Source organism: Lactuca virosa, chromosome 8 (assembly GCF_052849685.1).
Source record: "Lactuca virosa cultivar CGN04683 chromosome 8, Lactuca_virosa_CGN04683_v6, whole genome shotgun sequence".
NCBI lineage: Eukaryota > Viridiplantae > Streptophyta > Magnoliopsida > Asterales > Asteraceae > Lactuca > Lactuca virosa.
In genome coordinates, this window is record NC_136433.1 from 377,009,360 (window position 1) to 377,153,538 (window position 144,179).

Genomic DNA, 144,179 nt, shown 5'->3' on the forward strand with positions numbered 1-144,179 from the left:
TTCATGGGTTAGCACCAAATTTACATTTTTCCTAAGTAACTAAGATTAGGAATTTATAAAAGTTTAGTTACTTAGTATTTATCATTAATACTTTTAATGAAGGGAGAATTCTAGTCCTTGTCCTGCTCGTTCGGCTAACGACCCTCCACCAGTCAAGGAAGCGGTGGGTGAGAGTGGACACCCATTAAACTGCCATTTTATAGGTAGTAACCTTATACCCCCCTTATAGACCGGCTTCGTGAATGAGGCCTACTAACGGTAAGACTGACTTGCTCTTATACATATATATTATTAACTTATAATATTATAAAGTATAAGGGTTGAATTTTAACTTTTAAAATTCTAAGGGCTTAATTGGAATTAAAGTATTCATAAGGGAAACAAATCAGAGTAAATCAAATGTAATTTGAACACGAGAAGTAAATATAATCCGGTTTCAGCTCTATTACTTCCGATGAACACAAGTACAAAGATGATAGTAAAAAGGGTGAACTATTACAATCACTCTCAAACTCTCACTATCTTCTCAATGTTCAGTCCCTATTTATAGGAAACAGGAAGTACAAAAAATACTACGGCTTAGACGTTAAGCTTCGAACATACAAGACACCTTAGTAAATACATAACAAAACATACGAAGTGAACAAATCATAAGAAGAGTACAAAATAACAGACTTCGACTGTTTACAAAATATTTCGACCCTAGAATCTCCCCTTTTGTAAACAAGTCGAACTTCTCAAGTTGAGAGAATCTGTGCAACAAACAACATCACTCTTCGTATCTCCGTATACCTTGAGATAATTTTCTTCAACTCCTTATCTCCAAGATTGTTTTTCGAACAATTATTCATACGAACAATAAAGTTCGTATACTGGGATGTAGTGTACCTCTCCACTTCACTTGCTTGGAACAAGAATCTTTTGGCCTTTCCACTCTTATCCTTTCCTGCGAACACCAAACCAAACGGTTTCAAACAAATTTCCCCATCAGTATATTTCTTCAACTTAGGTTGAGTCTTCGTAACTCCCATAGGTAATTTCACTTCCAACCCCCTTCCCAGTAGCGAACTCCACATCAGTAAGAGCCAAACACTCATAGTAATTATCTATGAATATTTTGATGTGGGCAAGACCAAGTCTAAACACTTATGGGTTCGTTCCTTGAAGATGGGAAACATTCTTATCTTTCAAAAGCAATGCAACTTGTATAAGATCATATAAGTTCATTAAAGGAAAATCTGCAACTGAGAAATCACAGGATTGACCATTCGCCCTTGTAACATCAAAACGAAAATTTTGCATCATGTTTTCAGACAGAACATCCTTCGTAATACTGATCACCTTGTTTATCTTCACCAAGGACCATATCTCCTCTGGAACTTTCCCATGAACAACATGAAACCTAAGTTTCATATAAGTGTAGTCATCATCATTATCAAACTTTTCAGCAATTCTGTGTTGAGCCATAATGAACATCATCTCATTCACAGGGAAACCCAGTTGGTTCATGTCTGAATTAGCAATTGCATAGCTTTGTTTCGGCTTCTTCAGAAAGGTATACATATGATTATATGCAACTTTCGCTTCGATCGTTTCATAGTTGTAATGCTTGCTTGGATAACCCTTGTTCATTCCAGGTGGATCATTTGCACGAAGTCTCAAAATACTCTAAATCACCCTTTGTTTTTCCATTTTAGCTTCGACTTCTGCTTTCTTTTCTTCTTTTGACTTCTCCACAACAATTGTTTTCCTTTTGTATTGTTTTGAAGAGTCATCCACAACCTTCGTTTGTTTTGAACTACTACCACCTTCACCAGAAGAATTAATCACAATGCCTTTGGCAATTGGCTTTGTAGTTACAACTGTCGAAGTCACCAGAGCAGCAGTAGAAACAGTTGGCTTTGTTGGAATTTTCGTTGAGAAAACTTTTCCAACAACCTAAACACTTTCATGCGAAACTCCCTCACCAACCTTTCTTTCTCCCCCTTGCACCCCTGTGACAACAGGCGGGGTATCCGTTGGTAACAAATTCGAAATTTTGGACAATGGAGCTAACTGTTTGTGCAGAACAGCTTCAAATTGAATAAACTTTTGGGATAAGAACTCAGGAGTAATAAATGGAGATGAACTCGACTTCGTGACTAAAGACTTCAACTCAGCCAACTAGGTAGTAATCTCAGTGAAACTGTTCGATTCTTGATTAGACAATTGAGTAAGTTGAGGACTCAGTGCTTTGTATAATTTCACAAACTTGGTGACCACATCAGCAATAACATCCATTTTCTAATTAAGAGAAGCAAAATGACGTTGCACGACTTCAATTTCTTTAGTCATATCTGTTCGAAGTTCTTGAATCTGTACATTAACATCATCCCTTACCTTCTACACATCTTGAACAAACAATACATGTCGTTCCTTAGCCAACCGGCGAAAATCTTTAACTTCTTCCACAAAATTCGAAGATTGAGCCTTCACCCGTAACTCATTACACTTATCATTTTGGTTTAATTTCTCCATTAGATGTGATTCAGATTCTTTAATCATTCGAGAACATTTGGTAAGCATCCTTGCTTCGACAACTTTTAGGAAACCATCAACCTCCATACTTGACACTGAACTATTTCCCCCCATATCGGCTTGAGATTGAATAATTGAATTCAGCTTCTTGTTATGAATCTTGAATTGCTTCATAGACATTAACATATGATCTGGAAAATTTTCTTCCTCATCATCAAATTCCAAATCATCGAAAGTTCCTCCGAAACCTCCGTTATCAGTATCAGTTTCAGGTTCATCAACATGTGTGGGTGGATCAGTAGATTGAGATGAGAAAAGTGTGGTAATTGGATTTTGGATAACATGCTCAAAAGTAGGTGAATTTGTAGTGTTTGAAATAGGAATGATGTAAGGAGGTAAAGAAACAGAAGTATCCATGGAAGACAATATAGGAATACATTGTGTTGATAACGGAAGCTCTATATGCGAATCTCCTTCACCCATGTTGACATTTACATTCGTATCAGATACGTGTGTAGTGATGTCTGAAGTTCGAACCTCCTCAGGAACTGACTTGGTTAACGAAACTTCGGGTGGTATGACCTCAGTCTGCTCAGGAACTTTCTTACCATCGGATGATTCCTCTTGAATAACCAACTTTCGTTTCTTCTTCTTCTTGGAAATATGCTTTGCCACATCTTCAACTCCTCGTTTCTTTGATGAAGGAGAAACGGGAACTGGAACCTCACGAATAAGGACCCCTTGGTGATTAAGATGTGGTTTATGAACCATGGTCGGAGAAAACCTAGAAGATCCATCTGTAGACTTTCGTGAACCACGAACTTTTTGCTTGATTCTGCGAAAAACACCAGACTTCGACGGAAGTGTTTCCTTATCTTCATCATCAACAACAGGCTCAACAGGCTTTGTCACAACATGCGAAACTTGTTCCTCTGTCATAGACTGTTTCTTTGGAGACTTCTTTGGCTTAGGTTTTGGCACAGGCTTCTCAGGAGTATCCTTTGCATCCTTCTTCGAACGTTTCGATTTCTTAGAAGGACCAACATCCTCTCTTAACAACAACTTTCCTGCTTCATCATCCGAATTAACAGACTTTAAATACTCAACTAATACCGAGTTGGTTGGATCAACCCGTTTTAACATTGCATAAGGAATTCTAGCAATGTTCGAAAACAGCTCAACATCATCTGAAACCTCCTTTGGAAAATGATACTTCAAGAATTCAGCTTTCTCTTCATCTGCTGGTACTGCAATCCCTTCCTTTTCATAGACATAACGAAGAATCAAACTCCAGTATCTTGCACAAGATATTCCTTGAACCACATTGGTGTTCTCCACACTTTTCTGAAATTCCTTCCACATTTGAGTAGAATAATCAACTGGAATATCATAGTACAGACCAGCAACCATGGCATACACTTCCATTCTCCCTTTATCCAATCCAACATTACGACCAGTCAAGCAGCAAAGAAAAATACCAAATAAGAAATTACAAATACTTGGAAGTCCAGACTTCTTGAAATCATGGATCTTGGTGAGTGGGGGTTGATGACCCATCTCATTGAACATATATATGACTTGAGCAAACGAAAGTTCACTGTATGGTGGAGAATTAGGAATTTCAAGAATCTGACAGAATAACTTCTTGGATAATCGAACCTTCTTATCGTTTACCAGATTAAACGTAATGACATCTAGAGCTTTGTTGTATGATGCAGTAGATCCTGCTATGGATAGCCAGGATAGAGGAACAACAAACGAGTTGAACATGGCCGTAGAAAGAACAGAGCTTTTCAATGCGACAATCAACATCTTAAACTCTTCTGGATATAGTGAAACATCCCCCTCGACTTGATAATTAGTGCTTTGAATCTTCATAATCGGTTGGGAAGTGATATCTTCAGTTGTTTGGGATGCAGAATCAACACCAACAAGAGCAGCCATGATTAGGGTTTTGAAGCTTTGAAAAACAGAGACAATTTGGGAATTTTTCTTTTGGAAGCGTAAACTGATAAGGAACCCTTGAATCCCCTTTTATATGTAACCCTAGAATTTGAATTTAATGCGGGATAAGCATTAAATGAGATCTGACGTGGCACCTTGAAACTCGCATCACTCTACCGATAAAGTAGCCATGCGTCAAAAAGTAACTGTCACATCACCTTGAAACACAGACTGAATACAAGACGTCTTGTCAAACAGTCTGTTCGTTTATCCTAATAGAATTGTAACCGTCATAAACCTTCGGATGGAGTTAAGGCTCTTTCGTCTTTGGGTTTAGAGACAAAGTCATTTGCCAGACTGTTGAAATCATCAGCCTGAGTTGGTAATACTCAGAGCCTCAAGGATGTCGTGTGTGCATTGTGTCTAAGAGAAGATAAGAAGCATACTTAATGAAAAATTTGGATCTGTGATGTCGAAAAACAACTTTTCGACACAAAAGCAGTAAAACCCCAAGCAAAGGTTACTTCATGAATTATCAAGAGAGATAATCAACTACTTGTGTATGTTCCCGTGAATTTCAATCAAATACTTATAGAGAAGTATTGAAGGGCTTCTTTTTCAAGGCTTCGTGGGTGGTTTACAATTTCGTTACATATCAACCTAAACATAAGGTGAGTAATTGTAACCGAAATTACCTGTTTGACCAGTGTAGTCAGTGACAAGTATGCTTTGAATTATTTTGGATATGACTTAGAAAGCAAATGAAACTCACACGGAAATCACATTCAAGAAAATAAAATTTGAGTGTTGGATCTTGTTGGGTAACAAATATCGTGGGATTCGAATATTTGATCAAGACCACTCAAACGAATTGAATATGATTTGGAGTTTCGAAAATTGGTACAGAAACAACTGTTTCATTAAAACTTGAACATAGTTCCCCGCCAATTCCTTAAATGAGTTCGTAAGATTGGGTTTCACTTTCATCACGGTCTCATGATGTTAGATCATTAACACAGAAGATTGATATGCACAAGTCATGATTGTTTTCATCAATGACCTCTCGGACATATGTCATTGTGTGTGAAATGTGTTAGAATTTTGAGATGAAAAAGATTGGTTCATGAAATAAATTGTACCTCTGTTATAATTGGACCAAACAGACAACTCTTAACTCATTTGAGAAGAGTAAGGTAGCTCAGGAGACTAATGTGAATGCAAGCCTGATTGGGAAGAAATTTTCGTACGAAAAATTTCATTAAGGCTTTCGAAATCACACATAGAGTCAATAGAAGCTTGGGTCGACGTGCTGCAGCATGCTTCTAGGGACAGTCTAACTAGTACAAAGTTGTCGAAATTTTTACCTACCCATAGAAATGCAAGCATGACCCTTGTAAACCTTTCGTGAAAGCTGTACAAATGAAAGACAAAGAACAAAATAACAAAAATCTTTTTGATATTTTTGAGTGTTTGAAAAGAAATAAAATATTTTTGTGTTTTTGTAAGTTTTTCGAAAAAGAAAACAATTAATAAAAGAAACTCTTTTTAGATTTTTTGATTTTTCGAAAATAAAATGACAAAACAAAAATAAAATCTTTTTGATATTTTTGATTTTTCTAAAATAAAACTATTTTACAAACTTACGAAAATTTGAAAAACTAACGAAAAGTTGACAAACTAACGAAAATTTTACAAACTAACGAAAATTTGTACCCCAAAACCAAAATCCACAATGAGTCGAATTCGAAGCATGTTGAAGCGCAGAATGTGAACAGTAACCTCTGAATGGTTAATATTATCAGCCTCTGAATGAACCATTATGGCCTCTGAATCGACACATTTGTATAACACTTCTTTGTCATACATTCGAACTCATTCCTGGAACTGAACTTGCTTCGATCATTCCCAAACATGTCAAAATTCGAACGAATGATTTTTCATCCAAAGCTTTTGTAAAACTATCAGCAAGCTGATTAGTTGTTTTTACAAAATGGACTTCAATGTTGCCATCTTCCACATGATCTTTGATAAAATGATAACGAAGAGCAATATGTTTTGTTTTCGAATGTTGTACTGGATTATGACAAATGCGTATAGCACTTTTTGAATCACAGTACAATGGAATCTTTTTCATATTCATGGCATAATCTCGCAACTGACTCTGGATCCAAATAATTTGTGAAGTACAAGCAGCAGCTGCAACATATTCAGCTTCAGCAGTAGAAATCGAAACACACATTTGCTTCTTTGACTGCCAACTAACCAACTTTCCATCCAGAAATTGACATCCACCACTTGTGCTTTTTCGATCCAAAGTAGATCCTCCTAGATCTGCATCTGAAAATGCCTGAATAAAAAATCCTGATTTCGAAGGATACCACAATCCTAACGAAATTGTTCCCTTGAGATAACGAAAGATATTTTTCACAGTAGTTAAGTGTGGTTCTCGTGGATTTGCTTGATACCTAGCACAATTACATACAAAAAAACATGATATCAGGTCTACTTGCAGTAAGATAAAGCAATGAACCTATCATACTCCTGTATAAGGTAAGATCAACCGTAGGCGTTTCTAACGAAGGTGACAACCTTGTTCCAACCGCCATTGGTACTCTTAACTTTGTGCTATTTGTCATACCAAATTTTTTGAGCAAATTCCTTGTATATTTTTCCTGATTGATGAAAATGCCTTCTGTGTTTTAATGAATGTTTAAACCCAAAAAATTATTGATTTTACCCATCATGCTCATTTTGAATTGACTTTTCATCAAATTTTTGAATTCACTAGACAAAGCAGGGTCAGTCGAGCCAAAAATAATATCATCGACATAAATTTGAACAAGCATTAGATGATTCTCAACTTTCTTTCAAAATAACGTGGGGTCAACTGATCCTTGTTTAAATTTCGATTGTTTTAAAAAACTGGTAAGAGTTGCATACCATGCTCATGGTGCTTGTTTTAACCCATAGACTGTTTTATCTAATATATACACATGATTAGGATATTCTTTATTCACGAAACCTGGAGGTTGTTCCACATACACAGTTTCTTCCAGCTCTCCATTCAAAAATGCACACTTCACATCCATTTGATAGACATCAAAGTCTTTGTGATTTGCATAAGCAAAGAATATTCGAACAGCCTTGAGTCTTGCGACAGGGGGAAAAGTTTCTTCATAATCTATACCTTCTTGTTTCGAATATCCTTTAACAACTAGTCGCGCTTTATTTTGAACAATATTTCCCTCCTTATCGTTTTTATTTTTGAAAATCCATTTTAATCCGATAATGTAAACATCTTTTGGCTTTGGAATTAATCTCCAAACCTTGTTTCTCTCGAATTCAGCCAGTTCAGATTGCATTGCAACAACCCAATCAGAGTGTTCCATTGCAACCTTAACAGTCTTCAGTTTAATTTTAGAGATAAAAACATTAAACATGCAAAATTCTTGATGATTATTCAGTACCTCATTCTTTACATGAATTTGAGCTCTTGTCAAAACTCCATCTCGTGGATTTCCAATAACTTGCTCTTTCGGATGATTGCTTGTCCATTTTTCCAATGGTGGATATGTTGGATCAAAGTCTAATGGTACATCTTCGTACATCTCTCCATTTTCGGATCCTGCAACAGAAAAATTATCATTTAAATCATGATATTCATCATTTTGATCAAGATTTATTGTTTCAGTCTCATTGTGCTCCCCCTCAACATAATTTTTATCCTGATGCTCCCCCTCGAAACGTTCATGTACATTGCTATTTTCCCCCTCGAAAGGATGCTCCCCATCAACATTCGAAGGATTAGTCAAGTGCTCCCCTGTGACAACCCGAAATTTATTCCGTCACTGTAACCCATTCCGTTAATAAAAATTTATTTTATTAATAAAGTTTTCCGTTAATTTTTAATTTAAATAATTCATTTTAGAATTATTGTTATAAATCATTAAATGTCGGAATGAAATAATATCATGTGAAACGCCCTCGATAATCTTTTGGAAAACTTCTAAAATACGGCTAAGTCGGGTGACGGCCATTTAATCGGGTAAAATTTTAAAATCCGTTTAATGTCGGGATTGGGTGTGTCCCCACCTGGCCACTAACTCAAGGCCTATATAAAGGTTGAGTGGCCACCATTTGAGTCTTTTCCCACCTTAGAACTCTCTCTCTCTAAAAATCGGATTTTTGCTCAAGAATCACTCATTCAAGCTCCAAAATCGTAAGTAATCCTTCCTAGCTTGTTGTTTAACTTAACATGCATGCAAACCTGTGGGTTAAACTCTCCAAAGGACCCATAAACTTGTGTTTACGGTTTGGGAACACCTCCCAAAACCGTAAACTCCCATAAGGGGGTTTTGAAGCCCCAAAACCCTTCCAAACCTCTTCTAGTGTTTAGCTATGGCTTAGAAACTTGCATGGATGAACATAAAACCCCAAGATCATCACGTTTTGGGGGTAAACATGAGTTTACGGTCCATGAACATTCATGAACCGTAAACACCCCAAAATGGGGTTTTCATGCCCCAAACCCTCTTCAATGCTTGGCTAATGACCTAGAAACTTGCTGGAATGATCTTAGAACCCTAAAACATGGATTGAATGGTGCAAACATGAGTTTACGGTTTGGGAAGGCCTCCCAAAACCGTAAACACCTTCTAAGAGTGTTTAAGTGCCTTAAAAACCTTCCTATGATTGTATAAGTGACTAGAACCTTGCATGCATGAGCTAGAAACACCAAAACACGAAGAGGTTGAGGCATACATGAGTTTACGGCCGTAAACTCATGGGCTTATGACCGTAAACCCAAGTGTTTACGACCGTAAACTATCAAGGATGGTCCAAGGACCATAAACGCCAATGAGGAGTCCTTTTGTGCCCTAACCACTTCCTAAGCCATGGATTCGAGTCTAGCATAATTCCTTGAGTAGTTTAAGATCTTTGAACACCCAATGGCACCATTACCATGAGTTTACGGCCGTAAACTCATGGGGACAATGGTCCAGAAACCGTAAACACACTTAAGTGTAACCAATTGAAGTGTAAACTCCATAGTGAGGCCATACACTCCTTAGGTGCGACCTTTAGCACTCCTTGCACTTGAAACAAAGTGTCTTCATGCATTAGAGTGTCTTTACTTACCTAATTAGTGAGTAAATAACTAATTAGATACATTTATGTATCACTACATGTTACATAGGATCCGTGTGTGTGTTCAAGTCCTCACTTGACACCTAGCATCATACCCGACACTTCCATCCACTTCACTCATTTCAGGTGAGTTCATACCCCTTAATCAACCTTTTAAATGTTTTTAAATGCTTTTATGGGGGGGAATACAAGTTGAATCAATCAAGTTATAGTATCAATCACATGTGATTTATAACTTGCAACCCAAAAGGATTTTCTATATTTTCTACTGCGTTGCCAACAAAACTACTTCAAATGTTTATCAAACTCATTTTCGTATTAAATGGTTATAAAACTGTTTTCAAACTCTTTTAAACTTGTTTTATCTTCAAAACCATATCTATACCAATATATTTATATAAGTAAGACTTGAAGGACTTAGGACTGATAGCTCACCTTACTTCCTGTTCCTTGTTTGGTTGTGGACTTAGGGTATCCTGTTATTTGTCCGACTGTCATTGAATTCTTAGTTATATATCATATATATTTGTGTTAGATATAAACGTATTTATTTCAGTTCAGTGCCTTTGTGTATCAAAGGCACACAACCAACATTACTATTTAACTATAATAGGTATAGTTAAGGATTTCTACTCATTGCTACTATTACATTGGAACCTACCAGAGTCAGTACATTCATGAGTCAATACATGTTAAATACTATACAAAGAGAATACTATATACTATACAAGAGAACACTCTATACATTATACCAGAAAGTACAATATACGATATGCAAGAGAATATACTAAAACAGAATGTGACATACTACTTCTCGATACGACACTTCAATGTGCTATCATCGTGTAACTAGAGTCTCCTGGAGGGAGAGCGGGCATTATGTGTATAGATCTATACGGGACAGACACTCCCACATCCTGACTGCTAGCTACAGTCCGAGCCGACTAGGCCTAGGGGTGACAAAATGTCACATTTCTACAGATGACTCGGAGGGTCATCAGGGATTCGATCGTCAATCAGCATGGTTACATATGAGTTCACATTCAGACCTTTAATTATCACTTTAAGAATTAAAGGCAAAACAGACTCCCCGAGGTGTATTGTACACTTAATACCACCGGGAGTCTGCATTTTCAGTACATTCAGCCGGCAGTGACACTGCTGGGGTAAAACATTATTTTCCCATTTCTTTATATTAATGAGGTCAAAAACTATGTTTTCTTAATAATAGTTTCTCTGGGAAAATCTCCACATTTATGAAAGAACAAATATACAAACAATTGAGTCTTGGTAGAAGGCTACTTTTTACTGGAAAACATAGGGTTTTCTAGGGAGTATACTATTTTCAAACATCGAAACCAGATGTTATACCACCTTGTTCTAAACATTTTTATACAAGCAATGACACTAAATACTTATGAACTCACCAGCTTTATGCTGATACTCGCTTTCAAAATAACTTGTATTCTCAGGTCATCAGTAGACAGATACAGATGCAGCTATTGGGAAGGTGGAGCTCATACAAGACTCCTCTTTATTTTGATTATACTTTTGGTGTCTAACAAACTGTACATAACACGCTTGTATTACAATTATTATATTAATGCAATGGATGTTGTTGCTTGTCTTTAATATTATGCATTGTTATGATATTGTACATGACGTCCTCCACCCCAGAACGTATTCCGCCGTCCTCGGTTTTGGGGTGTGACAGATTGGTATCAGAGCATTGTTTATAGTGAATCAAGTATATCAACCCATAAAAGATATACGAACTATAAACACATCGGGATTAAAACACTCTGACCAAGAATATATACTATTAAATAAGAAAATATTTAACTAAGTATATATATACATCCATTCACACTAAGGGTCAGTATCATACTAGAACAGAACAAAAGTATTAAGATTGTTGAACATCACAATTAGGCTTAGAGACATATAGTCAAATCTGGGAGGATGTAGCCTGATCAACTACATTTACCTAGGAGTGACTAGCCTGTGCCTAAGAGTGGTTGTGGTGTTGCAACAAGTCTAAAAACTTACCAACACTACTACAAGAACATTTGAACAAGAATACTATAGGAGTATTCTGCATTTCCTGTAATTTACATATGTGAGAACTAAAAAGGTCGTTACTAGTAGGGCAATAGTTGCTAAGTGGATACACTACGGTTACATGTGACTAAGACGCTATAGACTTAGAATCTGTGACCTTTGCTTTACTTCCTGTTCCTTGTTTGGTTGTGGATTTAGAGTTATGGTCACTTATTCGAAGGTCGATCCTATCTCGATTACATGTAATTGGTATGCATTATGAAAGTATTGGGTCGACTAATAACGATCATCTTATAAGTATCTTAGGATTAGTACGTCTACTAACTATCTTCTCTCCATTCTCGCATAGATACAATGGCTGATTCAAGGGTAACCCAGAGAGGGGTGCCCGTCGCCAGCGGAAGATTATCTACTCATCCTCTCTCTTCCTAAGAAGAATAACATTCCTCTTCAATACCTCCATCTCACCTGTCTGTAAAACATTCCCGACTTTGAAAGTACTATAACTAGCCCTCTAAACTGTCAACATTCTCCTTATGGTTTGATGTAAGACCAATTGTTAGGTCGTTTTTCCTGAACTCATTTTACATCAGTAATACCAGTAATATTGGCAGTTGTCTAATCTATTTGGAAGTTCATGCCCTTGTGTTTTCCTACTCTATTGATATGCATCTATCTAATTGTTGGACTATGGCGATTTATTCCATGAGACACTCTCATCATACTTACAATTGATTCTCACTGTTGTCATCATCTTTTAAAATTTTTCAGTAAAAGATGCCTCCTCGCAAGCGTTCGACCAGACGCACGCCTGTGGATCAAATGCCACCACCACCTCCTCCACCGCAGTTCGACCCGGTGATGTTTCAAGCAGCTGTGACTGCAGCTGTGACCGCCGCGCTGGCGCAAGTCAACTCTGGTGGTGTTAGTGGAACGGGAACTGGCACAAACTCCAGCCATGGTGAAATCCACCCACGTACACGAGAGTGCACCTATAAGGATTTCATCGGCTGCAAACCTACTTACTTCAATGGAACCGGAGGGATCCTTGCACTATCCCAATGGATTGAGAGAACCGAAGCGATCTTCGAAATGTGCTCATGCCCCGAAGGAAGCAAGATAAAATTTGCTGCTTGCACTTTCACCCAAAGGGCCTTGACGTGGTGGAATGGCCATGTCAAATCACTCTCCCTGGTCGCAGCCAACGCCATGGGCTGGGACACACTGAAGGACCTCATGACGAGGGAGTACTGCCCGAGGGGCGAAATTCAGAAACTTGAGGAGGAACTCTGGAACCTCAAAATGCAGGGTTCCGACATCGTAGCCTATAGGGTCAGGTTCGGCGACTTGGTGGCTCTGTGCCCAAACATGGTGCCCACCGAAAGCAAGAAAATCGAATGATACATCTGGGGATTAGTACCCCCATATCGAGGGAATGTTCTAGCATCACAACCTGCGACCTTTGACAGTGCCAAGGAATTGGCCCAGAGGTTGATTGATCATGAAGTCCCTTACACTCCATCAACAACCACTACAACTACTTCTGCACCTACCCACACATCCGACAACAAAAGGAAGCGTGGGGACCGAAGGAAGAGCAAATCAAATCAATCCTTTTCCAATAACCAACAATCAGTGGCTGTCCATGCTGCCACTACTCCTGCTGCCCCTGTGCCCGCCAAAACATATGCGGGAAATCTACCCAAGTGCGATAAGTGCTCTTTCCATCATAACGGCCCCTGCCATGAGATGCAATGCACCAATTGCAACCGAAAGGGCCATACCGTCCGGTTTTGCAGAGCACCTCCCAAACCCATTTCCCAAATTCCTAGTTCGGGAGCAAGCCAGGCCTGCTATGGTTGTGGCGAAGTCGGACATTTCAAAAGAAACTGTCCAAAGGCTGGCAACGCGGGAGGAACGGGTAGACTACTTGCTATTGGCCATAATAAGGCTGTAGCAGACCCCAGCGTAGTCACGGGTATGTTCCTTCTCGATAACTCTTATGCTTGTATTCTATTCGATAGTGGGGCAGAAAGAAGTTTCGTAAATCAAATCTTTAAACACTTACTCAAACAAACACCGCGATCACTTAAAGAAACATTCGTCGTAGAAATGGCTAACGGCAAGACGGAAAGTTCTAACGAAATCTACATAGGTTGTACCCTCACGCTAGATAATCATTCGTTTCCTATCGACCTCATACCAGTAACGATCAAAAGCTTCGATGTCATCATAGGCATGGACTGGTTGAGTCTCCATCATACCGATATCTTGTGCTTCGACAAGGCCATCCGTCTGAATCTACCCAACAACGAAACGTTCATGATCTACGGAGACAAACCCAGTACGAGCCTTCGTATCATCTCGAGCATTCAAGCCCAGAAGTACCTGCGTAAGGAATATCGTGCATTCCTGGCGCATGTTGTAGATACGAACCAGAAAACGAAGGACCTGAAGGATCTTCCCGTAGTACGCGATTTCCCCGACGTCTTCCCTGAAGAACTACTGGGTTTACCTCCACAACGTCAAGTCGAGTTCCGAATCGACTTAATCCCAGGAGCGACCCCCGTAGCCAAGGCGCCCTACCGTTTAGCGCCTGCTGAGATGCAAGAACTATCCGGTCAACTTAACGAACTGCTCAGCAAGGGCTTTATAAGACCAAGCTTCTCACCCTGGGGAGCACCAGTCTTGTTCGTAAAGAAGAAAGATGGATCGTTCCGCATGTGCATCGACTATAGAGAACGCAACAAGCTGACGGTCAAGAATCGTTACCCTCTTCCTCGCATAGACGATTTATTTGACCAACTGCAAGGAGCGAGCTACTTTTCCAAGATTGATCTAAGGTCCGGGTATCATCAGTTACGAGTGCTCGAGGAGGATGTTCCGAAAACAGCCTTCCGAACTCGCTACGGACACTACGAGTTCGTAGTGATGCCGTTCGGACTAACCAATGCGCCCGCAGTCTTCATGGACTTGATGAATAGAGTATGCCGTCCTTACTTGGATCAGTTCGTCATCGTCTTCATTGATGATATACTTATCTACTCTAGAAGTAAGGAAGAGCATAGCGATCATCTGCGACAGGTCCTGGAAACCCTACGATCGGAGAAGCTTTACGCAAAGTTCTCTAAGTGCGAATTTTGGATCCGTAGAGTCGAATTCTTAGGACACGTGGTTAGCGAAGAAGGAATCCACGTGGACCCATCCAAGATTAAAGCTATTGAGAACTGGTCAGCACCGAAGACGCCTACAGAAATTCGCCAATTTCTAGGCCTCGCTGGCTACTACCGCAGGTTCATTCAAAACTTTTCTCGAATCGCGAAACCCCTGACCACATTGACCCAGAAAGACGTGGCCTTTGACTGGGAGGAAAAACAAGAAAGGGCATTCCAAACCCTGAAGCGAGCCTTATGCACCGCACCGATACTGTCCCTCCCCGAAGGGATAGAAGACTTCGTGGTGTACTGCGATGCATCCAATCGGGGGCTCGGCTGTGTTCTGATGCAACGAGGTAAAGTCATCACCTACGCCTCAAGACAGCTAAAGACACACGAGGTCAACTACACCACGCACGACCTCAAACTAGGAGCGGTTGTGTTCGCCCTAAAGATCTGGAGACACTACCTGTATGGTACGAAGAGCATCATCTATACCGACCACAAAAGCCTCCAACACATCTTCAACCAGAAAGAACTCAACATGAGACAACGACGGTGGGTCGAGCTACTCAATGACTATGAATGTGAAATTCGTTATCATCCGGGTAAAGCCAACGTAGTAGCAGACGCTCTAAGTCGGAAAGATTATTCTGGTCGAAGAGTCAAGTCATTAACAATGACTATCCATTCGCGTCTCTCCGCACAAATAAAGGAGGCTCAGTTCGAAGCCTTGGAACCTGAAAATATAGCAGGAGAATCCCTGCGAGAAATGGATAAGAACCTACAGGTCAAGGGTAACGGAACCTTATATCTCATGGACCGGATCTGGACCCCGAGAAACGGTGGCTTCAGAGAGTTGGTCATGAAGGAGGCGCACAACACTCGATATTCCGTCCACCCGGGTTCAGATAAAATGTATCTGGATCTCAAGAAATTATACTGGTGGCCTAATATGAAAGCGGAGATCGCTACCTTCGTAAGTAAATGCCTTACTTGCGCTAAGGTCAAGGTCGAATACATGAAACCCTCAGGTCTACTCCAACAACCAGAAATACCTGAATGGAAGTGGGAGAGGATTAATATGGATTTCATTACCAAATTACCCAAATCTCCGAGTGGGTACGACACCATTTGGGTAATTGTCGACCGACTAACCAAATCCGCTCACTTCCTTCCTATCAAGGAAAACTTCAAAATGGAGAGACTCACGTGAATCTACATCCAAGAGGTAGTCCGACTACACGGTGTGCCTGTATCCATTATTTCCGATCGAGATAGCAGGTTCACTTCGAGGTTCTGGCAGTCACTACAGAAGGCTCTTGGAACTAAGCTGGATATGAGCACAACTTACCATCCTCAAACAGATGGACAGAGTGAGAGGACCATCCAAACCTTGGAAGACATGTTGAGAGCCTGCGTCATCGATTTCGGCGCGTCATGGGACACTCATCTTCCTTTGGTTGAATTTTCTTATAACAACAGTTACCATACCAGCATCAAGACTGCGCCTTTCGAAGCCCTCTATGGCCGCAAGTGCAGATCCCCTCTGTGCTGGGCTGAGGTGGGCGACACGCAGCTGATCAAGGGACAAGTCCCTGACAGCACTCTCACTGGTCCAAAAATCATCCGCGAAACCACCGAAAAGATCGTACAAATCCGAGAACGACTTAAGGCCTCCCGAGATAGACAAAAGAGCTACGCCGATAAACGACGAAAACCCTTGGATTTCCAGGTAGGGGACCGTGTCCTGTTGAAAGTCTCACCCTGGAAAGGCATGATACGCTTCGAAAAGCGTGGAAAGCTGAATCCAAGATTCATAGGACCTTTCGAGATCCTCGCTAGGATCGGTCCCGTAGCCTACAAACTCTGATTACCTCATGAACTTAGCAACATCCATCCTGTCTTCCACGTTTCTAATCTTAAAAAGTGCCTTTCCGATGGGACCCTTGTGATCCCTCTTGATGAGATCGAGATCAACAAAAATCTGCACTTTGTGGAAGAACCAATCGAAATCATGGATCGAGAAATCAAACGAACGAAACAAAGCCGCATCTCGATAGTGAAGGTTCGCTGGAATGCCAAGCGGGGACCTGAATTCACGTGGGAGCGCGAAGATTCAATGAAACATAAGTATCCGCATCTCTTTCCAAATGCATGATTTGTATCTTAATTCTAAATTTTGGGACGAAATTTCCTCTAACGGGGGGATGATGTGACAACCCGAAATTTATTCTGTCACTGTAACCCATTCCGTTAATAAAAATTTATTTTATTAATAAAGTTTTCCGTTAATTTTTAATTTAAATAGTTCATTTTAGAATTATTGTTATAAATCATTAAATGTCGGAATGAAATAATATCATGTGAAACGCCCTCGATAATCTTTTGGAAAACTTCTAAATTACGGCTAAGTCGGGTGACGGCCATTTAATCGGGTAAAATTTTAAACTCCGTTTAATGTCGGGATTGGGTGTGTCCCCACCTGGCCACTAACTCAAGGCCTATATAAAGGTTGAGTGGCCACCATTTGAGTCTATTCCCACCTTAGAACTCTCTCTCTCTACACTCTCTCTCTAAAAATCGGATTTTTGCTCAAGAATCACTCATTCAAGCTCCAAAATCGTAAGTAATCCTTCCTAGCTTGTTGTTTAACTTAACATGCATGCAAACCTGTGGGTTAAACTCTCCAAAGGACCCAAAATCGGATTTTTGCTCAAGAATCACTCATTCAAGCTCCAAAATCAGATTTTTGGGAACACCTCCCAAAACCGTAAACTCCCATAAGGGGGTTTTGAAGCCCCAAAACCCTTCCAAACCTCTTCTAGTGTTTAGCTATGGCTTAGAAACTTGCATGCATGAACTTAAAACCCCAAGATCATGACTTTTTGGGGGTAAACACGAGTTTACGGTCCATGAACATTCATGAACCGTAAACACCCCAAAATGGGGTTTTGATGCCCCAAACCCTCTTCAATGCTTGGCTAATGACCTAGAAACTTGCTGGAATGATCTTAGAACCCTAAAACATGGATTGAATGGTGCAAACGTGAGTTTACGGTTTGGGAAGGCCTCCCAAAACCATAAAAACCTTCTAAGGGTGTTTAAGTGCCTTAAAAACCTTCCTATGATTGCATAAGTGACTAGAACCTTGCATGCATGAGCTAGAAACACCAAAACACGAAGAGGTTGAGGCATACATGAGTTTACGGCCGTAAACTCATGGGCTTATGACCGTAAACCCAAGTGTTTACGACCGTAAACTATCAAGGATGGTCCAAGGACCATAAACTCCAATGAGGAGTCCTTTTGTGCCCTAACCACTTCCTAAGCCATGGATTCGAGTCTAGCATAATTCCTTGAGTAGTTTAAGATCTTTGAACACCCAATGGCACCATTACCATGAGTTTACGGCCGTAAACTCATGGGGACAATGGTCCAGAAACCGTAAACACACTTAAGTGTAAGCAATTGAAGTGTAAACTCCATAGTGAGGCCATACACTCCTTAGATGCAACCTTTAGCACTCCTTGCACTTGAAACAAAGTGTCTTCATGCATTAGAGTGTCTTTACTTACCTAATTAGTGAGTAAATAACTAATTAGATACATTTATGTATCACAACATGTTACATAGGATTCGTGTGTGTGTTCAAGTCCTCACTTGACACCTAGCATCCTACCCGACACTTCCATCCACTTCACTCATTTCAGGTGAGTTCATACCCCTTAATCAACCTTTTAAATGTTTTTAAATGCTTTTATGGGGGGGGGGGGGAATACAAGTTGAATCAATCAAGTTATAGTATCAATCACATGTGATTTATAACTTGCAACCCAAAAGGATTTTCTATATTTTCAACTGCGTTGCCAACAAAACTACTTCAAATGTTTATCAAACTCAAAAGAATCTAGGAATTTCTAAGAACCAATTAAAAACCTAATATTTATATTTCTTTTTTCATGGTGGAAATTGGTGAATCGTCATTCACCTACCTTTCAAATATGTTATAGCTTGGATTACGGCATACCTCTTCTAAGTTATAATATATTGTGATTGGATCCTAGCCTTAATATTACATTTGGGTGTTTTATTAAGGACTCTCTTAATATCTAAACTAATCTTGTTCTCTTCTTTCAAATGTCTTCAAACAATGCTGCTTCTGGCTCTAATCCTAATGGCTCCTTTACCCTTATGAACTTGTGTGGGAAAGTCACTTTTGATGGATCCAACTTCAATGAATGGATCAGAAACATCAGGATGATTACCCGCTACGAGGACAAAGAATATGTCCTTGACAAGGAGCTTAAGGAGATTGATGAGACCACTGCAACTCCCCAGGAGATCGCTGACTTCCGGGCACATGAAAGGGATGCTACAAAAGTGGCATGCATCATGTTGGCCACCATGACAGCGGAACTCCAAAAGTCCTATGAGGACTTCTACCCTTTTGAAATGCACCAAGATTTGATGGAAATATACCATCAAAGTGCACGACAAGAGAGGTATGAAATCATATGCTCTATCATAACAACCATGATGAAGGACGGGGAATCCGTCACGAGCCACATGCAGAAAATGCAAAGGTATGTGCATCGGTTGCTGAAGCTTAATGTGAACTTCCCTGAGGAGCTTGCAATAGATATCATTTTGCACTCCTTACCATCGTGCTATGATCAATTCCGCATGACATATCACATGAATAAGGAATAGGTCACACTCAGCAAACTTCAGGGACTCCTCAAGACCGCAGAAACAGGTCTTAAGGGTAAGTAGGTTGTTAACACTCCTACTCCAAACTCCGCCCCGGTTTTGGCAACCGGAAAGGTAGAGGGAAGTAGAGGAAGAGCTCTTCGAAGGGTACCAAGGCTAGGACCCTTGATGGCTCTTCTTCAAGTGGAACCAAGAAAGGTTTTGTCACTCCTTCTTCTGACCCTAAAGAGGCTGAATGCTTCTATTGCCATGAAAAGTCACATTGGAAGCGGAACTGCCCAAAGTACCAGCAAGATGTGAAGGATGGGAAAGTTAAACCTAACCATGCAGGTATTTACACTATCTTATCTAATAACTCACCCCATTCTAACTCTTGGGTCCTTGATACCGGTTGTGGTATTCATATCTGTTCTGATTTGCAGGGACTAAGAAGAAGTGAGAATGTGGAGCATGGAAGAATAAACTTAATCATGGGGAATAGGAAAGCTTTACCTGTCACCAAGATTGGAGTTTATACTTTATCGCTAAGTAGTGGGTTTAGTTTAGATTTGAATAAATGTTGTTATTCGCCAGAAATGGCAAGAAATATTATTTCCTTTCATGCATTGTATAAACAAGGTTTCACCTTTTCATTTGATAATGAAGTTTGTTCGATTAATGCTTTCTTTAATAATGTTCTTTATTTTAAAGCATTACCTTGTGATGGTGTGTATGAAACTGTATCTGTGGTTGATAACTTAGGAAATAATGTATTGTGTATTGATTCTGTTAATGATAATAACTTGGATAAAGCATCATTATGTCATTGTCGTCTTGGACATATAAGCAAGAAACGCATAGGCCAACTTCAAAAGGATGGAGTATTGGAGTCATTTGACCTAAAGTCAGATGATAGTTGTGAATCATGCTTACTTGGAAAAATGACAAAGTCACCCTTCACAGGTTCTTGTGAGAGGGGTGAAGGTTTGTTGGATCTTATACACACGGATGTGTGTGGGCCCTTCAAACATGCCACAAGGGATGCTAATCGTTATTATTTGACTTTTACTGATGATTACAGTAGATATGGATATGTCCACTTAATCAAGCATAAGTCAGAGACTTTTGAGAGGTTTAAAGAGTTTAAACAGGAACTCGAGAATCAATTGTGCAGGAACATTAAGATGCTTCGATCCGATCGAGGTGGTGAGTATCTTAGTTCAGAGTTCCTCGACTATCTTAGGGAATGTGGGATTGTCTCACAATTGACACCTCCCAGGACACCGCAGTTGAATGGTGTAGTTGAGAGGCGTAATCGAACCTTGTTGGATATGGTTCGTTCCATGATGAGTCGAGCTTCACTACCAATCTCATTTTGGGGGTATGCCTTAGAGACTGCCGCCCATATCATTAATCTAGTTCCCACAAAGAAAGTTGCCAAAACTCCTCATGAGATGTGGACTGGTAAAGTACCCAAACTAGACCACATTAAGATTTGGGGTTGTGAGGCTTTCGTGAGACGCGAGACTTATGATAAGCTCGAACCTCGAAGTGAGAGGTGTATTTTCATCGGCTACCCACAGAAATCCTTTGGTTACCTCTTCTACAAACCTAGTGAGAATGTGGTCTTTGTAGCTAGGAGGGCTTTCTTTCGAGAGAGAGAGTTCATAAGCCAAGGAGACAGTGGGAGGCAAGTTGACCTTGAAGAAATTCAATAGTCAAGTGGTGAAGGAACTTCAAACCCTAGCACTCAACTTGAGGAGGAAACTTCTGTTGAGCCAATTGACAAGTCTGTACCTCTGAGGCGTTCCACAAGGGTTAGGAATGCACCTGAGCATTACTATGGATTCCATATTACTGCGGAAGGTGATACACTTATCAGTGATGGGACACTGATAGGTCTGGATGAACCTAACAGTTACGCGGAAGCCATGGCAGGCCCTGAGTCAGCCAAGTGGAAAGAGGCAATAAACAGCGAGATACAGTCCATGTATGACAATCAAGTTTGGAACTTGGTTGAGAATGTACCAGGTCGTAAGACTATAGGGTGCAAATGGATCTTCAAGAAGAAGACTGACATGGATGGTAATGTACACACTTATAAGGCACGACTGGTTGCAACGGGTTTCTCACAAACTCCGGGAGTTGATTATGATGAGACCTTTTCTCCAGTGGCCAAGATTAAGTCTATTAGGGTTCTGTTAGCCATAGTAGCATTTCATGACTATGAAATATGGCAAATGGATGACAAAACCGCTTTCCTTAATGGAAAGTTGGATGAGGATGTTTACATGAGTCAGCCAGAGGGTTTTTTCAATACAGAGTACCCTAATAAAGTGTGTAAGCTTGAGAAATCCATTTATGGGTTAAAGCAAGCACCTCGCAGATGGAATCTTTGCTTTGATGAGAAAGTCAAAGAATTTGGCTTTTCTAGGAGTGAAGATGAATCTTGTGTATATGTCAAGGCTAGTGGGAGTATAGTTAGCTTTTTGGTATTGTATGTGGATGACATACTACTCATAGGAAATGACATCCCAACTCTGCAGGAAGTTAAGTCCTGGCTTGGGAAGTGTTTCTCTATGAAGGACCTAGGAGAAGCTGCCTATATTCTAGGGATAAGGATATTGAGAGACCAGAGTAAAAGACTAATTGGACTTAGTCAGAGTACCTACTTGGATAAGGTGCTGAAGAGATTCGGCATGCAGGACTCCAAGAAAGGAGAGTTACCCATCCAGAGTAACGCCAGATTGAGTAAGACACAAAGCCCTAGTACTGAGGCTGAGATAGCAGAAATGAGTCGAATACCTTATGCTTCGACTGTAGGATCGATCATGTATGCTATGACGTGTACTCGACCTGATGTAGCCTTTGCTTTGAGCATGGTTTGCAGGTATCAGGGGAACCCTGGCAAGGCACACTGGACTGCGGTAAAGAATATCCTCAAGTACCTACGGAGGACTAAGGAATGGGTCCTTACCCTCGGTGGGAGTGAAGACTTGAGAGTTGTAGGGTATAGTGATGCTAGCTTTCAGACTGATAGGGATAATTTCCGCTCTCAGTCAGGCTGGGTCTTTACGTTAAACGGAGGAGCAATTTCTTGGAAGAGTTCCAAGCAAGAGACAGTGGCTGATTCAACTTGCGAATCAGAGTATATAGCAGCTAGCGAGGCAGCAAAGGAGGCGATATGGCTGAAGAACTTCATTGGAGACCTTGAAGTTGTACCAGCTATTAAAGAGCCAATGGAAATTTTCTGTGATAGTGAAAGTGCAGTTTCCTTAGCCAAGGAACCAAGGGATGACGGGAGATCCAGACACATCGACAGAAAATACCATTTCATCAGACATCGAATAGAAGAAGGACTCCTCGTGGCAAAGAGGGTATCATCGGATGAGAATCCAACAGATCCCCTCACGAAGGGACTGACTCGGGTTAAGCATCTCCAACATTCTCGGAGCATAGGGCTGAAGGATGATATTAGATTTAGTAGTTAGATAACCTTGAAATTTGTAAAGTGTAATTGACATTAGATGATGAATAAAAGGTGTTTTATTTATGAGTAAAGTGTTGCTATCTCTTGTCGATCGTTTACTATATTTCTTTTGCATGTTTTGACTTCCAGAATAATTATGTTTGGTATATCATGTTATTCGAACCTCCACAGTCGGTCATATGTCGGAAGTAGGTATGAATCAAGACTGTCATGATTGGTTGCAGAGGTCTAAGTTGTTGGACATGGCTACAACACTCATGAGTGCTCAGAAGTTCTGAGCATTAGACTCAACACACGCTCACTGGAATCACTTCATGGAATTTATCTCGAGTGATCGTGAGACGGTAATATCATATAAGTCTTCAAACCTAGATATATGATTTGTTACTTATGAGTTGGTTATGCATTGATTGTACGAAAACGCATTGGTAAGTCGATGTTATAAAACGTGCTCTTGTGTATAATTCAATGAGTAGTAGAACAAACATATGAGTCGAAGTTTATCTGTTCCTTCTTGGATTAGAAGCTGATATCTGGGCCCCTCGATGATTTTGTTTTGACCTATGTATCGGGCCCGGTCAGAACTAAGTTGATGTGTTCAATTGAGTTCTATATCAAACAAATCGGAAATCGGGAAACAAACTGCTGGACACAAAGTAAGACACTCTTCCATGTATTTGTCCGGCTGATATCTAGAACAGAGGATTATATGATCACTTATCTTAAATGGCGTATCATCATCTTCTCAGTTCCGGGAGACCTTGAAAGAGCTACGATTGCCGATCGGTTCCTAAAGTATTGCAGTTATAGTTATTAGACTTATCCAAGTGGCAGACTATTGGATAAGGTGTCTAAGTCCCTAACTATTTATGGTATGTACTTGACCCGACCCAGCATGGTCCATTTGGGTTGCATGGCACCATGCAATTGGATAAACTAAAATGAGAGAAATAACACTTATGGTTTATTAATATATTATAAGTTCTAATATATTAATAATATTATTTAATTAGTTTGATCAAGAATTAATTTAGAATTAATTAAGTGATCAAAAGATAACTAATTAAATATATGGGTAGATTATGTAAATCTTCCATATCTTATATAGTGGGCTAAGAGGCTCCATGGATTATCAAGTTGGGTTCCACCCATATGATGCTCCATGGATGCTCCATGGGAGTTACAAACCCATGGGTCATGGAAATGAAGAGTCATGCCACATTAGGGTTTACATGGTGTAACCCTAGATGTGACACACTATATAAGCAACATGTTCTCCACCAAAATCGGCGACACATAAGAAACAAGAGGGCTAGAGCCGATTTTGCAAGCGTAATATTCTCTCAAAGTTTACTCCTTTGCATTTGGTGTTGTGTGAAGCATTTGAGGCATCACACTTGGGGTGCTAGGCTCACAAGGTTTCAAGGATCATAATCAACAACAAGGTAAGTTATTCTATCTTTCATTCAAGTTAAAAATGTTCCCCATGTATGCTAGATAGGAATATAACCTTGGAATTCAACTTTGCATGATTATTAGACAAACATAGATCCAAGGTTATTAGGGTTTCATGTACACTTAGGAAGTGTTAGAATGCTCAAAACCCATCAGAAGCAATGACCAGTCACCTCTTCATCATAATCTTCCTCCAGCTTCGCGTACATTTCTCCATGCGTAGGATTACGCATTTCTTCATCATCAGATCTGGAAGACCAGATCTGATATGTGCCCTCTTCCTCCTGTTCACCTCTAGCCACTAATGATAAATTTTTCTCCTTCGAACGCACCTCTTCCAATCTCTCCACATAATAGCTTCATCCTTTATTGTATTCTTTTTCTCCTCCTTCTTACGAAGCATGCAATCATTTTCTCGATGATTTTCTCCATTGCAATAATGGCAGTCAACACCCGAATCTCCTTTTAATTTCTTCTCGTTCTTGATCTCAGTAACTTTCTCATCCTTCTTTTCAAACTTCTTCTTCTCTTCTCTTGCCCGCTTGTTTACGAAACTTCCTTTTCCCTTATTCTGTTTTATCTTCGGATTAAATGGTTTCTTGAAAAACCTTTTAACTCTATTCTTCGAGTAAAAAAGCTATTTCCTCATCATCCGAATTCATTAAAAACCCCTCTTCACCATCAGAATCACCTTTTTCAACAACTTCTTTTTCAAATACTTTTAAAACAGGAGCTATCGATCCTCCCAGACTGAGCTTCAACTCTTCTTACATCTCGTTTACTTCACTTTCGTGAGATTTTAGTTGGTTATACAGATCATTCAGAGATGATGTATCGAAACTTTGTTGATTCTTCACCATCATGCTAACACTCCTCCACTCCTTACGGAGTCCCATCACGAAGGTGAGATTGAACTCCATAGCTGACCTTGTAATTCCATAACGATTGCATCGATAGCTTAGCTCATTAAGACGATCATAGTAAATCTCAATCGTTTCACCGTCCTTTTGTCTGAATTCTTTCAGCTCCGCAAGACATTAATTAAGAGAGTTTATCTTCGTTTTCTCGCTTCCCTGATACTTTTCTTTAAGAGTATTCCATATATCTTTTGCAGTTTTACAACCACTGACGTAATTGTAAACAACAGGTGGCAAGACACCTCTCAACTCTCTCAAACATCGTTTTTCGTTATTTTTCAGCCTTGTGGATTGATCGCCTACTGTAGATACTGTTCCAGATGATCCAATTTGTTGAACATTTGGTGGAGGTTGAGCAATTCCAGTAATGCAGTTCCAGAGCTCCTCGTCCAAAACATTCAAATAATCCTCCATTCGATCAACCCACTGATCATTATACTCCGGAATCAACATAGGAATCTTAGTAGAAGATCCTAACAGATGAGAGAATGAAGTCATCGTGTTCATGTGGAAATTCACCATGAAAGTACGGATGAGATTTTTTAGAAAAATTTGAATAAATTTGAATTTGAATGAACAAAACGATCAGAAACTTAAAAAGAATTACTCGATTATGGAAATCAAGTGCATAATCAAATCAAAACTGTACATCAGAGATATTTTTCTGAATCAATCAGTGTAGAAACTTTTTGAGATAAACTTGTGACTCAAAAACTAAAGATTCAACTGAAAATCAGATCACAACAATGATTCCAGCTCTGATATTAATTGTAGAATTGATAATCGAGTATGAAACAAATCAGAGTAAATAAAATGTAATCTGAACACGAGAAGTAAATATAATCTGGTTTAAGCTCTATTATGAACACAAGTACAAAGATGATAGTAAAAAGGGTGAACTATTACAATCACTCTCAAACTCTAACTATCTACTCAATGTTCAGTCCCTATTTATAGGAAACAGGAAGTACAAAACATACTAAGGCTTAGACGTTAAGCTTCGAACATACAAGACAACTTAGTAAATACATAAAAAAACATACGAAGTGAACAAATCATACGAAGAGTACAAAATATTTCGACCCTACAACTTAGTTACTTTCTCCTTTTGAATAGGTTTCGAAGGACTAGTTTCAACAACCTTCTTTGGCTTTCGTGATTTCTTTGAAGAACCTTCATCAGAACGTGGTAGTAAAACTTCAGTCTCGACAGATGGATTAATGGTTTGTAAATATGCCATTAACACAGGATTCGACGGATCAACCTTTTTGAGCATTGCATCCGGAATTCGAGCAACTGATGGAAATTCATCCACATTATCTTCAATAGCCTTTGGATAGTGATACTTTACAAACTCAGCCTTTTGTTCATCAACAGACACCGAAATACCTTCCTTCTCATATGCATAACGAAGAATCAGACTCCAATACCTTGCACAAGAAACCCCATCCACAATGTTATTATTCTCAACGATCTTCAAGGACTCCTTCCACATCTGAGTTGCATAATCCACCGAGAGGTCATAATATATGCCAACAACCATAGCATACACCTCCAATCTTCCTTTATCCAAACCAACACTAGGACCAGTCAAACATCGAAGATATTTTCCAAAAAGAAAATTCCAGATACAAGGAAGGCTTGATTTCTTGAATTCGCTTATCTTGGTAAGGGTGGGTTGATAACCCATTTCATTGAACATGTGCATTACTTGTTCATTAGTGACCTTATAGAAAGGTGGAGAATTAGGGATATCGAGAATCTGAGCAAAAAGCTTCTTGGTCAAACGAAATTTCTTGCCATTCACCATATTGAATGTAACAGTCTGCATTCTCTTACTGTATGTTGCAGTGGAACCAACAATTGAGAGCCAAGACATCAGAGCTTCAAAAGAACTAAACATCGCAGTTGACAAAACCGAGTGTTTCAGAGCAACAATTAACATCTGGAGTTCCTCTGGATAAACAAAAATATCACCATCAACCTGATAAATCGTAGTTTGGATCTTCATGATGGGCTCAGAAAATACATCTTTAGTGGTGTTAGATTGATGAGCATCCATTGCTAGGGTTTAGTTGAAATCTTGAAGAACAGAGGAAAAAGAGGGCACAAATTATCTTTGAGTATGTTCGGAAAGCGTAAAGTTGGAATGAATACCCAATCGTCCTTTTTATATGTATCCTTAATTTGAATCTAAAACGGTTGCTATTATTAACATGACACGTGGTCCTTGAAAATCACACCATTTGTTGTTAAAGACGCCATGTCAGATAAAGTGATTAGCATAGTTTCCTAGAAACGCGCACATTTATCAAACCGTCACATAAAAAGTCTCTTCGTGAGTACCAAGTAGATAAGGACCAAAACCTTCGAAATGGAGGTTCGGCTCTTTCGCTTTTGGGTATGAAAATGAAATCATTTGTCAGACTTTCGAAATCATCAGCCTGAGTTGGTATTACTCAGAACCTCAAGGATTTCGTGAGTGTAGTGTTCCAAGGAAAAAGATAAGAAGCAAAATAAGAAAAATTTGGATCTGTGATGTCGAAAATATAATTTCGACATAAAAGCAGATAAATCCCAGGCAAAGATTGCTTCGCTAATCATCAAGAGAGATGATCATCTGCTTGTGTAGTTTCCCGTGAAATACAATCGATTACTTGTAAATACGTATCGAAGGGCTGCTTTTAACATAGTTTCGAAGGTGGCTTAAAAATTTCGTTACAACACACATCTAAACATAAGAGTGACAATCTTTAAACGAAACTACCTGTTTGACCAGTGTAGTCAGTGACAAGTAAGCTTTGAAAAATATATTAAGTAACGAAGGCTAAGAATGATACTCAGACAGAAATCATATTGTTGAAACTAAAATTAGTCCAAAATCTTGTTGGTTAACAAATGTCGTGGGTTTCGAACATTCGATCAAGATTACTACAAAGAAAAGAATATGATTTCGAGTATCGAAAACAGGTACTAAAACAAATGTTTCGTTAATTCTGGAACAAAGTTCCCCATCAATTCCTTAATTTGGTTCGACACTTAAGGTTTCACTTTCATCACTGTCTCATGATGTTAGATCATAAACACAGAGTTTTCATATGTCTAGATCTTGATTGGTTTCTACCAGAAATCTCTTGGACATATGTCTTAGTGTGTGAATGTGTAAGAATTTTTAGGATGAAAAAGAGTGATTTAAGAAAACGAATGAACCTCTGCTATGTTTGGACCAAGCAATAAATTCTTAACTCAAATGAGAAGAGTAAGGTAGGTCATGAATGAATGAGAATATAGCCTAATTGGGAAGGAATTCTCAAAATGAGAAAACCATTAAGGCTTCGAAACTCATAGCATTTTCGAGGCTTGGGTCAACATGCTGCAGCATGCTTCTAGGGACATCTTAACTAGTACATAGTTTTCGAAAATATACCTTCCCTCAAAGTAGTAAGCATGAACCAAGAAAATGCTCCATTCGTGGTTATGTTGAGAAAAATCTTCACTTCATCTACACAACAAATGTAAAAACATACAAGAAAAGAAAAATATTTTTGGATTTTTGTTTTGTAAAATGAAAATAACAAAAATAAGAAAATCTTTTTGATATTTTTGAATTTTTCAAAATAGAAAAACAAAAAAAAAGTATTTTTGGTGTTTTTGATTTTTCGACATAAAAGTAACGAAAAAAATTTAGTACCAAACTAACGGAAATTTGTGATTAAGCGGATTGTACATGATGTCGAAAGCGAAGCGTGTCGAAGCACTAAACGTGAACAGTAACCACTGAACGTTGAACTATAGCCTCTGAATGAACACTTAGCACCTCTGAATCGACTCCTTTGTAACTTTTTCCCTTGTCATTCTTTCGAAATAAATCCAGGAACAGAATTAGCTTCTATCATTCCTAGAACCGACAAAATTCTTAAAAATGAATTTTCATCTAATGGCTTTGTAAAAATATCAGCAAGTTCATCAGTGGTTTTTACAAAGTGAACTTCGATATTGCCATCCTCGACATGATCTTTTATAAAGTCATAGCGAAGAGCAATGTGCTTGGTTTTCGAATGTTGCACAGGATTGTGACAAATGCGTATGACACTTTGTGAATCACAATACAATGAAATTTCTTCATGTTGATTGCATAATCACGCAGTTGGCTTTGAATCCATATGATTTGTGAAGTGCAAGCTGCAGCAGCAACATACGCTGCTTCTGCTGTGGAAATCGAAACGCATGTTTTCTTTTTCGATTGCCAGCTTACTAACTTCCCATCCAGCATATGACATCCGCCACTTGTGCTCTTTCTATCAAGATTGCAACCTCCCAAATCAGCATCAGAAAAATCTTGTATGAAAAAGCCAGTTTTCGAAGGATACCACAATCCTAACGAAATGGTGCCTTTGAGATATCGAAAAATATTCTTCACTGCTGTTAAGTGTGGTTCTCTGGGATTCGATTGATATCTAGCACAATTACAAACAGAAAACATAATATCAGGTCGACTTGTCGTAAGGTACAGTAACGAACCTATCATGCTTCTGTATAAAGTAAGATCAACAACAGGTTTATCTAACGAAGGAGTGAGCCTTGTTCCAACCACCATTTGTACTCGTAACTTTGTGTTATTCGTCAACACAAAATTTTCAAGCAGATTCTTTGTGTATTTTTCTTGATTGATAAAAATTCCTTCTCTGCTTTGACGAATATTCAATCCCAGAAAGTTGTTTATTTTTACCATCATGCTCATCTCAAATTTGCTTTTCATCAGATTTTCGAATTCACTAGAAAAAGCAGGGTCAGTAGAGCCAAAAATAATATCTTCGACAAATATTTGAAGAAGCATAAGATGATTCCCCACCTTCTTTCGAAATAGTGTGGGATAACCTGATCCTTGTTTAAATTTTGATTGTTTTAAAAAATTGGTAAGAGTTGCAAAGAATGCTCTTGGTGCTTGTTTTAACCCACATACAACTTTATCTAAGATATAAAAGTGATTAGGGAGTTATTCGTTAATAAACCCTGGAGGTTGTTCAACATACACTGTTTCTTCAAGTTCTCCATTGAGAAAAGCATATTTGACATCCATCTGATAGACATCAAAATCCTTGTGTGCTGGATAGGCCAAAAATATTCGAACAGCCTTGAGTCTTGCGACAGGGGCGAAGGCTGTTGGATTAGATGTCCAAGCCCATAACTATTATTGGTATGTACTTGACCCAAGAGTAGCATGGTCCATTTGGGTTCCATATCATCAGGACAATTTGTTAGGATGGACTTTTGAGAGAAGGTTATTTATGGTTTATTAATATATTATAAGTTATAATATATTAATATGAAATCATATGTTTTAATTAGTATCGATCAAGAATTAATTTGGAATTAATTTAGTTATCAAAAGAGATTAATTAAATCTATGGGGACTAATTATGATAATTAGTTATATTTATATGTGTTGGGCTTATGATCCATGTTGGACCAAGTTTATGTATGGATACATAAAGAGTTGGGCCACATGAACCATGGATCATAAAACCCATGGGTATGGATTATGGGTTATACCCATGACCCTTGGAATCCTACATATAAATAGGTTACTACATAGCCAACATCACCACTTCTTTTCTTAGAGAAATATGGAGGTGTTTTGGTGCATGGAATTCTCTCTCAAGAGCCACCTTTGTCCTACGTGTGTTATGATTCCATTTGAGGCATTTCATACTATTGGTGCTAAGCTCTTAAGGCCAAATACATCAAGACTTCAAGCCACATAAAAGGTATGTTTCCCTAACTAGTATATTATATGGTTTATGTCAAATGCATGCTAGTTATAGGTTTAATGCCTTGGAAACCATTTGCATGTATAATAGAGAAAACATAGATCCAAGGTATTTAGGGTTGTATGTGCACCATAGGATGTTGTAGTATACTAAAACCCAACAGTGGTATAAGAGCCATGGGTTGTTTTCTATTATATTTGATGCAAATGTATTTTTTTTTCAAGTTGAGGGAAAAAAAAGAAAAAAAAACATGAAGTTTGTCAAATTTTATGATAATTACTTGATTTTATGAAAAACTAATTATTTATAAAATTTGAGTCACTTTACTACAAGAGTTGAATTAGGTCAATTTATTAAAAGATAGAATGATATGATTATTTTATTTGTTTTAAAAGTTTGATCTAAATGGTTTTAAGGAGTTACAAATTTTGTCATAAAATTTTGGAACTCAAAAGTTTTTTTTAAAGTTATGATCTTAAGAGTTTTGAAACTTCCATAAGTTATGGATGTGAAATGTCTCATTTATTAACTCTTTAGGTTATGAATTCCAAGAGTCTTCAAAGGATAATTGTCAAAGTTTCAAGATTTGTATTAGTTTATATGATTATCTAATTTCTTGAAAATTGTTGATGTGAATTATCTTTACTTATGAGTTTAATCTAGATCATAGAAAAATTATTTGATTATTGTGTTAATTGAAATATTTGATCTTAATGGTTTTTATGAACTCCATAACTTGTCCTCAAGTTATGGAAAGTGAAGAGTTTTTCTTTTTAAAGTGTCATTAAGTCTCATAGGTTATGAAAATAGAAGAGTCACTATTTTTAATGTCATCATTAAATGATTTAATGTCTTCCATAACTTGTCCTCAAGTTATGGAACTTGAATTTTTTTTTTCATTAAACCTTAATTAAACTCATAACTTATGAAAAATCCAAGAGTTTTGAAAGGTTTCAAAACTTGTCCTCAAGTTTTAGAATTTGTAAAGTTATCCCCCACGTATACTTTAATTCCAAACTAGACCTTAGAATTTTAAAAGCTTAAAATTCAACCCTTATACTATTATTATAATTTTAATTATATAGATATGTATAAGATAAAGTCGTCTTACCATTAGTAGGCCTCATTCATGAAGCCGGTCTATAAGGGGGGTATAAGGTTACTGCCTATAAAATGGCAGTTTAATGGGTGTCCACTCTCACTCACCGCTTCCTTGACCGGTGGAGGGTCGTTAGCCGAACAGGTAGGACAAGGACTATAATTCTCCATTCATTATAAGTATAATGATAAATACTAAGTAACTAAACACTTATAAATTCCCAATCTTAGTTACTTAGGAAAATGTGAATAAAGTGCTAATCCATGAAATTACACTTTGCACTTTGTTTAAGCTGTTAGTGGAGCGTGTGTGGTTAACCGACACACTAACCTGGACTTAACAAGGTAGGCAAAGGGTAACTTAATGTTTATCATAGTATCGTTGGAGCGTGTGTGGTTAACCGGCACATCGATTGAGGGGTCAATATTAAGGGTACCAAGTATATTTGCATGGTTACTTCACACCTTGTTTTGTGATGCTCGACATCCCAGTCACAAAACCTGAAGGGCACACTCGAGATTGAAACATGCCATTGAAAAGTTCAATGAATCTCAAAAGAATCTAGGAGTTTCAAAACCAATTAAAACCTAATAATACATTTCGTTTATCTTGGTGGAAATTGGTGAATCGTCATTCACCTACCTTCAAATATTTTATAGCTTGGATTACGGCATCCCTCTTCCAAGTTATAAAATAGTTTGTTGGGTCCTAGCCTTAATATATCATATTGGGTGTTATATTAAGGACTTCAATCAACTTTACGTGAATTTCTCCCATTGTTGATGTCTGGTTTAGACAACAATGATCTTCCCAAACCAAGCTTTCCTAATGAATATGGCTTCCCGAGTTTGGCTCATGGAAGTCATACTTCTCTTCCTCCACCTCCTCTAATTATTCTCCCTAACCCACAAGTTCAAGGTCACTCAAGCCCTAATGGAAAGCAAGGTCTATGTGTGATCACATCTTAGAGATGAAGTCAAATATTGACAAGCCGGGAGATTTGGGTGTCAAAGTCTTGAGAAAGTTGGATGTTCAATCACTTTCTAAGTCACATAGTGAGTTCCTTTGGGACTACTATGAAACAGACTATGACATGAACCTTAATGATCATATCTATTTGCTTGGTGCTGCTGAATCAGCAATGATTTGGAATGATAGTAAAGCAAATTTGATTAGACGATCAACTTCCAAAAAAATTTATGGACAATGACAATGGTGACACTGGAAATCCAGAAAAAGCATTCTCTTCCCAATGGAAAGGGATTGGCCATAGTCAACCCGGTTGACCAAATGGTAAAAAGAAAGGCTAAGTCTGAGATAGTCCCATTACCAAAGGGTCCATATGTTTATTTTGCCAAAGGATGGGGCGTTGATTGAAAAGCTGCCAAATTTACCTAAGGATGTTAAAGTCAATAAGTTTGACTCTACATCAGGTAGAGCCCATTATCTAACTCTTTTAAGTTCTATTCTGAGATCCTCATTACATGATGTGACTGGGTCACATGTTGATGTTTTAAGAATCAAAGAATAGAGAGAAATCTTAAAGGAAGTATATGTTGATTCTGATCGCGAAGGTGGATTTCGATCGCATCAGAATTTTGAGCAGTTGCTTAAGAAGTTATGATATATTGCTAAGGAATAGATAACAACAATTTTCCATGTGGATTGTAAGGATAAGTTTTTCCGCAATGTTTTAAAATAAAAGAAAATTGTTTAATTTTATTTATTTGAAGTATCCTTACAATGGCATTTGTGGAAAATTGTTGCTTATATGATTCCACTGACAGCAATATTGGAAAATGGATTTGATTCTTTCATTTGTGGTAGTGTCTAAATTTACCAAATCAGGAAAGTTCCTCATCACCCAAGTTTTAATTGGACCGAAACTTGGAATCATGCAAGTTGAATAGTATGATGAATGAGAACTTTCAAGCATTGGAAAATCAAGACTAATTACTTGTTCACATGGATGTGTGAGTCAAGTGAAGGACTAAAGGGATCGAGTACGCATTCTTGTGCACTGGTCATGTCCACCACAAAGCTCGTTAAGACTATTTGATTTACTAAAGTTTAGTAAATATGGTTATACTTACAAGTTTAAGTATAATTCTGAAACATTGGAAAAGTCTCAATGTATGGCAGAACGAATGGGAAGAATCAAATTAGGCAGAAAGATAAAAGTTTCTCAATTCTGAAAATATGGGAGTGTACTTTAGTATCATGTTTGTGATCATCTTAATGATTTAGAAATCATATCACAATTAGTCCTCTAAAGGTCATCTTAGTGCATTCTTATGACTAAGAAGAGGAGTCATGAATTGTTGAAATGGTTAGATCAGGAAGATGAGTCATACTTCGTTCCAAAACAATTCTTAGAGTCATACTCCAAGATTGTAACTTGAGTGACATATCTTAAAGAAAGGTTTAAAACACTTGTCAAATGTAAGAGTAAAAGTGTCCTACTCTTGTACATTTGAAATTGGTAAGTTGTGATGTTTTGGATAAAACAAAGACCAACTAAGGCTAATTGTGTGAAGTGTTTGTCTTGATAAAGAATCCGCACTATCTCTTGAATATTTGACAAGATAGTCTTATATGTCAAGAGGATAGTGGGAGTCTTAAAGATCCTAAAAAGAATTTCAAGAACTAATCAAGAATAAAACCTGAGGTTCTTCACTAGCACACGACCTGAGGTTTATAACCTATCGTGTTGACATATTCTGTGCCCATTCCAGTTAAAGTTGGCTTTGTATAGGAGTTCTGAAAGTTCTCAATTGGTTGCATAACAACTTGGAAGCAATGGCAGGCCCTGTACTGCCAGGTGGCAAGAAGTTAAGATTGCATAAGTTCAGTCCATATGAGTTTGGATTTGTCATTATCCTTGTCTTATGACTATGGTTTTGACGATTCACATGGATAAGAACACATACACCATAAAATCTAAGGGTCATAAGGTTTCTCTCCGATTCATGAAAATGATGGTGAGGAAACACTTCCACCAAGTAGATTTGAAGCAGATGGCAAAAGGTCTAAACAATTAAGACTATGATTACGACATCCCTTTTTATAGTTCTGAAATTGTTTAGACACACATGCATGCTATCTAAGGAAAGGTGTATGATTTTGATAAAGTTTTATCAAAGCATCTCGTATCAGAAATCTGAACTTTGGTAAGAAAGTCAATAAAGTATTGATTTCTAGAAGTCCAGCTGATTTCTGAGTACATGTCAAAGCTAGTGGGAGCATAAGTGTTATGCTAATAATCATCATGTTAGTGGGAGCAGGATAATTATTGTTAGTGTTGCAAGTTAGCAATGTTAATTATAGAAAACAAAACTTTCAATTCGTGAGGCTGCAGGGATTGAAAAAGTTGTTTTGCTATAATTAAGGGAGAAGATATACTTCATTTCAGTTCTAAAGGCTTAGATTGAGACCTTAATCATCTTTAGTCAAGAATATATATATTAATTTCATGTTGGATTGGTTCAACTTAAGGAAATTCTATATATTGCATTCTCAAAATTCGATTATGATTACGACATCCCTCTTCATAGTGAAACTTTGAAAACATGGCAAATAAAAATATTGTAGCAAAAGACTGGTCTAGAATCATGTCTTTATGTGAGACATCATGAATCGTGTACCATTTGCTTTGGGTACAGGATCGATTGCATGTGCTATAATATTTGTCATTTCTAAATTTTTCCAAATGCCCAGAGGCATTAAGAAGGGAAAAGGTCTAGAATTGGATATGACTAAAATGATTAAGCAATTGTCGAGGACAATCTGAGGTTTACCAAAGATTGGTTGCTCAGGGACAGTTGGAAGTATAGTGCTAATTTTGGAAGGACCATATTGACATATTCTAAAAAGAGGCATCTCTTATTCAGAAGTGATAGTCAAAATGAGAATATGGAGTTGTCTCCATAGGTGGAAGTTATCTGTGTAAGATTAGAAAACTTAATGCAAGAAGCATGTCCAAAGCAATGTACTTTGAATATGAGACATAGTTTCCATGGAGTTGATCTCCATTGGAATACCTTATAATGATTGTTGTCAAGTATTTGTGACTTTGTACATATTCATTACAGGAGGGTTAGTGCATATAAGTTAAAAATCTAAACAGATTTCGATAAATGATAGGAATTTGAAATTCTCACATTTTTCGATAAGGATTTGGGAGTGTGAAATTAGAATCATTAAAATTATATTCAATTGGTTTATTTCACAAAGTAAGGATCATAGACAAACATAGAGTGCATACTTGGTGTATGGCAAAGCTATTGTTTAAGAAAAACATAGTGTACATGCTTGGAGCATGGGACAACTAGTGTTTTTAATTCAAGTATAAAGTTGATAAAATCGAAACAATGAATAATGAGTAATCAGTATGGTGATAAATAAAAGTGTTTATTTATATTCATAGGGTTTGATACCATATTTGATTCATTTATTCTTGTGTTTCACTTTGCATGTTTTGACTTCCAGAATAACTAAGTCGCTCTTCCTGAATGATTAAGTTATTCAAACCATCCACAGTCGGTCATATGTTGGAAGTAGATATGAATCAAGACTGTCATGGGTTGGTTTGTAGAGGTCCAAGTTGGTGGACAAAGTGGTGCTACAACACTCATGAGTGCTCATAAGTTCTGAGTATTAGATTCAACCCGCGCTCATTTGAATCACTTCATGGATTTTATCACGAGTGATCATGAGACGATAATATCTTATATTCTTCAACCCTAGAGATATGAGTTGTTACTATGAGTTGGTTATACATTGATTGCACGAAAATGCATTTCGTAACTCGATGTTATAAAACGTGCCTTTGTGTATGATTCAACAAGTAGTAGAACAAGCCATATGAGTTGAAGTTTATCCATTCCTTTTACCTTCGGGATAAAAGCGATATATGTGGGCCCCTCGATGATTTAGCGATGACATATGTGAGTGCTTGGCCAAGCCAGGACTGATTTGATTTGTTCAATCAGTCAGTCATCATAAATCGAAAATCGGGAAACAACAAATGGACAGAGAGAATGATTATAATCCATGTCTCAATCCATATGATATCTAGAATGGAGGAATATATGATCCCTTATCTAATGGATGCGTCATTGATTTGTTCAAAGTTCGACAGTGGCTTTAAGAGCTACGATTGCTAGTCGGGTTATGAAGTCGTACTTGCAATAATAGTTTTAGACTTATCCAAGTGGGAGACTGTTGGATTAGATGTCTAACCCCATAACTATTATTGGTATGTACTTGACCCGAGAGTAGCATGGTCCATTTGGGTTGCATATCATCAGGACAATTTGTTAGGATGGACTTTTGAGAGAAGATTATTTATGGTTTATTAATATATTATAAGTTATAATATATTAATATGAAATCATATGTTTTAATTAGTATCGATCAAGAATTAATTTGGAATTAATTTAGTGATCAAAAGAGACTAATTAAATCTATGGGGACTAATTATGATAATTAGTTATATTTATATGTGTTGGGCTTATGATCCATGTTGGACCAAGTTTATGTATGGATACATAAAGAGTTGGGCCACATGAACCATGGATCATAAAACCCATGGGTATGGATTATGGGTTATACCCATGACCCTTGGAATCCTACATATAAATAGGTTACTCCATAGCCAAAATCACCACTTCTTTTCTTAGAGAAATATGGAGGTGTTTTGGTGCATGGAATTCTCTCTCAAGAGCCACCTTTGTCCTAGGTGTGTTGTGATTCCATTTGAGGCATTTCATACTATTGGTGCTAAGCTCTTAAGGCCAAATACATCAAGACTTCAAGCCACATAAAAGGTATGTTTCCCTAACTAGTATATTATATGGTTTATGTCAAATGCATGCTAGTTATAGGTTTAATGCCTTGGAAACAATTTGCATGTATAATAGAGAAAACATAGATCTAAAGTATTTACGGTTGTATGTGCACCATAGGATGTTGTAGTATACTAAAACCCAACAAAGGTTTCCTCATAGTCTATACCTTCTTGTTGGGAATAACCTTTAACTACAAGCCTAACTTTGTTTCGTACAACATTGCCATCTTTATCAGTTTTATTTTTGAAAATCCACTTTAAGCCCACAATCGAAACATCTTTTGGTTTAGGAATTAAATGCCAAACTTTGTTTCGTTCAAATTCAGCAAGTTCAGATTGTATGGAAACAACCCAATCAGGATGGTCCATAGCAGCCTTGACTGATTTTTGTTCAATTTTCGAAATAAAGACATTGAACATACAAAATCCTTGATGAGTATTGAGTACCTCATTTTTAGCACGAAGTTGAGCTCTTGTAAGAACTCCATCTTGAGGATCACCAAGAACTTGTTCCTTTACATCATTTCTTGTCCATTTTTCCCATGGTGGATATGTTGGATCAAAATCTAGTGGTGCATCTTCGAACATTTCGTCATTCTCTGAACCTGCAACAGAAAAATTATCATTTAAATCATGAAAAGTTTCATTTTGATTATTATTCGACATATTAAGCTCCCCCTCGACAATTTCATTCTCAGATTACTCCCCGTCAACATTATCGTTCATTCTCCTATTCTCCCCCTCGAAAGAATGCTCCCCCTCAACATGAGAATTCGAATGCAAGTGCTCCCCTTCCACTTGATCATTTGGCATACTTTCGCTATTTCCAGGAGAATGTGATGTCGAGTTTAAATCAACAACATCCTGAGTAATTGTCGAAAATTCAGAATGCTTTAATGATTCAGGAAGTTGATTATCCTCAGCAGTGACTTCAGCATCAGCAGCACTATCTGGAACACCAAAAATTAAATCATAATCAAAATCAGACGAATTAATACTATCAGATTCATCTTTTGATTCATTAATAATTGGTTTTTGTTCAAAACACTTTTCAACTTGTTTGAAATAATAATCATCGAAAGTTAGATTGAAAGTTTCTTCAATTTTTCGAGTTTGTCTATTCAATACTCGATATACAACCGAATTGTGAGAATAACACAAGAAAATTCCTTCGTCAGCTTTCGACTGAAATTTCGAAAGATTATACTTGAGATTCATGATAAAACACCTGCAACCAAAAACATGAAAGAATTTGACATTAGGTTTTCGGTTATTGATAATTTCATAAGGAGTAATGTTGGATCTTCGATGAATAAACGATCTATTCTGTGTAAAACATGCAGTAAAGACTGCTTCAGCCCAAAGATATTGAGGAAGATTCGCATATGTGAGCATCGTTCTTGCTGCTTCACAAAGAGAACGATTTCGCCTTTCAACAACACAATTTTGCTGAGGTGTGTAAGGTGAAGAAAAATTATGCGAAATTCCTATTTCAGTTAAGAATGAATCAAGAACATTGTTCTTAAATTCTGATCCATTGTCACTCTTGATGGTTCGAACTTACTTCTTTAAACTTGTTTGAATTTTCTTGATAAAATCAATCATTACGTGACCAACTTCAGATTTTAACCTGAGAAAATAAACCCAAGTAAATCAAGAAAAATCATCAACAATGACAAAAATGTACCGTTTCTTGTTGAGAGTTTCAACAATCGATGGTCCACAAAGGTCAATGTGAAGAAGTTCCAATGGTTCAACAATTTTCGAATCAATGACAATTGGATGTCCTTTACGATGTTTTTCCCCTTGTTTGCAAGTTGCACACAAAGTATCATTATCAAATATTAATACAGGTAAGCCTTGAACAAGATCATTTACCACCAATTTGTTAAGATTTCGAAAGTTCAAGTGTGAAAGACGTCAATGCCAAAGCCAACTAACATATGATGAAGCTTTCGAAAGTAAGCACACCGATGGAATTCCAACTATTGGTTTGATGTCGAGAGTGAACATATCTCCATGTTGTTTGGATTTAAGTAAAACTTCGTTTGTGTTGGCATTCAAAATTATACTTCCTTCTTCATTAAACACCACTTGATTTCCGGTGCCCACAACAAGTTGAAACTTATCATGTTATGTTGAAGAACTTCGACATAAGCAACACGGTTAACAGTGAATTTCCCATTTGTCACCTTACCAAATCCTTTAACTTGACACTTTTGATTGTCGCCAAACTTTACAACTTTTGCATTCTCCAAACTTTCAAAATCACGCAAATTTTCTTTCCTTCCAGTCATGTGACGATAACACCCACTATCGATATACCATTTTTCATCATATTGTTCATCACATAAAACCTGCAATCAGTGAAAGAATTTAGGTACCCAAGGCTGTTTGGGTCCTTTATGATTAGGTTGAAACACATTATGAAATGAAGATCCTAAAATCCAATTACGAACTTTAGATTTGACACTATCAATTAATTCCACTTCATTTGGTAAAGGCGCAGAAATATAACATTTCGAAAGTTTGGGACTTTCACCTTTTTCTTCTTACTTTGTGTCTTTGTAACTTTTTCTTTTGAAACAGGACGCCATGCCTTGACTGAAGATGTCAAATCTTTTGATGATGAAATGACATTCGACATTTCGTTCAAATACTTTTCATAAGCATTTTTGATTTGTTGTTGAGAAAATTTGCTTGTTTGATAAGATTTCCCTTTTCCTTCACGCCAATGATCTATATTTTACACATTTGATCGAACCTTGGTATACGAAACTTTGAAAGTTTGTTTCGCAGATGGATTAGGAAAATTCGGTTTTTCAGGTGTGAATTTAACATTCCGTTTGGAATGAAATTGATCAAACTTTTTATTTTCAACCTTTGACGCAAAACGTTGTTGTGTAAGATTTCGATGTTGAAAAGATGGTGAGTTGTTCTGTTATTGATATGATTTTAAAAAACCATTTTTGGAAAACTTTGTTTGATTAGAAGAATGAAATTTCTTCAAAGATTGCGAGTTTAAAAACTTCTTTTCATGAGATGTTTGACTATGATTTTGTGACAAAAACTTTGTTTCTTGATTTTTGATTTTCGAAAAGTCATTTTCTGAAGTTGATTGAGACAAATGCTTTTGGGATAGAGCAGGATTTTTCTTAGTAACTGAACTTGATGTATACATTGTCTTTACTTTTTCAGGCATTGTCTTTTCAGTCTTTTTCTTTTGCAAATCATTTTGTTTCTTTCGAGACTCAACAATTTGCCAAAATACTTCCTTTCGTGCCTGTCTCTTTGAAATTCCATTTTCTTTCGAAAAATTGTCTATTTAATCTTTAAATTCTTGTGAATTTATTTTCACATTTTATGACACAACTTCAGACTGTGTTTTAACTTCTTTCGAAATTGTTGATTTTTCAACACATGTTCGTTGAGGTTTTTGTCTTTGAAAAGTGTATGAATTATGTGTAAGATTATTTTCGACAATGCTTTGGTTAGAATAAAAACCTTCATTTGATGTGTGCTTATTATCCTCTTCTACCAATTTGTTAAATTCAGGTTTGATGTTATCAACATTCCCAGTAGTAACAAATAGTTTATTTGGAAAGATGACATCATCTGAACACTTGAAATTTGGATACACAACTGTATTTGTTTCAAGATAATGAGCACCTTTTTCTTTCAACACTTTGTCGAAATTTTCTGTTTCACCATACACCTGATCAACAACAACTCTTGGAATTTCATTTTCTTTCGAAACATCATTTTTTGTGGTTGTTTCTTTCGAAATTTCATTCTCATCCTCCTCGTCATCACTACTGTCAGTTTGACTATCTCTGACACTTAAATTACTGAAATCACAAACTTTCGAAGTTGAGGCTTGATCAGTGTCAGTCTTAACCAATGAATCATTATATTTTTCTTTTCCTTTAGTCAAAGATTTGACATTAATGACAGACAACTGAGAACAATCGATATTTTCCTCTTCCTCAATTTCACTGATTTCGCTAACGTTATCAGAATTATCTTCGAGATCAGCAAAATTAGATTGAGAGTCAGATTTTGAATTCTCTGTTCTTTTCAAAAGCTTTATTTGTTCATTCTTGGTTAGGGTTTCATTCACAATGTCAACTAATTCATTACCATCCAAATATTCCTCTATTTTTACAATTCCATAAGTAAACCTATTATAATGAACTTTATCAAACTCAGCTATAGTTTTTCCACAATCATAGGAAACACAATCAATCTTTTCTCTTTCAAAAGCTAAGAATCGTAATAACTTCCTATGTTGGTCTTTGCTTATATATCAGAAGAATGATGTAAAGTAGTCAATTTTGCATATAACCTCTTAGCTGAATTACAATAAATGTTTCATTGTGCTAACAACATTCGAACATCATTATTCAACTTGTCCTTATCACACAAGAAATTTGTTATTTTTAATTCTAGATATTCTACTTTCATTTTCTTCGAATCCAACTGCTTCTGTATCTCTAGTAATTGTGTACTAGATTTTTTAGCCTCATTGCTAGCAGAGATAACGATATTATCAAAATAAGCAACGGTATCATCAAAAGCAGTTAATTCAGAATCATAAGCATTCAAAGGAATATATTGAAGTATAGAACGTACCTTCGTGGTCATTGGTGAATTGTCTCCCTTTTTCGTCATAAAACAACGACCAGTCACATTCTCTTCATCTTCTTCCTCACACTTCACATACATTGCGCCATGCGTAGGATTACTTATTTCATCATCATCAGAGCCTGATGACCAAACTTGATACTTTCCTTCATCATCATCCTCTCCTCTCGCAACCAAAGATAACCCCTTAGGTTTTGCTCTCACTTCTTCCATTTGTTCGACATAATACGCTTCGTCTTTGATCTTACTTTTCTTCTCCTATTTCTTTCGAAGCATACAGTCACTTGCCATGTGATTTGCACCATGACAATAGTGACAGTCAACACCTGAGTCACCTTTGAGCTTCTTTTCAATTTTCGATTCTTCAGACTATGATTCTTTCTTCACAAACTTCTTCTCCTCATTCACTTTTCTAGTAAAACTCACTTTTGCTTCACAAGTCCTTACTCTCGAACCAAACGGATTTTTATAAAACTTCTTCACTTTGTTATTGGAGTAAAAAGCAATGGCTTCGTCATCCGATTTAACTATCAGGCCTTCATCATCAGAACTCTCCTTTTCGTTTGCTTCCTTCTCAGATACTTTCGAGACTAAAGCAAGTGGTCCTCCCAAGCTTCCTTTTGATTCTTCTGCCATCTCAAGAACTTCTGACTCATGGGTTTTCAACAAATTGTAAAGATCATTCAAAGTTGAGGTATCGAAGCTCTGTTGAGTCTTCACCATTAGACTCACATTTCGCCATTCTTTTCGTAATCCCATAACAAAAGTGAGATTAAACTCCATGGTTGAGCTGATTATTCCATTGCGATTGCATTTGTAGATGAGCTCGTTCAAACGATCATAGTAGAGTTCAATAGATTCACCTTCCTTTTGTTTGAACTCTTTCAATTCCACCAAACAATGCTTCACAAAATTGATTTTTGTCTTTTCATTCCCTTGAAACTTCTCCTTGAGAGTATTCCAGATCTGTTTAATAGATTTACAACTACAAACATAGTTATAAACAACCGGAGGAAGAGCACCACGAAGCTCTCTCACACACATCTTCTCGTTCTTCTTGAGTCTTGTAGTTTGATCATTGACACTTTGAGTTGAAGCTGATGTACCAATATTTTGAACATTTATCGGAGGAAGAACATTTCCAGTAATACAATCCCAAAGCTCCTCATCCAGTCCATTCAGAAAATCTTCCATGCGGTCAACCCATTGATCATAATACTCTGGAATAAGCATAGGAATCTTTGTTGAAGATCCTATCATATGAGAAAAAGACGTCATCGTGTTCATATTGAAATTCGCCATTGATGTGCAGACAAATTCGCAAAAAAAACTTCAGAAATTTGAGAATTAATGGATGAATTGAACAGAAAAATAAACCAGAACACTGGATTAAACAAACTAGTTGCAGAATCGAATAACAACTGAAGATCAAAGATGATTTTTAGTATCAAAAGTGCGGAAACTTTTGAATTCAAGTCGAGACTCAAAATACGATTGATACAAGATGAAAATCAGATCATTACAGTATGATTCCTACTCTCATAACAATTGTAAAGGTTTAATTAATCGAGTAATAAAATGATATCAGAATTGAAATGAAGTATGAACACCGAGAGCCAAGCCAACATGACCATTTTAAACACCTCCCCCATAGGTAGATCAATCAAAATTTTAACTGGAATTACTAATAAGATTTACACTAAAAGCAATATAAATGTAAGTTACACTAAAAGCAATATAAGTGTAGCAGAACTCCGACTCGATAGCTCCTAACATCGGGTCTTAGATACTTCAGAGCTTCACCAAAATACCCTAAATGCTACAAATTTTGGACCAATGGAAGGAAAATTAGAGAGAGAGAGAGAGAAGTGTCGAGAATTGAATGAGAGTTTCCATTTATTTATAGGGTGCTTTTTCATAGGTGCGTTGTGCCCCGATCAAAAGCGCACTACGCCCAGGCTTGGTCGGACCTCTCCTTGCGATGCATGGCAAGCACCGACTGGTTCGACGTGGACCCCTTCTAGAAGCGTGCATCGCACATATGCGAGGGCGGCACAAAACGTGAATTTAGTAAATTTTGTATCTTCTTCATATGAGCTTCATTTTTTACGTTCTTTATTTCCACACGTAGCTAATTGACATTATCTATAACTTTTGTTTAGACTACATCGACTTATTTTAATAGAATTAGACTGTTAAAGTCCATATAAAAATCATAACTCTGCCATACTTCATCCATTATCAACTATCTTCATATCAACAAATAGGTATTGATGAGATCTTAACCTCTCATTTAGATTTTTTTTTCCTAACAATCAACCATTTTCCATTTCGGGTTTTGCGTTACACTGTTACGCTCAAACTTCCAAAAATCATAACTATCTCATGTGAATTCAGATTTGGATGTTCTCTATATGCGGTCTCTCACTTTTACGACTACTACAAATTTTGCTTATATTACTTATCCTAATAGTTAATCTATCTCCGATTCATATTTTACGGCGTGCTTTGCCTTATAGAGCTGAACGCAAAACTTCAAACAATTATAACTTCTCCATAAAAAGTTCGATTCGAGCATTATATATACCTACGGGGATCGTATTGATGTTTCCAAGATGTTTATGGCGATTAATTTGGCTAAAAAGTAATATATCTATTGGAATGTGAGAACATAGTGTTACAACTCTCCCTACTTATAGAGATTTTGTGACCGAATTCGTACTCCTAACGTACCTAGACGTCATCTTATCCGAGTTATCAAGATCAACTTATGATCTAGACGATATTGTCGCATCGACATTTCTCGTAGAGCTTTGTTTTCTACCTTAGACATACTCCCGAACTCCTCACTAAGTCTTCTAAAACCGGGGACACATCGGTATAGACTCTTAGTATTTATATTTTATAACGAATGATCACCTTCAGAAATGAAATGTCGATTAGTTCTTTTGACTATGAACATTGTCGACTCGTTATAAAGCCATTAATTAGGGGAATTTGTCTACGACATCCTAACGAAATCTACTTTCCGGAATATGCTTCTATAAATGCTTATGACATACCCTTAAAACACACATGGACTTAGATCACAAATCGTATTCCAACCTAGTTCAGGTGTTCCAACACCCTAAATTTTAACTAAAACAACTCTAATGAGTTTACTGGCTTGAAAAACACCGGAACCAATACTCTAATATTGGTGACAAACTCATTATAAGGCTTGATCATTTTTCAACTTACTAGATTAACTACTTCACATTTTTCAAATAGCCTTCTCGCAGGGCTTTAACTACTTTACATGTATCAAGGTAAGACTATTGCATGAGTAATTTGTTTTTATACCTACTCATGGCTAGTCGTAATACTAGCCAACTACTAGGTTTTGATGATTGATCACTCATGTCATCATCCTTCCTTGATCATAATGGATCTATGCATTCTTTAAACCGACAAGGTATCTCTACAGTTGAATCTTGACACTTTATATTGTCGAACCACGCAACCTACTAGCTTTCTTGTCTAATAACTCCTATGTTGCCCATATAAATTCCATATCCTTGAAGGTACGAACCTATCGGGTTCTCTTGGCTAACTGAGCCGTACCCGGGAATTTAGTCAATTCCTAAATCCTATCTGATGCTTTAGAGGAAAGACCAACCTTTCCTTGAAAAGCAAGAAGCTTATAGCCTATGGGTAATCTTGGCAAAATACTTCCTTCTTCTTTTACCCCGAATAAGTAAACCGAAACGGACAACTTATTTCAACATGTGTTCCACGAAAGTTGAACTTCTCCTTGCACTTTAGTTTTATGGGTTGGTTCTCCCCCACTTGGGTTCGATCCAATGCATGTTGCTTCTCTTTCTTTATCAAAGTCCACACTAGCTCTGCCCATGTGATATGTAAATCTTTTTGACTTTGAAGAAACTCATTTTTGTCATATCCAATGACCTTTTATATTCTTATCGTAGTACTACTACTTGTATTTACCACAAGTGATCCCCTTGTATAGTATTACCAAAATAGGATAAGGTCATGACAAGAATATGTTGTTTTTGGAATGTACAAATGCATACGTATAACTAAATGGTGATATTACTATCTTAATACTAGTCACAACATAAAGTCAAAGTTCCATTTTTATTAGAATATCGTCTCCATACATTTATTACATAATGTTTTAGTTAGAACCCTAAATCATGTATTAATTTCTTCGTTGTGATCACATTTGTGGTGGAGCTTTTCCTTGATGAAAAAGAACAACTAGCTATAAACTCCAGTGCTTCCCTTGCTTCCTCTGACGTGAGTTGGAAGGCTCACTCTTTGCCCTCCTGTGCATTGGTTATCCTTAAAGTTACAGGTGTTGGAGCTTGTATAGAAATTGTTGGATTGATAAGAGAGTTGGCCTTGATGTGATCTATCTGGTTGCAATGGAAACAAATACGCACTCCATGTGCTCCCTATTTATAGTCTCGACTGTAATGTCCTTCCTTGCCACACTTAAAGCATATCAAAGCACGAAAAGATCCTCATGAGGTTTACCACAGTTGTTACACTAAGTAACCCTCTGCCCCCCAAATCTAGATTCATCATGCTTGAATTTCTTGGCTTTTGGCTGAGACGGAGCTGGAGTCTGCCTCTTTTCCTTTCGTTGAGTCTCCAACTTAAGTTCTCTTCTCCTGGCATGTTCTTCCATTTTAGCTAAGGTCTTGTACTGATTGTTAGATACAAACTCCCTAATATCAATATTATGCATACTCAAGTATCGAGACATCTACACTTGCTCCGATGAGGCATATTATGGGAAAAATAGGGTCCTCTCAGCGAACTCTTAATGATCTATATCGCCAATTCGATGGTTTGTTTGAGTGATATATATTCTTGAGCGACTCGCTCCCTGCCTACTGGTGGAACATACTGTGGCTTGAACTTCTCAATAAACTACTCCCAACTCACCGTTCTTTTCTCCACCGATGAATAGTTCTTAGTGATGAAGTTCCACCAGTCCTTTGCTCCTAAACGTAGAAATTTTACGTATATATGAACTTCAGGTTTGCCAGACAATAACAAGTGTAAAAGCATCCTTCTATATCCAAGTTCCATCTCATGGCAACAACTGGATCTCGAACACCTTCAATGGGAACAACAATGACATTTGTTGCAATGGCAACATACCATTCATCAAACAAGGCTATCAATTTAGTCTCAATAGTTTCAAACATTTATGGAATCATCTCTCGTATGGATTGTGACACCAGTCAAAGTTTGATCAAAAATTAATTGATCAATAATCATAATTGGATGAACCAAGTGGTAGAGTTTGTAACAAGGTTTCCAAAAACATAAAGAACACTGAAATCCAAGTTATAACGAAGAAGTTATGACCAATCGAAAATCCGCGGTAAAACCGGCAAAACACTATTCAGTGTAAAAAGCGAATTTTCGATAAAAGGATTTTTAGCCTTAACAATCTAAATGAAACTTGTAGAATATGTTAAACCGAGAACGTTCATAAAAAGAACGTGAAAATCCGACTTCGTATGAGGAAGTTATGATTTTTCGAAGTTTCGGTTTAGCAGTAGACATCTAAAAATTCGAAATATAAATTAATCGATATTTAGACGACGCAACTTAAACGAGAAACGAAGGTCTCGTCAAAAGTAGCACAACGGTAAAAAGACAGACGAAAACGGACGTCGTATAATGAAGTTATGAATTTTTAACGGATTCCCGTACCGGTCTGTTTAAAATAATAATATTAAAAATCAAGTCAAACTTAGCCAACGAAGTCTAAACGAAAGTCGTAGAGTATGATTTTACCTACGCGTGCATATAAAGAACGCCAAAAACGGAGATCGTATGCGAAAGTTATGATTTTCGCAAGTTTTGGCACAAAAAATAAAGAAAAATAGGAAAACCGGGCAAATTCGCATGTGACACGTCACCTCGCACGTGGCAGCTGCTGAGTGGACCGAAGCCATGTGTGCCACCTTATGATTGGACCGCAGCCGAGGTCCACTAAGAAGCGAACGGCCTCGCATCGGACACCCCGGAGACACCCCCTTCGCATGCGTGTCAGTCTCTCATTGGATCGAAGTCCGGTCCAGTCCGAAGAGCCCACCTATCCGAAACACGTGCCTCGCACATGGTCCGAATCCGAGCCGCCTTCGCAGGAGCTGCCGTGTGTGCTGCTGACTCACCCCTCGCCTCGCCACCTGTCCTCCTCGGCCGAACCCTCGCACCCCTATATAAAGGGTGCGAGCCTTCTCGAATGGAAGGGTTTTCCACCCCATTTTTGGCCCTTTTTCACTCCTGTCACTTCCATAACTTCACAAACAACCCCGAAGGTCACGGTATCACATCTAAAGCCCGAAGCAAGCCCCGGAGCCCCGAAATTCTCGAGAATTCATCTTCTCTCATGTCGAAACTCTGCCCGGTTTGAACCGATTTCTCGTTAAATAAACTCTTTACGGGAAACGAAACGCTGCCCAAATCACCGCTTATCAAAGTGAGTTCATACCCCTATAATTTACCTTTTCAATGGTTTTTAAATACTTTTTAGGGGGGAATACAAGTTTAGCACAATATTAAATTGTGTTAATAACTGTATCTGATAAGAATCAAACAAAATGATTATGTATGCTTTTAAGAATTATCAAATACTTTCAAAATAACGTGAAGCAATGTTAAATCTTTAAAGTCATGTAAAAGCTCCGTTAAATTCTTTGAAAAATGTTTTATAAGCTATTTCAAAGTATAAATTCCAAAATCATGTTTATATATGTATAAATATATAAATAAGATTTGAAGGGCTTAAGACTAATGAATTATCCTATATCATTTTCCTTGTTTGGATGTGGAATTTGGGTTGTATTGTTTGTACGAAGGTTGTTTCCTTCTTAATTATATATATATATATATATATATATATATATATATATATATATATATATATATATATATATATATATATATATGAGTACCAAAGGTTACTCCTTTTGGTATCTTCACCTTTGTATCAGGCTGAGCAAAGGTGTTCATCCATGAGAAACCATGCTAATCAGATTGAACATATAAATTATAATAGGTATAATTTATCATTCAAAACTAAAGATACAAGTATGAATTACAACTATATACTTTCCAAGGAAATTACCAAAATTCATTCAACTATACCAAGATATGTATAATACCTTTAATATACGAATAACATATTAAAGAAGTAAAGATACATCATACCTAGTTTGCATTAAAAAAGGTACGATATACAGAGTACCAGAGTTAGCAATCACGAGTAATAATACATCATACCGGGTTTGCATTAACAAAGGTACGATATACAGAGTACCAGAGTTAGCAATCACGGGTAATAATACATTCTGCCGGGTTGGCATTAGCAAAGGTACTATACAGAGTACCCGAGTTAGCAAACTCGAGGTAATAATACATCTTACCGGCTTTGCATTAACCAAGGGTACGATACAAAGTACCAGAGTTAGCATTCATCGGGTAATAACAATAATACATCGGAAATCTCGTTGAAACAATAAATTTGTGAGACCCTTCACGGTGTGCTTATCTAAGTACGACCTTTTTAAGTCCTGAACTATTAGCCAGAATCTCTTGTAGGGAGAGCATGAATTTGTGTATAGATCTATATGGGACTGACAATCCCGCACCTTTACTGTTCGCTACAGTTTGGCCGGCAGGCCTAGGGTGTCAAATATCATACCGTTCCGACGCCTGAAGAACGTCGCTGCAGGAATTTCCATCATATTAGTATGGTTAATAGGACTCACATGGATAAAACAACGAGTGAATTACAAAGTAATATACTTCTCTTATAACAGTAAGAAAAGTTAATTACATCCCGACCAGATATACCTTAAGTAGCTTTTACTTACAGTAAGAGCTATATATCATGAAATCAAGTATTGTACTTCTAGTTTTTGAACATTTAAAACCACAAGGCAGTATTATGGATAATAGAATACTCTCCATGATTAATACTAAGGTTTTTACTGTAGAACAGATATAACTAAGAACACTTTTACCAATGAAACGGTTTATGGGAATAAACCACTTTTACAAATGAAACGGTTTATGGGATTAAACCACTTATACCAAGGAAACGGTTTATGGGATTAAACCACTTATCAAATGAAACTTAGTCATTCAATCTCTGTAAACTAGTATAACATAAAAGACCTTTAGTGGTTAATTCTATAATTTCCTTGGTTATTACATTAGAGTTGTACAAAAGTAATGTCCGATTGACAGTGAAATGTGTGACTTCCGCCTTACTTCCTGTTCCTTGTTTGGTTGTGGGCTTAGGGTAGATACACCCATTTAACTGTCAATTCAATATTATGTTACGTATAATCAGTATAAACTAAGTAATAACCGAGGGAAACTATTGAGGTTATCAATTAATCACCTCAGGAGATATAGGATTTCCTGGAGAAACCAGTGAACTTATTCAAAGAACTTAGGGTATACTTAACAGAACTAAAATACTTATGAACTGACCAGCTTAAATGCTGATCTACTCTTTCCAAATATCTTGTATTCTCATGATTCCAGTAGACAGGTACACTCCCGAAGCTTTTGAGAAGACTACCTAGTACCGTACCGCGACTCTTGTCTTCTTCTGTACCTACTTTAGTGTTTGAATATGTAATGTTTAAACGCTTATGTAAAACTTATACTTATTAATGCAATGGTTGTTTGTACTGTGATTAATATGTTACATGTGTTGTGATACTTACCTAAAGTCCTCCGCCCCCGAACGTTTCCGCCGTTCTGGTTTGGGGGTGCGACAGATTGGTATCAGAGCAGTGTTTATAGTGAACTCAGTATATCAGTCATAAAAGATATACAACTATAAAACCATTGGGATAAAAACACTCTGACTAAGAGTTATACTTTAAAAATATATTAATATTTTATAAAAGTATAAGTACATGCAGAGTATATATACTAGAATGAGTATCACAAGAAGAACAAACCAAAAGTATTTCGATGTTGGACATTGCAGTTAAACCTAGACAGTGACATAATCATATCTGGGATCAATATGGTCTGATCAACTATATTCATCCGAGATATGACCAACATGTGTTTAGGGGAGTGATTGTAATGTTGCAACTGGTCTAAAACTTACCTAAGCACCAGAAGAATTCTAGAACCAAAGACTAAAATACTATGGGAGTATTTTAGGATGCTATAACAAGAAAACTGAAAACTTGTTAAGTTCTTGTATCTAGAAGTCCAAGAATCAAACTCATAACTAAAATAACATGGAGGTATGTTTCATACCTTTGGGGAAATGTTAAAAGATCTTTTCTGATAGGTCTATAATTACTAAGTGGATACATTAAGGTTATATATAGTCGAGATTTTACAGACTTAGACTATGTAATTTTCACTCTACTTCCTTTTCCTTGTTTGGATGTGGTTTTAGAGTAGGATTACTTATTCAAAGGTCTATTTGATCTGGATTATATATAATCGGTACACACCATGTGATTATAGAAGGACCAGAAAGAATCACCTTCGTAAAAATTCAAATTTTCTCATAGATTCTTTAGACATTCCCATTCTCGTATAAACCCGTTAGATAAACATAGTTACTCCAGCAATAAAGAGAAGAGTCAAGGAGGATCCAATAGAACTTCATTAGGAGAATCCCAAGAAGAAACGTAGGAGAAGTAAACAAACTATAGAAATCATTTAGTGCCCTTACCTTATTATGGACACCAATGAGAGATTCACATGAACTTCCAAGATTCAAAATCTTCATTACAAAGTAATGGGGATCGGTTTCAGAATCGGAAGTAAGACAGGCCGGGAATTCAATAAACCTACAGAGGAGAAGGACACCCTATAGATACCAGGAGAGAACAAATCATTACCACCCAGAATAGAACAAAGGGAAACCACGCATGATTCATGTGAAGTGTTCGAGCACCTTTTCATCTAAGTAATAACTAGTAAATCGGTTCAACCTTGTGAGTTAGTGATTTCATTACTCACATTAGGTTTCGAACTTATCCTTTTTTCCTGTCACGGCTAATAACAATAAATCAGATCACGGAATCTTAATTGATAGTGATTACTTCTCAAATTCATAAGTCTATTTTATGTAGACACTTTTATGAATTATTTTCGAATATTTTCGAAAATTGGGAAACAATATCCACCAAACAAAGGTAACTTAGTTTGGATAATACTCGGTTCCTAACCATTCTAGAAACTTAACTATGTTCCTTACCAGGACAGCATCATAGGGATGCAGGTCGAATCATTAAGAACAATATAACAAAACGAAAGATTAATACATAGATACAAATGGTTAGAATACATCTAAAGACACAGTAGTCGCTCACGAACTCATTTTATTATCATGTAACAGAATCATGCCTCCAAAGAAGTGTAACCAACCCACCAGCGAAACACCAATCCTTCAGATAGATGCAGCTACGTTTCAATCTGTGGTTACAGCAGCTGTAGCAGCTGGCATGGCACACCTTAATGCTAACAATGCAAATGTTAGTAGTAATGATATCGGTAACCCCGATCGTGGAGATGGTCAAGTACAGCCACAAGCACCTACGTGTAAGAACACCTCGAACATTAAGCCTAATATCCTTAAACGAAAGTTCGAGAACAAGGAAGGGAGTTGTTCAACTCAAGAACCTAGCAGAGGGCAACGAACTGGGGCAGTCGATACCCCCATCAACCCTGTTATTCTAGCACCAACCAAGCCGTACTTAGGAAACCTCCCACACTGCAGCAAGTGCAACTACCATCATCATGGAGTTTGTCGAGAGCTGCATTGCAATAGATGCAACATGAAGCGGCATACCGCCCGCTTCTATAGAACTCCGGTTGAGTTCATCACTTCAACTACCGATGTTGGAACCATTCCCATATGTCACCTTTGTGGTGAAATAGGACATTACAAGAGGGATTGTCCAACAGAGAAGAACGACAGGGGAGCAGGAGGATTTTAATCCCAATACATGGGAAAGCATCAAAGAACCCTGCTATATTTTGGTACGCTTCCAAACCCCGATAATTATCTATAATTACTCTTCCGTTCAAATAAAATCATAACACTTATATAAAAAATTTGAAACCCTAACAGGTAAGCTATGATAACTTAGTGTATACATAAGGGTCATTTATAATTAAGATTTGTAGACTTAGAGTGAGTAATCCCGCCTCATTTCCTGTTCCTTGTTTGGTTGTGGATTTAAGGCAGGGTTGCTCAGTCAAAGGTCTTACCAATCTTAATTATACATGTCTTGTATACTCCAAGCGATTATTGAGAGACCTAGTAAGGATCGTTTCATGAAAGTTCATAATTTCAAATTGTCAGAACCCTCGTATTGGTAGTACCCGCCAATTTCGAATCAAAAGGGGTTTGTAGCGATAATAACATAATAAAACTAGAAACGCTGAGAACTTAGCTACATAGGATATCATCCTAGTAAGCATTTGTCCCAGAATGACTTATTATCTATTTCATCGAGAAAATTCTGACATCCTCATTCGACATGGTTTGGCCTGGCCCTTACCATGTGAAAATTCTTATGTTGTATTAAAAGAACTTTTTCCTTAATCAGTCGTAAGATGAAATTCTTTCAATCCATAACACAAAACCCTTAGATTGTCTCTCGTTTCAAAACTTCAGAAGTACCCATGCGAAGAGTACCCCGCCATTCTAGCCTACTCAGTAGACATGAAACTTCAAACGAAAAGCACCGAAGTAGTCTTAGAAGTCAGTAACTACCGAAGTACCTCAATAAATCTCATAGGAAAATCATTGTACCGCAGGTCAAGTTCAAGAATAGAGACTAGGAACTCATTAAGTTAATCTATCGCTGCTAAGTGTATACACGAGTGTGGTATATAAGTTAGACTTAACATGATTAAGGATGTGTGCTTCCGCCCTATCTCATGTTCCTTGTTTGGTTGTGGACCTGGGGCAGAGTCACCCATCCGAACGTCTTGTGAAATCTAAATTATATACGACTTGTATACACGAGGTTATGGTGGATGAGCCAAGTATGAGTCTGATCATGAACTTCGGAGCAAAAGCCTACATCATATATTCTACCAGGTAGAATTCAACATGAGACCACAACGATGGGTTGAGCTACTAAATGACTACGAATTTGAAATTCGTTATCATCTCGACAAAGCCAATAGAGTATCTAACACCCTAAGTCGGAAGGAGTACCCATGTCATAGAACCAATCATGGACTATGATAACCTATTCAAATCTCTCCATATAGAGTAAGGAGGCTCAACATGAAGCCTTGAAACCTGAAAATGTGGCAAGTAGAGAAGATAACTAGAACGTGTGAGTGTACGGTATGCCAATATTTGTTATCTCCACTGAGATAATAGAATCATCTCTCAGTTCAGGCCGTCACTCAAAAATCTCTAGGAACCAGAGTAGTCATGATTCTATGGGATCGACTATTGTAAAGAATGGGATATCCATTTACCAATTAGTCGAGTCTTTTAACACGCTAGCATTTAAGTTGCTCCATTCGAAACCTTATGTGGTTACAAGTACAGATTCTATCTGGACTGGACTAAAGTAGGTAATACGCAACTAGCTAGAGATCCAATTTCCACACATCACCCTTGCTGATCTGGAATTCATCCAAGAAACTGCCAAAAACAAAATACGAATCGGGAAACGCCATAAAGCTTCGAGAGTTAACCAGAGAAGCTACGGATTCGATAAAAGAAAAACCTTGGAATTCCAGGATTGATGACTTTGTCATACGAATGTCTCACCCTGGAAGGACAAGATGCGCTTGTGAAAGCGTGGAATACAAAATTCAAGGTACATAAGACCATTTGAGATTCTTACTAGAATCGGTCTTGTACTTTTAAACTTAAACTACCACAAAAACTTAATAACATTCATCCCATCTTTCACATATCAAATCTAAAGAGGTGTCCATTCGATAAAACACTTGCTATTTCACTCGAGGAAATCAAGTTAAATAAAACTCTACACTCAGTAGAAGAAACAATAAAAACCATGGATAGGGAAATCTGAAGAACCACGCTAAGTCTTATCCCGTTAGTGAAGGTTCACTGGATTACAAAACAGGGACCTGGATTCACTTAGGAAGGAAAGATTAGACCTAGTCCATGAGTATCACTTTAGACTTAATTTCGGGACGAAATTCCCTCTAACGGGGGGATAATGTGACACCAGTCAAAGTTTGGTCAAAAATTAATTGATCAATAATCATAATTGGGATGAACCAAGTGGTAGAGTTTGTAACAAGGTTTCCAAAAACATAAAGAACACTGAAATCCGAGTTATAACGAAGAAGTTATGACCAATCGAAAATTCGCGGTAAAACCGGCAAAACACTGTTCAGTGTAAAAAGCGAATTTTCGATAAAAGGATTTTTAGCCTTAACAATCTAAATGAAACTTGTAGAATATGTTAAACCGAGAACGTTCATAAAAAGAACGTGAAAATCCGACTTCGTATGAGGAAGTTATGATTTTTCGAAGTTTCGGTTTAGCAGTAGACAGCTAAAAATTCGAAATATAAATTAATCGATATTTAGACGACGCAACTTAAACGAGAATCGAAGGTCTCGTCAAAAGTAGCACAACGGTAAAAAGACAGACGAAAACGGACGTCATATGATGAAGTTATGAATTTTTAACGGATTCCCGTCCCGGTCTGTTTAAAATAATAATATTAAAAATAAAGTCAAAATTAGCCGACAAAGTCTAAACGAAGGTCGTAATGTATAATATTACCTACGCGTGCATATAAAGAACGCCAAAAACAGAGCTCGTATGCGAAAGTTATGATTTTCGCAAGTTTTGGCACAAAAATAAAGAAAAATAGGTAAACCGGGCAATTTCGCATGTGACACGTCACCTCGCACGTGGCAGCTACTGACTGGACCGAAGCCATGCGTGGCACCTTCTGATTGGACCGCAGCCGAGGTCCACTAAGAAGCGAACAGCCTCGCATCAGACACCCCGGAGACACCCCCTTCGCATGCGTCTCAGTCTCTCATTGGACCGAAGTCCGGTCCAGTCCGAAGAGCCCATCTATCTGAAACACGTGCCTCGCACATGGTCCGAATCCGAGCCTCCTTCGCAGGAGCTGTCGCGTGTCCTGCTGACTCACCCCTCGCCTCGCCACCTGTCCTCCTCGGCCGAACCCTCGCACCCCTATATAAAGGGTGCGAGCCTTCTCGGATGGAAGGGTTTTTCACCCCATTTTTGGCCCTTTTTCACTCCTCTCACTTCCATAACTTCACAAACAACCCCGAAGGTCCCGGTATCACGTCTAAAGCCTGAAGCAAGCCCTGGAGCCCCGGAATTCTCGAGAATTCATCCTCTCTCCTGTCGAAACTCTGCCCGGTTTGAGCCGGTTTCTCGTTAAATAAACTCTTTACGGGAAACGAAACGCTGCCCAAATCACCGCTTATCAAAGTGAGTTCATACCCCTATAATTTACCTTTTCAATGGTTTTAAATACTTTTTAGGAGGGGAATACAAGTTTAACACAATATTAAATTGTGTTAATAACTGTATGTGATAATAATCACACAAAATGATTCCGTATGCTTTTTAGAATTATCAAATACTTCCAAAATAACGTGAAGCCATATTAAATCTTTAAAGTCATGTAAAAACTCCGTTAAATTCTTTGAAAAATGTTTTATAAGCTATTTCAAAGTATAAATGTCAAAATCATGTTTATATATGTATAAATATATAAATAAGATTTGAAGGGCTTAGGACTAATGAATTATCCTATATCCTTTTCCTTGTTTGGAAGTGGAATTATGGTTGTATTGTTTGTCCGAAGGTCGTTTCCTTCTTAATTATATATATATATATATATATATATATATATATATATATATATATATATATATATATTATACATATATGAGTACCAAAGGTTACTCCTTTTGGTATCTTCACCTTTGTATCAGGCTGAGCAAAGGTGTTCATCCATGAGAAACCATGCTAATCAGATAGAACATATAAATTATAATAGGTATAATTTATCATTCAAAACTAAAGATACAAGTATGAATTACAACTGTATACTTTCCAAGGAAATTACCAAAATTCATTCAACTATACCAAGATATGTATAATACCTTTAATATACGAATAACATATTAAAGAAGTAAAGATACATCATACCTAGTTTGCATTAACAAAGGTACGATAGAGAGTACCAGGGTTAGCAAACACATGGTAATGTCGGGTTTACATTAACAAAGGTACGATATACAGAGTACCAGAGTTAGCAATCACGAGTAATAATACATCATATCGGGTTTGCATTAACAAAGGTACAATATACAGAGTACCAGAGTTAGCAATCACGGGTAATAATACATTATGCCGGGTTGGCATTAGCAAAGGTACTATACAGAGTACCTGAGTTAGCAATCACGAGTAATAATACATCATACCGGGTTTTCATTAACCAAGGGTACGATACAAAGTACCAGAGTTAGCATTCATCGGGTAATAACAATAATACATCGGAAATCTCGTTGAAACAATAAATTTGTGAGACCCTTCACGGTGTGCTTATCTAAGTACGACCTTTTTAAGTCCTCAACTATTAGCCAGAATCTCTTGTAGGGAGAGCGTGAATTTGTGTATAGATCTATATGGGACTGACAATGCCGCACCTTTACTGTTCGCTACAGTTTGGCCGGCAGGCCTAGGGTGTCAAATATCATACCGTTGTGACGCCTGAAGAACGTCGCTGCAGGCATTTCCTTCATATTAGTATGGTTAATAGGACTCACATGGATTAAACAACGAGTGAATTACAAAGTAATATACTTCTCTTATAACAGTAAGAAAAGTTAATTACATCCCGACCAGATATACCTTAAGTAGCTTTTACTTACAGTAAGAGCTATATATCATGAAATCAAGTATTGTACTTCTTGTTTTTGAACATTTAAAACCACAAGGCAGTATTATGGATAATAGAATACTCTCCATGATTAACACTAAGGTTGTTACTGTAGAACAGATATAACTAAGAACACTTTTACCAATGAAACGGTTTATGGGATTAAACCACTTTTACAAATGAAACTGTTTATGGGATTAAACCACTTATACCAAGGAAACGGTTTATGGGATCAAACCACTTATCAAATCAAAACTTAGTCATTCAATCTCTGTAACTAGTATAACATAAAAGACCTTTAGTGGTTAATTCTATAATTTCCTTAGTTATTACATCAGAGTTGTACATAAGTAATGTCCGATTGATAGTGAAATGTGTGACTTCCGCCTTACTTCATGTTCCTTGTTTTGTTGTGGGTTTAGGGGAGATACACCCATTTAACTGTCAATTCAATATTATGTTATGTATAATCAGTATAAACTAAGTAATAACAGAGGGAAACTATTGAGGTTATCAGTTAATCACCTCAGGAGATATAGGATTTCGTGGAGAAACCAGTGAACTTATTCAAAGAACTTAGGGTATACTTAACAGAACTAAAATACTTATGAACTCACCAGCTTAAATGCTGATCTACTCATTCCAAATATCTTGTATTCTCAGGATTCCAGTAGACAGGTACACTCCCGAAGCTTTTGAGAAGACTACCTAGTACCGTACCGCGACTCTTGTCTTCTCCTGTACCTACTTTAGTGTTTGAATATGTAATGTTTAAACGCTTATGTAAAACTTATACTTATTAATGCAATGGTTGTTTGTACTTTGATTACTATGTTACATGTGTTGTGATACTTACTTAAAGTCCTCCGCCCTTGAACGTTTCCGCCGTTCTGGTTTGGGGGTGCGACATGGATGTTGATACCTCATCCTCTATCCAATCACGTATATTAGTCTCGCTTGGTCCTGACCCTTCAGATCCATAACCCGAGCCCGAACCCGAACACAAACCACTTGATCTTGTGATCATTACCATGCTGAAGGTGTAACGGGAATAGGTTAATACAAATCGAACTAACTCCAAATTGATATTCTAATTCTCTCCAGTTCTTTAGCAACTTTGTGGCTTTTCTTGATTCCTATATGGATCCTATATTTCCAGTAGTACGGGCCCACACTACATTCCACACATATCCATACTAGATCCAAGAATTCCCACAAGCTTTCGAAGTCACTACACTCTGCTATTGATAGGTCCTTTTGACACACAATGTTACTAGGACCTAATTATTACTTTCCTAGACTTTACTAGGATCTTGCGTCTGTACCGACGCCCCACCTCAAGAATATATGCCCTATCAAGCGTACATTAAACTTCATAGGCTCTCCTTCTAGGATTCCTTCCGCTCCTCTCTACTTAGTGGCTAAGGAAGAACTTCCACCAATATTAATTAATTATCGGAGAAATACAATTGCATGCCGCTAAAATCAAACAACCTGTCGACTAAAAGATTTGACACTATGACGGTTAGAATCAGCTGAGGGCTGTGAAATAGTGCCAAAGCAAGAAATATAAAACTATTTAATTGTGGGAGCATGCAACCTAACATATTTGTCGAACAACTAATTAATATTAATATATGTTCTATGCAGCAAATAACAAGCAAGTCCCTAGGCTATAAGCCATTTTAAGTATCAGACAATTCTATCCTGCAATTCCTGAAAAAATACCTAGCCTACATACTAGCATGCATTTCTAAAGTTTCACATATAAGCAATAATAACAACAGGGATATTTTGGGAATCACTTTCCTTTTTGAGCTACGACTGACTATATCAATCATATTCTTTTCTTTTGAATAAAGTTCTTTTTTCTTAAAAAACTTTGTTAAGATATTCAGATCCTCAGTTTGAGTTGGAATCACACAAATGTTCATCCAATTCTCTCAAACCAGGGCTCTGATACCAACCTGTAACGTCCTGATTTTCACCCCAATTTTTTCATTTTTATTTATTCAATTATATAAGAGTATTGTTACATTATGCATAAATATGTTACGCATACGCATGTGTACAGTCGAACCTTTCCCTTCTCACTATATGAGGAAGTACCTGAAAAACATTTATAATCAACTGGGTAAGAACGAAGCTTAGTGAGTTCCCCAAAATACCATATACCACAATACATATTATGGGACCCGCCCAATAAGCATATAAATGATCCCCGCTTAATAAGCATATAAACGGGCCCCACCCAATATACATTACCATATTACAAATCTAGAAACTAGACTTTTAGGCTCTACTAATATAGGCACATAGAGGCTATACTTTATATTCTTCTAACTTCGAGTACACTAACATTAAGAACCAAGGAACTAGACTATCGACTCTACTCTACTAGCTCTTATAACCTAACACACGTGGGTGTGTATTGTAATACAAAGTATTGTGAGGTAACTCACATGGACAGTTAATTAGAAGAATGATAGTTATCTGGGCGATTCCACTTGCGATACAACTAGCGGGTAACACGCCTAACTAGTATTAACCTATAATACTATAACTTGTTAATTTCTAGGATGATCTCATGATGAAAGTAAGATCTTTCACTAATCCCAATGAATACTGAGAGCTCTATCAGATAAGGATTAGTCAAACAAGACATTTGGGAGGCAGCACCATTTCGGCACATAGCTTTTCTGAAATCCAACAACGAAGCCAACATGACCATTCTAGACACCTCTCCCGTAAGTATAAGTTCATAACAACGATTATCAATATAAATATAACTTACACTGAAAGCAATAAGTGTAGCTGAACTTATAGAGATTTTCCTAACAAAACTCCAGAAATTGCACTAGGAAAACTCCAGCTCGATAGCTCCTAATATCCTGTCTTAGATACTTCAGAACTTCACCAAAATACCCTAAATGCTAGAAATTTCGGAGCAATGGAAGTGAAATTCGAGAGAGAGAGAGAGAGAAAGAGAGAGAGAGAGAGAGAGAGAGAGAGAGTTTGGAGAAGTGTGAAGAATTTATGAAAGTTGTAATTTATTTATAGGGCGATTTTTGCATAGGCGCGTCGTGCGCCGCCTAGAAGCACGTCGCACCATGGCCTGGTCGGACCCTCTCCTTGCGATACGTGGCCTACCTTTGATACCAATTAAAATATCCCTTTGATTACTTCTGAAAAAGTTTTCAATTGTATTCATTATGGGGAACCACACAAAATACTCCAGGGTCTATTTTTCACGCTTAAGGAAGTCGATATTTGCCTGGGATCCATCAATTATTCATCACAATTACCTACACAACACTTATTTTGTACAACATTTGTGCTTCTATTTCTCTTTATAGTTTGCACTACATGTTGGGTTTTCTATGCTACAACATCCTATGGTGTACATACAACCCTAAATACCTTGGATCTATGTTTTCACTAATTATACATGCAATGATGTTTCCAAGGTATTAAGCTTATAACTAGCATGCAATTGACATATACCATACAAGATACTAGTTAGGGTAACATACATTTTATGTAGCTTGAAGTCTTGATGTATTTGGCCTTGAGAGCTTGGCCCCAATAGTGTCGAAGCCTCAAATGAAGTCACAACACATCATGAACAAAGGTGGAACTTGAGAGAGAATTCCATGCACCCAAAAAACCCTCCATGAACTCCAAGAACATGCATGTAGGCGTTTTTTAGGTTAAGAACATGTATTTATATATTGGATCTCAAGGTTCATGGGTATAACCCAAAACCATACCCATGGGTTTATGATCCATGGTTCATGTGGCCCAACACTTTATGTATCCATACATAAACTTGGTCTAACATGGATCATAAGCCCAACACATATAAATATAACTAATTACCATAATTAGTCCCCATAGATTTAATTAGTCTCTTTTGATCACTAAATTAATTCCAAATTAATTCTTGATCAACACTAATTAAAACATATGATTTCATATTAACATATTATAACTTATAATATATTAATAAATCATATATATAACCTTCTCTCAAGAATCCATCCTAACAAATTGTCCTGATGATATGCAACCCAAATGGACCATGCTACTCTCGGGTCAAGTACATACCAATAATAGTTATGGGCTTAGACATCTAATCCAACAGTCTCCCACTTGGATAAGTCTAAAACTATTATTGCAAGTACGACTCCAAAACCCGACTAGCAATCGTAGCTCTTAAAAGCCGTTGTCGAACTCTGACCAAGTCAATGACGTGTCCATTAGATAAGGGATCATATATTCCTCCATTCTACATACCATATGGACTGAGACATGGATTATAATCATACTATCTGTCCATATTTTGTTTCCCGATTTATGATTTATGACGACCAACTAATTGAACAAATCAAATCAGTCCAGGCCTGGCCGAGCACTTACGTTTGTCATCGCTAAATCATCGAGGGGCCCACAAATATCGCTTTTATCCACATGGGATAAAAGGAGTGGATAAAATTCGACTCATATGCTTATACTAACTACTTGTTGAATGATACACAAAGGCACGTTTTATAATATCAAGTTACTAATGCATTTTCGTACAATCAATGTACAACCAAATCATAGTTAACAACTCATATCTCTGGGTTTGAAGACTTATATGAAATTACCGTCTCACGATCACTCGAGATAAATTCCATGAAGTGATACAAGTGAGCGTGGGTTTAATCCAATACTCAGAACTTATGAGCACTCATGAATGTTGTAGCAACCATTGCTATGTCTAATAAATTCAGACAAATCTACAAACCCAATTCATGACAGTCTTATTTCAATACTTACTTCCAAAGTATGATTGACTGTGGAAAGTTTGAATAATATAATTATTTTGGAAGTCAAAACATGCAAAGTAAAACACAAGAATAATACTAATCCTATATGGCCCCAAAACTTTTGAGTCATACTGATTATTCATTATTCATTGTATAATGTTTCAAATAATCAACTTAATACTTGAACTAAAACAAAAGTTGTCCCATGCTACAAGCATGCATACTATGTTTACCTATGGTCCTTTCTTTGTGGAATAGATCAATTGAAAACATTTTAATGATGCTTATTTCACAATTCCAAATCCTTATGACAAATGTAAGAAAACAAGATTATTTGTCAATCTGTTAGATTCTAAACTTATATGCAATGATCCTCTTGTAATGACTATGCACAAAAGTCACAAAGACTGACAACAGACATTACAAAGTATTCTAATGGATAGTCATTCCATGGAAACGAAGTCTCACATTCAAAGTACATTCCTTTGAACATCCTTCTTGCATTAAGTTTTCTAATCTTACACGGATTTAAAGAATAACTTCCACTTATGGAAACATTTCCATATTCCCATTTTGACTATCACTTCTGAACAAGAGTTGCCTCTTTTCAGAATATGGTCCTTCCAAAATTAACACTATACTCCCAACTGTCCATGAGTAACCAATCTTTGGTAAGCCTCAGATTGTCATCGACAATTGCTTAATCATTTTAGTCATATACAGCTCTAGTCCTTTTTCCCTTTTAATGCCCTAGGCATTTGGAAAATTCAGAACACATAGAAATATTATAGCATATGCAATCGATCCTATACCCGAAGCATATGGGATACGATTCATAATGTCTCACATAAAGACATGATCCTAGACCAGTCTTTTGCTATAATATTTTTTTTTGTTAGACATGTTTGCAAAATTTGGACTATGAAGAGGGATGCCGTAATCATAATCGAATATTGAGAACGCAATTAATATTTCCATATATAGAATTTCCTTATGTTGAACCATTCTAACATAACATTCATATATATATATATATATATATATATATATATATATATATATATATATATATATATATATATATATATATATATATATATATATATACTTGACTAAATTTGATTAAAATCTCAATTTAAGCTTTTAGAATTGGAATGAAGTATAATTTCATCTCCCTTAATTATAGCAAAACAACTTTTCAAACCCTGCAACTTTGCAAATTGAAACTTTTGTTTTCTATAATTAACATTGCTAACTTGCAACACTTAACATAATAATCATGCTCCCACTAACATGAAAATTATCTTCTTATCAGCACAACACTTTGTTGGATTAGTGTCTAAGCCCATAACTATAACTAGTATGTACTTGACCCGATTTGGCATGGTTCATTTGGGGTGCATGGCATCAGAACAATTGGATAGACAAATAGAGAAAAAGGATACTAAGTGATTTATATTAATAAATTATAAGTTCTAATATATTAATATGAAATCATATTATTTAAATAGTATTGATCAAGAATTAATTTAGAATTAATTTAGTGATAAAAAAGGAACTAATTAAATATGGACTCTTATATATATATATGTGGTGGGCCAAGTTCATTTAGGTTGGGCTAAGCTTTCATGGATAGTCCATGAAGTGTTTAACCCATGGATCCTATGGAAATGAAAGGTCATGAGTATTAGGGTTTACATGAATGTAACCCTAATCCTCCACACTGTATAAAGAGGTCTATGGTTCATTAAATGGGTGTTGAGTGCTGGGCACTACAGTGTGTATACACAAAGAGGGCAAAAACCGATTTCATGAGTGTGAACCTAAGTATCCTTATTCTCAAGTTATTCCAAGGGTTCTTAGTGTTGTGTGAACCATTTGAGGTGCAACACTTAAGGCACTAGACTCTTAAAGGTTCAAGACTTCAAGCTTCATCAAAAGGTATGTCATTCTACTACATACTTGTATTGTATATACTTCTTATTATGTTAGTTAGGATCAAACCTTGGAATATTGAATATTTGCATGTATAATAGAGAAAACATAGATCCAAGGTTTATAGGGTTGCATGTACACCATAGGGGTGTTAGAATGCTCAAAACCCTTTAGTGGTATCAGAGCCTAGGCTTGTTTTCATTTATACTTGATGCAAATTGCTAAAAATCAAAGTTTGTATGTTGTCTGAACAGCTGACTCGCCGAGTCCATTAAGGGACTCAACCAGTCCATGCCTAAATTCATCCAACTCGTCAAGTTGGTTCATACGCTCGACGAGTTGGACCCCCTGACAGCATATCTTCAAGTTTTAAGGCTGGAATTGGTCTAGAATCATTACCTTAAACTGTTTTGGACTTATAAAACCTCTTTTTGATGTGGTAATGATTATGGTAAACCAATTTCAAGGTTGTTATCAAAATTTCAAGTTTTATGTGTGTTTATGTAATTCTTGAAATTGTTGATATGATTGTTCATACACTTATGAGTTTTGGTAGATCATAGGAATTATTTTCAAATTGGTTGTTAGTTAATTCTTGATCTAAATGTTTTTTAATGGAGTCCATAATTTTTCCACAAGTTATGGATTACCAAAAGTCATTTCTTTTAAAGATCCATTAAAATTCATTGGTTACAAAATTGAAGAGTCTTTTGTCTTATGAACTCCACAACTTGTCCTCAAGTTATGGATGTTCAAGAGTCTCTTCATTAAAGGTTTTAAAACCTTAATTACACTCATAAGTTATGAAAATCCAAAAGTTTTTGAATAGTTCAAAACTTGCCCTCAAGTTTTGGAATTTATAAAGTTTCCCCTCATGAATACTTTAATTCCAAGTTAAACCCTGAGAATTTTAAAAGTTAGAATTCAACCCTTATACTATTATAATATTAATAGTTCGTAGTTATATATATATATATATATATATATATATATATATATATATATATATATATATATATATATATGTATAAGAACAAATTCAGTCTTACCGTTAGTAGGCGTCATTCACAAAGCCGGTCTATAAGGGGGGTATAAGGTTACTGCCTATAAAATGGCAGTTTAATGAGTGTCCACTCTCACCCACCGCTTCCTTGACTGGTGGAGGGTCGTTAGTCGAACGGGTTTGACAGGACTCTAATTCTCCCTTCATTATAAGTATAATGATAAATATAAAGTAACTAAACCTTTTATAAATTCCAAATCTTAGTTACTTTAGGAAAATGTGAATTTGGTGCTAACACATGAAATTACACTTTGCACTTTGCTTAAGTCGTTAGTGGAGCGTGTGTGGTTAGTCGGCACGCTAACTTGTATTTAACAAGGTAGGCAAAGGGTAACTTAATTTTTATCATAGGATCGGTGGAGCGCGTGTGGTTAACCGGCACATCGATTAAGTGATAAATATTAAGGGTGCCAAGTATATTTGCATGGTTATTCACACCTTGTTTGTGATCCTCGGCATCCTAGTCACAAACTTGAGAGGGCACAATCGAGATTGAAGCATGCCATTGAAAAGTTCAATGAATCTCAAAAGATCTAGGAGTTTTAGAGCCAATTAAAAACCTAATAATTTATTTCGTTTTTCATGGTGGAAATTGGTGAATCGTCATTCGCCTACCTTCAAATATTTTATAGCTTGGATTACGACATCCCTCTTCCAAGTTATAAAATATTTTGTTGGGTCCTAGCCTTAATATTTCATATTGGGTGTTATATTAAGGACTTAAATCAACTAACTTGAATTTCTCCCATTGTAGATGTCTGGTTTAGACAACTATGATCTTCCCAAATCTCTTGGAAAAAACTTTCCTAATGAAGATGATGTTTTGTGGTTGGTTCATGGAAATCATACTTCAATTCCTCCACCTCCTCCAATTATTCTCCCTAACCCACAAGTTCTTGAATAGTTCAAGGTCATTCAAGCCCTATTCGCAAGCAAAGTCTATGTGGGCTCACATCTTGGAGACGAAGTCAAATATTGACAAGCCGGGAGAGTCCGGTGTCAAAGTCTTAAGGAATTTGGTTGTTGCCTAGGTTCTTCAATCACATTCAAAATCACATAGTGAGTTCTTTGGGACTACTATGTAACAGACTATGACATGAACCTTAATGATCTTACCTATTTGTTTGATGCTGCTGAATCAACAATGATTTGCAGCACTGGTAAAGCAAATTTGGTTGGAAGATCGACTTCCCAAAATTCCATGGACATTGACAATGGTAACATTGGAAATCCAGAAAAGCTTTATCTTCCCAATGGAAAGTGATCGGCCATAGTCAACTCGGTTGAGAAAATGGTATAGAGAAAAGCTAAGTCTGAGATAGTCCGGTGTACTATTACTAAAGAGTCCATATGCTTATATTGCCAAAGGAAGGGGCATTGGTTGCAAAGCTGCCCAATTTACCTGAAGGATCATAAGGTTGGTAAAGTCAAAGAGTTTGACTCTACTTCGGGTAAAGTCCATTATCTGACTCTATTAAGTTCCTATTTGGAGATTCTTGTTACATGATGTGACTAGGTCACATGTTGATGTTTTAAGAATCAAAGAAAAGAGAGGAAGCTTAAAGGAAGTATATGCTGATTCTAATCGCTAAGAAGTATTTCGATCGCATGGTTCGGTGATCAGAATTTTGAGCTATTGCTTAAAGAGTTGTGATAGATTGCTTAGTCCATAAAACAAGGGCCTCTTAGTATTTCAACTTTTGAATCCTTCAACAAAGATTTCACAATTATGCTTTACCCCGTAAAATATAATTAAAACTACTATAGTTGTTAATAAAGTTGATTTGGTATCTTGTGCTTAATCTCAAACATTCATTATAAAGGAAGTCATACACCAAAGTGTATAGTTCCTTAATTATTTTCTCTACACTTTAGTGAAAATATCATTAGGAATCATGTATATATAAATAAGGTTCACATATGTCAAATAAACTACATTATTTGCCTTTAAACATCCCTTTCTTGAAGTTGGAATATGTGAATACCATCTATATAATAAAGATAACAATGTCAAAGATTAGTTTAATTTAAAACAAGTTTAAGTCAAAAGTGTTTGCATATAGAACTTAATTTTATTCACAAAATGTTGATATTTATTTCACAATTCTATTAAGAGATCTAATCTTAGAAATAAAAATTAATCATTTCAGAATATGCATATTATCGTTATGAAAAACGATTGAGTAAATTATCAAACATTTGAATAAAATAATTGAGACCTAAATTTAGACATGCTAAATTAAAACATACATTGTTCCAAAACAAATATTGTTTTACATTACAAGTACTTTATTCTCTAAGCAAAAATAAAAAACTAAACTCCGAGAGTGTAGTTCCTGTAGGGTTTTGAGCATTCTAACACTCCTATGGTGTACATGCAACCCTATAAACCTTGGATCTATGTTTTCTCTATTATACATGCAAATATTAACTATTCCAAGGTTTCATCCTAACTAGCATATTATGAAGCACCTATACTACAAAGTTCTAGTTAGATGAGATACCTTTGATGTAGCTTGATGTCTTCAAGCTTTAAGAGCTTAGCCCCAATAGTGTGGAAGCCTCAAATGGAATCACAAATCACCAAAACACCTTGGAAGAACTTGAGAGAATATGTATGCACACTAAAATCGGCCCACTCTTATTTTCACACACTTGTCCAATTTTGTGAGCCAAGGACCCCTTTATATATTATGGAGGATTAGGGTTACATCCATGTAAACCCTAATACCCATGACCTTTCATTTACATAGGATCCATGGGTTAAAAGCTCCATGGACAATCCATGAAAGCTTAGCCCAACCTAAATGAACTTGGCCCATTCCATATATATAAGAGTCCATATAAAATGTGCCGGTGAAGTGCAACCCAAATGGACCATGCCGGGTCGGGTCAAGTACATACCAAATATAGTTATGGACTTAGACATTAATCCAACAGTCTCCCACTTGGATAAGTCTAAAACTATTATTGAGTATGACTTCAAAACCTAACTGGCAATCATAGCTCTTAAAGCCGCTGTCGAACTCTGACCTTGTCAATGACTTGTCCATTAGATAAGGGATCATATATTCCTCCATTCTAGATATCATATGGACTGAGACATGGATTATAATCATTCTCTCTGTCCATTTGTTGTTTCCCGATTTTCGATCTATGATGACTGACTGATTGAACAAATCAAATCAGTCATGGCTTGGCCAAGCACTCACATGTGTCATCGCTAAATCATCAAGGGCCCCACAGATATCGGTTTTATCCCGAAGCTAAAAGGAATGGATAAACTTCGACTCATATGGCTTGTTCTACTACTTGTTGAATCATACACAAAGGCACGTTTTATAACATCGAGTTACCAATGCGTTTTCGTGCAATCAATGTATAACCAACTCATAGTAGCAACTCATATCTCTAGGTTTGAAGAATATAAGATATTATCGTCTCATGATCACTCGTGATAAAATCCATGAAGTGGTTCAAATGAGCGCGGGTTGAACCCAATACTCAGAACTTATGAGCACTCATGAGTGTTGTAGCACCACTTTGTCCACCAACTTGGACCTCTACAAACCAACCCATGACAGTCTTGATTCATATCTACTTCCAATATATGACCGACTGTGGATGGTTTGAATAACTTAATCATTCAGGAAGAGCGACTTAGTTATTCTGGAAGTCAAAACATGCAAAGTGAAACACAAGAATAAATGAATCAAATATGGTATCAAACCTTATGAATATAAATAAACACTTTTATTTATCACCATACTGATTACTCATTATTCATTGTTTCGGTTTTATCAACTTTATACTTGAATTAAAAACACTAGTTGTCTCATGCTCCAAGCATGTACACTATGTTTTTCTTAAACAATAGTTTTGCCATACACCAAGTATGCACTCTATGTTTGTCTATGATCCTTACTTTGTGAAATAAACCAATTGAACATAATTTCAATGATTCTAATTTCACACTCCCAAATCCTTATCGAAAAATGTCAGAATTTCAAATTCCTATCATTTATCGAAATCTGTTTAGATTTTAAACTTATATGCACTGACCCTCCTGTAATGAATATGTACAAAGTCACAAAGACTTGTCAACAGTCATTATAAGGTATTCCAATGGAGATCAACTCCATGGAAACTAAGTCTCATATTCAAAGTACATTGCTTTGGACATGCTTCTTGCATTAAGTTTTCTAATCTTACACAGATAACTTCCACCTATGGAGACAACTCCATATTCTCATTTTGACTATCACTTCTGAATAAGAGATGCCTCTTTTCAGAATATGTCAATATGATCTTCCAAAAGTAGCACTATACTTCCAACTATCCCTGAGCAACCAATCTTTGGTAAACCTCAGATTGTCCTCGACAATTGCTTAATCATTTTAGTCATATCCAATTCTAGACCTTTTCCCTTCTTAATGCCTCTGGGCATTTGGAAAAATTTAGAAATGACAAATATTATAGCACATGCAATCGATCCTGTACCCAAAGCAAATGGTACACGATTCATGATGTCTCACATAAAGACATGATTCTAGACCAGTCTTTTGCTATAATATTTTTATTTGCCATGTTTTCAAAATTTGACTATGAAGAGGGATGTCGTAATCATAATCGAATTTTGAGAACGCAATATATAGAATTTCCTTAAGTTGAACCAATCCAACATGAAATTCATATATATATTCTTGACTAAAGATGATTAAGTTCTCAATCTAAGCCTTTAGAACGAAAATGAAGTATATCCTCTCCCTTAATTATAGCAAAACAACTTTTTCAATCCTTGCAGCCTCACGAATTGAAACTTTTGTTTTCTATAATTAACATTGCTAACTTGCAACACTAACAATAATTATCATGCTCCCACTAACATGATGATTATTAGCATAACACTTATGCTCCCACTAGCTTTGACATGTACTCAGAAATCAGCTGGACTTCTAGAAATCAATACTTTATTGACTTTCTTACCAAAGTTCAGATTTATGATACGAGATGCTTTGATAAAACTTTATCAAAGTCATACACCTTTCCTTAGATAGCATGCATGTGTGTCTAAACAATTTCAGAACTATGAAAAGGGATGCCGTAATCATAGTCTCAATTGTTTAGACCTTTTGCCATCTGCTTCAAATCTACTTGGTGGAAGTGTTTCCTCACCATCATTTTCATGAATCGGAGAGAAACCTTATGACCCTTAGATTTTATGGTGTATGTGTTCTTATCCATGTGAATCGTCAAAACCATAGTCATAAGACAAGGATAATGACAAATCCAAACTCATATGGACTGAACTTATGCAATCTTAACTTCTTGCCACCTGGCAGTACAGGGCCTGCCATTGCTTCCAAGTTGTTATGCAACCAATTGAGAACTTTCAGAACTCCTATACAAAGCCAACTTTAACTGGAATGGGCACAGAATATGTCAACACGATAGGTTATAAACCTCAAGTCGTGTGCTAGTGAAGAACCTCAGGTTTTATTCTTGATTAGTTCTTGAAATTCTTTTTAGGATCTTTAAGACTCCCACTATCCTCTTGACATATAAGACTATCTTGCCAAATATTCAAGAGATAGTGCGGATTCTTTATCAAGACAAACACTTCACACAATTGGCCTTAGTTGGTCTTTGTTTTATCCAAAACATCACAACTTACCAATTTCAAATGTACAAGAGTAGGACACTTTTACTCTTACATTTGACAAGTGTTTTAAACCTTTCTTTAAGATATGTCACTCAAGTTACAATCTTGGAGTATGACTCTAAGAATCGTTTTGGAACGAAGTATGACTCATCTTCCTGATCTAACCATTTCAACAATTCATGACTCCTCTTCTTAGTCATAAGAATGCACTAAGATGACCTTTAGAGGACTAATTGTGATATGATTTCTAAATCATTAAGATGATCACAAACATGATACTAAAGTACTCTCCCATCTTTTCAGATTTGAGAAACTTTTATCTTTCTGCCTAATTTGATTCTTCCCATTCGTTCTACCATACATTGAGACTTTTCCAATGTTTCAGAATTATACTTAAACTTGTAAGTATAACCATATTTACTACACTTTAGTAAATCAAATAGTCTTAACGAGCTTTGTGGTGGACATGACCAGTGCACAAGAATGTGTACTCGATCCCTTTAGTCCTTCACTTGACTCACACATCCATGTGAACAAGTAATTAGTCTTGATTTTTCAATGCTTGAAAGTTCTCATTCATCATACTATTCAACTTGCATGATTCCAAGTTTCGGTCCAATTGAAACTTGGGTGATGAGGAACTTTCCTGATTTGTAAATTTAGACACTACCACAAATGAAAGAATCGAATCCATTTTCCAATATTGCTATCAGTGGAATCATATAAGCAACAATTTTCCACAAATGCCATTGTAAGGATACTTCAAATAAATAAAATTAAACAATTTTCTTTTATTTTAAAACTTTGCGGAAAAACTTATCCTTACAATCCACATGGAAAATTGTTGTTATCTATTCCTTAGCAATATATCATAACTTCTTAAGAAATTGCTCAAAATTCTGATGCGATCGAAATCCACCTTCGCGATCAGAATCAACATATACTTCCTTTAAGATTTCTCTCTATTCTTTGATTCTTAAAACATCAACATGTGACCCAGTCACATCATGTAATGAGGATCTCAGAATAGAACTTAACAGAGTTAGATAATGGGCTCTACCTGATGTAGAGTCAAACTTATTGACTTTAACATCCCTAGGTAAATTTGGCAGCTTTGCAATCAACGCCCCTTCCTTTGGCAAAATAAACATATGGACCCTTTGGTAATGGGGCTATCTCAGACTTAGCCTTTCTCTTTACCATTTGGTCAACCGGGTTGACTATGGCCAATCCCTTTCCATTGGGAAGAGAATGTTTTTTCTGGATTTCAAGTGTCACCATTGTCACTGTCCATAAAGTTTTTGGGAAGTTGATCTTCTAATCAAATTTGCTTTACTATCGTTCCAAATCATTGATGATTCAGCAGCACCAAGCAAATAGATATGATCATTAAGGTTCATGTCATAGTCTATTTCATAGTAGTCCCAAAGGAACTCACTATGTGACTTAGAAAGTGATTGAACATCCAACTTTCTCAAGACTTTGACACCCAACTCTCCCGACTTGTCAATATGTGACTTGATCTCTAAGATGTGATCACACATAGACCTTGCTTTCCATTAGGGCTTGAGTGACCTTGAACTTGTGGGTTAGGGAGAATAATTGGCGGAGGTGGAGGAAGAGAAGTATGACTTCCATGAGCCAAACTCGGGAAGTCATATTCATTAGGAAAGCTTGGTTTGGGAAGATCATTGTTGTCTAAACCGGACATCAACAATGGGAGAAATTCACGTAAAGTTGATTTAAGTCCTTAATATAACACCCAATATGATATATTAAGGCTAGGACCCAACAAACTATTTTATAACTTGGAAGAGGCATGCCGTAATCCAAGCTATAAAATATTTGAAGGTAGGTGAATGACGATTCACCAATTTCCACCAAGATAAACGAAGTGTATTATTAGGTTTTAATTGGTTTTGAAACTCCTAGATTCTTTTGAGATTCATTGAACTTTTCAATGGCATGTTTCAATCTCGAGTGTGCCCTTCAGGTTTTGTGACTGGGATGCCGAGGATCACAAAACAAGGTGTGAAGTAACCATACAAATATACTTGGTACCCTTAATATTTACCCCTCAATCGATGTGTCGGTTAACCACACACGCTCCAACGATACTATGATAAACATTAAGTTACCCTTTGCCTACCTTGTTAAGTCCAGGTTAGTGTGCCGGTTAACCACACACGCTCCACTAACAGCTTAAACAAAGTGCAAAGTGTAATTTCATGGATTAGCACCTTATTCACATTTTCCTAAGTAACTAAGATTGGGAATTTATAAAAAGTTTAGTTACTTAGTATTTATCATTAATACTTTTAATGAAGGGAGAATTATAGTCTTTGTCCTACCTGTTCGGCTAACGACCCTCCACCAGTCAAGGAAGCGGTGGGTGAGAGTGGACACCCATTAAACTGCCATTTTATAGGCAGTAACCTTATACCCCCCTTATAGACCGGCTTCGTGAATGAGGCCTACTAATGGTAAGACGACTTGCTCTTATACATATAATATATTAAACTTTTAATATTATAATAGTATAAGGGTGTATTTTAGACATTTAAAATACTTGGTGGTTTAATCTATTAATTAAACTATACTCTTAATTTAATTAAATTTAAACCATGTCATTATGGAATTATTAATTCTCTTTTAATTAAACACTTTAATTATCTATTAATAAAGTCCATGAGAGTTAATTGAATTATTCAATAAAAACATCATAATTCCAATTATTAAATTCAAAATTTAAACCATTTAATTAATTGTTTAAGTTATGAACCCAAGATTTTTAGAATTCAATTCTTTTTTTTTTATCATAAAAAACTTTTTCCAAATTCCAAAACTTGAGGGCAAGTTTTGTAACTCTTGAAAACTTTTGGATTCCATAACTTATGGAGTTAAATACTTGTTTTATGATGAAACTTTTCATGTTCCATAACTTAAGAACAAGTTATGGGATTCTTTAAAACATTAAGACCAAGTTTTGTAACTCCATAAAAAACTTTGAATCAATTTTTTCAAAAACCTTTTCATATCCATAACTTATGGAGGTTTCAAAAACCTCTTTAGATAAAACTTTTAAAACTAATAAAATAATCATATCATTTTATCTTTTACTAAATTTGACCTAATTCAACTCATATAGCAAATGATTCAAATTTTACAAATAATTAGTTTTTCACAAAACAAGTAATTATCTTAATATTTGACAAACGTCATGTTTTTTTTTCTTTTTTTTTCCAACTTTGAAAATAAAACATTTGCATCAATATAACAGAAAACAACCAGGCTCTGATACCACTGTAGGTTTTGAGCATTCTAACACTCCTATGGTGTACATGCAACCCTATAAACCTTGGATCTATGTTTTCTCTATTATACATGCAAATATTAACTATTCCAAGGTTTCATCCTAACTAGCATATTATGAAGTACCTATACTACAAAGTTCTAGTTAGATGACATACCTTTGATGTAGCTTGATGTCTTCAAGCTTTAAGAGCTTAGCCCCAATAGTGTGGAAGCCTCAAATGGAATCACAAATCACCAAAACACCTTGGAAGAACTTGAGAGAATATGTATGCACACTAAAATCGGCCCACTCTTATTTTCACACACTTGTCCAATTTTGTGAGCCAAGGACCCCTTTATATATTATGGAGGATTAGGGTTACATCCATGTAAACCCTAATACCCATGACCTTTCATTTACATAGGATCCATGGGTTAAAAGCTCCATGGACCATCCATGAAAGCTTAGCCCAACCTAAATGAACTTGGCCCATTCCATATATATAAGATTCCATATTTAATTAGTTCTTTTTTGATCACTTAATTAATTCTAAATTAATTCTTGATCAATACTAATTAAATAATATGATTCCATATTAATATATTAGAACTTATAATATATTAATATAAATCATAAATATACTATTCTCAAAAGACTATCCATATAAATTGTGCCGGTGAAGTGCAACCCAAATGGACCATGCCGGGTCGGGTCAAGTACATACCAAATATAGTTATGGACTTAGACATTAATCCAACAGTTCCAACTTGATTGTGCTCAGTTGGTACTCTTCAGTAAATATCTGCAAGTCATTTAGAAATATTAGATAAACATTAAGTATCAAGTACTTAAGTGCTATGTGAAAAGTATGAGTTCTACATTGTAGATATGTGAAGTACAAGTCTCTTCCATACTTTCTTTTAAGATAAGAGGTACAGTTCTAATGTCCAGTTTCTTAGCTGAAGAAACAAGATCCATCTATGTAGGCCTTAGTAGATTTCTTGGTCTTAGAGGTGTTTAGTCCATAAAACATGGGCCTCTTAGATCACACTAGGTGACTCTTTTAGCCTTGCATCATTCCAATGTTTAAACTAGCTTTAAATAAAATATCACTGTATTTATTGGAATATTGCTTGACCTGTTATATCATCATATATATGTTTAAATTATCCAAGACTTCCTAGAAGTCATGAATAACTATTGCTAGCTTGATTTTAGAAGCATCTTTAGCATCACAGTGATGCCTTTACTATGTATCATGTTCAGGTTTATTGCTCAAAGCAAATAGTTTAGGACTAGGACCTTTAAGTGTATACAATTCCATATCTCTCACGAGATTGTCTCCTAAGACATGAACCTATTCATTGAAGTTGTATCTAGTGAATGTTATTGTTTAAGTCATTAAAGAAAATGACATTTCATGATAATGAGAATGGATTATTTAACTACAAAATTTTAACAAAATTCATTTAGTATTTTCAATATTTAATCTTTGATAATTCATATCCTTTTAGTTTCCAAAAACATTAATGATCAAAGTCTAGGATCCAAGTTGCAAAACAAATAAATGGTTAGGTATCATTTATCTCATCCATTTGAATCCAACCCGGTAGATATCGATTATCAATTATATCTTGCTATATAATTCCTAGATTTATGGGGTCTACAATAATAGATTTAGTTAGACATGTTTGATTCCATCTATGCCTCAGAACTCTCTTGCTTAGGTATCCTTTATCACAAAAGATTTCCGATCAAATTATCCAATTTGAAAAACTTGTGTAATCGGCCTATAACTTGGTTATAGATATCACGAAGACTCCCCGGCCATCAAAAGACAACACTAAGCGGTTAGGTATCCTTTATCCCACTAGTGCATACAAGAGATGTGTGGGTGCTTTTCAAAAGGATTGCATAGATTTGAGGTTTATAAAATAATGGTTTTTATATGTTTTATAATTCTAGTTTAAAAACATATGATATCATGGTTATTGCATGCATAAACCATGGTATCAATTTTCAATATATGTAAAAAGCTAGTTTTTATATAATTTGATGCAATTCAATTTTAATAACCGGTATTAATTTTGAGTGCATTTGAACATTATATATCTTTAATAAAACTTCATTTTATTACTTATATATATATGGAGTTTGTATAAGTTACAAAACTCACCATTTTAAAACTTGTAATGGGGTATTTCAAACTTCGTCGTTATTAACGATTTTATAAAACCGGGTTTTATTTTTTAAAATCATAATTGGTTACATCTTATGTCCAATTTTGAAAACCCAAACTCCATGTGATGTTTATTTTATTCAAAATTATTTAAGCATGTGAAAAACTAATTTATCAACCACACATAATAATTGCATAAAATAAACAACACACACATGCATAAACAGATATGTGCATAAATATAACCAACTAATGACATTTTTTTGTGATCCATCACAAAAAATGTCAAGTCCATTCCTAAAGGGACATTTAAGGGGACCAAAAAACTTCTTGTAATGTTGTTGAAGAAGCTCCCACTTGAGTAAACACCAATTGTTTGCAAATGATTGGAACAAAATCTTGAAGGCTAAAATTCAGCAACTGTCGCTAAAAGTCCAACAACCCTTTCTAAATAGCATTAGTGACACTTTTAAGAAAATGTCACTGAAAATCCTACAGACCTTGTAGATTCGAAAATTGCTCTTTTGTCTTCAAAAAATGGTTCCAACTTCATCTCTTGTTTCATTTTTGTACAAATAAATTAATTCTAAAAATTAATCTATTATTTACAAAAATAAACCAAGAAAACTAATCTATTTAATTTATTGCATACCATATGAATAAATAAATTATTACAACCATTTTTATACAACAATCAACACAACAAACACAATGGTCCTTGGATAATTTATGCACATCATATACATCAACATACACATAAAACAACCTTTGTTTTTCTAAGACAACTTTAAATGACAAAAGATGCATGAAACTTTTGTCACATAAAAAAATAACAATTATAAAGTTGTCATAGAAAATATGTGTGAACTTATTTTTATACAAAAACAAGTTATCCATGTTCTCCAAAAACTAAGATTTCCAAAAATCAAAATATCTAACCAAACATGCAAGGTGGCTCTTGATATCAATTGTTGGGGTTTTTATTGAACAATTAGTTTCAAAAACATGATTTTAGCAACGGAAGACTTGAATAAGATAAAACAAGTTTATACCCACCAAGGATCTACTGGCAAAGTTTGGAAAGAAAACAAGCACCAAAGAGGAAGAAGTGTTTAACAACCTTTGTAGACTTTGAATCCTCAAGGGGAGGCTTGGAAGTTGATGGAGAATGTGGAACCTTTGAGACACCAACAAGTTACCAACTTGATTTAAGATGCTAGTCTTGTAAAAACTCATATAACTCTTAAGCTTGAATTTCATATCAAAATATGAACTTCAAGAGTGCAAAAATGCAAGTATTCTTCAAGTGAATGAACCAAAAACTAAAGAGAATGAGCAAAATGAAAGCCTCATATGTGGTCTTTAAAGTTGAATGAATATCCAAGAGTCCTTATCCCATTAAGCACTTTATGACATTAGACCATCTTGTTCCCCAGGCTTGCAAGCCATGCTTTACTTTCCTTTAAAATAATCAAAAGACCATGACTAGTCTAACTAGTTAGAGGATTTATAAAAGAAAGTCAAAGTTTTATAACTTTTATAAACTCTTTTATAAAATATAAAACTTAAATTTTGGGATAAAGTAAAAAAGTCTTTCTAGTCCAAAAAGATGTACATGACTTAATAAATCATAGCAAATGAAATATATTATGTTACTTGCTAATGAAATTAAATATTTCCATGAAATTAATAATTTCCAATTAATTGTAAGAGTTTGTTGAATATTTATTAAAATCTATTCTTAATAAATAATCAATTATAGCAAGTTGTTGTTAGTGTGACCCTTAGGATCATGTGTTAAATATCAATATCACTTTAATATGATTCTTGAGAATACTAGATCTTTCACACTTTGCCTCCATCCTTCAGCGATCATAATTCCCTCAACTCCTCTCTCCTTCCAGTCATGTGATGCGAACAGCCACTGTCAATATACCATTCTGAGCCATACTGTTCGTCACGAATCACCTACAAAATTCAGAGTGATTTAGGAACCCAAAGTTGTTTGGGTCCTCGTAAGGTTTTCTTAAGAACAGGAAAAGTTATAGCTTCATCAACCAAATAAGATCTCTTTATCAAATTAGAATTTTCTCCTTTCGTGATTTTAAAAACAACAATCCTCTGATCTTTGGGATTCTTTTCTTTAAAAAGATTTTGTCTTCGTTTAGATTCTATTTGTTGCTTGGCAACCTTTTTCATGAACTTCTTTTCCTCAGTTTTCAAATTTGCTTCGGATTCCTTGAAGGTAATTTCAGGGTCCGAAACAACTTTCCCTTTGCCCTTAAAATCTTTTGATGTATTGACAGATTTTGAAACATTCGTTTTTGGAGAAAAATTGGGTTTTGTCCTTTCCAAAGGTTTCGATTGTTTTGCAAATGATGGTTTCAGAAAAACTTTTGACGTTGAAACATGCGGAGTTGAAGACTGTGGTTTTGAAAATGATTTAGGTTTTGGAATAGGAGAGGATTTCACTTTTTGATTCACAGATCTTTCTGGGTTAACATAATTGGAATTTTTAGATTTCCATAATCGCTTTCTTTCTTTTAGATTTTTATGATATCTAGCATTTAGTTGCCTTTTCTTAGCAATATGATCCTCATCCGACTTATTGTCACACCCCGCTACAGCGGAAATACGGGTCGTGGCAGTACAAAGGGTTTCATAGCAAAAGTTAAAAGACAACACCAACTATACTATTAAAAATCATTACAAATTTACAATGATTTTGAATAAATTTTTAAGAGAAATTACAATGTAAATGGAAATACAACACATGTGAATGCTCCTAAAAGTAAAGTGTCTATATGTGCCTCTTACTAGATGATTCCTGAAAAAGTATGTAAAATGAGCGTCAACTATAAAAATAGTTGGTGAGTACTCACAAGTTTATAACATAATATAGTTTGAAATCATGATAATCAGAATATTGATAACAGTTTCCATAAACAAATGTTCATTGCTAAGACAAGTAAATAAGTTTCCAATAATAAAAGTTCGTTGCTATAATAAGTAAGCTAGTTTCGTATGTATATGAGAAAACAATGAGTTCACAACCAAGCCTATGACTGATGCCCTAGCAAGATCTATGCTTATCGTTCCATAGATTATACGGTATCATGCACTCCAGCAACCGGGCGAGTGAGGTGTTGTCAATTCCTAATAGCGCTATCCATAATGACCATTGGCTCAAAGAGTTAATGGTTGGAGTAAAGTGTAAGGGAAGGGACTTAAGACGATAAGACCTCATGTTTCGTGTTGCATAGACATACATAGCAAAATATAGCAATCAAGTTTGATACAAATCAATTTAAATACAACGAACAATAAATAGTTTTCCAGACATGCTTTTCCACCCCAAAACATAAAAACCGAAAATAGGGGGAGTCGTGAATACTCACAATGTTTCAAGTAGCTACAAGTGGTGCCTCAGAATACACCAATGCCTTTACTACCGGGATCCTACGACATCAAACACACGCTAGTGAGTTTCTATGTCGAACTCTAATGCTAATATATTAAAGTCTACATATAGAGAAATGCCAAATTTTTCTTCTAATATTGGTTTTATATTAAATGGGTAACAATTTTTACGAAATGGTGATATTTTATAACTCATGTGATTTAAGATAATTCTTGATATTATTTTCCAGGTTTTTGTAATATTAATTAAGGGTATTTCAACACATTTAAAGGTGTTATAAACTCCTAAAAATCCAAAAATATTATCAAAAACTTTCCAAAATTCATCAAATTTTACACTTTTATTCCAAATACAGTAGAGGTCTTCCAGAAATTTTCCCTTGAATTTTGGATGTGATTAACTATTTTCCAAAATGCAAATTTAAGCCTTCATAAAAATATAAATTCGTGAAAAATAGCATCCAGATGATAAAAATATCCAAACTTTTTATATTACTTCCATTAAACATACTTAACTTGGGAAAAATATAAAAATGGGTTTCTAAATAGTTTAACCCGATTTCATGATTTTGGTGCATTAATTCTAACAAAAAAGGAAATAAATAGAAAACACTTTCCAAACTTTCCCAAACTTTTTGTAACACTGTTATTATAGATATAGAAACTGTGAAAAATATATAAGATATTTTGCAATTAGTCTTGCTATTTTTCTTTGTTTTATTTTCTTGAATAATCATTAATTGTTGAATAATTATCAAACATTTAAAGTAAATTACCAAAATTTTTGAAAACTTCATTTACAGTGTAAATAATTCAGGAAAAATACCAATGATGATTGTTATATACTGTAATCCCATTTTATGGATTTAAGTGTATTTAATCTTAGAAAATAGAAGAAAAATAGCATACTGAATAGACAAATCATACAAATTTTTATTTGGAGTTCTAATTTATTATAAGGTCTTCTCATAAATTTTCATGAATTTTGGATGAGTAGAAATATTTTTCTCATTATTAGTCCATTATAAATAGAAAAATCAGGGAAAAATGGGTATGCATTGTGAAAAACTCTAAAAATATTTTTCTGAGTATTCCACATGAGTTACGATCTGCGAAAAATATTAGATAGACTTTTCACATTCCCTAAAGTGGTTTATGATTTATTTGAGTTAAACAAAAGAAAAGTTTAAACCATACCAAACAGTAACCAAAATCGATGAAACTTACAGAGATGTCATCATTTACTTTAGTGGTTATCCATGAATTAACCTAGGATTTATAGAGCTCATAAAGTATTTTAAATGATTTATGGCCTTGTTTTCTTGTAACAATTTTATTAAATTAGAAAAAATTATAAAAACTCCTGGGATTTTCCAGATCCTCATATCATCTTACCAGGAATCTGAGGAAAAAAAATTTCGAACAGAAAAGGATATCTAGATTTTTTTATGAATAAAATCATTTACATGCACTATTAACAATGTACTGTGATCATCAAGCTCTTTAACTTGATGTTCATCACATGCATCACGGTTTGAAGACCATGCATGAACATATTTTGCTCATAGTGATGTTTTCAAAGGAAAAACTTGAATGCATAAGGTAGATGAATCTTCAAAACTTGTAAAAATTCGTATTTTAGAGTTTGACATAGGTTTTGTTCCTTGGATTTCACCATCAAACAACATGCATGTTGTTATTGGGTGAAACCCTACCACCATCATCATCAAACTCGGAATTCATGGATATGTTCATGAATGTTCGTAAAGAATGGTGTAGAAGAAGGCGAAGTGCAAGAAAAACCTTTACGACAAGAAAGAAAGTGAAGGAAGACGAAAGATTTTCGTGATTACCTCGAAGAACAACCCTAGAAGATGAAGATTTGAAGGTTGAGAGATGTTCTTGGCTGGAGAATTTTGTGGGTTTTGAGGGATAAAGAGAGAGTTTGAGTGTGGTAAAGAGGGGAGTGAGAGAGAGAGAGAGTGAAGAGAAGTTGGAGTGTAAGAGAAGATAAAATGATTGAAAGACTTGGGGAAGAGGGAGCATGGGATGTGGTGGATGATTTTTTTGAGTATGAGAGGAGTCTTTTCTCTAATAATTAAATTTTTATATAATTTGTCTTTAATTTTTATAAAACCCTAATTTTAATAAAAAGGCTTCTTTATTTAAATCTTAACTTATTAAAAATCTTTGTTTTTAGCTCATAAAATATGATGTATGTTTGATAATTAAAATTTTATGTCTTTGATTATATCCCATAACTTAATTACTTAAATTTGATATAATAAGGTTTATAACAAATCTTATAGAGTTTGTAGGTTTTAAAGTTTATAAATTTGGATTTTTGCGCTCTTTAGGGCTTTTGGAACTTCGCTAGATATTTACCATCTTGTTAAAATGAAATTAGAAGATTTTAATTTATTTTTAGGGTTTTATACCCTTTTTTTTTAATTGTAACAATTGTTTAGAGTTCGTTCTGATTTGAGTATTGGCATTTCCTACAGTAGCTAGATAACTTACTAGAATCGTAAGAGTCAAGTATATTAGTCCTAGATTTTAGTTGGATCCTAGTTTATACAAGATTGTGACCTAATTTCTATTACTAGGTCAAATGCATGATGTGTGTATATGATTCATGAAAAGGTGTTCGAGTGAAAGAGTGACCCGAATATGGATAGTCACTATAGTTAAGTAGTTGTAGTATTCACATATCAATGTGAAATCTAAGTACATTATCCATTGTTTCTAATTGTTTCCAAGTTTCTAGTTGGTTATAACTTAGCTTCTAGTTACTATGTCAAGTATGTGTTACGCCTATATGTGCAACTAAGTTTATTCAAATCTAGAACTGTCTCAAATTTGGACGGTTGTCACGGTCTCCACCGGTTGAAAGAATTTCGTCCCGAAATTCAATTCGTGACGTATTCTATTAGAACTTAGCCGAATACAATTGTATAGTTGGAGAGGTGGTGACTTGAAGTGTTCTTTGATTATTTTGCGTTTATTTTCTCAAAGGAAGACCCAATTCTTTAGCTATAATCAAATTAGCGTTTCCTTAATTCGCGTTTTGTCGTCTTGATTATGGAAAATTTGGTTCATGGAATCAGGATCCAATCATGGCGACCTAGACGGAAAGATTATCTAATTAGATGTTATCTGAATTAAGAGAGCGTTGTAAGTTTGGTTGAAGCACCAATTACATTGAGCGTTAAATCCGCATTGATCCTTAAGTCGCATTCTAAAGCAGCACTAAGTGTAAATTCGCCGCCCAATAAAGAAGAGATTAGGGACAATTTGCTCACTTTCGTGTGGGCTACTAAATCTAGAAAAGATATATTCTGAAATAAGAAGGGGGTAGCACGAATGAAAGAGAAAAAATTGAGGGTAAGTTACTAAAGATATGTGATTAGGGTAGGCAACGAAGTTTTGGTTCATTTCAAATATAAAGATTATTTAAGTGTCGTATACAAAATAAATTACAAAATGATTTAGGATCTTCGAGGATATAATTACTACTACGGTTACTTTTACAATAATAGAACCATTTTCGAAGAGTATATATAATTAGAGAGTCACTGTTGCAAATGGAGGCGATGAAAGTTTATGATAAATTAAATCACATTGTGTAGATAGCATTTTGAGTGCTTAGAAATGATAATTAATCTCATTGTTATTAAAATGTGTAATAATTCCAATATAATGAAGATACATGTGTGGCGATTAAACAAAGTAGTAAAATAATATAATGATTAATTAAGGTTAAAGGTTTAAGTCATCAATAAGGGAATTTATACATAAATATTTTGATTACTCTTTAAAAAATTATATAATTGGCTAAGTCAAGACAAATACAGTTTAAGAGGAGTCACGGTATTTAGGAAAACAAGTTTTAGAGTTTAGGAATTCACTGGAGATTGCAAAGTAGAATTCTATTTTAAGAAAGGTGTAAAAATATCGATCATTGAAAATAGTGCATTCTCAATTTAGTGATTCTACAAAAACAATCATTTGAAGGATAAATAATCGTAACATTTAAAACTTTTTATGTTTTTAAAGAAAAGATGAAACACATGAAATGTATTCTTCACATATATTTTCTGGATTTTGAAAAGTGATAAGAACAAGCGTATTCATCTTGTGTATTAACTGTAAGGAAAATACAATGAAAATTGTATTTTAAATCAAGTTTCCGAACTTAGAACGAAAGAGATAATATAAATAAGGATTACTTGTTTACATTAGGTTTCAAAATAAAAACAAAATATATATGATAAATGGCGTATTTGAATATATCAAAGTTGACTAAATCGAAATTATGTCTCACGACTATACACGTATTAATCGCTTAAAACGAAAAGGTAGACTTCTAGTCTACATGTGTACGAACATGGTACCAAGAGAAACAAAATAGACAGAAATAAAGTTAGATAATGTATTATGTTATTATTATGGGTGTGCGAGATCTGAAATCATAAGAAGAGCAAGAAATCAAGTGCGGGGGAAAGAAAAGGAAGGTAGCAGCAATATTTGCTATTGTTAAAATTTTAAGATCAATAATTGTATGTAGATTTAAAACTTGGATGAGATATGATTTGAACTTCAATCCTTGATGTATGATGATGATTAAATAGAAATGCAGAAGTTTTAAAGTGTTTGCTAAGGTTTGCTAAAAATTCATGATTTATCTATTAAGTTAAATTCCATTTGTGAAAAAGAAGAAGCACTACAACTGGTAATTGAAAATCTGACACTTTTGACCTTTTAGGCTTGAGTCCAACAATGGTTAAAACGGATAAGGTAAAACTCGGTATATTTAAATGAATAATTACATTTTGCTGAAAGTGCATCACTAGAAGTTTAAAAGTGAACACTAAGTTTTGCATTGCCGTAAATTTTGAAACTTTATAGATTATAAAACTTATTTGAAATAAAATAAACAAATAAGATGTGTTTTGAAATGTAGGCATTAGTGATGTCTTGTAAACACATTTGGGTTAAAAAGTTATAAAAATACCATGTTGGGTTAAAGAAAACACATATAAGTAAACTACAATGCCTAAATGAGAAAGTGGTCAAAAGAGTCAAAATAAAAGTGGTTTGAAAGATCTGATGAATCTTTTACACATAATATGAACTTCAATGCCATATGTTTAAGTTTTATAGAATAGAGTCTAATCACTTTTATAAAAGAAAGGTTTAAAATGGTTTATATGCCCTTAAAAGCACATCTGTCCATTGAAATGGATTTGAAATGAAATTGAAATAGCAAGGTAAAAACCAATATTGGTTAAAAATGAGTTTTGAAGAAAAGTGTTAAGTTAACGCAAGTTGTCCAAAGATTTTTAGCGAGAATATGACTTAAATTGTTAGGAAAGGTCTTGTAAGTTGTATGAAGTGGTTATAAAGTATTTTATCGGTGATAAATAAAACCGATGAAACGAAATAACTTTTCAATGGAAGATTAAGAAGTAAGGAATAGATAGATTAGTGTAGCAGATCGTACCTAAATACTAAGGCAAGTAGAAGGCGAATATAAGGCGAGTACCGATGTCTTTTCCCCAAGATAAAGGACAAAAAAATTGTTTGTAAAACATTTTATGGTGTCAATGCAATTTTGCAACCTTTTATAGAGGTCAAAAGTTAAGTTATAGGTTAGGCGTCTGGCTCGCAGCGTAAGAGGATGTAATCCTTTATAATGATATGAATGTCAGTAATGTCGATAAGGCTTAACGAATGTATGAAAGTAATAAGGTTCGAAGGAGGATTCTGAATTTGTAGGAAAGATTCATACAACGAAGTAGTGCGATGTTTGATCGGGCATGAAAATTTAAGGTTGAAGGTTGGTTAGGAATCATGTTAGTAATTTGAAAAGTGTAAGATGATGGCATACTTGAGAAGATCACTAGTGCACATGGGGGGTCTTGAATGAAGACTTGTAAAATTTTCCGTAAAGGGGATGGTTTGTGCTTTAATACAAAGTAAAGATGGTAAGGTGAGAATCACCAAAGTTAAGGTTTTGGGTCAAAGAGATAACCTACGTTAAGTTTTAATCTCAAGGTGGAAAAAACCTAGAGCTATATCGTAGCGTAGAAATAAGGTCTCACATATGGGTTAAACCTCCGTGTCTCCTCGTGAGTCGAAATCGGGAATGCTCGCCAATGGTATCCAAGTGATAACTAGTGGCGACTCATCTACCTCCTTACACAATTCTCCAATTCTCATCCATGTCGGTATCCGACCGCTTTCCTAGTTGTAACTCTAGTACGAAGACGATGAAGAGGTATTGAGGAATAATTGGTATAGGTTTCGACTTAAGATTATTACTAGTGTCTATCTAGCTACTAACCTTACGTCTAAAGTCAATAGCTACCAAGGAATACTCATTCTCGGTACTATATGGATTTCTCTTAGAGTGGCTTGTAAGACAACCTAACTGGTTAGCCTAACACTTGATAAGTATAAGAATATTTCTAAATAAAGACATTGTGATAAAAGTGCACTTACTTTCTAAGTGTACCTAGATGAAAGCCTATAATATGTAATGCCCGTACGCACACCAAAAAATTTTGTTTTTCAAAAGTTTAAGTTGAAAATCATTTTGAACATAATTCTACTATAACCGTTTCCAGCCTCGCATTAACTTTCCTTAATTAAGCATAGTTGGCCAGACTATACTTAATTAAAGTCCAATAATGCGTACTCGAATTAGTTATACCAGTACTATGTTTAGTATTTTAAAAGTGTTTTGAAATTTTTTTACTATAGTTATGGCTCTCCAAAGGAAAACCGGTATTCTCTATAACCTTCGGCTCTGATACCATTTCTATCACACCCCGCTAAAGCGGAAATACGGGGTGTGGCAGTACAAAGGGTTTCATAGCAAAAGTTAAAAGACAACACCAACCATAGTATTAAAAATCATTACAAATTTACAATGAGTTTGAACAAAATTTTAAAAGAAATTACAATGTAAACTGAAATACAACACATGCGAATGCTCCTAAAAGTAAGTATCTCTACGTGCCTCTTACTAGATGATTCCGGAAAAAGCATGTAAAACGAGCGTCAACTATAAAAATAGTTGGTGAGTACTCACAAGTTTATAACATAATATAGTTTGAAATCATGATAATCAGAATATTGATAACAGTTTCCATAAACAAATGTTCATTTCTATAATGAGCAACCAAGTTCGTTGCTAAGACAAGTAAATAAGTTTCCAATAATAAAAGTTCGTTGCTATAATAAGTAAGCTAGTTTCGTATGTATATGAGCAAACAATGAGTTAATAACCAAGCCTATGACTGATGCCCTATCAAGATCTATGCTTATCGTTTCATAGATTATATGGTATCATGCACACCAGCAATCGGGCGAGTGAGGAGTTGTCAATTCCTAATAGCGCTATCCATAATGACCATTGGCTCAAAGAGTTAATGGTTGGAGTAAAGTGTAAGGGAAGGGACTTAAGACGATAAGGCCTCATGTTTCGTGTTGCATAGACATACATAGCAAAATATAGCAATCAAGTTTTATACAAATCAATATAAATACAACGAACAATAAATAGTATTTCGGGCATGCTTTTCCACCCCAAAACATAAAAACCGAAAATAGGGGGAGCCGTGAATACTCACAATGTTTCAAGTAGCTACAAGTGGTGCCTCAGAATACACCAATGCCTTTACTACCGGGATCCTACAACATCAAACACACGCTAGTGAGTTTCTATGTTGAACTCTAATGCTAATATACTAAATTCTACATATAGAGAAATGCCAATTTTTTTTTTCTAATATTGGTTTTATATTAAATTGGTAACAATTTTTCTGAAATGGTGATATTTTATAATTCGTGTGATTAACATAATTCTGGATATTATTTTTCAGGTTTTTGTAATATTAATTGAGGGTATTTCAACACATTTAAAGGTGTTTTAAACTGCTAAAAATCCAAAAATATTATCAAACAGTTTTTAAAATTCATAAAATGTTACAGTTTCCTTCCAAATACAGTAGAGGTCTTCCAAAAATTTTCCCTTGAATTTTTGATGTGATTAACTATTTTTCAAATTTTTTTAAGCCTTCATAAAAATATAAATTCCTGAAAAATAGCATCTTGATGATTAAAATTCCCAAACTTTTTATATTACTTCCATTAAACGTACTTAAGCTGGGAAAAATATAAAAATGGGTTTCTAAACAGTTTAACCCGATTTTATGATTTTTGTGCATTTATTCTAACAAAAACGGAAATAAATAGAAAAAAGTTTCCAAAATTTCCCAAACTTTTTGTAACACTGTTATCATACATATAGAAGCTGTGAAAAATATAAAAGATATTTTTCAATTAGTCTTGCTATTTTTCTTTGTTTTATTCTCTTGAATAATCATTAATTGGTGAATAATTATCAACCAATTAAAGTAAATTATCAAAAAATTTGTAAACTTCATTTACAGTATACATAATCCGGGAAAAATACCAATGGTGATTTGTATATATTGTAATCCGATTTTGTGGATTTAAGTGTATTTAATCTTAGAAAATAGAATAAAAATAGCATACTGAATAGAAAAATCATCCAAGTTTTTATTTAGAGTTCTAATATCTTATAAGATCTTGTGGTAAATTTTCATGAATTTTGAATGAGTAGAACTATTTTTCCAATTATTAGTCCATTATAAATACAAATATCGGGGAAAATGGGTATGCATTATGCAAAACTTTGAAAATATATTTCTGAGTATAATATATAAGTTAGAATCTGCGAAAAATACGAGATAACATTTTCACATTCCCTAAAGTGGTTTTATGATTTATTTGAGTTAAACAAAACGAAAATTTTAAACCATACCAAACAGCAACTAAAATCGATGAAACTTACAGAGATGGTATCATCTACTTTAGGGGTCATCCACGAATTTACCTAGGATTTATAGACCTCAAAAACTCCTGGGATTTTCCAGATCCTCATATCATCTTACCAAGAATTTGAGGAAATTTTATTTCGAACAGAAAAGGATATCTAGATTTTTTTATTAATAAAATCATTTACATGCACTATTAACAATGTACTTTGATCATCTAGCTCTTTAACTTGATGTTCATCACATGCATCACGGTTTGCATACCATGCATGGACATATTTTGTTCATAGTTTTGTTTTCAAAGAAAAAACTTGAATACATAAGGTAAATGAATCTTCAAAACTTGTAAAAATTCGTATTTTAGGGTTTGACATAGGTTTTCGTCCTTGAATTTCACCATCAAACAACATGCATGTTGTTATTGGGTGAAACCCTACCACCACCATCATCAAACTTGAAATTCATGGATATGTTCATGAATGTTCATAATGAATGGTGTGGAAGAAGGAGAAGTGCAAGAAAAACCTTCAAAATAGGAAAGAAAGTGAAGGAAGATGAAAGATTTTCGTGATTACCTTGAAGAACAACCCTAGAAGATGAAGATTTGAAGGTTGAGATATGTTCTTGGCTGGAAAATTTCGTGGGTTTTGAGGGACAAAGAGAGAGTTTGAGTGTGGTAAAGAGTGGAGTGTGAGAGAGAGTGTGAAGGGAAGTTGGAGTGTAAGAGAAGATAAAATGATTGAAAGACTTGGGAAGAGGGAGCTTGGGATGTGGTGGATATATTTTTGAGTGTGAGAGGGGTCTTTTCTCTCATAATTAAATTTTATATAATTTCTCTTTAATTTTTATAAAACCCTAATTTTTATAAAAAGGCTTCTTTATTTAATTCTTAACTTATTAAAAATCTTTGTTTTTCGCTCATACAATATGATGTATGTTTGATAATTAAATTTTATGTCTTTGATTATATCCCATAACTTAATTATTTAAATTTGATATAATATGGTTTATAAAAAATCTTATAAAGTTTTTAGGTTTTAAAGTTTATAAATTTGGATTTTTGTGCTTTTTAGGGCTTTTGGAATTTCGCTAGATATTTACCATCATGTTGAAATGAAATTAGAAGATTTTAATTTAGTTTTAGGGTTTAATTCCCTTTTTTTAATTGTAACAATTGTTTAGAGTTCGTTCTAATTCGGGTATTGGCATTTCCTACAGTAGCTAGATAACTTACTAGAATCGTAAGAGTCAAGTATATTAGTCCTAGATTTTAGTTGGATCCTAGTTTATACAAGATTGTGACCTACTTTCTATTACTAGGTCAAATGCATGATGTGTGTATATGATTCAAGGCCTTCTAAGAACTGCAGAAAGCAACTTGAAAGGTAAGTCGGTTGTGTCTACTCCTACTACTACTACTTTTGCTCCTGTTCTGGCAATCAGACATGAGAAGGGAAAGAAGAGGAAGGCTCACTACAAGAGATGCAAGGGAAAGTCTCTTGATGGATCCTCTTCAAGTGGGACCAAAGCTGGTTCTGCTAATCCCTCTTCCAATCCGAAGGAAGCAGAGTGCTTCCACTGTCATGAAAAAGGGCACTAGAAACGAAGCTGCCCCAAGTACTTGCAGGGCATAAAGGATGACAAGATCAAGCCCTCCTTTGTAGGTATTTACACTATTCAATCTAATAACTCATAACATGCTAATTCTTGGGTCATTGATACAGGTTGTGGTATTCACATTTGTTCTGAATTGCAGGGACTAAAAAGAAGTAGGGATGTGGAGCATGGGAAGATAAACTTAATCATGGGAAATAGGAAAGTGACGCATGTAACCAAGATTGGAGTTTATTCTTTATTGCTTAGTAATGGTTTGAATTTAGAATTGAATAATTGTTATTACTCGGCTGATATGGTGAGAAATGTTATTTCCTTTCAAAGTTTGTATAAACAAGGTTTTATCTTTTCTTTCAATAATGAAAATGGTGGTATTTATGCTTATTGTAATGGTGTATTTTTTTTGAAGCATTACCTTGCAATGGTATATATGAAACTGTGATGGTTGTAGATAACTTAGGAAATAATGTGTTGAATATTGATTCTTCCAATGATTTGGACAAAACATGCTTGTAGCATTTTCGTCTTGGACATGTCAACAAGAAGCGCATAGCCCAACTCCAAAAGGATGGAGTTTTGGAGTCATTCGACTTAAAGTCGAATGACACTTGTGAATCTTGTTTACTTTGTAAGATGACCAAGTCACCCTTCATTGGTACTTGTGAAAGGGGTGAAAGTCTGTTAGATCTCATACACACTGATGTGTGTCGACCATTCAGAACCGCCACAAGGGATGCTAACCACTTCTAGGTGACTTTTACTGATGATTATAGTAGATATGGGTATATTTACTTAATCAAGCACAACTCGGAAACTTTTGAAAGGTTCAAGGAGTTTAAGGAAGAAGTGGAGAATCAATTGGACATGAAGATAAAGATGCTACGATCTGATCGAGGAGGGGAGTATCCTAGTATCGAGTTCCTAGACTATCTTAAGGAATGTGGAATTGTTTCACAATTGACGCCACCAATGACACCACAACTTAATGGTGTGGCTGAAAGGCGCAATCTAACCTTGCTAGACATGGTTCGTTCCATGATGAGTCGAGCTTCGTTACCTATCTCATTCTGGGGGTACGCCTTAGAGACTGCCGCCCGTATCCTTAATGTAGTCCCTACCAAAACTTTTTCCAAAACACCTCATGATATGTGGACATGGAAAGTTCCCACATTAGACCAAAACAAAGTTTGGGGTTGCGAGGCTTTTGTGAGAAAAGAAACTCACGACAAGCTCGAACCTCGGAGTGAGCGATGTATTTTCATCGGCTACCCACAAAAATCCTTTGGATATCTCTTCTATAGACTGAGTGACAATGTTGTCTTCGTTGCGAGGAGAGGAATCTTTCGTGAGAGAGAAATCATAGGCCAAGGAAATAGTGGGAGGCAAATTGACCTTGAAGAGCTTCAAGAGTCAAGCGGTGAAGGAACCTCAAACACTAGCAATCAACCTGAGGAGGAAACTCCGGTTGATCCGATTGACGAGCCTTACCTCTGAGGCGTTCCAGTAGAGTTTGAAATACACCTGAGTTTTATGGTTTCCATATTCCTACTGAAGGTGATACATTTATCAGTGATAGCACACTGGTAAATCTTGATGAACCTAATAACTACAAGGAAGCCATGGCACGCCCCGAGTCTGCAAAATGGAAAGAGGCTATGGACAACGAGATTCAGTCCATGTATGGCAATCAAGTTTGGAACTTGGTTGACAATGTACCGGGTCGTAAGACAGTTGGGTGCAAATGGATTTTCAAGAAGAAGACCGTCATGGATGGGAAAGTACACACGTATAAAGCGCGACTGGTTGCGAAGGGCTTTACTCAAACTCCGGGAGTTGACTATGATGAGACCTTCCTACCAGTAGCGAAGATTAAATCTATAAGGGTTATGTTGGCAATAGATGCATTTCATGATTATGAAATATGGAAAATGGATGTCAAAACCTTTTTGCTTAATGGAAAGTTGGCTAAAGATGTGTACATGAGTCAGCCAGAGGGTTTTGTCAATGCAAAGTACCCTCATAGAGTGTGTAGGCTTGAGAAATCCATTTATGGATTTAAACAAGCATCTCGCAGATGGAATCTTTGTTTTGGTGAGAAAGTCAAAGAGTTTGGATTTTCGAGAAGCGAGGATGAGTCCTGTGTATATGTCGAAGCTAGTGGGAGTACAGTGAACTTTCTGGTATTGTATGTAGATGACATACTGCTCATATGAAATGACATTCCAACCTTGCAGGATGTTAAGTCCTGGCTTGGGAAGTGTTTCGCTATGAAGGACCTCGGAGAATCTGCTTATATCCTAGGGATAAGGATATTGAGAAACTAGAGTAAAAGACTAATAGGACTTAGTCGAAGTACATACTTGGACAAGGTGTTAAAGCGTTTCAGCATGGAGAACTCCAAGAAAGGTGAATTACCTATCCAAGGCAATGCCAAACTGAGTAAGACTCAGAGTCCGAGTACATAGGCTGAGATAGCAGAGATGGCTCGAATTGTTGGATTAATGTCTAAGTCGATAACTATATTTGGTATGTACTTGACCCGACCCGGCATGGTCCATTTGGGTTGCACTTCACCGGCACAATTTATATGGATAGTCTTTTGAGAATAGTATATTTTTGATTTATATTAATATATTATAAGTTCTAATATATTAATATGGAATCATATTATTTAATTAGTATTGATCAAGAATTAATTTAGAATTAATTAAGTGATCAAAAAGAACTAATTAAATATGGACTCTTATATATATGAAATGGGCCAAGTTCATTTAGGTTGGGCTAAGATTCCATGGATGGTCCATGGAGCTTTTAACCCATGGATCCTATGTAAATGAAAGGTCATGGGTATTAGGGTTTACATGGATGTAACCCTAATCCTCCATAATATATAAAGGGGTCCTTGGCTCACAAAATTGGTACAAGTGTGTGAAAATAAGAGTGGGCCGATTTTAGTGTGCATACATATTCTCTCAAGTTCTTCCAAGGTGTTTTGGTGATTTGTGATTCCATTTGAGGCTTCCACACTAATGGGCTAAGCTCTTAAAGCTTGAAGACATCAAGCTACATCAAAAGGTATGTCATCTAACTAGAACTTTGTAGTATAGGTGCTTCATAATATGCTAGTTAGGATGAAACCTTGGAATAGTTAATATTTGCATGTATAATAGACAAAACATAGATCCAAGGTTTATAGGGTTGCATGTACACCATAGGAGTGTTAGAATGCTCAAAACCCAACACGAATACCATATGCGTCCGCAGTTGGATCGATCATGTATGATATGACTTATACTCGCCATGATATGGCCTTTGCTTTGAGCGTGGTCAGCAGATATCAAGGGAATCCAGCTAAAGCTCATTGGACTATAGTTAAGAACATTCTTAAGTACCTACAGAGGACTAAGGACTGGGTCCCTACCCTCGGTGGGAGTGATGACTTGAGAGTGACAGGGTATAGCAACGCCAGCTTTCAGACCGACAAAGATAATTTCCGCTCTCAGTCGGGCTGGGTGTTTACCCTAAATGGAGGAGTGGTAATAAGGAAAAGTTCCAAGCAGGAGACTGTAGCTGATTCAACGTGTGAATCAGAGTACATAGTAGAAAGCGAAGCATCGAAGGAGGCGTTATGGTTGAAAAACTTCATCAGAAAGCTTGGAGTCATTTCATCCATAAAGGATCCTATGGAGATTTTCTGAGATAATGAAGGGGCGGTTGCCTTAACCAAGGAACCGAGAGATCATTGTAGATCCAGGCATATCGACAGAAAGTACCACTTCATAAGACATCAAGTAGAAGAAGGACACCTTGTGGTAAAGGGGATATCGTCAGAGGACAACCCAGCAAATCCATTTAAAAAGGGACTGACTAAGGTTAAGCACTTGCAGCATGCGAGGGGCATTGGGCTAACGGACGATATTAGTTTTAGTAATTAGAGAAATCGAAACTTGTAATAGCTAAATTGTAATTGACATTTGATGATTAAGTAAAAGGAGTTTTATTTATAAGTAAAGTTACTGTCTTGTGTCAATTATTTACTATTGTTTCACTTTGGATGTTTTGACTTCCAGAATAATAAAATTATTCAAACCATCCACAGTCGATCATACGTTGGAAGTAAGTATGAAAGAAGACTGTCATGAGTTGGCTTGTAGATTTTCAAAGGAGTTAGAAATATCAAAAGTTTGCTACATCATTGTAGAGTGGCCCTGAATCACTTCATGGAATTTATCACGAGTGATTGTGAGACAATAATATCATATAATCTTCAAACCAAGATATATCAGTTGTTGACTATGAGTTGGTTGTGCATTGATGGGCATGAAAACTCATCAGTAACTTGATGTTATAAAACGTGTCGTTGTGCATGATTTGATGAGTAGTTAGTACAAGCATATAATGTCGAAGTTTATCTATTCCTTTTATCCTAAGAGGGTTAAAAGCGATATCTTGGGCCCCTCGATGATTCTGTTTTGACTATGTGTCGGGCTCGGTCAGAACTAAATTGATGTGTTCAATTATGTTTTATGTCAGACGAATCGGAATCGGGAAACAAATTGCAGGACAATAAGTATGACTATATTCCATGTGTTTGTCCACATAGATATCTTGAGAACATAGGAGTATAAGATCCCTTATCTGAAGGATGCATCACTGACTAGGTCAGAGTTTGACAACGACTATTGAAAGCTTACGATTTCTAAGTTGGATCGTGAAGTTGCATTAGCAGTAATAGTTATTAAACTTATCCAAGTGGGAGACTGTTGGATTTGGTGTCTAAGCCCATAACTATTACTCGGATGTACTTCACCCGATTGTAGCATGGTCCTTTTAGGTTGCCTTCACCAGTTCAATTTGATAGGATGGACTTTTGAGAATAAGGTTATTTATATTTTATTAATATATTACAAGTATAATATATTAATATGAAATTATTTAATTAATATTGACCAAGAATGAATTTGGAATTAATTTTGTGGTCAAAAGAGACTAATTAAATATATGGGGATTAATTATGTAAATCAATGATTCTTGTAGTGTCGGCCAATGATCCATGATTATTTAGATGGGCTAATCCAATGAGATAATCCATGCATAGTCCACGGAGCATGAGAATGTGTAAAGTCATTGGCCATTAGGATTTACAAAGTGTAACCCTAGCATGTGCAACACTATAAATAGAACCCTCATGAACCAAAATCGGTTACTCCTTCTCTTTGAGCTAAGTAACTTATTCTCTTAAGTCACCTTTTGCATATTGGTGTTTCTGAACCATTAGAGGCATCACACTTGAGGTGCTCAAGCTTTCAAAGGTCAAGAGCTACAAGTCCTTCTAAGAGGTAATTAATCTAACTAGTTATATTGTTCATTTGACAATTTGTATGCTTGTTAGGAGAATGCTTTGGAAAATTGAAAATCCATGTATAATTAGAGAAAACATTGATCCAAAGCATTTAGGGTTGCATGTACACCATAGGAGTGTTATAGTGCTCAAAACCCAACATACTTAAGGTTGGATAACCTTATTTCATGATGTTATTCAAATTTCAAAAAGGGATAAAAGGTTAAGAGTGTATAAGAAGGTTGATAACCCCTAATGATGTATTATTAATTATTATAACCGATTATAATTGTGAAAAAATTACCAAGGTGGTATGGTCATAGAAGAAATTAAAAAGTGACGGGATGAAATTCTCATGTTATTGGCCGCGAAGTAATTCTGAGGACGGATTCCTTTTAACGGGTAGATAATTGTAACATCCTAAAAGATAAGACTAGGTTCTTAAATTAATAAAGTAAATAAATGAAAGATGATTTATATAGTTAAACAATCAAGGATTTAGTTGTATCATTAGTGATATGAAGTTTTGAAAGTTATAAGTGAAAATAGTAACATTTTAAAGTTAAAGGTGTAAAAGTGTAAAACATGCGAAATTAGTTGACCAAAAGGTTTACTCAGTTAGTGGAAAGGACTACTAAATTCATATAATGTATAGAGGGGGAGTTGTTATGTCAACCTGTTATATAAATGTAAAAATAATTGAAGTAATGGTAAATTTGACAAAAGTTATAAAGTTAAGGGACTAGTTTCGACAAATAGCAAACTTTGTGACTAGTGTTAACATAGTCGTTTGAATAATTAGATAAAATTAATTATTTTGGGGTCAAAGTATGAAAGATGTAAGTTCCCTTTTATTTATTTATCAAATGAGGTTAAATATAAGAACAAGGAAGGTTAGGGATCATTTCTGCCAATTGTCGAAAGTAGTCACTAGTTAGATGGGGTTCTCATCATTTGAAGAGAGGAGAAACATGATTGAAAGAAAGGAAGAAGGAAATGGCAATTTATGAGAGACAAAGGAAGATTTAGAGTAGTTATTGAGGAATCAAGCTAGGAATTGAAGATATGAAGCAACATCAAGCTCGAGAGGTATAATTTCTCATCTCCAACTCTATATTTTGAATTCAAGATTTGGGGAAAGCCCCAATGTCGAAATTAGTTTGATTCATTGAATAGGGTATTGATTTCTAACCTCCCTTGGGTTGTTTTGATGATCCCAATCTCAATCCAATCATCCCATTGATGGATTTGAGGATTTGGGTGAAAACCCTCATGAACCCTAGAAATCCAACTTGGAGATTTCATGTTGTTATGTTAGGATTAAGAGATGTTCAATGACCTAGATGGTGTTTAGAAGCAATAAATCCAATAGGAATTCTCAAACTCATCCATGATGGTAGAATCATGTATATGCTAGAATTGGAATGGAATTGAGTGAAATGTGATGAAAACAATGGAATTTTTTGTTTGTGAGCATTTGATGAGTATATGATACTCAATAACATGAGTTGATACTACTAACATGATTTGAATGCAATAACATGAAGACTTGAATGATTCCTAGATAAAAATATGAAGTTATTGGGTATAAGGGTAAAATGAGAAAATTAGAATGGAATTGGACATTCCATAACTCCATTAAGGAATTAACATGATATTTGTGTAATGTTAAGCACTTACAACACACAATGATGTATTAGATGATTTTTAGAATAAGTAATATTGGTTAAAGAGTGTTCTTGATCAACTTGAGCTCTTAACCCTTTCATTTGAGTGTTTATAAGTATTATGAACTTAGCATTTTAATAAAGGTCTTAATGATTAAGTCATCATGAATATAGGGGTTAATTGAGTACTTGATTAGTTTATAACCTTTATTTAGTATTTAATAACCATTTGGTAAAGTTTGGTGGCCATTGGAGGTCTAGTAAACAAGTTGCAAAGCTTTTAGCAAAATTCTGCTCAAAATAGTGAACGGTAGTTTTTATATGGGGGCGTGTCAAAATGACACGGGCCCGTGTCAAATGTTCTGTGAAATGTATGTTTTTAGTGGAAAAGCTAGTACATTACCACCGATCGCCCTCAAACTTTATATATAAGCTAATAGGAAGTAAACTTATATGGGGAATATCTAAATGTTAAAAATCTTAGAATGGTATTTTGGCCATTTTGTTGACATTTACATTTATGCTTTATAGGTGGTGTTTGAGAAGGGTTGATCTAAGCAAAGGAACTTGAAGATGACTAGTTAATCTACATTGGAGGACTAGGTGAGTACGTGTTGGCATTTTCCCACTTTGGGGTACATGGCAAAAATGATTTTATGATAATGAAACACTAATGTTGATATATGAAATGTTTTTAAATGAAAGTGTCAAATGTTTTTGGAAAGAATAATTTGAAAGAATGCCATGAAGGCAAGAATGTTTTTGAAAGAAAAAAATGTTTTCGATGATCAAATGTTTGGAAAAGGTGTTTGAAATGTTTTGAAATATAGATGCTTTACTTTTGAAATGAGTATTTTGATACTAACATATGAAATGTGTAAATCTTGGAAAGTAATGACAAGAAATGGAAATAAATGAAAAGTAATGAGAAGAATCAGAATGTAATGAAAAGAAAACTGCCCCAGTCATGAAACCTTGTAAGAGGCACTAGTGCAATATATCGGGGTGGCGCTTCCCCTTCGCGAGATAGATGTCCTAATGGAAATGATGCCTTGGTGGATTGATTTGTTCTCTCCACCTTGGTCTAGACTTGGGAGTGGTTCCTTTATTGGACGTAGACCCTAAGTATAAAAATGGCAACGGTTTAATACCAAAATTAGCCCTTAATGATAAAATAAAATGGAATATGGAAATATATCTTTTGAAATGAAATGATAAGATATGAAATGAACTGAAATGATATTTATGATGCGTACGAATCGAGTTTTTCTTGAAAATGCTTGAAACTTATTTATGGTCTAAAACTATGATTTGCAAAGACGAAACGTTTTTCATGAAAAAGTGATAAATGTTTTGGGTCACAAATCTACGTAGCTCATGAGACATTTATGTCTTACGTATCTCTTTTTAATTCCATGTACTCCAGGTTTCAATTAAGGAGAAAATTGATAGATGGAAGTTAGAAGACTAAGAGATAGAAAATGGAGTGGAACTTGTTAAGTTCCTTATTTAATCTTACTGATGTAATTCGTATTTGTAGGCTATGGTTGTATGATGCTTAATGGTAACACCCAAGGTTTTAACTGTAATTGTTTTTGTTGGACTGGTTTTATGTTAAATGGGAGTTAATACCCGAATGTTTTTATAACCATTGCATTCGAAAAAGTTTTGAAAATTTTGGGGTGTTACAGTTTGGTATCAGAGCCATATTTTAAGAGAATTAGGATTGGATCATTCCACTCCTAGGCTTAGACTTTGGTTATGAAATGTGTGAATCATACATAGGATTGTTATGCCTAAATGTAGGTAGTATCCTATGCAATGAATGATGATAATAATTGCCTTAATTAGATGTTTATGACACTTTGGATAAGTCTATATGAAATCATAAAATGCTACATTGAGTGATTCTATAGTGAGCAATGGGAGTAATACCAGTGTATGGATAATCTAAACCAGTGGATCAGAACCTCCTAAATGGTGAAGTCAAGGTCGGTTATGTATGATGTGGTTACAATAGTATAGGGCCCATACTATTATACGCACATGATACATACACGAACTTGGTGGAATCATGAAGGGGTTTTGTGAAATGTGGTAAGGATTCGAGTGAGTTGAGGACTTACTGAATGCATACCTTGTATCAAATAAGGGTCATGAAAGAGTTTAAAGTATGTTAATGGATAGTGCAAAATTTTCACATCTTTGAGTTTTTTGTCAAAGTCAAACAGTTAGTATAAAATGAAAATTACTTGGTGTATATTTGCTACATGTTGGAAATTGAGCTTGTATCCATTAAGTACTACTGGTAGTGAGCTAGAAACACCAAGAAATGAAACAAATTGAGCTTTAAAGTTGAAAAAAAAACATTTCGCTAAAAAAAAGGAACGGTTTGACTTTTGGTAAAAGTCTAAAATGGGACAAAAATTGGAACTCCATGTTCATGGTTAAGAAAATTAGGTTAAATTGGTAATTTGGGAGGAGCTTATGTTATAACGGACATGAATTCCATCCTTAGATGAAAGAAATATTGGGATATGATTGACAACACTAGAAGGTGGCCCAATGAACTAAATGGAGAAATGGTAATATGATGATAAAAGCAAGATAGTACAAGAAAGTGCGGACATGACAACTTGGGAAAGAGTGTGATGTTTTGACTTAATGAGATCTTTTGGGATCCTAAAGAGTTGGCAACCGGATTACAATACTATCATATGTTGAGTGTGATGGTAGCCATGGAAGATGGGTGTCCTTGTAAAAGCAAGACACTAGTAAAAGGCAAGCAATGATACGTCAATCTAATGTACTGGAACAATGAGTGAAGTTACTACATGGAAAGAAGGATAGTGTGAAATACCTTAAGGTATTTCTTGAGCTTGAAAGAAGACAAACAATATGATGACAATCTCGAATTATAGAAATAATGGAAATTAAAAAGTGATGATAATAAGTCCATGAGATTACCATACCCTAAGATACTAGATGAATGTGAAGAACAATTTCTTAAGAGCTATGTAATTCCATCTTACAAGTTCTATGAATTGTGATGAAAATTTAAGATTATATTGGGAACGTGATGAGGGTGACTGAAGAAATAAGACTCGAAGGCAAGATAACTTGATGATGAAGAAGCAGTTCCTGGAAGATGTTATATGATCGACCAAGGGGGAAGACGATTTCACATGATGGACTATTGAATAATGAAAAGTGAACATCAAAGATATTATAGTAATAACAAGGTATGGACAAGGATGAATACTTGAAGCTTGTTGAAAAGGGCTGCCAAGAAGATGATAATTAGAAAAGGAAATTTTCAAATTTTCCATGAATGATTGAGTGAGACGAGCTAAACTGTGAGAGAATAATAGGGTGATTTGGACCTTAAAAGAAATGTTGTCATTTCTTTTAACGGATAGATGGTAACAAGGATATGGAAATGTGATGATGTGATGTTACAATATCTCATAGTACTCCAGGGGCCGAGTAAGAACGACACGTGGTACTTGGAATTATCGATGATATAAACGAACCAATGATACAAGATTTTGAACTTCCAAGTTCTAAAATCTGATAGCACGGACCGTACACACTCAAGTATAATTTAAGTACTAATTTTGTGTATCACTACTAATCTAGATTGGACAAACAGACAAAGAACGAACAAACTTATGACAACGGGATCTTTTATTATGAATTCATATAGGAGACAAAACTTTGACTTAAATCATTGTAGGTCACGTGACTGTGACTAAAGGACGTGGTAATCTATTGATATAAAAGTAGGTTGTGTAATCATAGGAAAGGGTCAAGAAATAGACAGAAGTAAAGTATCATGATACTTGAAAAGTTAGACTGATAAAGTGTTGAATGGAAGAGCCAAGTACTCGAAAAAGTATTTTGAAGGACACATGAATGATTAAAATTTAGATAGAAGCTATAGATTATTAATGGTGCAAAACGAAGATGAAATTTGAATACCACAAGGAGTAAATATGAGGTAACGAGCTTTCCGCAAGGAAATAAACGAAACATTGCTACGTGATGATTATCATCTTGAGATTTAACCTTAAAAGAAATGCCTTCATTTCTTTTAAGGGGTAGATAATTGGAAAGAAACAAGTTACAAGTTACAAGATCAACTTTGACCTAACAAGATTTTGAAAGTGAGTTGAAACAACACCATGTCCTTCGAATTTTCTTTTCATGGTGTGCTAAGGATTGTAGGCCTAAAAAGTGTGTTAACCCATGAAATGAGATTTTGGGTTTGATACGACAGTTAAAGTGAATGAAAAGGGATATGGATAAGGTTAGGAAGTAGACATGAAGATGGATGGCATGGCACATGTTTGTACAAAAGTATAAGATTTAGAGCAATACATATGGTTTAGTTATCTTATGAGTAAATGTATAAATAGAACACTAATAGTAAGAATTATTTGGAAATATATCTTCAAGGTAAAGTGTCAATATTATGATTTGGAAATCAAAACTTAGAAACGGGTTAATTGTGATTATAGAAATAGAAATGCGACAATATGTTTACCATAATGTGTTTTGGCAAGTGTTCATGCCAAGTTGATGATATTATGTGATGATTGAGACTCTAATTTCAGGGAGAAAAAAAAAGGAAATATCAAAAGATATATATAAAATGATCAGTCTAGATAATGTCTTACTAAAGGAATTAGTAAAGTAAGGAATGTTGGCGACGTGCTTGAGCATAAAGGATCATACTTAGTCAAATTAGACCCAATTTAAGGAAATATATGGATGTTGACTTTTTTGGATTTGGTGTCTAATCCCATAACTATTATTGGGATGTAGTTGACCCGATTGTAGCATGGTCCTTTTGGGATGTCTTCACCAGTGCAATTTGATAGGATGGACTTTTGAGAATAAGGTTATTTATGGTTTATTAATATATTACAAGTATAATATATTAATATGAAATTATTTAACTAGTATTGATCAAGAATTAATTTGGAATTAATTTTGTGGTCAAAAGAGACTAATTAAATATATGGGGATTGATTATGTAAATAGATGATTCTTGTCGTGTGGGCGAATGATCGATGATTATTTAGATGTGCTAATCCAATGAGATAATCAATGGATAGTCCATGGAGGTTAAATCCATGGTGCATGAGAATGTGGAAAGTCATGGGTCATTAGGGTTTACAAATTGTAACCCTAGCATGTGCAACAATATAAATAGAACCCTCGTGAACCAAAATCGGTTACACCTTCTCTTTGAGTTAAGTAACTTATTCTCTTAAGTCACCTTTTGCATATTGGTGTTTGTGAACCATTAGAGGCATCACACTTGAGGTGCTCAAGCTTTCAAAGTTCAAGAACTACAAGTCCTTCAGAGAGGTAAGTAATCTAACTACTTGTATTGTTCATTTGACAATTTGTATGCTAGTTAGGAGAATGCTTTGTAAAAATTGAAAGTGCATGTATAATTAGAGAAAACATAGATCCAAAGCATTTAGGGTTGTATGTGCACCATAGGAGTGTTATAGTGCTCAAAACCCAACAGTGGTATCAGAGCCTAGGGTTGTTTTCTATTATATTTGATGCTTGCAAATTTTTCAAAGCTGAAAAAGTCGTTTTTCCTGTACCTGACTGGTGAACTCGACGAGTCCTCTCAGTAACAGAGAAACTCGGCGATTCAATTCATGCACTCGACGAGTTGAAGGCTCTATTTGCAGAATTTCGAGTTTCTTGGCCTTGTTTGGATTGGGAACACTACCACAAACAGTTTTGTATCATTGGAAATGATTTTTATGATATGGTAGTGCTTGTACTCATCTAACCACAAGAGAATTATGTGATATTTTAGTTGTTAGAAAATTGATCTAAATGAATTTTAATGAAAGGTCTCATCCATTAAAATGCAATTAAACTCATAAGTTATGAATGTGAAGAGTTTTGACAAGTTTCAAAACTTGCCCTCAAGTTTTGGAATTTGTAAAGTCACACTAATGAAACTTTAATTCCAAACCCTAGATTTTTATGTATGTATAAGATCAGTCGGTCTTACCGTTAGTAGGCCTCATTCACGAAGCCAATCAATAAGGGGGGTATAAGGTTACTTCCTATAAAATGGTAGTGTAATGGGTGTCTACTCTCACCCACCGCTTCCTTGACTGGTGGAGGGTCGTTAGAAGAACGGGTAGGATATGACATTAATTCTCCCTCGTTAAAAGTATAATGAAAAAAAATATAAAGTAACTAAACTTTTATTAAATTCCCAATCTTATTTACCTTAGGAAAATGTGAAAATGGTGCTATTCCATGAAATTACACTTTCCACCTTGTTGAGTCGTTAGTGGAGCGTGTGTGGTTAACCGACATACTAATATGGGACTGACAATGTGTGGCAAAGGGTAACTTGATGTTAGTCATAGATCAATGGAGCGTGTGTGGTTAACCAGCACATTGATTAGGTAATTTCTAACATTGAGTGTACCAATCTAATTTGCATGGTTATTCACACCTTGTTTGTGATCCTCGGCATCCCAGTCACAAACTTGAAGGGCACAATCGAGATTTAAACATGCCATTGAAAAGTTAAATGAATCTCAAAGGATCTAGGAATTTCAATCCAATTAAAACTTAATAATCTATTTCGTTTTTCATGGTGGAAATTGGTAAATCGTCATTTACCTACCTTCAAATATTTTACAATTGGATTGCGGCATCCCTTTTCGCAATTGTAGAATATTGTGTTGGGTCATAGCCTTAATATTTCATTTGGGTGTAATATTAAGGATTATCATCTAATCTAAACTTTGTTCTTCTTTTATAGATGTCTATCCCAAATAATGCTTCCAACCCAATTCCTTCAGGCTCTTTCTGTTGGATTTGGTGTCTAAGCCCATAACTATAATTGGGATGTAATTGACCCGATTGTAGCATGGTCCTTTTGGATTGCCTTCACCAGTGCAATTTGATAGGATTGACTTTTAAGAAAAGTTTATTATAATTTATTAATATGAAAACATATTATTTAATTAGTATTGATCAAGAATTAATTTGTATGACACCAGTCAAATTTAGGTCAAAAATAAATTGATCAATAATCGTAATTGGGATGAACAAAGTGGTAGAGATAGTAACAAGGTTTCCAAAAATATAAAGAACACTGAAATCCGAGTTATAACGAAGAAGTTATGAACAATCGAAAATCCGCGACAAAACCGGCAAAACACTGTTCAGTGTAAAAAGTGAATTTTCGATAAAAGGCTTTTTAGCCTTAACAATCTAAATGAAAGTTGTAGAATATGTTAAACCGAGAACGTTCATAAAAAGAACGTAAAAATCTGACTTCGTATGAGGAAGTTGTGATTTTTCTAAGTTTCGGTTTAGCAGTAGAGAGCTAAAAATTTGAAATATAAATCGATCGATATTTAGCCGACGCAACTTAAACGTGAATCGAAGGTTCCGTCAAAAGTAGTACAACGGTAAAAAGACAGACGAAAACGGACTTCGGATGAAGAAGTTATGAATTTTTAACGGATTTTCTGTCCTGGTTTGTTAAAAATAATAATATTAAAAATAAAGTCAAAATTAGCCGACGAAGTCCAAACGAAAGTCGTAGAGTATAATTTTACCTATGCGGGCATATAAATAACGCCAAAAACGGAGCTCGTATGCGAAAGTTATGAATTTCGCAAGTTTTTGGCACAAAAATCAAGAAAATGTTGAAAACTGGGAATTTTCGCATGGACCCTCTTCGGCAAAGTCACCCTCACATGTGAGGCTTCCATTTGTCTGCTACGTGGCGTCTTCTGATTGGACCGCAGTCTCGCGTGGCGCCTTCTGATCCGACCAAAGTCGCGGTCCACATACCTTCGGACATCCTCGCAGGAGACACCCCTCGGACCCTCGTGACACCTCCCCATTGGACCGAAGTTCGGTCCACTCAGAAGCCAACACACGCCTCGCACCGGGTCCTGTATCCGAGCATCGTAAACTGCCTTAGACTCCGGCCTCGTGGCCTTCGCAGCTGATGACACGTGGCTGCTGACTCCTCCTTCCCTTCGCCACCTGTCTGAGACTTCGGACTATAAATAGGAGGTGCGAGACCCTCCGGTTCTTAACCCCTTTTACACCATTTTTTCTCCTTTTTGACCTCTTTCACTTCCATAACTTCACAAACAACCCCCAAGGCCCCAGTATCATGTCTAAAACCCGAAGCAAGCCCCGGAGCCCCGACTTCTCGAGAAGATAACCTCTTTCCAGTCGAAGTGATGCCCGCATAAAGCCGGTTTTTAATCAAAAACTCACGGTTTCTTTGTGAAAGAGCATCTATAGAAACGAAACGCTGCACAAATCACCACTTATCAATGTGAATTCATACCCCTATAATTTACCTTTTTAATGGTTTTTAAATGCTTTTTAGGGGGGGGGGGGGGAATACAAGTTGAACATAATTTTTAATTGTGTTAATAATTGTATGTGATAATAATCACACAAAGGGTTTCCTTATGCTTTTAAGGATTAGTAAATACTTCCAAAATGACTTAAAGTCATGTTAAATCTTTAAAGTCATGTAAACTCCGTTAAATTCTTTGAAAAAGGTTTTAATAAACTATTTCTAATTATAAATGCCAAAATCATGTTTATATATGTATAAGTATATAAATAAGATTTGAAGGGCTTAGGACTAATGATATATCTTATTTCCTTTTCCTTGTTTGGATGTGGAATTAAGGTGGTGTTATTTGTCCGAAGGTCGTTTCCTTCTTAATTATATATATATATATATATATATATATATATATATATATATATATATATATATATATATATATATAAAAGGTTACTTCATTCGGTATCATTACCTTTGTATCATGCTGAGCAAAGGTATTCACCCATGAGAAATCATGCTAATCAGATAGAACATATAAATTATAATAGGTATAATTTATGATTCAAAACTAAATATACAAGTATCATTCACGATTGTATACTTTCCAAGGAAATTACCAAAATTCATTTAACTATACCAGGATATGTATAATACCTTTAATATACGAACAACATATTAAAGAAGTAATAATACATCATACCGGGTTTGCATTAACAAAGGTAAATACAGAGTACCAGGGTTAGCAATCACGGGGTAATAATATATCGAAAATCTCGTTGAGACAATAAATTTGTGAGACTCTTCATGGTGTACTTATCTAAGTACGACCTTAAGTCCTGACTTATTAACCAGAATCTCCTGTAGGGAGGGCGTGAATTTGTGTATAGATCTATATGGGACTGACAATCCCGCACCTTTACTGTTCGCTACAGTTTGGCCGGCAGGCCTAGGGTGTCAAATATCATATCGTTTCCGACGCCTGAAGAACGTCGCAGCAGGCATATCAGTCATATCAGTATGGTTAATAGAACTCACATGGATAAAACAACGAGTAAATTACTAAGTAATATACTTCTCTTAAAACATTAAGAAAAGATAATTATATCCTGACCAAATATACCTTCTGTTAGTTTTTACTTACAGTAAAAACTACTTATCATGAAATAAAGTATGGTAAATATACTTGTACTTTTGGTTTTGGAACATTTAAAACCACAAGGCAGTATTATGGATAATATAATATTTTCAAGAATTAATACTAAGGTTTTACTGTAAAACGGATATAACTAAGAATACTTTTACAAATGAAACGGTTTATGAGATTAACCACTGTTACAAATGAAACAGTTTATGGAATTAAACTACTTTTACAAAAGAAACGGTTTATGGGATTAAACCACTTTTACAAAGGAAACGGTTTATGGGATTAAACCACTTTTACAAATGAAACGGTTTATGGGATTAAACCACTTTTACAAATGGGAACTTAGTCATTCATTTTCTGTAAACTAGTATAACATAAAGGACCTTTAGTGGTTAATTCTATAATTCCTTCGTTTTTACATCAAAGTTATACATAAGTAATATCCGATTGACAGTGAAATGTGTGACTTCCGCCTTACTTCATGTTCCTTGTTTGGTTGTGGGCTTAGGGCAGATACACCAATTTAACTGTCCATTCGATATTGGGTTATATATAATTAGTATAAACTAAGTAATTATAGAGGGAAACTATTGAGGTTATCAATCTATCACCTCAGGAAATATAGGATTTTCTAGAGGAACCAGTGAACTTTTACAAAGAACTTAGAGTATACTTAACAGAACTAAAATACTTATGAACTCACCAGCTTAAATGATGATCTACTCTTTCCAAATAACTTGTATTCTCAGGAATCCAGTAGACAGGTACACTCCCGAAGCTTTTGAGAAGACTACCTAGTACCGTACCGCGACTCTTGTCTTCTACTGTACCTACATTGGTGTTTGAATATGCAATGTTTAAACACTTATGTAAAACTTATACTTATTAATGCAATGGTTGTTTGTACTTTGATTACTATATTGCATGTGTTGTGATACTTACCTGAAGTCCTCCTTCCCCGAACGTTTCCGCCGTTCTGGTTTGGGGGTGTGACAGATTGGTATCAGAGTAGTGTTTATAGTGAACTCAGTACATCAGTCATAAAAGATATACAACTATAAACCCATTGGGATAAAAACACTCTGACCAAGAGTTATACTTTAAATATATAACAATATTTTATAAAAGTATAAGTACATTCAGAATATATATACTAGAATGAGTATCACAAGAAGAACAAAACAAAAGTATTTGGATGTTGGACATTGCAGTTAAACCTAGACAGTGACGTAATCATATCTGAGATAAATATAGCCTGATCAACTATATTCATTTGAGATATGACCAACATGTGTTTGGGGAGTGATTGTAGTGTTGCAACAGGTCTAAAACTTATCTAAGTACCAGAAGAATTCTAGAACCAAACATAAAGATTAACATACTATGGGAGTATTTTAGGATCCTATAACAAGAAAACTGAAAACTTGTCAAGTTCTTATATCTAGAAGTCCAAGAATCAAACTCATAACTAAAATAACATGGAGGTATTTTACATACCTTTGGGGAAATGTTAAAAAGATCTTTTCTGATAAGTCTATAATTACTAAGTGGATACGTTAACGTTATATATAACTGAGATTTTATAGACTTAGAATATGTGATTTTCACTCTACTACCTTTTCCTTATTTGGATGTGGTTTTAGAGTAGGATTACTTATTCAAAGGTCTATTTGATCTGGATTATATATAATCGGTACACACCATGTGATTATAGAAGGACCAGAAAGAATCACCTTCGTAAAAATTAAAACTTTCTCATAGATTCTTTAGACATTCTCATTCTCGTATAAACCCCTTAGATAAACGTAGTTACTCCAGCAATCAATAGAAGAGTCAAGGAGGATCCAACAAAATTTCATTAAGAGAATTCCGAGAAAGAAACAGATGATAAGTAAATAAACTATAGAAATCATTTACTGCCCTTACCCTATTAAGGACACCAATGAGAGATTCGCATGAACTTCTGAGATTCAAAATCTTCATTACGAAGTAATGGGGATCAGTGTCAGAATCGGAAGTAAGACAGCTCGGGAATTCAATATACCTACAGAGGAGAAGGACACCCTATAGATACCAGGAGGAAACAAATCATTACCACCCAGAATAGAACATAAAACAAAAGAAAACCACGTGTGATTCATGTGAAGTGTTTGAGCGCCTTTTCATCTAAGTAATAACTAGTAAATCGTTCAACCTAGTGAGTTAGTGATTTCATTACTCACATTAGGTTTTGAGCTTATCCTTTTTTCCTGTCACGGCTAATAACAATAAATCAGATCACGAAATCTTAATTGATAGTGATTACTTCTCAAATTCATAAGTCTATTTTATGTAGACACTGTTATGAATTGTTTTTGAATATTTTCGAAAATTGGAAAACGATATCCACCAAACGAAGGTAACTTAGTTCGGATGATACTCAGTTCATAACCATTCTAGAAACTTATTTCTATACCTTACCAGGACTGCATCATGGGGATGCAAGTCAAATCATTGAGAACAATATAACAAAACAAAAGATTTATACATAGATACAAATGGTTAGAATACATCTAGAGACAATGATAGTCGCTCACGAGGTCATTTTCTTATCATGAAAAAGAATCATTCCTTCGAAGGAATGTAACCAACCCACCGGCAAAACACCAATCCTTCAAATAGATGCGACTACGTTTCAAGCTGCGGTCACAGCAGCTGTAGCAGCTGTCATGGCACACCTTAATGCTAACAATGCAAATGTTAGTAGTAATGCTATCGGTAACCCCGATCGTGGTGATGGCCAAGTACATCAACGAGCACGTACTTGTAAGGACACTTTGAACCCTAAGCATGTTATCCTGAAACGAAAGTTCGATAACAAGAAAGGGGGTTGCTCAACTCAAGAACCTAACAGAGGGCAACGAACTGGGGCAGTCAATACCCCCATCACCCCTGTTATTCTAGCACCGACCACGTCATACTTAGGAAACCTCCCACACTGCAGCAAGTGCAACTACCATCATCATGGAGTTTGGCGAGAGCTGCATTGCAATAGATGCAACCTGAAGGGGCACACCGCCCGCATCTGTAAAACTCCGGTTGAGTTCATCACTTCAACTGCCAATGTTGGAACCATTCCCATATGTCACGTTTGTGGTGAAATAGGACATTACAAGAGGGACTGTCTAACAGAGAAGAACGACGGGGGAGCAGGAGGGGTTTGACCCCGATACATGGGAAGGCATCAAAGAACCCTGCTATATTTTGGTACGCTTCCAAACCCTGATAACTATCTATAATTATGATTACTCTCCCGTTCAAATTAAATCAAAACAATTATATAAAATTTGAAAACCTAACAGGTAAGCTATGATGACTTAGTTTATATATAAGGGTCATTTATAATGAAGATTTGTAAACTTAGAGTAGGTAGTCCTGCCTCATTTCATGTTCCTTGTTTGGTTGTGGATTTAGGGCAGGGTTGCTCAGTCAAAGGTCTTACCAATCTTAATTATACATGACTTGTATACACCAAGCGATTATAGAGATACCTAGTAAGGATCGTTTCATGAAAGTTCATAATTTCAAATTATCAGAACCCTCGTATTGGTAGTACCCGCTAATTTCAAATCAAAAAGGGGTTCGTAGCAATAATAACAGAATAAAACCAGAAGCGCTGAAAACATAGGTACATAGGATATCATCCTAGTAATCATTCCTCCCAGAACGACTTAATATCTATTTCGTCGAGAAAATTCTGACATCCTCATTCGACATGGTTTGGCCTGGCCCTTACCATGTGAAAATTCTTATGTTGTATAAGAGAACTTTTTCCTTAATCAGCCGTATTATGAAATTCTTCCAATCCATAACGCAAAACCCTTAGGTTTTCTCTCATTTCAAAACTTCAAAAGTACCCATGTGAAGGGTACCATGCCATTCTAGCCTACTCAGTAGACAGGAAACTTCAAACGAAAAGCACCGAAGTAGTCTTAGAAGTCAGTAACTACCAAACTACCCCAATAGAGCTAATAGGAAAATCATTGTACCGCAGGTCAAGTTCAAGAGTAGACACTAAGAACTCATTAAGTTAATCTATCGCTGCTAAGTGTATACACGAGAGTGGTATATAATTTAGACTTAACAAGATTAAAGATGTGTAATTCTGCCCTATCTCCTGTTCCTTGTTTGGTTGTGGACCTGGGGCAGAGTCACCCATCCGAACGTTTTGTGAAATCTAAATTATATACGACTTGTATACATGAGGGGATGGTGGATGAGCCAAGTATGAGTCTTATCATGAACTTCGGAGCAAAAGCCTTCATCATATATTCTACTAGAAGGAATTCAACGTGAGACCACGACAATGGGTCGAGCTACTAAATGACTACGAATTCGAAATTCGTTATCATCTCGACAAAGCCAATATAGTAGCTGACACCCTAAGTCGGAAAGAGTACTCAGGTCATAGAGCCAATCATTGACTATGATAACCCATTCAAATATGTCCACACAAAGTAAGGAGGCTCAACAAGAAGCCTTGAAAACCTGAAAATGTGGCAAGTAGAGAAGATAACTAGAACGTGTGAGTGCATGGTATTCCAATATCTATTATCTCCGCTGAGATAATAGAATCATCTCCCAGTTCAGGCAGTCACTCAAAAATCTCTGGGAACTAGAGTAGTCATGAGCCTATGTGATCGACTATGGTAAAGAATGGGATACCCATTTACCAATTAGTCGAGTCCTTTATCACGCTAGCATTCAAGTTGCTCCATTCATAACCTTCTGTGATCGCAAGTGCAGATCCTATCTGCAATGGACTAAATTAGGTAATACGCAACTAGCTAGAGATCCAATTTCCACACAGCACCTTCGCTGATCTGGAATTCATCCGAGAAACTACCAAAAACAAAATACTAATCAAGAAGCGACATAAAGCTTCCAGAGTTAATCAAGAGAAGCTATGGCTTTGACAAAAGAAAACCCTTGGAATTCCAGGATTGATGACCTTGTCATATGAAGGTCTCACCCCGGAAGGACAAGATACGCTTGAGAAAGCGTGGAATACTAAATTCAAGGTACATAGGACCATTTGATATTCTTACCAGAATTGGTCTTGTACTTATAAACTTAGACTACCATAAAAACTTAATAACATTCATCCCACCTTTCACATATCCAGTCTAACGAGGTGTCTATCCGATGAAACACTTGTTATTTCACTCGATGAAATCAAGTTAATTAAAAGTCTACACTTTGTAGAAGAACCAATAGAAACCATGGATAGGGAAATCAAAAGAACAAAGCAAAGTCTTATCTCGTTAGTGAAGGTTTGCTGGATTACAAACCGGGGACCTGAATTCACTTGGGAAAGGGAAGATTAGACCTAGTCCATGAGTATCACTTTAGACTCAATTTCGGGACTAAATTCCCTCTAACGGGGGGATAATGCGACACCAGTCAAATTTAGGTCAAAAATAAATTGATCAATAATCGTAATTGGGATGAACAAAGTGGTAGAGATTGTAACAAGGTTTCCAAAAATATAAAGAACACTGAAATCCGAGTTATAACGAAGAAGTTATGAACAATCGAAAATCCGCGACAAAACCGGCAAAACACTGTTTAGTGTAAAAAGTGAATTTTAGATAAAAGGCTTTTTAGCCTTATCAATCTAAATGAAAGTTGTAGAATATGTTAAACTGAGAACGTTCATAAAAAGAACGTAAAAATCTGACTTCGTATGAGGAAGTTGTGATTTTTCTAAGTTTCAGTTTAGCAGAAGACAGCTAAAAATTCGAAATATAAATCGATTGATATTTAGCCGACGCAACTTAAACGAGAATCGAAGGTCTCGTCAAAAGTAGTACAACGGTAAAAAGACAGACGAAAACGGACGTCGGATGAAGAAGTTATGAATTTTTAACGGATTTCCTGTCCCGGTCTGTTAAAAATAATAATATTAAAAATAAAGTCAAAATTAGCCGACGAAGTCTAAACAAAAGTCGTAGAGTATAATTTTACCTACACGGGCATATAAAGAACGCCAAAAACGGAGCTCGTATGCGAAAGTTATGAATTTCGCAAATTTTTGGCACAAAAATCAAGAAAATGTTGAAAACCGGGAATTTTCGCGTGGACCCTCTTCGGCCACGTCACACTCGCATTCGAGGCTTCCATGTGTCTGCTACGTGGCGTCTTCTGATTGGACCGCAGTCTCGCGTGGCGCCTTCTGATTCGACTAAAGAAGAATAATTATTAAGTGTTATTTGTGATGTAACATAAAGTGTGTAACCTTCAATAGTTTAGGGGGCTATATTGTAAATATATTTGTCATATTGCAATCATACGATTGCAATTCAATTATGTAACCGGCTTCTTTGAGCCTATAAATAGGGCCTTTGCCCATATGGAATAAACAAGTTAAGTTTGAGTGTTTAAGACTTGAGTTGATCTCAAAGTTCTTCCTCTGTTGAAATAGTTGTTCTATTTCTGAATAGCAGAGCCTATCCAAACATATTCATATAATCATTCATATAATCCAAACAATCCATCGTCAATCCATCCCGACGCATCATTCAGGTATAATTCTATCATAATCTTTTTATTAATTCCGTCATGTCTTTCAATTTGGTATCAGAGCTAAGTTTCGTTCTTATCATTTTTAATATAAATATAAGTATTCATCCGTTCGTTCATAAGAAAAAATATTCATCATACATCATTATAAATGTTATTACATTAATATATATCATTTATCATACTCATCTTTATTTGTCATGCATCATCATTATTATGAATATGAATGTTCATCGCTATGATCAAAATCATCATAAAAATTAATAGTCATGATAAACTCTACTATCACTATCATTTTTAAAACTATAAATTTTTATCGTAACTTTGATCCAAAACACAACTAAATTATTGTTCTTATAGAATTATAATCATGAGTTTTTCAAGTCTAGATACAAATAAACAAGAATTAAATTTTTTTCGAAAAATACTGAAACATTCTAAAAAATTTCTTTTAAACCTAAAAATAGACTTTAATATATCGATAATTAATTGCATTTCTAATATTGAAGCAATACATATAAAAGATAATAGTATAAATTGGAAACAAGAACAAATAAAAAACCTTGAAGATAAAATAACAAAATTAATTTGTTAAATATGTTTCAAAAAATAGAAAAATCACTAATAATAACTACTCCACTTGTAAAAAGAAACTAAAGATTTCATTTACAAAATACACACGATTTATTAATATGGAAACTTTACAAGAAAAAGTAGAAACATTAACTAAATTATTTGCAGCATTAGAAATTCCATCCGAAATTCAAGAAAATAATACAGAAATAGAAAATAATTCAGATAATAATGACACAGAAGTAATATATGATTTTTCATCCGATGATGAAAACCCATATTCAAATCCATACAAAAATTCACAAAATAATTTTGGATTAAAACGAAAACAATCATATGTTGAAGATGATTATCAAAGTCAATATATTTATGGACCACCTTCATTAGAAGAAAATTTTTTATATAGACAAGGAATGATTAAAAATAAACAAAATAAATGGGAAAAAATACCTCCTCAATACATACCTAAATTATTTACATTTCCAACAAATTCAGATATTCTTTTTATTGATTGTGATCAAAATCTGAAGCGAAAATTCAAGAATGGAGTAATAAAATGGGAGTACAAATTCAATTAACTGAAGAATTAAGAAATTTACACCCAACACATTTTCTTAATTATATCATTCATAAAACACAAGGTAATGCATATCGTTTTCTCTCATCTCTCGATGAAACCGAAACAATGATGATAGCTACTACTGATGCTATGGAAACATTTAAAAATGTATTAAGTCGTCTTATTCAGGAATTCATAGGAAAACAAATTGAAGATAAAGTATCACAAGAAGCTTTTCAATTAGAATCATTATGGCATTTAACTAATCTACGAATTTGTAATATGTGTTATCTAGATCCGTTTATATGCGAATATTCTGAACATTATTATAATTTAGATCCCACTAGAAAAAAGGTAGCATTAGATATGTTTTATCAAAAATTACCATCATTAGTAAGCTAAAGTGTAATAAAAGATTTTCAAGAAGCTTTACAACAAAATAAAATTGCAGACACTCTAGGAGCACGAATAAGTATATTAAAAACATGGATGCAAAAGAAATGCTTAGAACAAAAAACAACACAAGACGCAAAAATTGATTTATGTTGTGACATCCTCTCTAATAAAGTTAATCAATATGGTTGTAAAGATAATAAAAGACAACAATATAAAAAGAAAATTTGGAAAAAAAACAGACTTATAAACCTAAATATAAAGAATATTATAAACAAGGAGAAAGAAAATATTTTCGAAATAGAAAACAATATAAACAAGAATATCAACCTAAAACAAATTATTGCCCATCGAATAAAAAAGATTGTAAATGTTGGATATGTCAAGAGGACGGACACAAAGCTTATAAATGCCCAAAAAAGACTAAAAAAGAAAAAGAAACAAACCTATTAAAAATTGCATATGATCTTGGATATGAACCGATAGAAGATTCAGATATAGATTCAGACATAAATATTTATGCATATACAAGTGATTCTGATTCAGATGCAGATAGATGATCCTATGGAAAAAGTATTATTGGGATTAGAACTTGAGGGAGACCTCATATCTAACCCATCCGAAATATACATTGCTAAAGCATACATTGGTATGAAAATACCATCTGAAGTAAACAATAATAAAGTATACAGTGATATGAAAATATCACCAAAAGCATACAGTGATATGAATATATCACCAAAAGCATACATTGATATGAAAATTTTCATATCATCATTTAAAATATTAAAAGCAAACAAATATGAGCAATCATTTAGGTACCCAAAAGGCGTAAATATTCAGACAGTAGACATATTGACATGGAAGCAATCATGAAGCAAATATAACACCAGCTCAAACACAAACAGGAGCAAAAAGCATCATTAATTAGACAACTTGAAGCAGTCAATCGTGAAGAAGAGCAACTACAGCAGACACTACAAATTATATCATCTTACTCAGTATCTAAAGAAGAGGCAGCTAGCAGCTCAACAACAAAGCAACCAAAAGAAGACATTCATGAAATATCATCCGATGATAGTCAGCCGCAAACAGTACTCAAACCAGAAAAACAACCTATGACACTAAATCCAGAAGAATATCCACCACTTCAAGCAGATCATAAAAATATAAAGAAATGGTATGTGATTTTCAATGGAGAAACAAAGGAATATATGACGATTGAGGAATTGCCAACTCATATATTCTTGGAAAAAATGCCATTCACAAAAGTTACAAAACAAAAAATGAAGCAGAAGCCTCATACAACGAAGCATACAAAGCAGTCATAAAAGATAATGTCGAATGTTCAAAAACAGTTCTCCTTACACCACGAAAACCCATATCCAGCTTTACCCCACAAAAACCTGTATCCATCCCAAAGTCTCTTAACCAATTAAACGCAAAAATTGCCCTTGAATCCATTCCATCAACCAAAGAAAAAGAAGCCATGAAAAAACCAACAACTCAAAAATTTGCTAAACTATGGGATAGTCTCATTCATTACACCGAAGTCCATTCTCTGATTGGCTTTTATCCAGTAGCTAGGCGTCCAGGCCCCAAAACAGTTTTTCTAGATGATTTATCAGATCCTATGACTTTATGGAATTATTTTATCCATGGATTTATTGACACCATTTATTTAGAAGGCACCAATCTCCACTGCATCAGTGAATTTCCATCCGCTGTACAAACCACAATCAGAAACTATAAAACACGATTTGCGAAACAGGAACGAGGATTATTTATCAAGATGCACTCAAGCAATCCAATTTTTGATGAAGATTCTCAATTAGTTATTCCAAGCATCACTTTTGCAAATATGGGAATAAGCAATGGCTCGAAACCAACAAAAGATGATCTACCTCATGAAACACCAACACAGGATCATCTAATTTTTGCACTAGCCGGTGTATATTTAGCATCATCTCGCATAGGCAACGGAAGAGATCAAAAATCAAGAGTCAGAGTAAATTATGCCAGTAAAACTTTCGGTATCTATTCTCTAACAGACAGTGAAATCACTCCAGAAGCATTAAAAGCAATTGAAACTTTCGAACAACCGTTCGAAAAACTTTCTCATCATCTAGCTAAATTACCTGTTGATATCAAGAAACAACTTTGTAAACACATCATGCATGCACCACGACATAATTGTAGTCACTGTAAAGAAAATATCGAAGAAACACCTTTCATGGAAGACTAACGCCAGCCATGACCAAAGCACACATCATTCAGAAATATCTGTCCTTTCGATGGCGGGAGGAATAACGCAAGCAATGACGTATATTCAACCAATATTATTGAAGACATTATTGAAGACTTCAGCCAACATTATTGAAGACATTATTGAAGACATGTGTCCTTTCAATGTGGAAGGGATTGTTATTTTTATTAATGTAATTGTCTAAAAAGTGTCGGTAGAATAATTATTAAGTGTTATTTGTGATGTAACATAAAGTGTGTAACCCTCAATAGTTTAGGGGGCTATATTGTAAATATATTTGTCATATTGCAATCATACGATTGCAATTCAATTATGTAACCGGCTCCTTTGAGCCTATAAATAGGGCCTTTGCCCATATGGAATAAACAAGTTAAGTTTGAGTGTTTAAGACTTGAGTTGATCTCAAAGTTCTTCCTCTGTTGAAATAGTTGTTCTATTTCTGAATAGCAGAGCCCTATCCAAACATATTCATATAATCATTTATATAATCCAAACAATCCATCGTCAATCCATCCCGACGCATCATTGAGGTATAATTCTATCATAATCTTTTTATTAATTTCGTCATGTCTTTCAATTTGTAAAGTGTCGGTAGGATAATTATTAAGTGTTAGTTGTGATGTAACATAAAGTGTGTAACCCTCAATAGTTTAGGGGGCTATATTGTAAATATGCTTGTCATATTGCAATCATACGATTGCAATTCAATTATGTAACCGGCTCCTTTGAGCCTATAAATAGGGCCTTTTCCCATATGAAATAAACAAGTTAAGTTTGAGTGTTTAAGACTTGAGTTGATCTCAAAGTTCTTCCTCTGTTGAAATAGTTGTTCTATTTCTGAATAGCAGAGCCCTATCCAAACATATTCATATAATCATTCATATAATCCAAACAATCCATCGTCAATCCATCCCGACGCATCATTCAGGTATAATCCTATCCTAATCTTTTTATTAATTCCGTCATGTCGTTAATTTTGGTATCAGAGCATGTTTATGTAAATTTGGTATCAAAGCATGTTTATATAAATTTGTCATGTTTATATAAATTTGGTATCAAAGCATGTTTATATAAATTTGAAGACTTCAGCCAACATTATTGAAGACATTATCGAAGACACGTGTCCTTTCAATGTGGAAGGGATTGTTATTTTTATTAATGTAATTGTTCAAAAGTGTCGGTAGGATAATTATTAAGTGTTAGTTGTGATGTAACATAAAGTGTTAGTCCCTCAATAGTTTAGGGGGCTATATTGTAAATATGTTTGTCATATTGCAATCATACGATTGCAATTCAATTATGTAAGCGGCTCCTTTGAGCCTATAAATAGGGCCTTTGCCCATATGAAATAAACAAGTTAAGTTTGAGTGTTTAAGACTTGAGTTGATCTCAAATGTCACACCCCAAAAACGGAACGGCGGAATCGTTCGGGGTGGAGGACGTCATGTACCGTATCACAACAATGCAAAGTAGTAAACAAGCAACAACATCATCCATTGCATTAATAATATGATTTAATACAAGTGTTTTCTGTTAAGTTTAATGTCTAAGTCCATAACTATATTTGGTATGTACTTGACCCGACCCGGCATGGTCCATTTGGGTTGCACTTCACCGGCACAATTTATATGGACAGTCTTTTGAGAATAGAAAATTTATGATTTATATTAATATATTATAAGTTCTAATATATTAATATGGAATCATATTATTTAATTAGTATTGATCAAGAATTAATTTAGAATTAATTAAGTGATCAAAAAGAACTAATTAAATATGGACTCTTATATATATGGAATGGGCCAAGTTCATTTAGGTTGGGCTAAGCTTTCATGGATGGTCCATGGAGCTTTTAACCCATGGATCCTATGTAAATGAAAGGTCATGGGTATTAGGGTTTACATGGATGTAACCCTAACCCTCCATAATATATAAAGGGGTCATTGGCTCACAAAATTGTAAGAAGTGTGTGAAAATAAGAGTGGGCCGATTTTAGTGTGCATACATATTCTCTCAAGTTCTACCAAGGTGTTTTGGTGATTTGTGATTCCATTTGAGGCTTCTACACTATTGGGGCTAGGCTCTTAAAGCTTGAAGACATCAAGCTACATCAAAAGGTATGTCATCTAACTAGAACTTTGTAGTATAGGTGCTTCATAATATGCTAGTTAGGATGAAACCTTGGAATAGTTAATATTTGCATGTATAATAGAGAAAACATAGATCCAAGGTTTATAGGGTTGCATGTACACCATAGGAGTGTTAGAATGCTCAAAACCCAAGAGTGGTATGAGAGCCATGGGTTGTTTTCTGTTATATTCATGCAAATGTTTGATTTTTAAAGTTGAAAAAAAAAGAAAAAAAAAACATGAAGTTTGTCAAATTTTAAGATAATTACTTGTTTTGTGAAAAACGAATTATTTGTAAAATTTGAATCATTTGTTATATGAGTTGAATTAGGTCAAATTGAGTAAAAGATAAAATGATATGATTATTTTATTAGTTTTAAAAGTTTGATCTAAATGTTTTAAGGAGTTATATATTTTGTCATAAAATTTTGGAGCTCAAAAGTTTTTTTTAAAGTTGTGATCTTAAGGGTTTTTGAAACTTCCATAAGTTATTGATATGAAAGTTTTTTTAAAAAAAAAATTGATTCAAAGTTTTTATGGAGTGACAAAATTTTGGTGTTAATGTTTTAAAGAATTCCATAACTTGTTCTTAAGTTATGGAACATGGAAAGTTTCATCATAAAACACCATTAATTCCATAAGTTATGGAATCCAAAGGTTTTCAAGAATTACAAAACTTGCCCTCAAGTTTTGGAATTTGAGAAAAGTTTTTTATGAAAAAAAGAATTGAATTATAAAACTCTTGGGTTCATAACTTAAACAATTAATTAAATGGTTTTAATTTTGAGTTTAATAATTGGAATTATGATGTTTTGTTGAATAGGTCAAATTAACTCTTATGGACTTTATTAATACTTAATTAAAGCGTTTAATTAAAAGAGTATTATTAATCCATAAATATATGGTTTGAGTTTAATTAAATTAAAAGTCTAGTTTAACTAATAGATTAAACCACCAAGTATTTTAAATGTCTAAAATACACCCTTATACTAGTATAATATTAAAAGTTTAATATATTATATGTATAAGAGCAAGTCGTCTTACCATTAGTAGGCCTCATTCACGAAGCCGGTCTATAAGGGGGGTATAAGGTTACTGCCTATAAAATGGCAGTTTAATGGGTGTCCACTCTCACGCACCGCTTCCTTGACCGGTGGAGGGTCGTTAGCCGAACAGGTAGGACAAGTACTATAATTCTCCCTTCATTATAAGTATAATGATAAATACTAAGTAACTAAACACTTATAAATTCTCGATCTTAGTTACTTAGGAAAATGTGAATAAGGTGCTAATCCATGAAATTACACTTTGCACTTTGTTTAAGCTATTAGTGGAGCGTGTGTGGTTAACCGGCACACTAAGCTGGACTTAACAAGGTAGGCGAAGGGTAACTTAATGTTTATCATAGTATCGTTGGAGCGTGTGTGGTTAACCGGCACATCGATTGAGGGGTAAATATTAAGGGTACCAAGTATATTTGCATGGTTACTTCACACCTTGTTTTGTGATCCTCGGCATCCCAGTCACAAAAGCTGAAGGGCACACTCGAGATTGAAACATGCCATTGAAAAGTTCAATGAATCTCAAAAGAATCTAGGAGTTTCAAAACCAATTAAAACCTAATAATACATTTCGTTTATCTTGGTGGAAATTGGTGAATCGTCATTCACCTACCTTCAAATATTTTATAGCTTGGATTACGACATCCCTCTTCCAAGTTATAAAATAGTTTGTTGGGTCCTAGCCTTAATATATCATATTGGGTGTTATATTAAGGACTTAAATCAACTTTACGTGAATTTCTCCCATTGTTGATGTCTGGTTTAGACAACAATGATCTTCCCAAACCAAGCTTTGCTAATGAATATGACTTCCCGAGTTTGGCTCATGGAAGTCATACTTCTCTTCCTCCACCTCCTCCAATTATTCTCCCTAACCCACAAGTTCAAGGTCACTCAAGCCCTAATGGCAAGCAAGGTCTATGTGTGATCACATCTTAGAGATGAAGTCACATATTGACAAGTCGGGAGAGTTGGGTGTCAAAGTCTTGAGAAAGTTGGATGTTCAATCACTTTCTAAGTCACATAGTGAGTTCCTTTGGGACTACTATGAAACAGACTATGACATGAACCTTAATGATCATATCTATTTGCTTGGTGCTGCTGAATCAGCAATGATTTGGAACGATAGTAAAGCAAATTTGATTAGAAGATCAACTTCCCAAAAACTTTATGGACAGTGACAATGGTGACACGGGAAATCGAGAAAAAGTATTCTCTTCCCAATGGAAAGGGATTGGCCATAGTCAACCCGGTTGATCAAATGGTAAAGAGAACGGCTAAGTCTGAGATAGTCCCATTACCAAAGGGTCCATATGTTTATTTTGCCAAAGGAAGGGGAGTTGATTGCAAAGCTGCCAAATTTACCTAAGGATGTTAAAGTCAATAAGTTTGACTCTACATCAGGTAGAACCCATTATCTAACTCTGTTAAGTTCTATTCTGAGATCCTCATTACATGATGTGACTGGGTCACATGTTGATGTTTTAAGAATCAAAGAATAGAGAGAAATCTTAAAGGAAGTATATGTTGATTCTGATCGCGAAGGTGGATTTCGATCGCATCAGAATTTTGAGCAGTTGCTTAAGAAGTTATGATATATTGCTAAGGAATAGATAACAACAATTTTCCATGTGGATTGTAAGGATAAGTTTTTCCGCAGAGTTTTAAAATAACAGAAAATTGTTTAATTTTATTTATTTGAAGTATCCTTACAATGGCATTTGTGGAAAATTGTTGCTTATATGATTCCACTGACAGCAATATTGGAAAATGGATTTGATTCTTTCATTTGTGGTAGTGTCTAAATTTACCAAATCAGGAAAGTTCCTCATCGCCCAAGTTTCAATTGGACCGAAACTTGGAATCATGCAAGTTGAATAGTATGATGAATGAGAACTTTCAAGCATTGGAAAATCAAGACTAATTACTTGTTCACATGGATGTGTGAGTCAAGTGAAGGACTAAAGGGATCGAGTACACATTCTTGTGCACTTGTCATGTCCACCACAAAGCTCGTTAAGACTATTTGATTTACTAAAGTTTAGTAAATATGGTTATACTTACAAGTTTAAGTATAATTCTGAAACATTGGAAAAGTCTCAATGTATGGCAGAACGAATGGGAAGAATCAAATTAGGCAGAAAGATAAAAGTTTCTCAAATCTGAAAAGATGGGAGAGTACTTTAGTATCATGTTTGTGATCATCTTAATGATTTAGAAATCATATCACAATTAGTCCTCTAAAGGTCATCTTAGTGCATTCTTATGACTAAGAAGAGGAGTCATGAATTGTTGAAATGGTTAGATCAGGAAGATTAGTCATACTTCGTTCCAAAACAATTCTTAGAGTCATACTCCAAGATTGTAACTTGAGTGACATATCTTAAAGAAAGGTTTAAAACACTTGTCAAATATAAGAGTAAAAGTGTCCTACTCTTGTACATTTGAAATTGGTAAGTTGTGATGTTTTAGATAAAACAAAGACCAACTAAGGCCAATTGTGTGAAGTGTTTGTCTTGATAAAGAATCCGCACTATCTCTTGAATATTTGGCAAGATAGTCTTATATGTCAAGAGGATAGTGGGAGTCTTAAAGATCCTAAAAAGAATTTCAAGAACTAATCAAGAATAAAACCTGAGGTTCTTCACTAGCACACGACTTGAGGTTTATAACCTATCGTGTTGACATATTATGTGCCCATTCCCGTTAAAGTTGGCTTTGCATAGGAGTTCTGAAAGTTCTCAATTGGTTGCATAACAACTTGGAAGCAATGGCAGGCCCTGTACTGCCAGGTGGCAAGAAGTTAAGATTGCATAAGTTCAGTCCATATGAGTTTGGATTTGTCATTATCCTTGTCTTGTGACTATGGTTTTGACGATTCACATGGATAAGAACACATACACCATAAAATCTAAGGGTCATAAGGTTTCTCTCCGATTCATGAAAATGATGGTGAGGAAACACTTCCACCAAGTAGATTTGAAGCAGATGGCAAAAGGTCTAAACAATTGAGACTATGATTACGGCATCCCTTTTCATAGTTCTGAAATTGTTTAGAAACACATGCATGCTATCTGAGGAAAGGTGTATGATTTTGATAAAGTTTTATCAAAGCATCTCGTATCAGAAATCTGAACTTTGGTAAGAAAGTCAATAAAGTATTGATTTCTAGAAGTCCAGCTGATTTCTGAGTACATGTCAAAGCTAGTGGGAGCATAAGTGTTATGCTAATAATCATCATGTTAGTGGGAGCATGATAATTATTGTTAGTGTTGTATGTTAGCAATGTTAATTATAGAAAACAAAAGTTTCAATTCGTGAGGCTGCAGGGATTGAAAAAGTTGTTTTGCTATAATTAAGGGAGAGAATATACTTCATTTCAGTTCTAAAGGCTTAGATTGAGACCTTAATCATCTTTAGTCAAGAATATATATATATATATATATATATATATATATATATATATATATATATATATATATATATATGAATTTCTTGTTGGATTGGTTCAACTTAAGGAAATTCTATATATTGCGTTCTCAAAATTCGATTATGATTACGACATCCCTCTTCATAGTCAAATTTTGAAAACATGGCAAATAAAAATATTGTAGCAAAAGACTGGTCTAGAATCATGTCTTTATGTGAGACATCATGAATCGTGTACCATTTGCTTTGGGTACAGGATCGATTGCATGTGCTATAATATTTGTCATTTCTAAATTTTTCCAATTGCCCAGAGGCATTAAGAAGGGAAAAGTTCTAGAATTGGATATGACTAAAATGATTAAGCAATTGTCGAGGACAATCTGAGGTTTACCAAAGATTGGTTGCTCAGGGATAGTTGGAAATATAGTGCTAATTTTGGAAGGACCATATTGACATATTCTGAAAAGAGGCATCTCTTATTCAGAAGTGATAGTGAAAATGAGAATATGGAGTTGTCTCCATAGGTGGAAGTTATCTGTGTAAGATTAGAAAACTTAATGCAAGAAGCATGTCCAAAGCAATGTACTTTGAATATGAGACTTAGTTTCCATGGAGTTGATCTCCATTGGAATACCTTATAATGACTGTTGACAAGTCTTTGTGACTTTGTACATATTCATTACAGGAGGGTCAGTGCATATAAGTTTAAAATCTAAACAAATTTCGATAAATGATAGGAATTTGAAATTCTCACATTTTTCAATAAGGATTTAGGAGTATGAAATTAGAATCATTGAAATTATGTTCAATTGGTTTATTTCACAAAGTAAGGATCATAGACAAACATAGAGTGCATACTTGGTGTATGGCAAAGCTATTGTTTAGAAAAACATAGTGTACATGCTTTGAGCATGGGACAACTAGTGTTTTTAATTCAGGTATAAAGTTGATAAAACCGAAACAATGAAATAATGAGTAATCAGTATGGTGATAAATAAAAGTGGTTTATTTATATTCATAGGGTTTGATACCATATTTGATTCATTTATTCTTGTGTTTCACTTTGCATGTTTTGACTTCCAGAATAACTAAGTCGCTCTTCCTGAATGATTAAGTTATTTAAACCATCCACAGTCGGTCATATGTTGGAAGTAGATATGAATCAAGACTATCATGGTTTGGTTTTGTAGAGGTCCAAGTTGGTGGACAAAGTGGTGCTACAACACTCATGAGTGCTCATAAGTTCTGAGTATTGGATTCAACCCGCGCTCATTTGAATCACTTCATGGATTTTATCATGAGTGATCATGAGACGATAATATCTTATATTCTTCAAACCTAGAGATATGAGTTGTTACTATGAGTTGGTTATGCATTCATTGCACAAAAACGCATTTGGTAACTCGATGTTATAAAACATGCCTTTGTGTATGATTCAACAAGTAGTAGAACAAGCCATATGAGTAGAAGTTTAACCATTCCTTTTACCTTCGGGATAAAAGCGATATCTGTGGGCCCCTCGATGATTTAGCGATGACACATGTGACTGCTTGGCCAAGCCAGGACTGATTTGATTTGTTTAATCAGTCAGTCATCATAAATCGAAAATCGGGAAACACCAAATAGACAAAGAGAATGATTATAATCCATGTCTCAGTCCATATGATATCTAGAATGGAGGAATATATGATCCCTTATCTAATGGAGAAGTCATTGACAAGGTCAGAGTTCGACAGCGGCTTTAAGAGCTACGATTGCCAGTTAGGTTTTGAAGTCATACTCAATAATAGTTTTAGACTTATCCAAGTGGGAGACTGTTGGATTAATGTCTAAGTCCATAACTATATTTGGTATGTACTTGACCCGACCCGGCATGGTCCATTTGGGTTGCACTTCACCGGCACAATTTATATGGATAGTCTTTTGAGAATAGTATATTTATGATTTATATTAATATATTATAAGTTCTAATATATTAATATGGAATCATATTATTTAATTAGTATTGATCAAGAATTAATTTAGAATTAATTAAGTGATCAAAAAGAACTAATTAAATATGGACTCTTATATATATGGAATGGGCCAAGTTCATTTAGGTTGGGCTAAGCTTTCATGGATGGTCCATGGAGCTTTTAACCCATGGATCCTATGTAAATGAAAGGTCATGGGTATTAGGGTTTACATGGATGTAACCCTAATCCTCCATAATATATAAAGGGGTCCTTGGCTCACAAAATTGGCACAAGTGTGTGAAAATAAGAGTGGGCCGATTTTAGTGTGCATACATATTCTCTCAAGTTCTTGCAAGGTGTTTTGGTGATTTGTGATTCCATTTGAGGCTTCCACACTATTGGGGCTAAGCTCTTAAAGCTTGAAGACATCAAGCTACATCAAAAGGTATGTCATCTAACTAGAACTTTGTAGTATAGGTGCTTCATAATATGCTAGTTAGGATGAAACCATGGAATAGTTAATATTTGCATGTATAATAGAGAAAACATAGATCCAAGGTTTATAGGGTTGTATGTACACCATAGGAGTGTTAGAATGCTCAAAACCCAACATGAACGAGCTCCATCTTCTCAAAACCTGGCATCGGTACCTGTCTACTGGTGACCTCAGAATACAAGTTATTTTGAAAGAGTTTATCAGCTTTAAAGCTGGTGAGATCATAAGTATATTAGTGTCTGTGTTTGTATGAAAGTGCTTGTAAGATGTTTGTAAGATGTTTGTAAGATGTTTGAACTCTCCTAGAAATCCCTATGTTTTCTACTAAAAGTAGCCTTCTACCAAGGCATCAAGTGTTTGTGTGTGTGTCTCTTGTAAGAGTATGTATTTTCCCAAATCTTCACTATCATTAACCAAAAATATAGTTTTTACATTACTGTTTATTGTGTGAAGATCACAAAGTGAATGCAATGGGAAAATGAAATAGTACTGTAGTGTTGTATTAAGTAAGTACTGCTGTACTAACTACCTTAAACCAATTGTTATTTAAAGTACCATGTGATAGGCATGTACCATACTACCGACTATAAACACGACGATGTAAGACGTCGGAAGAAATGACGTTTGGCACCCATAGACTTGCAAGTCCCACTGTAGCGAGCAGCAAGGTGTAGGATAGTCAATCCAGTATAGATCTATACACAAACTCAACGCTCTCCATTTAAGGAGATTCTGGATACAAAACGAGCCATGACAGGTGATGCCATGCCCCGTTACGTGGCTCACATAATTGTATTAGTGCACTTGTGAATGTATTGTATGTACTAGCTGTATTGTATGTTCTCTCTCTGTCTAGTATGTATGTATGTTCTCTCTGTATGGTATTGTATGTACTAGCTGTATTGTATGTTCTCTCTCTGTCTAGTATGTATGTATGTTCTCTCTGTATGGTATTGTTTGTTTCTCATCATAGTATTCTCTATCTGTATGTTATGTTCTCTCTGTATGGTATTGACTAATGTATGAACTAACTCATTCTATGTTTCACTGTTCTAGTAATAGTATCAGTATCTTCCTAAACTACACCTATTATAGTTTACTAGTGATATGGTTTGTATGTATGAACATGTTTGTATACCTTTGCTACCTAAAGGTATTGAATCGAAAGAAGGAACTTTTATATCTATATACATATACGTAATATATAACTAGGATTCAAACAACCTTCAGACAAACAACTGATACCCTAAGTCCACAACCAAACGAGGAACAGGAGGTAAGGTGAGATATTAGACCTAAGTCCTTTCAATCCTACTTGTATAAATATATCTGTATAGATACACATTTAACAGAATATAAGTTTAAAAGAATTTAATAAAAGTATTTGACATGTAAAAGAGTTTGTAAAACAGTTTAAAGTGGTTTGTTTGATAACACAGTTTGAAAAGTAAGAAATCCACTTGTTTGGTAGTTATTAATCACATGTGATTGATATAATAACTATAATAGTTCAACTTTATTTAAAAGGTTGATTAAGGGGTATGAACTCACCTGTAGTGACTGGTTTAGATGAACGGATGGTATAGGATGCTAAGTGTCAACTGAAGACTTGAACACACACAAGGATCCTAGTTAACATATAATAACACATATATGTATCCAATTAGTCATTTAACAACTAATTAACCAAGTTAAGACATCCTAGGACATGAAAAACACTTGATTTAAGTGCTATAAGTACTTAGGATTGCATCTAAGGGTTGTAGGGCTTGGCTTTTGAGTTTAGGGTCCAAGGGTAAGCTCTTTATGACTTTACGATTTTGGGACCAACTCCCTTGGAGTTTACGGTCGTAAACCCATGAGTTTACGGCCATAAACTCATGGTACTTCTACCATTTTGTGTTTTGAAGTCCTAAAAGTCATAATGAAGCATCCTTACTTCAAGTCTAATCCTTAGGAAGTGATTGTGGCAACATTTCACTCCTTTGTAGAGTTTACGGCCCATGGACCATTACTCCATGAGTTTACGGCCGTAAACTCGAATAGTCCTTGATGTTTTCGATGTTTAGGGTCCTATACACTTCAAGGATGTCATCTAGACTAGTATCCAAGGCTTGGTAAGGGACTAGGGCACACAATGACCCTTTCATTAGGGTTTACGGTCCAAGAACATGTTTGGACCGTAAACACCTTTGATCTTGTGTTTCTTTGTGTTTACTAGTTGATTAAGAAGTGTAACAAGCCTTATAACACACTAGAGTAAGAGTAATTACAATAAAGAAGCTTGAAAGGGTGTTAAAAGTCCAAGAACACTAGTGTGTGTTCTTGGTGTTCTTGGTGAAACTAAGAACACTTGAAGATCTACACATATGGAATGATTTCACGGATGAAATCATGTAAGATCACTAGATTAAGTAAGATATCAACTAATTAGGGCAAGAAACACTTACAAAGTTGAATATCAACAAGGAAAATCGGATGATACTTGAAAGGATTTGATGTTCTAGCTTTTGAAAGTGTGAAAAAATGAGTAAAATGACTAAGTGTCATATTTATACTCTTTGGAGTTTACGGCCGTAAACTCCATGTTTAGGCCTTAAACTCCAAACTCTTGGAGTTTTGAGACCTTACTGATGCACAATAAACCCTAGAGCATCCTCTCTCCAACTATCTCTTGAAGTACTAAGCTTTAAAACACTCAAACTGACTCTACACAGCTCAAAAGTTTGCAGAAATAGTTATGACTTCTGTTGAAGTGAATGGTTGTACAGAATAGAAATTTCGGGTTGTCACATCATCCCCCCGTTAGAAGGAATTTCATCCCGAAATTAGAGTTTAAGCAAATAAGTAGTTACAAATAACTAAGTAAAAAGACGAGGATATTTCAGTTTCATATGATCCTCTCGCTCCCAAGTGAATTCAGGTCCTCGCTTGGCGTTCCAGCGAACCTTCACTATCGGGATACGACTTTGTTTCGTTTTCTTGACCTCCCGGTCCGTGATCTCTACAGGTTCTTCCACGAAGTTGAGGCTCTCGTTGGTCTCGATCTCGTCGAGTGGGATTACAAGAGTCTCGTCGGACAGACACTTTTTCAAGTTCTAGACGTGGAAAGTAGAATGTACGTTACTGAGTTCACGAGGTAAGTTAAGTTTGTAAGCTACAGGTCCGATTCAAGCGAGAATCTCGAAAGGCCCTATGTATCTTTTCTGTCGGACACTAGAGGCTTTCAATCGTCCACTAATCTGAACGATCCTCTCTATTGATGTCCTCTAACTCTAGGTCGTGTATTACATAGCTAGATTTGAGTGTTTCCAACTGATGGGAGGCTTAGGTACTGACCTTACTTCGTTGCATCAAAATACAACTGAGCCCTGGATTTGGACGCATCGCCATAGACTATAAAGTCTGCTATTTCTTTTTGGATGGGATAGTATTGGCGTGGTGCACAAGGATCGTTTTAGCGTTTGGAATGCTCTATCCTGCTTCTCTTCCCAGTCAAAGGCCACTCCCTTTTGGGTCAAAGTTGTAAGGGGCTTCGTGAATCGTGAGAAGTTCTGAAAGAACCTACTACAGTAGTCTGCGAGACCTATAAATTTTAAAAATTTCTGTAGGTGTCTTCGGATCTGACCATTCTCAATGGCCTGGATTTTGGAAGTGTCTACTTGAATTCCCTCTTCACTAACAATGTGGCACTGGAATTTGACCCTTCGAATCCAAACTCGTATTTAAGATAATCTCGCCTAGAGCTTCTCTGATCGAAATGTTTCCAAGATCTGCTGAAGATGTTGACTATGCTCCTCCTTACTACGAGAGTAGATAAGTATGTCATCGATGAAGACGATGACGAACTGATCCAAGTAAGGACGACACACCCTATTCATTAAATCCATGAATACTGCGGGCGCGTTTGTTAATCCGAACGGCATCACTACGAATTTGTAGTGCCCATAACAACTTCGGAAGACTGTCTTCGGGACATCCTCCCCTAACACTCGTAGCTGGCGATATCCGGATCTTAAGTCGATTTTTGAAAAGAAGTTTTCCCCTTGGAGTTGATTAACTAAATCGTCTATGCTAGGCAAAGGGTACTGATTTTTGATGGTTGGCTTGTTGAGCTCCGTGTAGTCGATGCACATACGAAACGATTCGTCTTTCTTCTTGACGAACAAGACTTGAGTTCCCCAGGGTGAGAAGCTTGGTCTTATAAAGCCCTTGTTGAGCAGTTCGTTAAGTTGACAGGACAGTGTTGCATCTCTGCAGGTGCTAGACGATAGGGCGATTTGGCTACGGGGTTAGCCCCTGGAACTAAGTCGATTCTGAACTCGACTTGACGTTGCGGAGGTAATCCTGGGAGTTTTCTGTTCTACCTGAATCTACTGTCTCGATCGGTGAGAAGGCATTTGATTGGATTCTAAGTTTATCCGTATGGTTGTACGATCACTCGTAGTTTTGGGCAGTCTACGTCCTAAAGTTCATATCAGAAGTCATATTTCGTTCACCAATCACGGCTTCGTGTATACGAGTCGTATATAATTAAGACTAAAAAGGCCGTCGACTAAATGATTATTCTTTAAGCTCACATTCAAACAAGGAAAATAAGTTAAAGTGGAATCATCAATTCTAAGCCTGTAGAACTTTGATTATATACCACCCTTGCGTATACCTTCTCCAGCGATAGCTCAACCGTATGCATCTTGGGGCTGAACTTGACGTACTGTACGAGTGGTACTCCGGGGAGGTTCGCTGAGGTGTCTTCGGGAAGGATACGAAACATAAGGTACTCTCTGCATGAGTACCTCGGAGTTCTGGAATGACGGCTTTGCTAGAAAGGCGATTTTGGAGAAAAGAATTTACGCATGAAACTGTTGGATTAATGTCTAAGTCCATAACTATAATTGGTAAGACTTGACCCGACCCGGCATGGTCCATTTGGGTTGCATGGCATCATGCATTTGGATAGACTATAATGAGAGAAATAACACTTAAGGTTGGTTAATATATTATAAGTTGTAATATATTAATAAGGTTATTTAATTAGTATTGATCAAGAATTAATTTGGAATTAATTAAGTGATCAAAAGGAGACTAATTAAATATATGGGTTGATTGTGTAATCATTCATTCTTATATATGTGGGCTTGTGATCCAAGATTCCTTATGTTGGACTAAGTCCATGGGGTGACCCATGGATACTCCATGGAGGTTAAAATCCATGGAGCATAAGGAATGGGTAAAGTTATGAGTTACATGGTGTAACCCTAATAGCCACCATATAAAAGAATCCCATGGCTCAAGAAATCGTGCACTAATGTGTGAGTGTGAGGGCTAGACGATTTCAAGGAGTGTTCAAGTTTCTCTCAAGTTATTCCAAGTGTATTTGGTGTTGTGTGAACCATTTGAGATGTCACACTTGGGGCACTAGGCACTCAAGCTTCATGAAGACATTCTACATCAAAGAGGTATGTATTCTATCTTGTTATATTTATTATTTTGTATGCTAGATTAGGATAATACCTTGGATGTTCATAATTGTATGTATAATAGAGAAAACATAGATCCAAGGTATTTAGGGTTGCATGTACACTTAGGAGTGTTAGAATGCTCATAACCCAACAGTGGTATCAGAGCCTAGGCTTGTTTTCTTGTTATACTTGCAAAAGTAGCTGGAAAATCGAGTTGGATGCATATATTCGATTATTTTGGCTGGAATTGGACTAGGAACATTACCCTAAGATGTTTTTGGACTTATAAACTTGTTTTTGATGTGGTAATGTTCATGCTAATCCAATTTCTAAGATAATTGTCATAATTTCAAGATTTGTATTAGTTTGTATGTTCATGCTAATTTCTTGAAGATTGATGATTTGAATTATCTTGTTCTTATGAGGTTCTTAGATTAATAGAAAAGTTGTGTGAAATAGTTGTTTTCAATCCATTTTAATCTAAGAGTTGATTCCAAAGTGTGTTTTTGTAACTTTTCCTCAAGTTATATGAAAAGTCACATTTAAGAATCATAAAACACATAAAAGTTGGCAAAGGTTACAAAATGAAGAGTCTAGTTCTAATTAAACAGTTTTATGATTCCATAACTTGTCCTCAAGTTATGGAGGTTCAAGAGTCTCTTCATTAAATTAAAAAAAAAAGTGTAACCTTAATTAGTTCCATAAGTTACAATAAAAAAAGTTATTATTTTTTTTATTAATTAGTTTAAAGTCTTCCATAACTTGTCCTCAAGTTATGGAACTTGAAGAGTTTTTTTTTAATTAAAACTACTTTAAACTCATAAGTTATGGAATTAATTAGTTTTGAATAGTTTCAAAACTTGCCCTCAAGTTTTGGAATTTGAAAAGTTTTCACTTATGAATACTTTAATTCCAAGTTAGCCCTTAGAATTTTAAAAGTTAAAATTCAACCCTTATACTTTATAATATTATAAGTTAATAATATTTATATATATGTATAAGAGTAAAGTCAGTCTTACCGTTAGTAGGCCTCATTCACGAAGCCGTTCTATAAGAGGGGTATAAGGTTACTGCCTATAAAATGGTAGTTTAATGGGTGTCCACTCTCACCCACCGCTTCCTTGACTGGTGGAGGGTCGTTAGCCGAACGGGTAGGACAAGGACTATAATTCTCCTTTCGTTAAAAGTATTAATGATAAATGCTAAGTAACTAAACTCTTATTTATACCTAATCTTAGTTACTTAGGAAAATGTGAATTTTGTGCTAACCCATGAAATTATACTTTGCACTTTGCTTAAGTCGTTAGTGGAGCGTGTGTGGTTAACCGGCACACTAACCTGGACTTAACAAGGTAGGCAAAGGGTAACTTAATATTTATCGTAGTATCGGTGGAGCGTGTGTGGTTAACCGGCACACTGATTAAGGGGTAAATATTAAGGGTACCAAGTATATTTGCATGGTTTTTCACACCTTGTTTTGTGATCCTCGGCATCCCAGTCACAAAACCTGAAGGGCACACTCGAGATTGAAACATGCCTTTGAACAGTTCAATGAATCTCAAAGATCTAGGACTTTCAAATCTAATTAAAACCTAATAAATTATTTCGTTTTTCATGGTGGAAATTGGTGAATCGTCATTCACCTACCTTCAAATATTTTATAGCTTGGATTACGGCATCCCTCTTCTAAGTTATAAAATAGTTTGTTGGGTCCTAGCCTTAATATTTCATATTGGGTGTCATATTAAGGACTTTAAATCAACTATCTTGAATATCTCCCAAAAAGATGTTTGGTCTAGACATTTATGATCTTCCCAAATCTCTTGAAACAAGCTTTCCTAAATGAAGATGATGTCCCATGGATATCATACTTCTTTCACCTCCTCCAATTATTCTCCCTAACCCACAAGTTCTTAAAAAGTTTAAGGTCACTCAAGCCCTATTGGCAAGGCAAGGTCTAGGTGTGATCACATCTTAGAGATGTAGTCACATATTGACAAGCCGGGAGAGTTGGGTGTCAAAGTCTTGAGAAAGTTGGTGGCTCAACTACTTTCTAAGTCACATAGTGAGTTCTTTTGGGAATCCTATGAAACAGACTAAGACAAGACCCTTAATGATCTTATCTATTTGCTAAGATCAACTTCCTAAAACGCTATGGACATTGACAATGATGACATTAGATATCCAGTAAAGCTCTCTCTTCCCAATGGAAAGGGATCGGCCATAGTCAACTCGGTTGACCCAATGGTAAAGAGAGAGGCGAAGTCTGAGATAGTCCCATTATCAAGGGTCCATAGGTAACTATTGCCAAAGGAAGGGGCATTGGTTACGAAGCTGGCAAATTTACCTAAGGATGTTAAAGTCAATAAGTTTGGCTCTACTTCAGGTAAAGTCCATTGTCTAACTCTATTAAGTACATGCTGATTCTGATCGCGAAGATGGATTTCAATCGCATGGTTCGGTGATCAGAATTTTGGGCTATTACTTAAGAGTTATGATATTTATATTGCTTAGGAATAGATAACAACAAGGTTTTCATATGGATTGTAAGGATAAGTTTTTCCGCAAAGTTTTAAAATAAAAGAAAAAGGTTTTGATTTTATTTATTTTAAGTATCCTTACAATGGCATTTGTGAAAAGTTGTTGCTTATAAGATTCCATTGATAGTAATATTGGAAAAATGGATTTGATTCTTTCGGTTGTGGTAGTGTCTAATATTACCAAATAAGGAAAGATTCTCATCACCCAAGGTTTAATTGGACCGAAACTTGGAATCATGCAAGTTGTATAGTATGATGAATGAGAACTTTCAGCTTGGAAAATTAAGACTAACTCCTTATGTGAATAAGGAAAGGACTAAGGGATCGAGTACACATTCATGTGCACTGGTCAAGTCCACCACAAAAGATCAAGAAGACTATTCGTCATGATTTACTTAAGTTCAGTAAATATGGTTATACTTATAAGTTTAAGTATAAGTCTGTAGCATTGGAGAAGTTTCAATGTGAGACAGAACGAATAAGAAGAATCAAAGTATGGCAGAAAGATAAAAGTTTCTCAAATCTGAAAAGATGGGAGAATACTTTAGTATCATGTTTATGATCATCTTAATGATTAAGATACCATATCACAATTAGTCCTCTAAAGTCATCTTAGTGCATTCTTATGACTAAGAAGAGGAGTCATGAATTATTGAAATGGTTAAATCAAAAAGATGAGTCATACTTCGTTCCAAAACAATTCTTAGAGTCATACTCCAAGATTGTAACTTGAGTGACATATCTTAAAGAGGGTTTGTTAACACTAGTCAAATGTAAAAGTAAAAGGTTATCTACTCTTGTACATTTGAAATTGGTAAGTTGTGATGTTTTGGATAAAACAGAGACCAACTTAGGCCAATTGTGTAAAGTGTTAGTCTTGATAAAGAATCCGCACTATCTCTTGAATATTTGACAAGGTAGTCTTATATGTCAAGAGGACAGTGGGAGTCTTAAAGCTCTTGAAAGTTTCAAGACTTAATCTAAAGTCCCTCACTAGCACACGACTTGAAGTTTATAACCTATCGTGTTGAAATTTTTGTGCCTATTCAAGTTGGCTTTGCATAGGAGTTCTGAGAGTTCTCAATTGGTTGCACAACTACTTGGAAGCAATGGCAGGCACCTGAGCTGCCAAATGGCAAGAATTTAAGATTGCACAAGTTTAATCAATATGAGGTTGGATTTGTCACTAACCTTGTCTTGTGATTATGGTTTTGACAAATTCACATGGATAAGAACACATACACTATTAAATCTAAGTGTCATAAGGTTTCTCTCCGATTCATGAAAATGATGGTGAGGAAACACTTTCACTAAGTAGATTTTAGCTAGATAGCAATTGTGATATTTGCATTCTCAAAGTCGTTAGTGGAGCGTGTGTGGTTTACCGACACACTAACATGGACTTGTGAGAAGTGGCAAAGGTCTAAACAATTGAGACTATGATTACAGCATCCCTTTTCATAGTTCTAAAATTGTTTAGACACACATGTGAGCAATCTAAGAGAGGTGTATGATTTTGATAAAGTTTTATCAAAACAATCTAGTATCAGAAATCTGAACTTTGGTAAGAAAGTCAGCTGATTTCTGAGTACATGTCAAAGCTAGTGGGAGCATAAGTGTTATGCTAATAATCATTATGTTAGTGGGAGCATGATAATTATCACAAAGGTTGCAAGTTAGCAATATTAATTATAGAAAACAAAAGTTTCAATTCGTGAGGTTGCAGGGGTTGAAAAAGTTGTTTTGCTATAATTAAGGGAGAGGAAATTATTCTTCATTTCAATTCTAAAAGCTTAGATTGAGATTTTAATCGTATTTAATCAAGGATATATATATATGAATTTCGTGTTGGAATGGCTCAACATAAGGAAATTCTATATATGGGTCCATTATTTGCGTTCTAAAATTCGATTATGATTACGGCATCCCTTTTCATAATCTGAATTTTGAGAACTTGGCAAATTGAAATGGAAATATTATAGCAAAAGACTGGTCTAGTCTTTATGTGAGACATCATGAATCGTGTCCCATATGCTTCGGATATAGGATCGATTACATGTGCTATATTCATCCTTTCTAAAATTTTCCAAATGCCTGGGGCATTATGAAGGGAAAAGGTCTAGAATTGGATATGACTAAAATGATTAAGCAATTGTCGAGGACAATCTAAGGTTTACCAAAGATTGGTTGCTCAAGGACAGTTGGAAGAATAATGTTAATTTTGGAAGGACCATATTGACATAATCTGTAAGGAGGCAACTCTTGTTCAGAAGTGATAGTCAAAATGGAATATGGAAATGTTTCAAAGTTAGAAATTATTCAATCTGTGTAAGATTAGGAAACTTAATGAAAGAAGGATGTTTCCATGATCTCCTTTGGAATGCTCTGTAATGATTGTTGTCATGTCTTTCTGACTTTGTGCATAATCATTAAGAGGATCAATGCATATAAGTTTAGAAGCTAACAGATTTCAGTAAATGGCATGAATTTGGAATTCTTGCATTTGCAGTAAGGATTTGGGACTGTGAAAAGAGGATCATTGGAGTGATGTTCAATTGATCTATTTTACAAAGTAAAGATCATAGACAAACATAGTATGCATACTTGGTGTATGGCATGACTAGTGTTTAGAAAACATAGTGTACATGCTTGGAGCATGGGACAACTATTGTTTTAAATTCAAGTATAAAGTTGATAAAACCGAAACAATGAATAATGAGTAATCAGTATGGTGATAAATAAAAGTGTTTATTTATATTCATAGGGTTTGATACCATATTTGATTCATTTATTCTTGTGTTTCACTTTGCATGTTTTGACTTCCAGAATAACTAAGTCGCTCTTCCTGAATGATTAAGTTATTCACACCATCCACAGTCGGTCATATGTTGGAAGTAGATATGAATCAAGACTGTCATTGGGTGCTTTGTAGAGGTCCAAGTTGGTGGACAAAGTGGTGCTAAAACACTCATGAGTGCTCATAAGTTCTGAGTATTGGATTCAACCCGCGCTCATTTGAATCACTTCATGGATTTTATCACGAGTGATCATGAGACGATAATATCTTATATTCTTCAAACCTAGAGATATGAGTTGTTACTATGAGTTGGTTATACATTGATTGCACGAAAATGCATTGGTAACTCGATGTTATAAAACATGCCTTTGTGTATGATTCAACAAGTAGTGGAACAAGCCATATGAGTCGAAGTTTATCCATTCCTTTTACCTTCGGGATAAAAGCGATATCTGTGGGCCCCTCGATGATTTAAAGATGATACATGTGAGTGCTTGGCCAAGCCAGGACTGATTTGATTTGTTCAATCAGTCAGTCATCATGAATCGGAAATCGGGAAACAACAAATGGACAGAGAGAATGATTGATAATCCATGTCTCAGTCCATATGATATCTAAAATGGAGGAATATATGATCCCTTATCTAATGGACAAGTCATTGACAAAGGTCTGAGTTCATCGACAAGGTCAGAGTTCGACAGAAGCTTTTGAGAGCTACGATTGCTGATCGGTTCCTGAAGTCATACACAATAATAGTTTTAGACTTATCCAAGTGGGAGACTGTTGGATTAATGTCTAAGTCCATAACTATAATTGGTAAGACTTGACCCGACCCGACATGGTCCATTTGGGTTGCATGGCATCATGCATTTGGATAGACTATAATGAGAGAAATAACACTTAAGGTTGGTTAATATATTATAAGTTCTAATATATTAATAAGGTTATTTAATTAGTATTGATCAAGAATTAATTTGGAATTAATTAAGTGATCAAAAGGAGACTAATTAAATATATGGGTTGATTGTGTAAATCATTCATTCTTATATATGTGGGCTTGTGATCCAAGATTCCTTATGTTGGACTAAGTCCATGGGGTGACCCATGGATACTCCATGGAGGTTAAAATCCATGGAGCATAAGGAATGGGTAAAGTTATGAGTTACATGGTGTAACCCTAATAGCCACCATATAAAAGAATCCCATGGCTCAAGAAATCGTGCCCTAATGTGTGAGTGTGAGGGCTAGACGATTTCAAGGAGTGTTCAAGTTTCTCTCAAGTTATTCCAAGTGTATTTGGTGTTGTGTGAACCATTTGAGGTGTCACACTTGGGGCACTAGGCACTGAAGCTTCATGAAGACATTCTACATCAAAGAGGTATGTATTCTATCTTGTTATATTTATTATTTTGTATGCTAGATTAGGATAATACCTTGGATGTTCATAATTGTATGTATAATAGAGAAAACATAGATCCAAGGTATTTAGGGTTGCATGTACACTTAGGAGTGTTAGAATGCTCATAACCCAACAGAAACTGGTATTGTGAGGGTCGAATTTACTCAAGTTAAACGATAATGTCGGACTACTCGGAATAAAAGGCGTTAGACTAGATCATAAAGGTGTTACAAAAACATAATGGTGTAACTTTTACAGAGTTTCGGTACTTTAGTTTTACCTATAAGACTACTGCTGCGAACAAGGTATACTACAAGGCAAGTACACGCAGCACGAGAGTCCGTTGCCTGACGGGATCTCGCAAAAGATAAGACTCGAGTTGCACTAGTTTTTAACAGTTTATAAGTGTACTAAAACGAAACGCCCTAATATTTCAACGTGGGTCCGGAGTAGTCTCTCCTGCGGCAGTGATCCTTAGTATCTTCCCGTTCGCGCCAGAGTTCTCTGTTATTGGACAATCCTTCTCGAGGTGTCCTATCTCACCGCATAGGTGACATATCTGGCTAGCACCAGCATCAGTGGTGGAAGTAAAGTGTCGGGTCGGAGTTATGTGGACACGGTTGCTTTCGTTGATCTTCCCTTTTGGACAATTCCTATGATAGTGTCCTGCTTCACCACAACTATAGCAAACTTGGCTGGCTCCGGTGGTAGAGGGGGTTCTACAGAAACGAGCAATGTGCCCCATTTTGTTGCAATTAAGGCATTGCAATACTCGGCAAGCTCCATTATGATGATAGTTACACTTGTTACACTTCAGGAGTGTTCCCTCATACCGCTTAACTGGTGCTGAGGTGGCAGGGGTCACCACTGGTTGCCGTTGCATGGCAAGCCTTTGAAATTGCTTGCGTTCCGTTTGAGCTTGACGTTTTCGTTTCTTAAATTCTGAGTTGTGGCTTTGGGTGTTCGCAACAGTCATCATTTGTTTACTTCCCGGGTGGTTACAACAATTTGAACTGTCAAATCCTTTTTCAGCCTTTCTTCTGTTACTAGTGTTGAGATGTGCAAGGACAGCTGTCACGGCAGCTGATACCGCTGCTTGGAAGGTGGCAGCGTCTATGTGAAGGATCGGGGTTGTGTCGTTCGGCGGATTACCTCTAGGTGACGACATGATTATGCTATTTGACAAGAAAAGGAGTTTGTGAGTGATTATGGTCGGCCCTAGATGTATTCTACTCAATCATGTAATTGTAAAGTTTTTGTTTTGTTAAACTGTTCTAGATGGTTTGACCTACATCCCTATGATGCAGTACTGGAAAAGAGTTGAAGTAGTTTCGTAGAATGTTTACTAGACATTTGCTATTTTGAACTAGACTATCATTGGTTGGTGAATAATCGGATCCAACCTTTGACAAGAATTGGAAGTAATCCTTGAGCTAATTCACCATAGCTCAAAATTTGATGCAGTGGGTGTTTAGATAGGATTCTGACGATAGCAAAAGAAAGTATTTGAACAAGGATTGGCACAGAATTTAGCCGACTGTCAATATCATTGATATTTAAGATGTAATACGTTTGGGAAAAATGACCTTGGAGTAGGTCTTACATTGTATCCGAAGTAGCAAAAGTTTTGACGGCATACTGGCCTAACTAGAAAGTACTTACAGTACAGAGTTAGTTACTTAGAAAAGTGGTACTTAGAGCATAGATAGGAAGACTATTCTTTCAACCATGGAGAGAAAGGTAGAATATCTCCTACTGGTGATGGTTATCCCTTGGGTGAACCCTCAGTTCAGCCAGCTGACGCTCTATATCAAGTAGGTGCCTTTCGTACACCCTTTAGCGTACTCGGAGCTCTATGACTTCAGCTCGAGTTTCAACTAGCTCTTGCTGCAGGGTCTCATGGTCTCCCCTATATCTCTCACGAGCATTTTCCAAACGAATGGTGCGGAGGGTATGCATTCTCGCATTGGCGTCAACTTCCGTGATTCGATGGAGAGCTGTCCTGCCCTGAATCTCGTTTCGGGCCACTCTGCGGACCAGGATTGGCAAGACTCTGTCTGCTGAGCCTCCTTCGCTCAGGTCATAAAAGCTTTGGTCTCTGTCGAATGGTATGGGCTGATTTTGTTCTTGGCTCCATGTTTCCAAGCTTTCCACCCATGGAGGCGTCGGGGCTTGAAAAGCCGGACGGGGGTTAGGATTTGGGACAGGAGCCATCAGGGGTAGGTTCTCAACTTCAGGCTCGGAGTCATAACCATCTGCAAAGCCTTCAGCCTGGTGATCATCCACAGGGATTGGGTGATCATTTTCTGGCTCTGCTTCAAACCCTCCTCCATTACCTTGGTTAGGGAAGTACAAGTTGCCGTGGGGATGGAATCCAGCCATGTTATCTACGCGAGAAAAGGGATATAAGAATCTATCACATAAGTAGTTTATAGTAACACAAAATACCCCTATAGTATTTTAAGTTCATGTTCTGTTCTAAGGTTTTCGTTGTGGTATTGTTGGTAAGTTTTTAGACTTGTTGCAACCTCACAACCACACTTAGGCACATGCTAGTCACTCCTTGGATAATATAGTTGATCAGGCTATATCTTCCCAGATTTGACTATATGTCTCTAAGTCTACTTGTGCTGCCAACAATCGTAATACTTTTGTTCTGTCCTAGTAACGTTGATTTTAGTATGAATGCAGGTATGTATACTTAGTTAAATATTTTATTATTTAAAAGTATAAACTCTTTATCAGAGTATTTTAATCCCGTTGTGTTTATAGTTCGTATATCTTTTATGGGTTGATATACTCGATTCACGATAAACAATGCTCTGATACCAATCTGTCACACCCCAAAATCGGAACGGCGAAATCGTTCGGGGGTGGAGGACGTCATGTACAGTATCACAACAATGCAAAGTAGTAAACAAGCAACAACATCATCCATTGCATTAATAATATGATTTAATACAAGTGTGTTCTGTCAAGTTTAATAGACACCAAGAATATAAATCAAAATAAAAGATGAGTCTTGAACGAGCTCCATCTTCTCAAAACCTGGCATCGGTACCTGTCTACTGGTGACCTGAGAATACAAGTTATTTTGAAAGAGTTTATCAGCTTTAAAGCTGGTGAGATCATAAGTATATTAGTGTCTGTGTTTGTATGAAAGTGTTTGGAAGATGTTTGTAAGATGTTTGTAAGATGTTTGAACTCTCCTAGAAATCCCTATGTTTTCTACTAAAAGTAGCCTTCTACCAAGGCATCAGGTGTTTGTGTGTGTGTCTCTTGTAAGAGTATGTATTTTCCCAAATCTTGACTATCAATAACCAAAAATATAGTTTTTACATTACTGTTTATTGTGTGAAGATCACAAAGTGAATGCAATGGGAAAATGAAATAGTACTGTAGTGTTGTATTAAGTAACTACTGCTGTACTAACTACCTTAAACCAATTGTTATTTAAAGTACCATGTGATCGGCTTGTACCATACTACCGACTATAAACACGACGATGTAAGACGTCGGATGAAATGACGTTTGGCACCCGTAGACTTGCAAATCCCACTGTAGCGAGCATCAAGGTGTAGGATAGTCAATCCAGCATAGATCTATACACAAACTCAACGCTCTCCATTTACGGAGATTCTGGATACAAAACGAGCCATGACAGGTGATGCCATGCCCCGTTACGTGGCTCACATAACTGTATTAGTGCACTTGTGAATGTATTGTATGTACTAGCTATATTGTATGTTCTCTCTCTGTCTAGTATGTATGTATGTTCTCTCTGTATGGTATTGTATGTACTAGCTGTATTGTATGTTCTCTCTCAGTCTAGTATGTATGTATGTTCTCACTGTATGGTATTGTTTGTTTCTCATCATAGTATTCTCTATCTGTATGTTATGTTCTCTCTATATGGTATTGACTCATGTATGAACTGACTCATTGTGTGTTTCACTGTTCTAGTAATAGTATTAGTATCTTCCTTAACTACACCTATTATAGTTTACTAGTGATATGGTTTGTATGTATGAACATGTTTGTATACCTTTGCTACCCAAAGGTATTGAATAGAAAGAAGGAACTTTTATATCTATATACATATACATAATATATAACTAGGATTCAAACGACCTTCGGACAAACAACCGATACCCTAAGTCCACAACCAAACGAGGAACAGGAGGTAAGGTGAGATATTAGTCCTAAGTCCTTTCAATCCTACTTATATAACTATATATATATATATATATATATATATATATATATATATATATATATATATATAGATACACATTTAACATAATATAAGTTTAAAAGAGTTTAATAAAAGTATTTGACATGTAAAAGAGTTTTTAAAACAGTTTAAAGTAGTTTGTTTGATAACACAGTTTGAAAAGTAAGAAATCCACTTGTTTGGTAGTTATTAATCACATGTGATTGATATAATAACTATAATAGTTCAACTTGTATCCCCCCATAAAAGCATT